Source organism: Emydura macquarii, unplaced genomic scaffold, assembly GCF_026122565.2.
Source record: "Emydura macquarii macquarii isolate MOO-44397 ecotype Brisbane River unplaced genomic scaffold, CSIRO-AGI_Emac_v2 contig_1253, whole genome shotgun sequence".
Lineage (NCBI taxonomy): Eukaryota > Metazoa > Chordata > Testudines > Chelidae > Emydura > Emydura macquarii.
Window position 1 is genome coordinate 34,824,175 of NW_027131390.1, and position 110,015 is coordinate 34,934,189.

A 110,015-nucleotide genomic window follows, 5' to 3' on the forward strand; every position below is an offset into this window, starting at 1 on the left:
GGAGCTGTGTGAGGGGGTAGGTACCCTTACTTTTGGCTAGGTTACCGCACATCCCTTAATAGAGCTTTTCCAGTTTGCAAGCTGATGGCAGCCTGGATTATATGAGCCTCAGGGCAGAGGGAGGCAGACTCTAATGACTGCTTGGGGCTTGGAATTCCTTTTCCAGAGTGCTCTGACTGGAACCCTAAGCTCTTTATCTGCCTTTGCAGGCTGCAGGTATTGGGAAGATGCACAGGGAAACTTTTAAACAGCTTTCAGGGCTTGTATCTTACTGGAAATGGCTAGTTTCTTTACTCTTCTGGGAAACCATTTTATTGTTAAAAATACAAATAAACGCCCTTGGTCATGTTAGCAAGGGATCTCCTCGTGCCCTACAGCCAGACTATATAAAATGATGGGTTGCTTCTACCCACTGTAGCAATCCAGGGCTACAGATGTGCCAGGACCGCAATGTTCTCTACGTATCTTGCACAGAACTGGTACCCATGTGCTCCCAAATCACGTCTCTACTGTGTTAGCTAAAAAAGAGTGTGTGGGGAGGTCATGGTAACTGTATACTGATTTGAACTGGTGGTCCTATCAGATTTATCACAAGCTCAGTATGATTGGATCTGGTCAACACCTGCTTAGGAGCCCTTTGAGGATACAACAGGAAGTGATTTTGGTGATTCAGTGCTGTAGAGGGGTTGTTCTTCCTGGGCGTCCCTGCTGACCAGTGCCCTATGATGGAGGGATCTGTGAAACAGAGGTTGTGGACATAGAAAACCCAGTGGCACTCTTTGGGGATGCCAGGATAGGGGTGGGTGCAGGGCCCCCATAGGAGGGGTGGGGAAGGGTACACTTTACCAGGGCCTGGCGGCCCTGGGGGCCTGGCCCAGGTTGCAACCCCCATAAGTATGTATGTGGTAGGGGGCCTGTGTTACAAGTTTGTACTGGGCCTGAAAAAATTATGCTTGGGCCCTGGGTGGGTGTAGGAAGCATAATGGGATCCTGGTCTCTTGGCATCAGCTGAATGAACAAATGAATTCATGGAGCAGGGACTTTAATTGCAACATTTGACAAAACATTGTGGAATAAAATTTGTAAGGACATAAATCAACTCTGGACCTGAGGTTAAAATTAATCCAGCACAAGAGAATCTGCTGGGCTTTGATCCATGTGCTGAGGATTGTATAAACACAAACGCTAGCCGAGGAATCAATAAGCAGAGCTGACACCTAGGCTATAGACATGTCTGCTGTGTGACCTGTCAACATTCTCTGCCAACCTAATTAGGAGAGTACAGTCCCATCATTACGGATATGAGGGCTGTGTTTAGAGATTGCGTTTGAACAGTATTGTGTCTAGACCAACTTCTAAGGACCCCTTGGAAACAGAAGGCGTCTTCTATACTCACTGACTAAAGCATCTTAGAAACTGGATGAGCTGAGGTTAAACCTGAGTCTTTCTCTACTAGCTATATTTTTCTCAGCATGCCCACACCATGGATGCTGAGTGTTAATTCAGTTCCTAATCACTGTAGAAATGCCAGACTTGACAAAGTCCACATAGGATACTGAACTTAGTTTTCCTCCAGCATCCCAGTATCTTTGGATTCCGCTGTGAATATTAACAAGGATGAAGGAAAACTTATTTTAAGGGCAAAGTAATTAATTCTTCAAACTCAGCCATTAGCCAAAGAAATCAGAGTGGTTTTGTGATGCAGGCCCTTAAGATAAGTCTACACTGCAGTCAGAGATGTGGCTGCAGCAGATGGAGACACAACCGAGCTGGCTTTTATCTAGCTAGCTCAGGTACCTATAGCAATGAAGCCATAACAGCAGGGGCTGTCCTCTTGGGTAATTACCCAGCATCCTAAGTGGGCGTGTACAGCCTGCATTGAAGTCTGTAGTGCTGCGGTACCCAAGCTAGGTAGATCAAAATTATGATCTGTATGTGCTGCAATCACCTCCCTCCCCTGACTGCAATTAAATATCCATGGCTGGCCCAGGTCAGCTGGCTCAAGTGCTCTCCCTGTTAATTGCGGTGTAGGTGGTCCAGCTGGGGCTGCAGCCCAAGTTCTGGACTCTCCCACCTTGAAGTATCTTAGAGCCTAGGTGCCAGACTGAGCCCGGATGTCTACACTGCGGTTAAACTACCTCATAACCTGAGGCCCGTGATCCTGAGTCAACTGACATGGGCCAGCCACGGGTTTTTAATTGCGGTGTAGACAGACCCTTAATGATCCTGTCCAGCTAAGAAAGATAAAGGGCCAGCAGCCTGAGAGGAGAATCAGGAAGTGCAAAGAGGATCAAGCCCAACATTTCTTTCTACTCTATCCCGTATGTGAAATCAATAAAATACGCCCTTGTTGTTCGGGAGTACGAGGCTTTGACAAAGTAATTGATGATGTGTTCTCTGCTGTGCACACCTTGTGCTGTTTTCCTTTCGGTTGAATGTATGTGTACTTAGCTGTGTCTATTGTACACTAATCATAACAGTCTTACTGTTTCTGTACGCTCCCCCATCTCTGCTGCATCCACCTGTTTTCTCTTATACATTCTTAGACCAAATATTTTGGGGCAAGAATTGTTTTTTCGTTAGATGTACCTTGCACAAAGGGGCACTGATCTCAGATGGAGCCGCTAGATTCTGCAATTGTAATAATAAATTGAGGATGCACTTGCTGCTCTCCTCCCGTGTTAAAATAAGGAGACATTTACATTTTATTTTAGAAAATGCTTCCTATTTTTTTAATTTTTCTTTTGCAGGAGTAGGACTGTTAGTTCTAGCATCTGAACCAGTTCCAATGGGGATAGCTACTTTCTGGCTCTGTAAATTCTTCCTGAAGCTTCTTGTAGAGACTTTCCTTTTTTCTGTCTTAAACTGCTGAGCAGTGTTTGGCTGCTGCTTTCCACACCAGAAGTGGCCACATTTCTGTAATGGAAAGGTCTGCATACAGTTTGTTGATTTGGTCTATAACCTTTGGATTAGATGTGCTATATAAGGCCCTAAGACAGGAAGGTGGTTAACCAAGTCCCTAACTTTATTAGGGCTTAAAGTTAAGCAAACGCTTAAGTGCTTTCTTGAACAGGGATTTTTTTCCTGGAAGGGATTAATATAATTAACACAAATAAATAACATCACAAAGTCTGCATCCTGTTTCAGAGCATTGGCCACTAGATGATGAGGCAATTTTAAGTGGATGAAACTAGCGATGGGCCTGAACAAGCCCCAGATCAGAACCTATTTGAACCGGAACCTGGATCCAGTTTTGGATATTGTAAATGTCTCCATCTTTATATTGGGTGAAACCCAAATCCTAGGCTCTACCAGCCCTGAACTTTGTGGGTTTGAAATCTGGATCGGGATCTGCATCCTAGCTGTGTGACTGTGGATCAGGTCTGCCCTATTCCTCCCAGCAGAGGAGAGCAGCGCATGCACAAAGGAGCCAGTACATTGCACCCTTCCCTCTGTACTCCCAGCTGGCTGATTCAGAGTCAGCTGCTTACCCCGAGGTGACAAAAACACAGAGGAAAAGCACAATCATTTGAGGGAAATCACTGAGTTTCATCTCATGTGTTTGGAAGAGGTGGTAGCAGAAAACATTGCCGGGACCCGTAACAGATGAGCCAGAAATCAGCTGAGTGATGGAACGCAGATGGCCCTTTATCTCTGCATGTATTGCCAGGCCTCCCTGGCTTCCATGCATAGCCAGAGGGTGTAGTTAAGCCTGGATTGCTGTTACTGATGCAGCATGGGACATATTTTCCATCTCAGGCTTCTGATGATTGGGAATAAGACTAGGAGCAGTGAGATTATGGCAATAGGAGAAGAAGGGTCAACTACTCTGGGCCTTGTAGTTCAGTGTTCAGAATCTGCTGTCAACCAGTCAGGTGCAGTAAGGCCGAATCTCCAGTCCAGAGAGGAGATTCCTGCTCCATCTGCTCAGCCCCAGGTCGCTGATCTGTCTGGAGCTGGACAGTGTTTTGTGATTTGATCACTTTTCATCAATAACATTTTTTTTTTGGTTTTAGATTAAGATTTTGCAATAAAAAATGTTTAATTTTCCCCCCAAATGTTGAAATTTTCCATTTTGTTTTAGTGGGAAAAATCCCACTATCTTTCCTGGCTTCATGCCTGCCCCCATTGACTCCTAGTGGGGGGGGAGGAGGGAAAGGTAGAAAAATGAGATTTTTCTACTGGGGAGGGGGAAAAAAGTGCCCCAAAAAAGAAAAGTGTGGGCTCACACTTAGTCGTGTGGAGTTTTGTTTGTTTTACCAGCTCTTCTGACTGCTCTCCTGACCAAATCTCTTCCCACCTCGAGATGAGGACCCCTACCCTTCAGCTGCATGGAAAGTATTTCCTAAGTTCCCTTTTAGGCTGTAAAATGAGTGGCCAGAATTTGGCTTGTGGTCTCTGTTCCATGTTTAGTGCTGAGAGCCTATGGATGATATTGCCAGTGTTTGCTGTAGAACTTAGGATGCTGTCTCATACACGGCATGGTGACTTCATGTGTGGAAGAAACTGAAAAGAAAGGGAGATCCCATTTCCTTTCCAGGGTCACTGAGAGAGAGAGAGAGACATAGGGATAAGAGAAGTCCATGAGCTCTGCAGTGTGGGAGCAGGATGATTTATGAACCAGAATGGGTTTGAAAACTTGTTTACACCTCTATGCTGGTACTTGACTGGTAACTTGGAGAAGTACCACACCCTGGAGATTTGCATCTGTCTGTGGTTCCTTACTCGCCAGTGCACCTGTGACTAGGACTGTGACTTCAAGAGAGATGCTGACACCTAAGGGACTTGCTCAATACTGCATGATGCATCCTAGGTGTTGGTGTTTTCAGCAGGGACACCCTTCACTGAGGCCTTGTCTACACTAAAAAGTTTTGTCAACGATAATTACATTGGTGATAAAAAAGTGCTTTAATAACAGCGCTCGTGCCCGTCCACACAGCACTCATTTTGTCGCCAAAATGCGCCTACACTTTAGTTGCTGGAGTATCGACGGTGAGAGCAGTGCATTGTGGGCAGCTATCCCACCGTGCAACTCAGCACCATCTGCTGCTAGGAATTCTGGGATGGGGAGAGGAGCGCAGAGCAACATGGGTGCTGGCTCAATGCCCTATAGTGTATTGCGTCTCCATACCGTCAGTCACTGCGTTGCTGGCAGCGAATCGCCCCATTTTTCCAATGGCTCCCCACTGTTTCCTGTGGACCTGCCATCTGTATCCGAAAAGATGGATCCCGCGCTACTTTCCGCTGTTGTTTTCAGCATTCTGAACACATCACGGCTGGTCACGCAGTATATAGTGAGCTCCAAGTCAGAACAGGAATCTGTCTGCACATCACTCAGCACATCAGGCTTCTCAAACATCACCGCATTACTGCTGTCATTCATGGAACATCTGCACATGGTGAACCACCGCTTCTGGGCACAAGAGACAAGCACTAAGTGGTGGAATCGCATCATTCTGCAGGTCTGGGATGATGAGCAGTGGCTACAGAACTTTTGAATGTGCAAAGCCACCTTTATGGAATTTTGTGAGGAGCTGGCTCCTGTCCTGCAGCACAAGGACACCAGAATGAGAGCTGCCCTCTCAGTGGAGAAACTTGTCGTGATCACTGTGTGGAAGTTTGCAACTCCAGGCTGCTACTGGTTGGTCGCTAATCAGTTTGGAGTTGGGAAGTTCACCACTGGAGCTGTGTTAACACAAGTGTGTAGGGCCATTAATCTCATTCTGCTGCGAAGGATTGTGACTCTGGGCAATGTACGTGAAATAGTGGAAGGATTCACAGTGATGGGATTCCCTAGCTGTGGAGGGGCAATAAATGGGACGCATATCCCAATTTTGGCCCCAGACCATTTCATGGAGTACATCAATAGAAAGGGGTATTTCTCTATGGTACTGCAGGTGCTTGTGGATCACCGTGGGCGATCTATATCAATGAGGGTTGGTCAGGAAAGGTGCATGATACTCTTACCTTCAGGAGCACTGGTCTGTATTGGAAGCTACAAGCAGGTACTTTTTTCCAGACCAAAAGATTCAAATCAGGGATGTTGAGATGCCCATAGTGATCCTGGGAGACCCAACCTACCCACTAATGCCATGGCTCATGAAGCCTTACATGGGTAGCCTGGATAGCAGCAAGGAGCTCTTCAATAACAGGCTGAGCAGATGCTAAATGACTGTTGAATGTGCATTTGGCAGGTTAAAGGCGTGCTGGAGATGGCTTTATGGCAGGCTGGACTTAAAAGAGGACAATATTCCTGTGACTATAGCTGCCTGCTGTGTGCTCCATAATTTATGTGATGCTAAGAGCAAAATGTTTGCCCCTGAGTAGACTGCAAAGACAGATCGCCTTGCTTCTGAATATGAGTAGCCAGATGCCAGGGGTATTGGGGGGCACAGCAGAGGGCCATATGGATAAGGGAGGCATTGAGGGTCCATTTTGACAATGAGAACCCATAAGGTGTTTTTTGAAACATGCTGTGACATGGTATGCCTGCTATAGAGCTGTAGATGTGTGCCAGTGGTAGGTGAAAATGTCATATGCAACACAGAAATAAAGAGTGCATATTGTTCTCAGAACTGACTTTTATTATTAAACACAACAGTTTACCAAAAAAAAAAAAATCTTGGAGGGGGAAAAGTAGCAGGGGGCAGTGCCAGCTATGACAGTTGTGTGTAAGTCTAGCTGCCTGAAGGGGTGGAATGAAGGGGGTAGCAATTTGGGAGTTGGGGAAGTGCAGGGAAAGAAGTTCTGTTTCAGCTGAAGGGGAGGGTGAGCTTGCATGAACTGTGTCTGCAATTACACTATTATCTTTAGCAGCTCTGTCTGCTCCTCCACGGATTTGATCATGCATGCATGCCCAGCTAAAATTCATTCTTGGTTCTCCTTCCGTTCCTGTCTGTCCATCTTCTGAGATTCTGGGTTGGAATTGTGGACATTTGTGGGACATTTCTGGAGGCCATTTACCGTGACATAAACATAAAGCAGTGTCTGCACTGACGCTTTTGCGACAGAAGTTGGGCAAATAAAGCTCTATGCCTCTCGTTGAGGTGGTTTTATTTTGTTGACAAAACAGGGCAGTTTTGTCAACAAAAGGATCATTGTGGTGCGTACACTAGGACTGTTTTGTCGACATAATCTGACTTTTGTCAACAAAATTCCCTAATGTAGATCAGGCCTGAGTTAGAAAATGTCTCAGCTTGGTGCTATGGCGTGCTGCACTGCTGGAGTTACTGGGCCTGATTCTCTAGTTTCCCAAGATCCTATCATGCTGCTTTGGCAGTGAGTGAGAGTACGCAGAGGTATAAAGTTGCTGAAAGGGCTTTATGCTTGTCCCACTCCCAGCCCATGGTGTAGCGGTTGAAACACCAGCATATCAGGGGTATACTGAGGCATGGCTGGAGTGCAATGTGTTGAGAGGTCGCTCTGCTTTTTGGAGGACATAGGGAGTCATGAAGATCAGTTAGAGCAGCCCTCAGGCGTCTCTGCCTAGGAAGTGAGAATTGGGCCTATTGTCATTTGAATGACTCCTGAAACTGAGATCCTGACCATGTATGGTCATTAAACTTCCCATGTCAATAGAGGAGTTATTCCTGGTTTCCTCACAAGTTTCAACTTGGACCAATCTGTCCTATCCATGTTTACAGTTTCAGATACATATGGCATTTTCTGTGTCCTGAACTAAAGTTCTGGGAGGTGCATAGTTTAATAACTGATATGGTTTATCCCAAAGGTGCTCCATTTCTGGGGCCAACTGATTATATCCTCTCTACATCCAATTCATTTATCACTCACCTCTCTATTGACAGAGAGACAGAGAAAGAGAGCTGATTGTAGGAGAATAAAGAGTTAAAAGCTGGACAAGTAGTCAGGCCTAAATTACAGGGAATGGGGTCAAGGCAAGGGCAACTTTTATTTCTGTTAATTGGTGTGAATTTTAGTTAGTCTGTTATCTCTCTTCTCCTCCTCCCTTCCTGGCCATCTGCGCAGGGGATGAGTCTATCGCCATTCCTGTGCAAGCTCTTTTGGTGGGAAGAAAGCATTATCTTCCTTCTCCCCCTTCAAAGAATGTTAGTGTAAAATTTATAGGTTTTAAGGTGATGTGCCTGACCTCTGTATGGTAATCCTGTAAACAACAAACAGGGGTGGGTATAATTATATTCATTATGTAGTTGTTAATATTCATTTTATAAGTGTCAATGTAACCAAATAAGGGTCTATGGGGAGTTGCTGAAAATGTATACCTTTACATACTGTTATGGATAAAAGTATTGTAAAGTAACCCCCTTATTGCTCACTTGTGGCGTCGAGGTGGAACGATCAGGCAATAAAGGGTTCCGTCTCCCCAGTCCACCCCCAGGACAACCTGTTTGATTATCTCTAACACTGATGGCGTGGTATAATAGAAAGGTTTTACAGGCAAAAGTCTGGAATGGCTGCATGACTTATGAGTGGGTAAGTCTATGTACTATGTGTTCTACAGAATGTTTTAGAGAGTGTTGCATTTTTTTATTGGTACTATTTTTTGTATCCTTCTCTTTGCAAAGCCAGACTCCCTTAGGGTGGTAAATCCAGTTGTACCAGGCTCAGAAGGAGAGAGAGATCATAATGAATATATTTTTGAAACTTGTAAAAATGACTCAAAATAGCTTTTTCCATTCATAGTGTCATGATTTTAACATCTGATATCTTGGGATCTCTCAGGGCTAGAAGCAAGTCCTGTGTGCCATTGGGAGCTCTCATCTTTCCAGTAGTATCAAGTTCCTGTGCCAAACTCTCTGCTGTGAAATGAAAGCTAGCAGAGAATTTCTCCTCCTGTTTTTAGATCTGCCGGGTTGTTAGATGTTAAACTTTAAACCTGTCACAAATTGATGTTTGAGTGCTGCCCACTCTAGTTTTCAAGCTATTGAATTTTAGAGGGAGAAATTGCTTATTTAGGCAGAAAGACAAAAACATTTCTTTAGAGAGATGCTCTTTTTACAATCAATCCAACGTTACCCAGGGTCTGAAATGCTTGAATAAGTCCTTTGGAGATGGATTAGTGGGCTGAGGCAGAAGAGGTAGTTAAGAGCAAATGATCAGTGTAATTTATCACATGGCTATAGATACCATATATATAGCATTGTGTTTGTGCCTGTCCCAATCCTGAAGTCCTTGCTCATTTCTAAGACAGGCCTTTCTCAGGCAAAATGCCCATTGAGCTCAGTGAGAACTTTATTGGGGTAGAGGGCTGAACATTGAGATGCTCAGATACCACAGTGATAGGCTGGGACTGATGCAATGCTTTGGAAGTAGGGAACATTCAAAGACTATTATAGTGAGATGTGGCAGATGCTGTGGACACATGGAATATTCAAATACTATTGCATCAACGTATCTTTATGGGCGTTAGTCTGTATTCTTAGCTCAAAGGGTGAGCTAAAGATGCTTCCTGTAGGAACCAAAGTTGCTGGGGAGTAATGAATGCAAATCCCTAATGGAAATAAGTGGTCTATGAAAGTTTCACTCCTCCTCCCCCAGGGAACTAGCATGGAGTGGTTAGACCTGGTTCCAGAGGCTTGGCAAACAAAGAACAGAAAGTGGCATGAAGAGGCAGCCCTGATCTGGGAGAAGGGTTATTCACCCTCAATCCAAGCATGGAAGTGAAACTGGGACCAAGAGATGCAGGTTCTGCAGGGAAGGCCTATAATACTTAAAATCCTAGCAGCGCCTCCATGTGGAGGGTGGGTGACACCTGGTAAGCCAGGCTGGTGTATAAGCTGTTCATTGTTTTATGATATGTGTTCTCTGTAATGATTTTGTTCTGAATAAACAGTACTTTTGCTTTGTGCAGGCTGGCTGGTCACTGGTGAACTCTGTCATTGCCCCGGAGAGAACAGGGCTACAGGTGCTGAACTGATGTCAGATCAGCTAAGATGATCCTAGTGGATTGCAGGGGTCAACAGCCCAAGTCCTCAGTCTGGAGGAAGTGGATTGTGGGATCCCACCCTGAGAAAGGGGATGGCGGGAGGCCTCACACCTGATTGAGTTGTTCTCCAAGGGGCCAAAGAGGGGTCAGTAATGACAGGAATAGTATAAAAAACTAAATAGAGCAGAAATAAGACAGTAGCGAGGACCTCGGTGTTTTGCTATGATTTGTGGGGAACAGTAGCATCCTCCAGGGTGAAAGGTGTCCACCAACCAAATGCAGAACTGAAGAGCGAACCTCTCTTGAGAGACTGAGTGTGTCTGATTTTATATCATGTCAGGATCCCTGCCCAGTCATTTCAGGGTCATCTGCAGTAGCTCCTCTGATGGTTGAGTAAGAAATATCTTTGAAGTGTGATTCTTCTCTGAAAAGTGACTGTAAAAACATCCCCTTACTCAGCAGCTCTGCCCCTGGTGTGTATCCAGAGTTAGGCGTGCTGGTGTTTACTGACTAGGAGTATGTTCCATCCTGTTAGCTGTGCTGGCTCTGCCAGGCTAACAGAGAATGAGCCGGAGTCTTGTTCTGCTTCTTCATCGTCAACAGAACTGTTAAATAAATTCTCACTGTGGATCCCTTGCTGGAGATGCCGAAAGAACCCAGCTTGACTCTCAGGTCCCAGGCCTGATTTTGCATGGAGGGTATTTAGGAAAATTGCATTTTCACTGAAGAAATTTGTTTTGGAATTGTTGAGACTCAGTCTGGAACCCCTTGCTGTCATGATTATTACAGAGTCACGTGCTTCAGTGGAAGTGCATTTCAGATTAAAAAAATACTAACTCTGCTCCCAGCCACTTGAAAGGCAAAAAAAAAAAAAAAATCAATCCAATTAAACCCCAATGCTTTTATAGTTCAAGCCCTGCTGGCTGATTTGGAAGCCTAATGGTTTCTATGGTGACCACAAGGGCCCCGGTGTCTGTTCCGGATCTTGACCATTTGGAAGCAAATGTTTCCTATGGCTGCCCTAGAGGAGACTGAAATCCATGATGACATTTCCCCAGCAGCCCGAACAAGGGGAGGGAGAAACCCAGGAAAAAAAGGGACTAAAGAGGGGAAACAATGAAAGAACAGATAAGGCCTTGTTGATTGCAGCACATGATCAGATCAATACCCCATTTTCTCTTTCCTTGGTCATCTCCTTGACATGCCTTTGCGATGTTAAATAAACAACATCTGGAAAGGCAACCCTTAAGCAGTGTCACTAATTACAGTAGCATATTTGCCTTCTCTCTACTCCTTTGTCTCCTGCAGGCCAGTGTGAGCAACGGACTTCAGTGCCCCTTGGGTCACTGCCTGGCAGTCCTCTTGCTGGGAACATTGCCAGCTTTTCCCTAGGCAGGCACCAGGCGATCAGCTTCATCCAGGCTCCGCAAGGCCTGTGAGAAAACCCAGGCGTGAATACAATAAACGAGACATGGAAGGAGAGGTTTTCTTTCCACGTTAATAGGGGTCTGCTCTGATTTGGAACACAAGCTGTTACCTTCTTGGGGCCAAGGATCACACAGCAAAAGCTGCACATCCACATCTCTTTGGAGATTCAGTGTGTCGTTTCACACACCGGGTGGGCACAAGAACCGTCAACACGAAACTGGGCAATGGTGCCACCCTATGGCTGGTCAGACAACACTCCCGAGGTTGGGTGGGAAAACACCCCCCCCGAGTCTTATACCAGTGTTTTATCCCTTAGGTTTGGGTTCTATTTAAAGTTTGGGCTTTTTTAAAAAAAACCCCAAGCCTTTATTTTAACCTTGCCTTTTTTCTTCTGTGAACTGAATGTTCAGAAGATCCCCCCCGGTAAGAAACATGAAAGTTTCTCCTTCACGACGACAATGCAGATCAACTGGCCAACGTGGCCATTTCTAGTGATGCATCAGAATGGCTAGAGGAGGTTGAAATGAAGGTCGGCGACTGGGCTTTATTTGGGGAGATGGGAAATAGATATGGGAAGTAAGGTGTGTAAAGGAGTGAGGAGCTGATAGTGGAGAGGGAAAAGTGTCATGCAAGGTGCATGACTGGGCGGTTGGGACAGGTGGTGAGGAGCTGGGAAACCAAATGGAGGATTAGAGAGTTGCTCTCTTATGAATGATGAATTATAAGAACAATTAATGTTCTGTACTGCATACAGTATGATCAACAGTGGCCATTTTAAATGTCGTGAAGGCTGTTGTTGGGAACGTCCCCATTGGCTCCTGGTCTAGAAGTTACCAAGTACAGCCACTGATATGACACTTTTCATACAGCTGCTTTTTGCGGAACATTTTGACATGTCGAAGTTGCTGTGCATACTAGATTGGAACAAAACATCAAATGTTCATGAAATGAAAAAGTTCTGAAAAGTTTTAACTCGGAAATGTCCACCTGGAAATTTTTCATTACTTTGGTTCAAAATGAAATGAATGCAATATGTTGAAACTGCATTTTTTTAATTTCAAAACAATATTTTGAAACAAAAATGTTGATTTGAAACATTTTTCACTTTGAATGGAAAAATCAAACAATTTGGTCAAAACTAACCTTTTCCCATGGGAAAATTTAATTTTTGAAGACACCTTCATTTCAGTTTCATATGCGAAATTTTGTCCAGCTCCAGTGATTAAAATTTGGCTGACTCACATAGTAAAAATATGACAAGGTAGCACTGAGATGAAGGGGTTTAATTTGTGTTGTATTCAGATCCCTTTACTTGCTGAACATTCCCGGTTCTGCTAATTTGGATGGAAGGGAGCAGCTTTTATGGATGCAGATTTATGAATACTGTTTATTATTTATATTTACAGTTAACACCTAAAAGTCCCATCTGAGCTCAGAGCCCCAGTGTACTAGAGGCTGTACAAGTAAGATTCAGTCCCTGCACCAAAGAGCTTCCAATCTCAAACTGTTCCATTACACAACGTATCGATGGGGTGAGGTGATAGGAATAGGAAGCAGTGAAATGGGAAATGAGTCTTTTAAAAAAAATATATAGAATTTGAATGCTCGTGTCATAGCTTCTTTTATAACATACCCAGCCATCTAATTTGCTAAGTGCTACTGCTTACTGGGCAGTCCTGTTTTCCATGACAACCTCCTAAGTCTGTTTCCTTAGAAGAGCGTACATGTTCCAAACTGCTGGTGTGTCTGAAGAGTCTGGACTGTCTGCTGGTGTGCATACTTTTGTTTTCCAACATCTTTAAGCCTTCCTGGAGTTTCTACTGGTGCTAGTGTCACTGAAATATTTCACCACCTGCTGTCCACTTTCTCCACCAAATCCTTAATAAACACATGAAGTGACACCTGGTTCCAATACAGAGCCGGGCTACCCCCAAACTAACTTCATTCCACTCTGAGAAGAAGCCTTTCCTATGATTCTGTCACATAAGGAATTTTTAATCCATGATCATCTTTATTTTCTGGAATAGCCTCTGAGACCCTTTCTCTGTCACCACTAACTTCTATCTAGTCCAGCCATCTGTCAGGACAGGGTTGATCTATATAGAATATTAGTCAGTTGCCATGTCCAATCTAATTTTATTCAGTGGTGTAGTGGTAAAATGGAAGTGGGTGAATTAACCTAAACTAAACTCCATATTTGCCCAATGAAAAGTGGGCAAATGCGGGTTTACCCAAATTTACCCTCAACTACATTGCTGGTTTTATTATGCCAAGTGAGGCTTCACCCCATTCACTCAGGAGACTGTTCCACAGCTGAATAGACTTCAGGGTCAGGAAGCTATTTCTATCCTTTTCTCTGACGTCTTTTTCCTACATTAATTTCTTCTAATTGGAACCCTCCTATACCTTCCTAAATAACATGGCTCCATCTTCACAAAAGCCTTTGGAAAAATCCAAGTAAATTATGTCTGCTATGAAACCTTTATCTCCTGATTTATTCAGCATTTCAAAGAACTCTAACAGGTTAGATAGGCATAATTTTCCCTTCCAGAAGATGTGCAGGTTTGACCCTATTACGTTGTACTTAGCCAAGTGCTGTACTATTGTAGCCTTAATTAGGCTCTCTTTGAGTTCCCCTGGAACCAAGGTAAGGGTATATTTATGAAATAATTAAACATGACACATCATTATTCAGATCACATTCAACAGTGTCAAAATCCATCTTTAAACCAGATCAAATTTGCTCTCGAAGAATACACCCTCCCCCCCGTGGCTGTCCTGTAAGCCAGCCGTGTCCATCTACCCTTCCGGCAGTTGTTGTCTCTCTTCTTGGGACAAGCCTTTCAAGTGACAGTTATTTCTCAAACATGCTCTTTATAAAAAATGTATTTTTAATTTCCCCAGTAAGTAAATCTGAATGGGGAGTCACTTTCAGCAAACAGCATGGTGGGACAGGGACTCAGCGGTTCTGAACGGGGCAGCACCAATTTACTGCACTGGAGGATGTAGGCCTCTGTTTCTCTGCTACAGATGCAGACTCTTCCTGCTTAACACTGAATGGCTCATTTCCCCAACCCTCCCCAAGGGCTGGATTGCACCCCTCCCCGAGTTACATGGCCACACAAGTTCTGTGCCAGTGAGTGAGCAAGGAAACACCTTCCCACGCTTGACCTGGCTGAGGACTGCTTAGCATTGCAGAGCTGGCACTTATTATTGAGTTGCTCCTCCCCTTCCTTGGAGCCACTCACTAGAAAAGAGGTGGACGTGTCAGAGCGTAGGCGGAGCCCTAGCTTTCTCCTAAATCTTCTTACAGTTTTGTTTTTTTTTCTGAATCCTTGTCCCAAAAAAGGACCTTGCATGTTTGTTACTTGAAAGTCAGCAGGGCCTGATTCTGCCACCCTTACTCAGGCTGAGTAGTACCTCACACCAGGAGAAGCTCCATTGGTTTCAATAGGATGATTTGTGGAGTCAGGTACTAGCCACTGAATGAAGGCAGTAGAATTGGGATCATAATTTGTTCCCCCGAAGCAGCGCTAAAAGAAGTCAGAGCCTGTCTACTCTACACATAAAACAATGTCAGGGGATCTGCTCACCTTATGCAGTGTAGCTGAAACCCCATCTACTGTACACAATGCAACCATGATGTAAATGGGCCCTTTATAGGGTTGTATTTGTAGAGTAGCTGGATCCTCACAGATTTATTTCAAACTTTACAAATGCATTGCTTCATAGACTGACAAGTGTCAGGGAAAGTCCCTATTGCTGTCTTTGGTGTTATCTGCTACAGCAGGGGACAGCTGTGGTCTACAGTGAGAGCCCCATAGCAACCCTGCTGGGTAGTGGCTGCTGCGGGATGCCCTGGTCCATCTTACGTCTATGGCCATGCACCCTTTCTGGCCACTACCATTCATATTTTGGACAACACTGGCTCCTGATGGAGGGGAGGATGCAGCCATTTTCTCCTCCCCCACCGTCAGCCCTGGTGGACTTTTCCATGACCCGTCACCAGGATCTATGTTGACAGAAACCGGCTCAGGGGTAGAGTCAGTTGGGAAATGTATTTGAGCTCCTGCAAAAATGAAAAAATTTCACTTTCGTCAACATTTTCCATGGAATTATTTGGCTTTCATTGAAAATGGAGAAAATGTTCAGGTTTGTATTTTTGATGAAAATTGGAAATTTTCCCAAGAAAATTTCCCATGTGACAATGACCTGATTTTCCTCAAAGCGTTTGGCCACGCTTCCCCCCTGCTCCCAACTAGTTCTACTCAGAAGGGCAGGAAGGGGTTAAGATTGGGCAAGTGCCAAAAGTAATGAATGACTAAAATGAGACGCGACCCCATTTTCCTTTTTTGCAAATCTTGCTGGCATCTGGTTTATTTCAGCACAACGTGGGGAACAGCTAGAGATAGAGATAGGCAATCCAGTACACGATGTTGAAGAGCAGGAAGGCGGTGGGGAAGAAAACTCGGGAGTAGGAGTCCAGGCGGGAGATGTGAATGCGGATGCGGCCCTCCCGCCACGTCCCTGTCTGACAGTCCTCGATGCAGCAAAAAAACCTCTCACATTCCTTCCCTTCTAGGCAAGGGGAGCCAGGCTCCTCTTCCTCCTCCTCCTCCATCGCAGGAGGCCAGTGCATGATGTTGTTGATATTGATGGTGGTGAAGGAGGGCATCACGTGGGCATTGGCAGGGGGCTAGAACAGGGAGGAGAATGGGTTAGAGAGAAAGTAAAGATGAAACCTCATTCGTCCAGACAGCAAACCCTGCTACTGGCCGTCTGTCAGTCCACTGGCATATTCTGGACATAGCTCAGTACAGAGGGATTCTAGAGAGCTACAATTTCCTAGCTTCCTGTCTGACTGTAATTCACTTCCCTGGCTTATCCTGGGCCCGGGTCTGGGTAGAGAGTGCTAAGCCCCAGCTCTGTCTCTGATGTTCCAGGCCCCACCCACTACATGATTTTCTCAGCCGCGCTGCCTGTCACATTCCCACTGAGCCTGGATGGGGTCTAGGAGCACAGGATGTTGCCCAGACATGTTCCCTGATTGCTGTCACATTTCCACATCCACCCCTGGAGGAAAGCGGGGGCAGTGCTGTGATTCTAACCGCTCACTCTTGGAGCAGAAGTCTGTCTTCAGCTCAGCAGCATAGCTCCTCTCCATCAGTGAGTGTAGGGACCGGGGGCTTGTAGGATAGATCCAGAATTCAGATTTCCAGCCTCATGCCACCTAGGAACTTGGGGATACAACCCTTTTTAAGGTCAGATATGCAGGACTGGTTGGGGTGACTGTGAACGTAAGCAAAGCCCACTGAAAGGCAGGAGGCAATAGCTAGATTTAATACTTCCATATTCAACAACTCACCTTGGGTACCCGGAAGGGCACTGCCAACCCCCCTGTGCCCCTGCTGCCTAGAGCTCTGCCTCTTCAAGCATCACCTCCTCCAGGGGCCTGCCAGCCCCTCTGACACTGACAGTCTCTAGTGCTCAGCCTCTTGCACCATCACACCCCTCTGTGGTGGTGCTCCCAGTCCCTCTGTCTTGTCCAGTCTCTGGAACCCCACTCCCTCCAGTCTTTTGCAGTGTGTCTCCCGCCCCTCGGCACTCCCCTGGAGATGCACCTCATAACAACATAGCAGGAGAGCAAGCTTTGCATTATTATGCATTATGAAGACAGTATGCCACTGGCCAGGAGCCAAAGAACACCGCAGTTCCCTGTGCAGACAAGACAGTGACATTCCTAAGCACTGCCACATGGTGGGCGTTGCGATATAGCTGTACTAGCTCCTCATCCCCTCCCCTATCCTTGCCCCTGCCTACCACTCTGGGCTTCTTGCTGTTGTGCTCCGGCGGCTTCTTGTTTCCCACCAGGTAGTTGAGCGTGGCGTACTCCATGAGAGCAGCGAAGACGAAGATGAAGCACACAGAGACAAAGAGGTCCATGGCAGTGATGTAGGAGACTCTGGGAAGGTGCTTTCGGGAGATGGTGCTCAAGGTGGTCATGGTGAGCACTGTGGTGATACCTACAAGGGCCCAGAGAGCTGTCAGAAGTGGCTAAGTCAAGGAGAGGAGCCAGCTACTTACGTATAACATTAGCAATCATCCTCTTCCTCCCTAAACCATCGACACAAGATTCCCCAGCGGCTTCAGAGCACTCCTCTTTCCCTGAGTCTCGAAAGGGAGCCAGGAAGTTCTGACTGACTGGACGGTTGTGGGGATAGCGGAGATGGTGGGCAGGGGCATACGTTCACTTGAAGTGTCATTCTATTCTGAAAAGGTTTGCTGTGAAAATGGTCCCATAGGGTTCCGTGACTCTTGCGATTCCTGTGCCAAATAGGCTCAGTTTACAAGTAAAAGGAAGGCATAAGGGATGGGCCTAACCTGATCTACGGACTTAACAACATTCAACATCTCTGTCTCTAAAAGCTAGGGCCAACACTTCCAAGAGGGGGCAACTGATTAGTGTGCCTCTGTTTCTGACTATGCAGCTTGAGACACCAAGAGCCATAAACTTGAAGCAACGTAGTCCAATTTTGATCAAACTTAGCAGAAAGCTTCTAAATACAATTGATAAAGTAACTATGTACTCAAAATAGTACTGGTTTGGAAAGTTTGGGAAATATTTAGCCTCAGATGATACATGTTATGCATTTTCCTGTACATTCTATGCCTTCAAGCAAAGCAAAAGTCTGTAGACACATGAAAGTCTGAGCTTGTTTGTACCATGTCATTCATTAAAATACTTTAATTTAACTAAACACAGCGCAGTGAAGATGCTGCGGTAAGTGAAAGCTAGTAAGTCGACAGGCGATACATACTCAAACTTGCGTATCTTTCATCGACGCCGGCAGTGTAGCCCAGGTCTAAATCTAACACTGCCGACTTTCTCTGCTGTGACTAGATCATGATATGTGAACTCAGATTCTCCCCTGGTCATTAAGTATGTCTTGCTGGTGGGTGTCACACCATCACGCGAGCAGTGAAAGTAGTGCCCGGCGACCATTCTGCAATATCAGAACTCAAGGCAGATCGTGGGGAAGCAGATTCACGCCTGTTCTCATGTCGTTCATGCAAAGCAAACACTCAGAGAAAACAGTTCTACTGTGAAGCTTGGGCTCAGATGCTGCATCTATGTGCGCAAGACATTGCTCTATGCTTGGAAGAGAGGAATTTTATTTCAGAACTGGTGCTGGCCGAAGGAAGATATTCATTCCCATACACATAGTGGCTATGGAGCTGGACATAGACTTGTGTCATGCTGCCAAGCATTCATGTTGTCAATGGATGTGATGCTACATCAGCTTTCAGGGGCATGAGAAAAAAAAAACAGGCTAGGGACAGCAGCTTAGCATGCAGAGAACTGGGTGGAGTTTAAAGCTCTTTTCTCCCCACGCCCGAGCAGCAGGAGTGTGGGGGAAGAGGTGCTCCAGGAAGCTGCTCACACGTGCCCATTTGGACACCTACTGTCTCAGGGCTCTAGGTCTATGGCTGCACTGAGATGGCTTATTCTCAATTCCCCACCCTGGTCTTGGGTGGGAGGCTGTGGCCTGCACTGAAGGTGTCTGTTGTGTGTTCCCCACACTGATGTCAATGCTTGTGGCATTCTCAGCTCTCCTAGTGTCTGTGCTATGAACTGAGCATGCCTGCTCTCAGCATCCCTCTCCTCTGGTCTCAGGGCTACGTGCCTGAGACATGCCGGTTCTCGGCTCCCTTACAGTCACAGTGCTATTTGCCTGTAATATAGACCAAACTTACCTCGTCTCAGCCCCTGTGTCCTAGATCCACACAGGGGTGGTGATATGCTGTCATTTATAAATGTGCTCTCATTACCTACTTTGGGAGCAGTTGTGAGGACAACAAGCAGAAACACTCAGACATGGTAAAGACGATACGATGGGCTAGGAGTTAGCTACGTCTCTGCCTGTTGATGGCTTTACAAATTAGGACCATTCCTTTGCATTCATGACATGGCCAGCCCTGCACTAACCAGAAAGTTAATGAAGAATCCAGCAGCAGGTGAATCAAGTAGTCTTTGTTCAGTGTCACTAGCAAGATTTGAAGGCAGGTAACTGCAGTCCAACCCAACTGCAGCTTTTTCAGAGTCAGCAGCCTACATCTCACGGGTATCTGGTTTGTTCCTTACCACAGTACATCTCAGTACAAATTATCAGTCCTACATAAGGAATCATGCAACAGTTCAGTATCTTCAAATGTCCTCTGTCAACAACAGATGGATAATAGATAGCATGGAAAATCTTGTTTCTAAATTGATGTTGCTGCCACCTGCTCCAGAAGCCAGCCTCACCTTTGTGCATTGTGGCTGTGAGAGAAACTGTGCAACAAGGAGATGCAAATGCCACAGGGAAGATGTGGTGTGCTGCGATGCACGCAACTGTGACAGTGACGAGTGTAGCAACGGAGTAGCAAACACATCAGAGAGATTCTGAAGGGGAATAGAAATGTTTCAAGTGTCTTCAAATTACTGTCTCTATTTTATGAGTAAATATAGCTCGAAGGGGCGTTGGATTAGACAGTCAGTAGCTCATAGAGGTAGGGGTTACATAAAAGTACATGGTTATACTTTGTTATTCATATGATGCATTCATACGAGACACTCTGCGGCCCTTCTACTAAGAATCATTACTGTTATATAAGTAGTTTACATAGATTCATTGTATTCAGGGATGGTAAGAAAATAATTACAGTTGTACTAAGTGTGCTTTAGACATACGTCTCCAGCCAAGCAGATAACATCAAAATATGTGTTTTGTAATTAAGGGATGGGGTCTTATTATTTGCATAACTTCATAAAAATAGCAGACAGAAAAACTTTTCTCAAATCAGTCCACTCTACAAATAATGACAAATGTTTTGATTGTATTACATGGTGCAAACATGCTCAGACTGTCATGGGATTACAGACTTTTGTTTTAATTGAAGGCAAAGTAGTACAGGAAAAATGCATAAAATATATCACTTGGACCTAAATATTTCCCAAACTTTCCAAAACAGTACTATTTTGAGTACATAATTACACTATGAATTGTATTTAGAAGCGTTCTGCCAATTTTGGTCAAAATTAGACTGTTTCTACGAGTTATGGCCCTTTCTGTGAATTTATGATTTCTTTGGATTGGATGCTCGAAAATGCTTAAACATTATGTGATATAGAAAAACTGCATCACTTCCAGCATCTCCATCCACCCTGGTGGTGGGCACATATGTGGTGGTCATCAGGTAGGAGCTGATGGGTTACCTCTTAATGCCCAAACTGAGTCTGGGTTGGTAGACTACAGGCCCCGGGCAGTGAAGGACCAATTGTGAGATTCTTAGCTGAACCTGTGACAAGTGTGAAATTCCTGGTGAAAACAATGGTGTTATTTCTGGTAGGAGTGAGTTAAGGTATCGCCCACCATGGGCTAAACTCCTGTAACTCCATTGACATCAATGAATTGTCAGCCAGGATGAATTTAGCCAATGCAGTGGGTGGTTAGAGCCCAATCCAAAACCCTGTGAGTCAGTGGATGTCTTTTCTTTAACGGTGATGGGGTTTAGCTCAAACTCTTAAATGGGGCTATAGCTCACAGAGGGGCTCCTGTAGCCTATTCACAGGGAGCAGACGTGGATGTTGCCTTCTCTGAAGATAGCTCCCCTGGACAATAGTGTGAACTCAGCTGGAGTGCTGCACGATACAGAGATTTCTGGAGCAGGCATTCTGCATACCCTGGATTCTCCATTGCTCAGCCAAAAGGATCCTCACTTCTACCCCATCCCTCCATGCTGAGGTTGCCCAAGATATAAGTAGGGGTAGATTTCAACCTAATACATTTTCGTATTGTGTGTGCATTTGCATCTGGGATATGACTTAGCAGATTTTTCAAATACCACTGAACGTAATGTAGGGTGGCTCTGGCTTTAAATACATGTGGGATTATTTTTATGGGTTACAGGGAGAACACATTACTATTGACATCCTGAAGCTCAGCATCCGAAAGGGAGAGCCCTGTCCTGGGTCAATCCAGTTCTGGAAACCTGCCTTTAGAATGTATTTTACAGCACCAATGCTTTTCCCCGCCATGCAGAACACACTGCCTGCTGCCATTTATTCCTTTGGGTGCTTTGAATGCACTTGATCTCTACCTCCATTGAAACTAACATTAACCTCCCCCACCCATGCCTTGCTTTTTTTTTTTAATGGGAAAAGTAGGTGGCATCGCAGATATTGCAAGAGCATCCACTTAGCTCTGTCCAATGATGATGGTATCGCAGGCCTGATGCTGTTTTCAACACTCCAGGTGAAAGTGAGTGTGCAGGGGGGAAGAACACACAAGATGCACAGCATGCTGCAGAATACAAAGATTCTGGAAATGGGCTCAGAAGAGGCAGAGTTGGGGAAGACCTGCTAGATCCCTAAGCACTACCTCTCGCTAGACCAGGAGAAAGTCTCCATAGAGGGGAGAGGTCAGGGGACAGTCAATGGAGATTACCATTGATCCTAACCAAAGGGATAAAATATGCTTCATCCTCAATTAAGGAGCCAGCTGGGGATGGTGAGCAAACCTAGACAATGATCAGGGGCCTCACCTCTTTGCTCACCTTGCACTCTTGTGGGTGTGCACAGCTGAATGCATGTGAGCCACAACCCCTTACCTGAGCCCAGTGTCAGACGGGGACCCCAGTGGGTAAAAAGTAGCAGCTCTCCCAGGTGCACCGAAGTGATCTTCCTGCTGATAGAAGAACTCAGAGCTCTGCTCTCAGGAAGTCGCTGTTAGATACACAGCTCAGCCATTGGGCAGGAGGGCCAGGACTGCTGAAGTGGTGCAAGAGGCACAGCCGGCTAAAGTGATCTAGCACTTCCCCTCCAGCATGTGAGTGTATCACATTCTCACCCGCTGGGAGGAGAACAAGTGCCAGGGTTTCTCTCAGGCTAATGTGCAGAGGCCCATGATGGTCTGCAGATTCCCCACTAGCTACCCCTAGCAGAACTGCAGATCCCGCTCTTTCTTGTTCTCGAGCCTGTGTTGGGTGTGGAATGTTACAAATGAGGTGACCTAGCATCTAGGATGCTGGGTAACATTTTCAAAAGCACCTAAATCCCAGAGCCTGCAAGGTACTTAGAAACCTAATTCCCCTTGAAATCAGTGGAAGTTAGGTGCCTAAATACCTTGGCGGATCTGCGCCCCTGCACCTCAGCCTATCTCACTAACTTTCACTAGCTTTGCTGAGTCCCAGAGACACTTTGGAAAATGCCCCTCATTGGCTAACTGCACACACCTCTACTGAGACAACAAGCGCCGGAGGTACAGTCCCGTCTGCCTTACCCAAAGAAGTCCTGGCCGGTGTGGAGTCTCTTTTGATCCAGAAGGAAACCCAGGACAAAACTACGGTCAGGATGCAGGGGATATAGGTCTGAATGGCAAAATAGCCCATCCTCCTGCTCAGGTCAAAGGAAACGGTCATGACCATATAGTCCCCTAGGAGAAGGCCACAAAGAGGCAGACAAGTCAGCATAATAGGAGGTGGAGTTGGTTAATCACCCCTTTATTCCTGTTATCGATCATACTAACACAGCCCCCGGGACCAGACGGTCCAAGCCCCTCACAATCTTTTATGTATTTAGCTACACAGGACCCTGGTGAGGTACAGAAACACTACCCTCATTGTACAGCTGGGGAACTGAGGCACAAAGCGACTTGCCCAAGGTCCTGAACAAAGTCTGGAGCAGAGCAGGGATTAGACATCACAAGCTAGAGCCCTAACCACTAAGCCTTGCTCACTACCCTTTAGTGACCAAACATAAAGAACGTATTTCCTTTTTCTTGCTAAATGACATTTAGCCTGGGGGCTCATGGGACCTTTGAGTTCAAGTGGCAAGTTTGTGGAGCCAACATGTGGAAGAAACAGAGGGCCTGAAGGTGCCATTGACTGCTTTGCAAGAGAGCCAGGACCTCAAAGACAGATGCTTATTGGAGACATTTGAGGTACAACTCACTGTATCACCACCATAGCCAGCTGTGAAAGTTGACATACTAATTTCTAGCTTAGCACAAAAAAATGCAGAGAGACTCCCAGGCTCCTGCACCTCCATCTACTTCCCTCTCCTCCTTTGTTATGGCGCGATACCCTTGTGTGTACATGTGTGGCCAAACTCAGCCCTAGGCAACTCACCATAGAGAAGTCAAGGAAGCAGGGAGAAGACACACATGGGCAGGGATGCAGTGACAATGGTGGGAGAGCTGGGATCCATTCAAAATCTCTTTGTAATTAGAAGTATGGCTCCTAACTCAGTCGGCCTGTAATTTTACTCCTTACCCAATATTGCTTATTGACAGAGACTCGCCCCTTTTGTCACACGTTGCCCTCCATAAAGTTGCAACTAATTTGCAGACATATTTACATCATGGGCCCACACACCAGAGCATTGATTCCCTGACTCCTAACTCTGCTGCTGAAGAGTTTCCTCTTCTCTACCTTCAAATCTCTCCTGAAAATCCACTTCACCCAGGGAGCCTTCCCACCAGCTATTTCCATGTCTTCCCTTTCATGCGCTTTGGTCCCCATGTCTCGGCCTGGGATGAGTGGTGTTCTCTCCCTTAGGACGTAAACTGCTCTGGGCAGGGATGGTGTTTTACTCATTTACTCATGCAAATTCACAGTGCTATGGAGCCGTAGCTTCATTGCCCATTTACACCCTCCTTAACCAGGCAACGCTTCCTTTGACTGCAATGAAATATAATGGCGCAAGGATTCTGTCTGTTAACAATGCATCCCAGGTGGATGTGCCAAGCCAGTCTAGGTGTCACCTGCAAGTACGATGAACGGAAAGCACTATGATGGCTTGATGCAGCAAATCTGAGCAAGCCACTCGATGTGCGGGGCAGAGAGGGCTTTGGGGGTAAGAGGGCAGAGCCAGACCCTCCCAGTGTGGCGCAGAGAAGGGGGTGAGAGAGATATGATGCTGAGTAAGATGGGACTCTAGGCATTTGAGCAGAGGAAGATGGTGGTTATGAACACAAGAGCTGCCAAACTGGGTCAAACAATGGCCCATGTAGCCTGATATCCTGTTTCTGACAGTGTCCTATACCAGACCTTCATGAGGAGCATGCAGACCCAGGCAATTATGGAGCAATCCACCCCGTCTGCCCCTTCCCACTTCTGGCAGTGAGCACATCGCCCTGAGCATGGGTTGCATCCCTGACCATCTTGGATAATAGCCATCAATGGACCTGTCCATCATGAAGATGGCTAGTTCTTTTTTGAACCCAGTTATACATTTGGCCTTCCCAACATCCTCTGGCAAGAGAAAAAAAGTCATATAATTCAAGGCTCGGTTTCCTCTCTCCGATGTGATTTAACATCCGGCCAGCATCCTTCTTGCTATTTCTCTAACAAGCAGCCACTGAGTTGCTCCTATCCATCCCAGGGGTGCCTATCAGTGCCATTGTGGGACACATATGGCCCACTGCTGTCAGCTGGACTGGAGCTGATCCAACTGACCTGTGTGCACGGCACCTGCCTAGGGGCCCTGGGATCAGTTCTCATTGGACGGGCCAGTGCCGCTTTTGTCTGTCTCTGACGCTCAGCCTTTCTCCTGCTTTAATCCCTTTGCCCTCACTGCCAAGCTGCTAACTTTGGTGTCTGATCTTTTTTAAGCAAGAGCTGTTGGAATAAATCTGCGCTTTTTGATGTTTTAACATATGTGCATGGTTCCCCGGCCAGCTGCTTTCGCCGGGAAAGGAGATGGGAAAAGAGGTTTGTCTGGATGGGTCCGTTTCCAATATCACGGTGCAGAGGCAGTTCCCCCCGGGGGCAGGTTTCATATCTGTAAGGACGAGAGAAGTGGCAGTGCCTTGTATGTATTTCCCTGAAACGGATTCTTCTCTACTACTTCTGTAAAGGACTGACCCTGGAGAAACCATTTGCTCCTGGGGTGAGAAGGCAATTCTTTCTTCATCTGCCATTCAATACTGGCTCTAAGAGGTGCCATTACCATCCTGGAGTTTAATACGGTCCATTTCCAGCTCTCCCTCCTGGACTAAACAGGACTACTTGCCATGATTATATAGACTTGGGTTTCCTCCATACTGCTGTGCCTTGGTTCGTAGGGTCCACTCCAGAGGGCTTTCTGACTTGTCCAGGTCATCCTGCTCTCCCACTGCTCCGTTCTCCTTTAATAGAGAGCCCCTGACCCCTTCCAGAGCAAGGGGGGATTTGATCTCCATGCTGTCCCTCTCCTTGGCCTCCCCTCACATCACATCACACCAGTGATCCTACAGCACTCGGGTGCTGGCAACACGACACATATTGTGGAGTTAACTGGTCCCCGCTCTTCTCCCAGGGGTGGGCGCCCCTCGGGGGTGGGGCTTGAGCTAGGCTCTCCTGAACGCCAGGCCTTTGCCACAACCGTCTGAGGGGTAGCTGTGGAATTTGCCTCTCCGTCCCTGCAAGCGCCCCTGGTTTACAAGTTCACCCTCCCCTTCTGCTGCCTACTCCACCCTTCAGCACACCCCAGTGTGGCAGCAGCCTTTTGGCAGACAGTAATTAATCCACTTGAGGCATTTTCTTCGCACAGCTAATATTTGCCTGTCACAGACACTCCCCTCTGAGATCGACATTTTTTCTGTTCAGTGGTGTTCTTTGGCCAGGCAGCCACTGCCCTGAGCCCTCAAGGCTTCTCCAGTCATGGAGAGGGGCCAGTGCTGGTGCTGAAACCTACTGCTCCTAGGGCAGTGGAGACATGTTTTGAAGATAAAAGAGATCGCATTCTTGAAGCCAATAGGGACAACCCAGCGTGTTAGAGCTAGAGACTGGGGGTGACAGAGGATTTCCAGTTCCTTGGTGATCTCAGTGAAGCTGATGATTGGGGGTGGGGTCAATCTGGGGATTCCCTGTTCCCTGATGACATCAGGAAAGCCATTGATGACAGGGAAGAGCTGCGGGGCTGAAGAGTCTCAATTCCCTGCTGATATTGGCATTGCAAAGCTGGTTTACATTCATGCATGGTTTCTGCCGTGAGAGACTCCAGCACATGGGAATATATCAGGCCCAGCTCTGGCTTGTGTGTAAACATAGCCAACATGCTACCCCAAGGGACCTCTTGATACTGAGATTGCCAATGTGGAGTTATAAGTTTTCACTCCTACCCTGTCATTCTCCACTCTCCTGCTGTCCTGCCTGAGATGTTAATTTACAAATCTTTGCACTTCAATAGCATCTTTCAAAGGAGTCTCTCATAGCACAATGCAAAATTAGGTAATTCACCCTCACATATTATTACCCTCCGTTTACAGCGAGGCTAGCATCATGCTATAGCTCTGTCTTCAGCCAGGACATTGACGCTCTGTAATGGCTCCAAAATGGAAGCTGTCCTGAGACAAGGCCCCACTTCTCATTTACTCCTCCCCTTCGCAGCCACTGACTCCCATTCTGCCTGGCCCTCATGCTGTCCCCAGCCACACTTTTTATCTCCGTTCCCCTTCGTCCCTCGCTGTCTCTAGCTAGGTCCTTTCTCTGCTCTGCCCCATCCTCGGGCTGTGGGTGGACAAGCGTCTTTGGCCTTACTTTTCCCAGTCTGTGCCTAGCTATAGACTCCCTGTGCTGCCCTTCTCCATGTGCTATAGCGAGCAGATCTACCTGCAGGTTGCCTGTAGCTGCACCCTTCTTTTAATGACTCTGTCTTTGGCTCTACTTCTTCCCACTGTAACCCTCCCTGTCTGGTGCTTCCTGCCTAGACCCTAGCCATTCTGCCCTCTCCTACTATGTGCACATGCTCTCTGAAACGGGGGAGACACCTCCCTCCTTGTAACACAGCAGTGTTTCTATCGGGTCGGGATGCCTTACCAGCCCCTGTCCTGAGAACTTCTGATGTGTTCCTCAGGCCCGTGAAGTCAAACTGGTAAAGCCTCCAGGTGCGCTGGTCCGAGACTTCAATGGAGTAACGCCTCCAGCGGTAGATAATCTCCTCTCTCGGATAGCCATCTGGAGAAGGGGCAAGGGCGCAAAGACAATGGGTGAATTGCCATGACACCTTGGGCAGTAATAAAGACCATGCATGTCTGTGTGATGCCATCTGCTCTTCAGACAAGTTGGCCTACTGTGATATTTTATTATTGTTAGCTCATATTTCTACTGTGGTGGTGCCAAAGGCCCTGCGCATGATTGGGAGCCTGTTGTTCTAGGCACTTTGCAAACACACAAGAAGACCTGGGCTGGGATCTCATTGATTCAAAATCCACCATGATTAATGAGTCTGACCTGCATAATGCAGGGCATAGAGAGCAAGGGGAGCTGGGCTCCTAGGATCCTTTCAAAACCCAACTATAGTTCCCCAGAGAACTTACAACCTATAGAGGCAAGACAGGCAAGCAGTAACGCACAGATGACAGAGAAGCAAATGCTTGGATCCCAAGCTGGTGTAAATCAGTGTGGCTACATGGAAGTCAAGAGAGCTATGTCGCTTTACACCAACTAAGGTTCTCGCGCCTATTAAAATGTCCAAAGGTCCCTTTCTTTTATTGTTCCAGTCCTTTTACACTGCCTTCTCCCCATCTCTCGATCCAGGGGTCTCAGTCAGCCTGCTCCATCACTGCTGACCCAACAGGTCCTCCATCCACGCTGGCCACCCTACAGACAACATGTTTTTAGCCCTTCCCATTATCACAAGTGTTGTTTCTATTTGAATGCCTGTGTGTTGGTTCACTCTTCTCTGCTAAGCTATTTCAGGGCCCCGCCCCCCGGCAGCAGCTCCCATCTGTACATTGCAAGTTTCCACACAGCCCTTATGACAGCTTTGTCCCTCGCATCCCCCATGTCTGAGAGATCTAGCCCTACCCAGCCCTGCATGTGGATGTGGCAAGTGACTACCATTCCCTGTAAGAGGTGAATGGAGAGCAGCGGGTTCCTTCTCCAGCACTAAGGGATAGGATCCAAGCCCAGACACTGGTGGAGTTATGCGCTGTGGGAGCCCACAATTGGTCAGGCTTGTGGTGCACTGTTACTGCTGCATGGGCGATGATGGATATGACAAACCAGAGAGTGCTGAAGAATAGGAATGAGACGTATTGACAAGCTTACCATGGGGAGGCAGTGTGGCCTAGGGGTTAGGGCACTGAACTACAACTCAGGAATTCCTAGCCCTGCCACCATTTTACTGGGTCACCTTAGACGACCTGTAAAATGGGGATAATGATACTGCCCTCTGTAAAGCACTATGAGATCTGTGGCTGAACACAGCTAAGTACTAGTAGTGGATTAGATGCTATAATGGAGTGCTGCTGTTCAGGCTGAGATGCACAGGCAGAACTGGGTGGAATAGGAGGTGTGTCAGGTCTGTAGTGAGGTGTTTTGAAGAACTGGTGTGAAGGGGTAGGTGTGGATTAGCAGGGGGCATGGAGGAGCGACAGCAGAGTGAACCTGGTCTAAGAACGGGTGGCGCATGTCAGCAATGGGGTGGAACGGCAGCACTGCCTGGGGGCAAGACGCTCGGTCAGGGCTCTGAGCCAAGGGAATTAGTTGATCACTTTCAATCATACTTATATTGTAGTTAAGAAATGAACTGCCAGTCAAACCCTTGGGGGATGTGTTGAGAAGCTGCATAGCGGGCTGGCGGGAACGGGGCTTTCCTTTGCCTTTCCTTTCTGGGTAGCCCAGGGCATGTGGGATCAGTCTTCCCATGCCTTGCTGGGAATCTGAATGTGGCTCCTGGCCCCCGGATCAGCCACTTCTGTGTGATCTGAGAGGCGGCTGCAGCAGCGGTGCAACCGTGTCAGGCAAACACCCCTAAAGAGAGGCAAGTTAGCTGGATCAGAGCGTGGCCCACGGCTGGCTTAAGGGACTGCTGTCAAAACTCATCTGTCTCTTGGCTCCATGCCACACTGGAGTTCAGAGTATGACCTGCACAATTCACTTGGGCTTATGTGCTTTCTCTCTCCCATTACCTTTCAGCAAACAGTCCCTGGAGAGACCCTGACAGATGATACTCCTCAGAGAGCTGAGCAGGAGCAGCGTTGCGGGCAGAAGCGCTGTATTTACCTAAGGCTGATGGTTCAGTCTGAGAGGAACTGGAACCGACAGCTGATCAGACCCCAAAGTATGAAATAGGTTCCTCTGCTACTTCCGATAAAACCTTTCTAGCCCCAGGGCTGCCTCCTGATTTCCATCCTGTATCCAAATGAGGTTACCTGGCCCTACAGCCTGCCCCTTTGTTACAGGTTGACTCAAAACTCTGATAGCAGGGGAGTGGGGTGACCTCATTCCTCATCAATGCCATCGGCAGGCCCCAGGAGCTTGGGAAATGACCCCAAAGTATCGAATAGGCTTTCCCATGTGGGATCGGAGAAGCTCAAACCCCACCTGATCAAATCAGGTTGCTTTTAAAGGGAACCTTTGCTGTCCATCCAGAGCCATCCCAGGGGTGTCTGCAGCCAGCTGGGAAACGGGGAATGGTAGAACATCACCGGAGCTACGTGGAGACATTTTGCTCAAGAACAAAATGCCCTAAGGCCTTGTCCACACTGGGGTGAGTCCCAAGTTCAGCCATCCGGGCTCAGCGACTGGTACTGCTGCAATCCCAGTGTAGACAGGCCAAGCTGGTCTTTGCACTGATAGCACTTACCCCAGTGTGAACAGCAGCGTTGCCTGGCTACACTGGGGCTAGTACTGGTGCAGCTAAAGCTACATCCCTGCTTTGATGCTTCTCCACCCCCCTCCCCGCCTCAGCACATCTCTGGAGAGCAGAAACAGTTCCCCAGCAGCTGCACCTTGCGGCAGTGGCTGCTTCTCGCAGGCCGAGCTTTATTTGTAAAATGAAATGTCAAACTTGTTTTGAAGCAGGGATCTTGACACCTATATGAAGCTCTTTGGGGGAGGGGAGCCTGTCAGTGTAACTAAACCGTGTTTCTAATTAATTGCCGAGCATGCATGGCGTGTACTGTTAATTAGCAAAGAATGAGGGAGGGGTAAAGGGTGGGAGGGATGAAGGGACTGTATCTCCTCCGCATCTTGTTTCGCTCATAAGCAGCTCACAGCCACACGGTCTGAATCTTGTCAGCGGCAGGGAGATGAGGCAAGGAGAAGGGGAGGACGCTCCTGGAGGTTATGAAGATCACATCTGCTTTGCAATCTCCTGATGCTGATGGAAATCTCTTGTGAAGACATAAAATGTGGTGCTAGTCTCCAAGCTAAGTCACTGGTGGAGCCCAGTAAATAGCAGACACCATCAGCACCACCCGCGATGGAGAACAAACAAGCAAACAGAGGGTATAGCTACACTGCACGCTGACTCCAGTTTGAGTGCAAGCCCTATTTCCGTCCACACGCAAGTCAGTCTGACTCAGGTGAGCAAGCACTCGGGACCCAAGTCCTAGGGCCCGGATAGGGGGAAGGGTTGGAGCCTGAGTCCTGCTGTGGCAGGTACAAGACCTGTCATTTTGCAGTGTGGACACAGCTTGAGCCGCAGACATGAGTCAGTTCTGCACAGCACAGCACGGGCGCGTTAGCACAGCTCTGAGACCCAGGACCAGCCATTGTAAACCCAGTTTTACAATGCAGTGTGGGTGCTCAAGCACAGGCTTAGAAACACAGCCTACTCTAGCCCGGGTCCAACAGAGCCAGTCTTAGTGTGCAATGAGGACATACCCATAGAGTACGTCTACACAGCCAAAAAAACCCTGTGGCAGAGAGTCTTAGAGCTCAGGACACCAGACTCAGGCTGGCACTGCAAATAGCCGTGTAAATGTTCCTGCTCTGGCTAGAACTCGGACTCTGAAGCCCAGGGAGGGATGGAGTCACAGCCCAAACTCCAGCCCAAGCCAGAATATCTATGTGGCTATTTTTCATACTGTAGCATGAGCCCAGGAACCCCAAGTCTGCAGACCCAGGCTTTGAGACTCACTGCAGCAGATGTAATTTTGCAGTGTATATAAACCCATAGAGAACGAGCTCCCAGATCTCTGGCCTGCTATGTCCCAAAGGGCATGGGATATAGCTTATCTCTCCTGTTGGGGATTCTCCTGGCTTGAGGGAATCCCCATTGGGTCATCATAGCTGGCCCCTATGCCATCCTCTCCCCATCTCCTGGCTGGAATGCCCTGTGCTGCAGCTACCTTCAGTTGGCAGATGGTCCCATGGGACCATGGGTGACCTCCAATAAAGTGACCTCCAATCTACCCTAACCTGCTCCAAAGCTGGGCAGATGATGAGGGAGCATAACCAATTCCCCAAAGATGGCTTCCCATACCCATTTCCCCGCTCTCCCACTATTGCACTGAGCAAAAATTTAGTGCAGCAGAGAATCTTGTCCTAGGAGAAGGAGGATTTCCCAGCACATGATTTGGTCTGCTGATGGTACTGTCTGGGAGAAGCCAAGCACTACAGGAACCCAGAGTCTGAACTGACATCCACCTGAGAGAGTCTGTTCTCCCTAGTACAGGGTTTGGGCCTGTTGAGTTTAAACTGTATCTAAGACACTGATACTCACAACTAGAGAAAACCAGCGGGCAGGAGTGAGTGTCCATTGGAAAATTCTGCAGTTGGAGTAGACATTCAGCCTCTATGGTCAGCCTGGAAGTGAGACAAAAGAGTCAGCATCAGTTGAGGTTATTCTGACTTCAGACACAGCTGTGTAAATAATCCCACTTTGGAATTTTCTGGCAAAACAGCTTTTTTTTGTCAGAAAATGCTGAGTTGTCAAAACTGAAATGGTTCACAGGAAAGTGTCAGGTTCACCAAATTCTTTTACTTTTGAAAACATGTTTATAATTTTGTATGAAATTGTTGAAATGTTTCATTTCAGAAACAAACATTTCCAGTTTGAAATGACTTTTTCATGTAGAGATTTAAGCTAATTAGAGTAAAAAAAATATAAAAGATAATGGTCAAAATCAAAACAAACCATTGCAAAAAAGTGAAACTGTTTGTTTTTCCCCCATGGATTTTCAGTTCACGATTTTGACTTTTCATCCTGATTTGGGCTGGGAACGTTCTTTGATATCTCCGTCTAACTGTGTAACTTCCACTAGCAACAGGGAACCCCCAGCACTCAGATACCAGTACATCATCTTTGCTGTATGGTAGAACAGCACCTGGGAACCTCTTGCATTGTGTCCCGACTGCATCATCATCTCTGGGCTCTAGCGCAGCAGCCACAAAGCTGCAGGGGTCATTTAGTTGCTTTGAGTTTGCAGACGTACCGGAGCGTGTAGAGCACCTTGCCATCATTCCATATTCTGAGCAGCTGGTTGGGCGTGGTTATCCAGTGCGAGTCGGCCCGCTTGGAGTTCCGGAAAAAGGTGTCTGGGATCCAGATGCGGCTCACCATGTTAGTGTTCAGAGTGAGGGCTTTGAGGGTGCTGTTAAAGCGAAGGCGTCGGTCATACCAGGTCTGAGCAAAGAAGATATCAATGGTATATTCCTGCCAAAAGAGACAAGAGAGCATGTCCTATTAAGAGGAATTATCTATCCTGGAACAGACACACAGCGCTCTGCTCCCAAAGCCCAGAGGGCAGGGTCTTGGGGCAACTGGGTCAGATTCACACCCTGAACTCCTGGTAAGCAGAAGATGAAGGCAGCCGGCTGGAGTGAGCAGGGGAAGGCAGGCAGGCAGCCCCTGTTACTATTATTTATTACATGTAGCATTTACAGGCACTGATTGAGAGGCCGTGGACGCATAGGCTGATAGGCACTAGCATACACTTCATAAGAGACAGTCCCTATCATGAAGAGCTGACATTCTAAATGGACAAGACAGACAGAGTGGGAGCAGGGATACATAATTATCCCCATTTTACAGATGGGAAACTGAGGCACAGGGAGATGTAACTGACTCGCCGAAGGTCACACAAGGAGTCTGTGGCAAAGCCAGGAACTGAGACCAGGTCTCCTGAGTACAGCTGGTTGGAAAAAACTTTGATGGAACAGTTTTCCATTGGAAAACACAGTTCTGTTGAAATCAAAAGACGTCACAAAATCAGGTTGATTCTTCTGACATTCTGATTTGATGAAATAAGGGAAACAAATTTTGACTAGGGTGAAATATCCCAGGCTGTCGTTTTCCAAATGAAATGTTTTGTTTCTTTTCAGTTGAAATGACTTTTTGTTTCAAATTTTTAAAATTCTGTATTACTGTATATGTTAACCGGTAAATAAAATAATGCTATAACAAATAACATATAGCAAGCGAAAAAGTCAAAATCTAAACAAATCAATTTTGTCAAAATGAAACATTTTGATCAAGTCAAAATGAATTTTTTTGGGGGGGACGGACATCTTTTGCTGAAAATTTCAACATTTTCAGGTTTCGTTCTGAATGGGAACACAAACAAACATCAAATTCTCAAAATCCTATGACCTTAGTGACCAGATCCAGTGATCTTAATGACAAGACTATTCGTCCTCCTCAATTTTAATTTTATCAGCCAGGTGATTGAGCAGCTTCCCACTGTGGGACCTCTTGGGGACTGGAAACCCTGCTAGAAAGGCAGTTCATTTGGTTCTGTGCATGACCCGGATTGCTGCCTCACAGCAGTGAAATGAGGGAGTTACGTCATCTTGAATAGTGTTTCAATTCATGGGTGTGTGTTATACTAGCTGCAGGGTCACTGGGCATGGTACCTCCAGTGAGACATGAACCAGAATCTTCATGGCTCACAGGCAGCTATTCTACCAGGTGAGCCAAAAGAGAACACCCCTGAGGCCCCGCCAGCAGGAGGCATGCCATGTCTCTCACAGCTAGGAGATACTTTGGGTCTAGTTTATATTCCCGTTCCATGGACACAAACAGTGCCAGTGAAAGGGTTTGCTAGCCCTGGAGACTAAATGCCGTCTCTTCATGGAACAAGGGTGGGGCCTGTCCCACATACTGCCCCCATCACTGTGCCTCTAGGAGCTCAGGCGCTTCATAGCCCATTCAATCCTTGGCCTTTCGTCTAAGACTGCCAGCGCTAATTAGTGATGGCTGGGAACATGCTCATCTCATGTCCACTAGGAACTGGGCTGAGACCACCAAACTCATTTCACACTAGCCATGAAATTGCAGTGGCCTCTGGCTGCTACTGACAGTTCCTTCCTGTTCCCCTCCACTCCAGTAAAATACTTGATCCACTCAGACAGTGTCTGTCTCTCCTGGGTGGTGATAAATAGTGTCTGATTCTGCCACCTCTCTCTCTCCCTCCCTCCCTTGCTTGATTTATCTCAGCGCCAGTTTTCATGACTGCATTATGCCCCCCCCCTGCTGCCCTGGCCACTGGTTTAGAACCGACTTCTTAAAATTGGCCATTAAAATGGAAACACGGCCTTGAAAAATGTGTCCTCCCCACATGGGCAGGGGAGCGGTGTGCTAGACACCCTGCTCCATCTTCCCTGCTTTGAAATGTTGTCCTTCTGCTATCAACTGGCCAGCGATGAATGTCACTGGTGCTGAATATGTCCCTTGCATGAGAATGAGATCATGGAAGAAAAGCGATGCTGAAGGGCGGTAGATTTCTCGCGCATACTGGCTCCTAGGAATCCGGGGTCAGCAAGAGATGGGCTGAGGAGGCAGCAGAATTGGATCGGGTGTAGGCTAGGGTTCCACATTCAGGTCTGGGCTGAAGCTGCATGGGGCAGCCAGGGTTCTCCAACGAGTGCACAGCCCAATTTCCCAAGTGCTCAGTACCCAGAATCAGAGCCAGAGTTTCAGAAGTGGCCAGGACCCTGTAGCTCACCTACTGACACTTACAGCCAGATTTTTTAAAAGAGTGCAGCATGCAAAATCTCAAGCTTTTTTGAAAATCTGGTCTCCTTCCCTGGGGACAGTACCTGGGCATGGTGCTCTGCTGGGGCAGTTTTAACTTGTCAAAGGGTAGGGGGCCAGATGAAAAGCAGTCCATGGACCCTGTAGTTTGGGAGTTGAGCTGTAGGCCAACAATGGATCCTTGTAAAAAAGTTACGTTATGGACACATAACCATTCCGTTTGCCATTCCGGCAAACAGCATGATAGACAGGGATGGCCGAGCCTCATTCATGCCCTCAGCACAGTCTGATGGCCTGGGAAGGATTCAGAGGGTGCGTGCAGAGCCTTCCTGGCAATTCCAGCTTTTCATCTAATTTCAGCTGCTATTGTGAGCAAAGCTAGGTGAACAATTTGCAGGGAAAAATTTACTGGCTGAGATTTTCCCTTGTCCCTTGGTGAATGCTCTATGGGCAGATGTTGATATTTATGAATGTGTTTGTTATTCAAAACTAGCCAAGCATGATTTATGAAAACATTTTTTAGCCTGCGGGTGGCACGTTACTCACTGCACTCTGTGGCTATTGCTATTCATAATCTCCTACTTGCACTGTGTGGTTGGTCCTCTAAGTCACATGACATTGTGCTTCCTGAGTGGATGACTCCCAGTCCCACAAGGAACTTCCAAGGTGCCCATGGGAACACTTGTGAATGCTGTGAATACTCACGTGAAGATCTATTTGCACAGTTATTCATAAAACTTTCCCTTTCCACAAGCCTTACAGCATTCCACACCCACAGCTGCTCCTGGAACGCCTCACAAATACTAGCAAAGCAAATTTGTGGATTTTATTTGAAAAATTGCTTGCAAATATATTTTTTTGCAGAATCTGCCTAGTTCTGCCTGTGAGATTTTTGCCAGCTTGCATGATGGAAAGCTCATGAAATCAGCTTTCCTGAGGAGAGCTGCACCCTGGGAGGCTGAAAGCCTGTGAGAATGGCTGTTTTGTCAGCAGAGCACAGCCATGTCTAACCCATCAATAGGAAATAAACCTCATTCCACTTTGGGACTTGCCCTGTAACCAGGGCTTTGGATCCTATCCTAGTTTTGTCCTATTTTTGCACTTATCCTGGTACATTCTCATGTATGATCCAGTCTAGATTTCAAGCCCTAGTTGTACCCCTCTTGTAGTGCAATCTGGTAGTGTAGCCATCTTAAGTTCAGGCACTGCCTGGCACAGCAGAAATCTGTGCTTCGAATGCTGGTCATATACTTTATTTATAGGTTCTCTCCTGCCATGATCCAGGATTCCCAGATTCCTTCTCTGCCACTGAGTCACTCCGTGACTTTGAGCAAGACTTTTCTGTGCCTCAGTTTCTCCACCTGGAAAACATTTATTGCAAAACAGTCCCATGACAATACCGCAGAGGCCATTGTGAGGATTAATTAATGTGTGAAATATGTTTTTGGATCACTTGATGAAAGGTGCTAAAGAAGCGGAACGTAGTCTAAGAGCTAAGTATCAATCCAGCTATCTAGACAATATTTGGTGTACCACAAATACACATGCTCCAGGTGCAAAAGAAACAGCCAGAGACCATTAAAGAAAACCACCTGCAACTGCAAAGACTGGCTGCCTGAAGGCCACCAAAACTCCAGATGTGATGACGTGTAGTTATCCAAAGCCCAGAGGGGTCGACATGACATGTTTTATTTAGGAGTCCTGTGGACTCAGATCTGATTTGGCTGCCACATGACCCTGCCATCTACACTCGATCAATCCCAACACCGGGCGCTGCTTTTATTTTATTTTTTTATGCCATTCTGCTCCATTTCAGCTGCCATTTGTTGTTCTTTTCTTGTGTCAATGTTGTGGATACTAGTGAAGGCCTGAGCCCAGAAGGCTGCCCATTCAAGATTTACTCGTGTAGCTGAGGAAGGATATTCGGGAAGAGGAGGGGCAGAGAAGGGAGGGGATCAGGGCTGCCTACACAGCGTTAAGTGATGCAATTAACATGTGGGTGGATGCCACTGAATCTACAATTTCCTTTGTGCGGCGCGGAACATGTCTCCTCATTGCATATGCATGAAATGGTAATTGAGCTCAGTGACCGATTTTATTTCAGGCTGCTACGCTGCATTCGGAATTATTATCGTGTCATCTGAGATCCATATGGTGTGGGCCGTAGCCACTGCTCAGGCAAAACTATACACATTAGCCAGCACTACGGAGAGTCTCTCTGAAACACATAACAACCAGGAAATGCAGAGAGGGAGATAAAAGGTTGTCCTCAAGCGGACTGTGCCTACATTAGAGAATCAGGCTGGCAGTGCTGCAGTTCTGATGGAGGGTGGCATTTTCCTTCTAAAATGACTTTTTCCCCAAAATTACCCTGCCAACTAAAATTTCATATGCGCACTCTCAGCCCAGAAGCGAATGTGTATATGTAGATATATAATTCCAAAAGCAATTCATTCAGTTAGTTATCTAGAGGCAAAAATAATACATATTAAATTACTTTGCCTATTTCCTGTCTCTGTTCACAACCTATCCCGCAGTAGGAGAAAGCACTTTCTCCTCTGCAGAAACCTTTCTGGTTTCAGACACTCGTGAAAATTAATCCAAATTAACTAAATATAGGGATTGAAAGTGGATTAGTTAAACTATATGTAATACTTTTGTGGACACTCTGCTTCAGAATTAAAGTGACTTTCATTTGACTTATCTTAATTTGCTTTGGAAGCAAATTTAAACTAAATCAAATGAAAGTCACTTTAATTGTGAATAAGAGCATTTACACAGAGGTTAATATGGTTTATCTATTTCACTTTCAAACCACACCATGAGTTAATCTGAATTATTGTTCCTGAGTGTCCCCCTCAGGACAAGACATTAAATCAATGTTAGATCCATTTAGTTAAACCAGTGCAAACCCATGTGGACATTCTTAGTTTGATTTAAAATGAGTTTATTTCAGATTATTTTAAATTGACTGGGGACATATTTAAGGCAAACCAAAATAAACTGGAATAAGAGCATCCGCACAGGGATTTGCACTTTTTTAACTAAATGGGTTTAAAAACCAATTTAAATTAAACCAGTGAAATTTTCCCATGTAGACAGTGCCTTGGACACCTCTCTGAAATCAGCCCTGCCTTACTGTGTAGCCCTAGGCAAGTCAGGAATCCTCCCTTTGTGTCAAATTCTTCCCCATTCCCCAGGGCTGTGCTGAGAATTAATTAGTTAATCTTCCCACAGTGCTTCAAAGCACTGTGCAGATGATAAGTATTTTGATTAGCACACAAAGTTGCATTGTACAATTTCAGACTATAAATTCTCTAGGGAAGGACCTTGTCTAGACCCAGCACCAGGGGCCCTGATCCTGGTGGGGGCACAAGGGACAATCATAACCTACTTATCAAGCAGCAATAAGCACTGAAGTTGCTTTTTGGACTCAGATAACTAAAATAAATGACTCTGCTTGAAATCTTCAAACCTGATGCATGCCATCCTCCACCCCGTCAAACCATGGGGCGTTGGCATGATACTTCAGCGAATACTTTACAATCAGCAGCATACTTGAAGCCTATTAAATGCATAAACTGTTGCTCCACTTGTTTCTTCATTTAACAACCACATTAGCCATGTTAGGGTTTTCTTGTGCAGAGGCTGCAGTAAAAGGGGAAAGCAGCAGGCTAGATTGGTTCCCTGACCCATTGCCCTTCTTGCACATGGGGCTCTGAACTGGCATGGGTCAGGGAACCAATGTAGCCCTTATTCTCCTATTGTGATGACTCTTAGACAAGACTCCCTTTTCTGCTATGGCTGATTCTGAATTCAGTGCTGCTGTGCTGATTTACACCAGCTGTGCATCTGACCCCCCCTTCTGGTGGGGTTTCCAAACCACTCAGCATTGGCCTGATTCTGATCCCATTGAAGACAAATTGGGTATGTCTACACAGGGATTAAAAAAACCCACTGGTGGCCCGGGTCAGCTGACTCAGGCTCATGGGGCTCAGGATCTGGGGCTGCAAAATTGCTGTGGGGATGGGCTTAGGTTGGAGTCTGAGCTTCGGGACCCCGTGACCCCAGGCCAGCTGCATCATGCTGCGGGGCTTTTATCCCTGTGTAGACATACCCATTGAGGCCAACGCTGGGAGCTGTTGAAAAACCCCACTCTATGGGGCAGATCCTCAACTGGTGTCAACTGTCACAGCTCTGTTGACTTCAATACACCATGACAATTTACAGCAGCTGAGGATGTGTCCCTACATCTTCATGGGTCTCAACCAAAATCCATGGACGTCCATGGAATCTTTCCATTGACCTCAGGGGGCTTTGGAGCAGATCCTACATGACTGGACTATTCATTTTCTAATTTCTTGTTTACCAGTAAAATACTTAGGGTTGGCTCTTTCTTTCTTGTCCCCTTCCTTGCTTTTCTTGCTGTAGAAAAGTGGTAAGAATTAATTCAATCTATACATTATACTGTTGGGGAAAAGTAAATAGTTTTAATAAAAGTGCACTCTTAATGGGATTTGAGCTCTGAGTCAATATAAAGCAGACCCTTGATCTACTTGGTTGAATAGTCATTGGTTAACATCCCTAGAGATCTGGACTTTTATTATTGTGGTCTTTGGAGAGTGCCAGTATTTTCTGCAAAAGAAACATACTGAAAATGTTGCTATTACTACTACTAATCAGACAAAGCTGAATGGAAAGGCTGTGAAGTCCAGACATAATGCATTTCCCACTTGTACTGCAGCAGTGGACTGGGAGCCAGGTGAGCTGGATTCTAATCCTATCTCAGCCACTGACCTATTTTGTGACCTTGGGCAAGCCACTTCACTGCTCTCTGCCTCTATTTCCCCATCCCACTCTTTGTCCGTTGTGTGTATGTAGATCATAAGCTCTTTGGGGCAGGGGCCATCTCCCACTGTATATTTGTACAGCACCTGGCACAAGAGGGCCCTGTGATGGGGTGTCCACCCCCACTCAAGGCAGATCAGGTGAAGTGAAGTCAATTAACCTGATAGACTGCACCTGAGGGAGAGCCAGGGCCTGAAAGTCTGGATTGAAGATGGAGCTCAGCTAAGAAAGATCAGGTGGGGCTGGTATAAAGCCAGGATATGGCAGCAGAAGAGGGCTGAAGGGGAAGTAGTCTGCAGTCATTCCCTAGAAGAAAGGAGAGGTGTTTGGGGGTAGGGAGTTAAGTAATCTGCAGTTACTGCCAGGGAGGAGGGAGTTTGGGCTGGTAAACCCAGAGAGGTGAGAGCCAGAAGATGTAGGAAGGAGTGCAGAGAAAGAATAACAAGGTCTGGGAGAAAGCAGACCACAGTTGCTAAATACAGGGTCCCTGGACTGGAACCTATAGTAGAGGGAAGGTCCAAGTTCTCTACCAGCCACTAGGGAAGTGGTGCAGATTGGGCAGTGGAGTTGAAGACTGCCTGGGTCAGTCATCCAATGGGACTTTGATACCCCAGAAGTTGAGGGCTAGAGTGACCTGGCTAGAGGGCTGAGTCATGAAGAAGGAGCACCTTGAGTGCCAGAGAGACACAACTCAGGGCTAGCAAAGGGGCATCGGACCTGAGTGGAGCTAATCCCCAGACATGGCCACAAGAAAACACCTCAGCAGTGAGCATATCCCGTGGCAAGCCCCAATCTCAGTTGGAGTGGGGAGGTCTAGTTATTGCCGTTAGAGTGACTAGATGAGCACACAATGAGAAGAAGAATACAGCTCCAAGGGGTGGTACTTTCAGGTGACACTCTAAAATTCCCATCTGTTTATTCCTGCAGGAAAACTTGCCATGCTGCCCTTGTTCTAACACCTCTGTCCTGGGAATCTCAGCCGGGGTAGTAGTATTTTTCCAAATGCAAAATTCTCTTTTTAAAAAGTCCCATAATATAGATCTACACTACATCCTGCACTCCTGCCAAGAGCACTGGTACTTGCTGTATATTCTATTGAGTAGAAACCCACTAACATACAGTTGTCTCAGAAGCCAGGACTTCTTGATAGCTTTCAAAACAGCTGGTGGCCTGTGTGAGTCACACACAACCACTGGTATACATCTGCATAGTCCCATAATCTCTGCACATGGTCACACTCACACCCACACGCACCCCTTCCCCAATCACAGTTTACTACTGAGAAGCAGGATGGCTTAGGGTGGTCGTTTCCATACTAGGATTCCCCAAGAACCCCTTTCTATCTAGCCAGGAACCCCCTCACATTTAACAATATGGGAAGAACAGGGTGGTCACAATCCCTAGGTTGACATGGATCTAGATCAGGATATGCTGAGCCGTAGTCTTCACATTCTGTGGGACCTACAGGAAATCATTTAACCTCTCCTTTTCCCTATCGGTGAAGTAGTCTCATGTGGATGTTTGGGGATTAACTGGCTAATGACTACAGTATTTTGATCTCCTGCAGCCTTATCCTGCTTTCCCCTTGGTTTTGTGATGTTCCCCTTTAGGCAAACCCCAACATCTGCTCATGACAGACATGGTCTAGTCAGAGTAATCAGAGATTTTCACTGCATTGAGGCTTCCCCATACACTGCTGCTTCCCCATCCATCTTTAATTCCCTCATGATGCAATTTCCTGCCCCAAGGGACATCATTTCCTCTTGGAACCCTAAGGTGGGATGTTGTTACCTTGGCAGGTTGCTATCTGTACGTGGCTGTGCGGCCTGGTCACAAATAGCTCAAGAGCATGACCCAGAAATGTGTATTTTGGCTTCTGATTAGCAGCCATTTCCCAAGGGGAATCAGGAAAATCCGTGAGTTGAGAAATGACATCAGCCAGACTCTGGCTAATAGAAGCACAGCCCGTCTGCACTCCCGCTGATGAGGTGATTATTAAAAAGGAACAGATGTGGACACAGGATGTTAAAAGCAGATGGGACAGCATCATTAATGTGGTGGATTCAGAACGTGTCCCTGAAATCTTATGAAAGGCACTAGAGGAGCGAACCAGCCTCCTTTGAGTCTTGCGGGTTGTTTTCTTCCCCCCCCCGTGCCAGGTGTAAAGCCGTACGTAAGCAGCTTCGGAAGCAAACAAGGACACCCTCCAACATGGGTGACCTCCAGAAAGCACTCAAACTGTTAGCAAAGCCAAGCCAGAGGTGTACAAACTATTGCATCCTGTGAGCTCCCAGGCAGGCTTTCTTCCCGGGCAGGCAAGTTTGTAAATGCTACATTAGATGTCAGGGCTAGAGTGACACCTCACAAGGTCTGGGGGAGGGGCAGTGATGAGAGGGGAATATGATGGAGACATGGACAATGAGGAGGAGAGAATAATGAGCAGTACACAGCCGGCCAGGCAGGTGACCTTGTTTATTTGTCCTTTAACACAAGGGGGCACTCAATGAAATGAGAAGGGCTGAAAGGAAATACCTTGTCATGCAGCATGCAGTTAACCTATCAGGACTGCTGCTGCAGGACAGTGCAGTGAGACTCAAGCAAGGAGCTGCAATTTCTATCAATAAGACCAGCCTCTGCAGTGACACTCACTCGGATAAAAAATTCAAGGGCTACAAATCCTCATGCTTCAGGGTGCATGTTGTTCAACAGCTCAGGTCAGGCAGAAACATCCACTGATGTAGTAACTACTGTAACACTGGAGATTTTAGGACTATCTCAGATGCATCCAGCATAGGCGCTGTTGGTAACAGGAAATTGTGTCCACTGCAGCAGACCTAAGGAGAGAACTGTCTGGGCACCTGGGTTTCCATGCACTGGGCCAATTTCTTGTCATGCTTCTCTGCACCTATCATGCCTCCAGCTCAGTTTCTCTGTGTCCTTCATTTCCCTTTGTCCATCTGGTTCAGAGCATCTGCTTGGCTTCTTGTTCATTTCAGCTTCTGGTCTGAAAACCTCTCTGAGCTTCAGCGTTCTTGATCCTATTATTAAGAGCAGCCCTCCAGCTCCCACTGCTTGTTCCCTCTCCAGTGCCAGGGCAGGAAGATTAGATGTGCCCTATCATGATTACACTAAATTCACAGAGGAAGGGCCCCATGTCCATTCCCTCAGGAGGCATAAGACTACTGAGAAAAGACTGCAGCGCTGAATGACACTGAAATCGAAGGCCCTCACAATTTAGTTGATAAAAAAAATCCCATGTTGTGACTCTTAGGGCAATTTGCCCATGTTTACCCAGCTGATTTTGCACTGCAACTTGGCCTTTGAAAAACTCTGGCGTTTGAGTCTGCAGCAAGCATCCTGCTGCCATGCTGAGGAGCCGTCTGTAGGGATTTCGCTGCAGCATGAGCCCCCAGGTATCTTCCCTCCTCCATCAAACAGCACAGCTTTAGTGCTTCCCTGCCCTTTGATCAATAAATAATAACCAGGAGAGATGGGCCTGCGATGCACAGTCCGAATGTGGCGCTGAATGTTACCAAAGTTTTGGGCATGTTCAGAGTGGAGGTTCTGGTTCAAGCCATTGCACGGAGAGGAAACAGACCCAAACTATGGTCACCGAGACCTCCTGAAAACTCTGGCCTTGCTGTCTAATAGAGATTCTGATCAGATGCTGGAATGGTTAAAGTCATTTGCTGGGTGCCACCATTACACTCCCAGTCCTGCTTGGTGGCGCTGAGAGGTGACTGCCGCTATAGTGGGCCCCTTGTTCTGAGGAGAGGGGGCGGGGGGTAGAGTGACTCAGCCATGGTGGTGCCTAGGGTGACCACACAGCACGTGTGAAACATCGGGACAGGGGGTGAGGGGCAATAGCTGCCTATATAAGAAAAAGCCCAGAATACCGGGACTGTCCTTATAAAATCAGGACATCTGGTCACCTTGCGTGGTGGTCATGGTGGGAGATCGAAATGGAGAAGAGGGATCCATGGTAGATCAGCAGCATGTTCCCAGGTTGGGTTGGGGCGTGCTGAGCCCCCAGGGAAGAGGAGGGAGGGCAGTAACCATTCAACAGGAACCCCTTGTAGTCACGCAGAGTGGGGCACTGATGGGCCCCACTCTTTGGCTATTGCAGTATGGGGTTCTCACAGCAGTGGAAAGACTGGGGGCGTGAGACTCAAGCCAAGCGCAGAGGAACAGGGATGCCTGTGATGCTCTGGCATGGGGCGGGGTGAGCGAACGCAATGATTGGCAGGAAAGCTGGCCCATGTATTTTGGTTCAGTCCAGCTCTAAAAAGCCCCACTAAAGACCGGAAGGAGTGGTGCAGACAGCACTGGGACATACGTCCATACAAAGCTCCCTCGCCCATTGAGCTTTAGGGCCGCTCCACTAAGGATCATGTTTACAAGCTGCTGTCCATAGTGCTGAGATTCCCAGGCCTGGAGGAACATGAGTGTTTGTGGTTTTTCCCCAGTCCTTTCCGGCTCTCTTGGAAAAATCAATGCAGAGAAAGTTCACCCATCACAAAGGGGAGCATACGAGTACGATGCAGAAATACACGCTCCTGACCCAGCTATCTCCTAGCACAGAGAGGAGTGGGGAGCAATCAGCTCCAATGACTCTCTGAATTAAAGCTGTTTCATTCTCTCACTTCCTCCCCCAGGCAGTGCTCCCTTGCTTTCACTTCTTACCCCACCAGCTCTTCTCTCTCTTCTCTTCCCCAATCTTCTCTCTTCCCCTCATTTCCTGTCTCTGTTCATTCAGACCTGCCCTCTTCATAGGGCTTCAGGGAGAAGCTTCAACCCAGAGCAGGCAGTTGGGAGAAAAAGAGCAGGCTCCGGAGTAGGAACTGTGGGGATCCCATTCCTGACCCTTTCCCCACAGACTCCCTCCAGCAGCGGGCCTCAGGCTTTGCCTTGACCATTCAGTTTTTTTTGCTGAAAGCTCAGAGCAACTTGTAACGTGGCAACGAAATGGAAGCACAAGTTATGTTCGTGCTTCTTTCATAGACAAAAGCAGTGGAACAGATCTGCCTAGGATGTCACATCCCCATCTCCTTGGACCATTTATCTCCCGGAATCTCAGCTGTTTGCCAAAGCCTTCCTTTCCTGACAGCTTTCTTGGTAGGACTGCATCCTATACATGGAGCCACACCGAGAGTGCAGGCTGGGAGTTTCAAAGGAGCCTCATGGATTTAGCTGCCAAAATTCCAGCTCTTTCCCTGGCTAACCTTTGGCCCACATCAGAGAGAGCAACACAGTGCTAGAACTCCGCACTGTGAGCCATAAACCACAGGAGCAGCAGCCGGGTTGTCAGCTATCTGCTGCCAATAAGTTCCTGCGTTCTCATGGGGGTCCTCGGCTTGGCTGCTTTAATAGGCAGCGTCTGCTCATAGCCCTGCCAACAGTTTGAGTCTCTGCTTTGTGTTAAGGATCTACGGCTTTGCCTCACTGCATCACAAGGTGCACTGAGTGCAAAGCCACAGACCCATTGTGCAGTGCAGGGCTGGAGGCTCTTGGCAGGCCCGCCAATCTACCACTGGTCCGAGGAAAACCACTGACGCTCTCTTGAGCAGCATCGATGTTTCTCCAAATCCTCTCCTCTCTCCAGCGAGCCAGTGGCGATAAGCCCAGCAGCCTCTGGGCAGAGGCCAAGGAGAACTTGCAGCACAGAGGTGGCACCGTGTGCATCTCATTTCAGCCCCAGTTCTCTGCAGCAGAGAAGCACAGAGAAGCCTGTCTTGACTTTCCTTGGAGCCACCCTGCTGCTTTCCCCGCAGGTCTTCCCCAGTGTGCTTTGGCAAATGGGATGGCTCCTGAGGCCACCACAGTAGGTGCAAGCCCTGAAAATCACAGTCAGGGAATTACTTCGGGGATGTGTTAATACCTGACCTGCTAGTTTCCCATGTACCTAGTGGATCAGGTTTCTGGATTTTCTGGGGATATATCAGGGCTGCCTAGGTAGCTTGGGCTCATCTGACTTCATGCTGGTATTTGGTGCTATCTGGGTCACTTATGCATCTCTACAGCTAAATTTCTCAGCATCTTACAGGGTTAGGCTCCTATTTCTCGTTACCCCCTCCAACATGCACATTTGTCTCTATACAAGCTTGAAAGCAGGTGCAAGGGAGGGGCAGGGTGCCAGCCGTAGTGACAGATAGGCCTTGCAAGACTGGACTGCAGAATATCTGGGGTTGTTTCAGGTCAGGATGGAGAAGCAATGGGAGATGTGGGTGGGGGCCAAGTCTGGAATACCAGGGGTATCCCAGTTGCATTGGCAGAGCAGTGGAACAATGTGGGAGTGTTAGAATTCAGGACTGAAGTGCACAGTCCTTGCCCATTCTCTGCTGTTAACAGGCAGCACGATCACAGCCACAGAGTCACGAGCACCAAATTAGTTCACAAATCTGACATGCATCTTTGCTGGCAACGCATCATCCTTGCTCTGGCTGCAATTCCCTTATTCAGTGAAACTGGTCAGGCAAACAATTAAAGCACTTCCAGCCAACTGCAGGTCAAAGAACAATCATGGAGACATTCTCTCGCTGCAAAGCTCTCTATTTACTAAGCAAAGCCTTTATCACACAGCATTTTTGTGGCACATAGAAGCAATATTTACTCTAGAGAAAACACGTGCTGCCTTGATGCCATCGATCTTCAGATTGGTGAACAAATCCCAGGCTGACCTCCCTGTGGTATATGTTGACCGTGCCAGAGCTACTGCCTAGCATCCCTGCCCACATCACAGCACCAATGGAGTAAGTGCCAGCAAAACCTTCCCGCACAATTCATTTTCCTTCAGGCAGGCTGTTTTGAGGAGATGGGGCCCAACCAGAAATGCAACATCATCACTGCATATTAAACGAACCAGCAATTTGTTTCACTCTGTAGCTTCTGCACCCACCACCGTGCCAGGCGAGGGGGAGTATAGACAATGTTTAACTAGAAGATAGAGTGGTCGACCATCTAAAGAGCTGGGTTCAGGTTGCTTTGGTCAGGCTGGGGTGGGATTTTGAAGACACTTGTGCAGAGATTGCAAAGGGCTCTGCAGGTGTGCTGTGAGCGCACTGGCAGAGCTGTGGGGAGGCAATCGTAGACTGTTCTGCAGACTGAACATGGGTTTCATGGTTGGAGTGGTGACCCAGATCAGAACCGATGTCCTTTGGCAGAAAGTGCAAGGGAAGTTTGCACAGCACCTGCCGAAGTCATGTCTGGAACTAGCAAATGCAATAAGTCACTGATCTGAGCACTAATCCAAATGTGTACAAGTCAGAAGGGGAGAAAAAGCAATTGACATGGGTGGGAGGGACAGGGAAGGGAGAGTTCAGAGTGGCAGATAAAGGGAAGCAGAGAGATTCTTTGATGAGGTCAGAACTTGTGGCACACTGGCTCTCAGACGGGCAGTGTCACCAAGCCCCTGCTGTTTGTGTGTAATTTGTGCCGCAGGTGATTAAATGTCAGGCCCTTGCACGCTCACACAGAAGGCACCCTGGAGTCTGACTGATGCACCGTTCAGCAGGTGGGACCAACACAGCTTTGACAGGATGCAAATTCCATTTCAGATCTCCATCGCTCTGTCCAGTTACTGAACTGCTTGTATGCACTAAGTGGAACAAGAAGAGGAGTCTGCCACAAATAGTTCCCTGCTTCCAGTCATTACTTCCTTTTACACTCAGTGGTGAATTCAATCTCCATGCAGCTTTGGACATCCTGCACACTGCCCCACCAATGGGACCCCAATCCACACCTGCCAGTGATCACCTATAGTCACTGAATTCCAGGTAATATTCTTCATTTAATAGTTATAACCTTACAAATTATGGCTGGTAGATCATGCACTATTAACAAGTAAAATTTTGATGGCAATATTAGAGCTGGTCAAAAAATGTTAAGCAGAATAGTTTATCAAAAAATGAAATTGCGTTGAAATCAAAATGTTGTGTGGGAAAGTGATTTAGACAACACTTCCGATGGGAAAAAGTTGAAAAGAATCATTTCAGCGTTTCCCATTTTATTTTCATAAGACAAGAATGTTTTGATATGACTTGTTTTGATTAATTTCATTTTAACATTTATATCATAGAATATTAATTTCAATACTACATTAATATAAAATACTAAGTATAATGTAAAGTCTAAATGAAATTATGACATTGAAGCCAAACTACTCAACTTTATGGAAAGAAAATGTTTAGATTGTCTCAAATTGGAATTTTGGGGAGTTTTCATTTCACAGGAAGTTTTGGAATGTCGGCCTTTTTTTCTCATTCAGAATGAAAAGAAATTCAAACTGTAATTTTCCAGGGATTGAAAATCCTGGGATCTGACCAGCATTAGGAGATCTAGTGCATCCCCCCTTAATATACACAACTCTCCCCAGGAAAGATCTGACGCTATCAACTCAGATAAATCAGCCCCACCCTGAAAACAGTTCCATTCTCCCTGAGGCAACTATTAATGCCTCTCAATGGCCATTTCTTTCGCAACTGCCACTGTAGTTCTTTTCCCTGTATTTGGACGAATAAATTCCTGGTGGCTCGGAGAAGAACAGAGCAGAACCAGGAATCAGACCTGGGTCACTTAGCACAGCCATTAATGACCCATCTACACTGTACATACAATGGCATTTTGGTAATCAAGTTGTGACTCCTTTATCTGGTCCATTTACAACAAACACAGTCGTGTGCAGACTAGTTTTTTTCACAATACAGCTTTTTGTCATCCACGTGTGTCTGAGTCCGCACTTACCATGCTCCCAAACGTGTTGGTGTCTGTGCATTACGGGTAAATTTGGGTGGCGCTGTCTCAACAAAGGATAGTGTTCCTGGAGGACGTTTGTACAGAATAGCACCAGCAGAATGTGGCGCAATAGCCTCCCTTACACCGTGCTGGGAGGAAGAAGGACTGACCAACCTAGTGGCATAGGCCTGGTTCGAGAAGGCCCCTCTGCCACAGCAAAACAGTGTTATGACTTAATTACAATTAGACAACCACATGCCAGCTGGAAGGAAAGAGACAGATGTAGCTGCCATGGTTACAGACTGAGCATTAACCAGTGTGGGGACTTTTAAGATTGATTCATTAGTGTATGTTCTAATGAAACAAACGGAAAGTTGAAGATGCATGACTGTGACTCTGCCTAATCCGCCACAGCGGGGAAGGTGTTAAGAACATGGGAGGTTATCTTTGTTGGTTGTGTGCAGGATGGAGAACTGAGAGTTATCTGTCACTTGTAGATCAGGCAGAGAGTGAGTGTGAAGTGACAGGGAAAGCTTGCAGTAAATGTCCTTCATGAAGGGTTCCTATTGATTTCAGGGAAAGTGTTAAAAATAGCTCGGCCAAACAGAAAAATCAACAGCAAGATCAGCTAAAGAAGTGGGAACTTTCTCCCAGTGCTGCCCAGACATGAATGCAGAGCTGAGATGTCCCTGCCAGGAGGAACGTCTAGGAATTTACCAGAGATGGTTTCTTAATTATGAATGTTGTCTTATTCTATGTTGCTCAGAGTCCTGAGGCCCTTGTCTGAGTTACCTGTTACACAAGTGAAATCACCTGCCTCCCTGAATTGAAATTCCAGTGGTGAATTTAAGAATCTTGATTGAGTACAACCAACTTTCCCGTTTCAGCATTTGATCAGGGAGCACAGATGTTAATTAACCTCAGGGCTTTGTTCTCCAGAAATACATCCCAAAGCAAGCACTTTCCCCCAGGAGGCATCAGATCAGATTTTCATTTTTTACTGCACTCTCCTTTTAAAGTAACAAAAACCCCACTTTCCTGCCATCGCTAACTGACTCCATATGTTTTCTACACAATAAACTGCTTACAAATAAATTGCTGACATGGATGTCACTGAGAGGAGATATCTGGAGGGGGATTAGTGTATGTTCTGAGTACCAAATGGAGCTAGCTAAATTATTCATTGTTAATAAATTAGCCCTTTTCCTCTTGGGGAGCTGATCCTGATTTCTGTGAACATGTTTTATGTGTTGTGGTCAATAATTGTTCAACTGGACATTTGTTTTTCATAGTATGTGACAGGTCACCTCAGTCACATGTTCCCTGATTGTCTGATCAAGAGTTGCGGTGTGGTTTTTTTTGTGGGGAACAAATGGTGACTGATGATCACTGAACCTTGGGCACTCTTCTCTGTGTGCAGAGAGCACTGCTTGCCCACTGATACCGGTATTGGCATGAAGAACAGCAATTCCCCAAACACTTGTGTGAACAAGAACTGGTTCATGGAAACGTTGCTGAATATTAAATAATAAGGGGTTGAAGCAAAGTGCTGTTTGAAAACCTGACCGAATATTTGCCAACACTTTTGAAAGATTCAAGTAGCTCTAAATATTAACCAGGATAGAATGATCAGCCATGCTTAGGGCTTGATCCAAAGCCCGCTGAAATGAATGGAGCGCTAAATAAGCAGTGTCCCTTTTCAGACCGGATAGTATTCAACACATCTACTTCAAATGCAGACTGCATTCTCCTTCATATTTGGTCAGAAACTGACCCAACTACATTGGCATGAATCCAGAGTAATGCCTCTGAAACCAGTGGAGTTACACAGGTGTGTCTGGGATGAGAATCTGGCCCTTTCTGCCATATGCAGTTCTGTAATGTTGCTGTGTGTTGTTAAACAGACATCATTTTCCACCCCAGAGATGGAATATTTGAATAGGTGAGTACTGAGTTAAGTGACTCCTGTCTAGATTGTGTGGGAGGTGGTGGAATCTCCATCCTTAGAGGTTGTTAAGGTGCAGCTTGACAAAGCCCTGGCTGGGATGATTTAGTTAGGGTTGGTCCTGCTTTGAGCCGGGGGTTGGATTAGATGACCTCCTGAGGTCCCTCCCTTCCTAATCATCTATGATTCTATGATTGTTTGTGAAGCACTTTGAGATCTTTCAGGAAGAGAAGCATAACATGAATGCAGGATTTTAATATTGTTATTAGGAAAAACTATCACTATCTCTAGATTTATACTGTACTCAGCACCATAGCACCTGAGCAACTTAGAAAAAAGGATAAATTTCACCCATTGCAGGACTGTGGATTGGTTTTCTCCCTTCTTACTCCAGTGCAGTCAAGCTAGGATAGTCAAGATGTAAATATTCTTGTGAGACAGGCAGTTTTTATTGTTCCTTTTTACAGATGAGGAAAAGGAGTCACAAAGCAACTGACCCATGACTTGCCCACACTGATTGAGTGGGAAAGCCATGGCTAGAAATCAGGAGGAAGCCTGATTCCCATTTCATGCTCTAACCACTACATCACTGTCTTCAAAGCAAGCATAGACTACAAGATCCTAAGGATGCTCCAATACAGGAATGCCAGACCAAATAACCCAAGAGCTTGCTTCCATCTCTAATGTCTAAGAATCCATCTGATCACCCAGAGATCAGAACAAGAGACGACTCTCAAGCAGGCTTTGCGAAACCAGACTTTCCTTGGTAGCAATCCCTTTTGTCAGCTTTAACTTGAAACACTCTTTCCCGGGCTACTTGAGATTTACATGAAAGCAGTTGGTGGAGAGTTTTTTTCATTCAAGCTGTGCTCATACTTTAAGTGTGTCCAATGAGGGTTTAATTTGTATTTTACAAGACACCATTTGTAAGTTAATTACGCATCAGCTGATCATGAACAAACATGGTTCCTCCCGCCCCAACGTTTTAACAAGTGCACCATAGATGCAGATCTATTCCGCAGCAGTTCAAACCTTGAGAAATATGTTCTTCATAGTCAATTTAGTTTGCATGCTGCATAGTAACTACTGCAACTAAGTGCAGCTTTATAGATGTAATAAGGCACTATTGTTTGCTAAAGAAATAAGGAAGGATTATCAAAATCACATGTTCGGAGATTTAACTGCTATGGGGTTCTATCCAGCCACTTATGCAGCAAATAATCTGCTATGAATAATGTATGAGGACGCAGTCCAACTTCCACTGATGTCACAGGCACTTTGGTGATCAGGATTTGGGCCTAGATGAATTTCATGGGTTTGCTTCTCCACTGTGCATCTTGTGTGGCCATTTGCACCAGTGCAATGTGGGCACGAGAAGTTATGTAATCAGAATTTGCAATATTTCATCCAGCTCCACTGTGGAGCATTGTGCCTACCCCAGCACAGCTCTCTGAGGCAGGTGGTCGACGACCACCAGATTATATCTTTGCCTTGTTTCAGTCCCTTTTCCCATGGTCCTTGCAAATACCACAGTGAAGAGTCACCAGTCTCCAAATGAGTCACTGCTGTGTTCACTCATGTTCTGGGGCTTCCAACAAGGGGCACCATCACTTTTGCACGCTAAGGGAGGTGATGTGCATGGGTTTATTCTTGTCACGTTTAGTCAATAATTGTGTGGTTTTCTCTGTGCTTGAGTGGTTGAGTTTTGTGCTTTGCTTTGCAGGGAATGAAGTGTTGTATCTCAAGGATCCAGAGATAGGAGAGATCACAGTCAGAGTCTGCTGGAAGGACATAATCTCCATTGCCCAGGAAGTTCTCACCATCTCTTGCTCCCCGCCTAAGTAGAAAAATATCGCTCCCCTCCCATCCATGCTGACTCTCACAGACAGGTCACAGACTCCCCCCAGGCTTAAATTTGTTCACCCACATTTTTTGCTGAACTCTTATTTTTACTGAGTTGCGTTATTTCTTTAGCTTTAAACACTGTGAAAGGAAGGCTCTAGGAGTCCTTGAAACCAGCTAACACTACAATCTATAGCGATAAAAGCATCACAAAACAAATGAGCTGTAAATCCCTCCAGCCATCATCAGGAAAAATTCATTAAAAAGCAGAACTTCCTGGTCCCTCAGGTCTCCAAAAGAAAGCATCACTCCCTCCCCAATTGCCAGAGCCACCCCCAATGCCTGTTCTCATGAACACTGTTGAAGTTGATGATAGTTTTGCAAATGATTCACAATGAGATCAAAGAGCTAAGGCTGAGACTTGCAAAACTGTTGCCGAGGGGATTTGGGCACCCAAATGCCATGAAGATGAATGGGAATCTAACTGGGCATCCAAATCCTCTAGGCGGCTTTGAAAACAGCAGTATTGTTTTTGACAGCTCATTTGGCCAGGTGTGTTCCTAGCCACCACCCAAGACTGTCAGCGCACGGCCTCTGTAAGTGTCTGTGGCAGAGCTGCATCCTTCAATAGTGAATCAGGAAGTTTTTATACTTGCTCCCTCAAAGACAGTTGGAGGCTGGGATTTCTGAGGTGAGTTGGGTGCCCAAATCCTATTGAGAGATGAGAGGAGCTAGGTGTACGGTTTCCCTGGCCTACCTGTGTGGTTAGCTCTGTTTGTGACTCAGCTTTGTCAACATCACCTGAACTCCTGACAATAGCTTCACCTTTCCTACTATCTCCTCCAGGCCTGTCCTAGGGTGGCCTCTGGATGCATCCCCTGTGGCGAGTGTGGCCAGTCCTCCCTCCTTGATGAGAGGGGTCTTGGATTCCCACTTCTGGGGCGAATGTTACAGGGTGATCCTGACACGGGTGCCCTCCTGCAGCTGACCTTGGCAGCACAGATGTGACCTGCCTCAGTTTCCCCCTCTAGCCACCCATGCAAAGGTATGTTGTCAACAGCAAATTAACCCTTTTATCCATACAAAAAGCCACAGCTCAGAGATCCCTCATAGTAAAAACATTCTCCCAAACCCCCAGCGTAGAACAAGGTGACAAGGCAGCCCCAGGTCACCCCCCGAGAGTCATGAAGCATATGGTCCCAGTTCCTTTAGCCCCACTCCCCAGACCATCTGCCTGAGAATTCCCAGGAACCTCTTCCTATAGCCCAAGGTCAGGTCTCCTGTAAGAGGGCTCCCCACAATGTTTTGCTGGCCAGAGATTCCTAATCTCAGTCTCACCCCTGTTCCTAGGGATTTCTCTTCAGAGTCAATCCCTTGCTTCCGGGCCCAGTTTATGCTGGCCCCACTCATTCTTCCCTGCATTCCTAGGGGCCTCTGCACAAGCTTCCCTGCAACTCAGCAGGGTTCCTGAGCTTTAACCAGTCCCCCCAACAGCTTTCCACCAAACTCACCACCTCGTTGTTACTGCTCACCTTCAGTTTTCCAACAGCTACTTCCCTTGGCGGCTCTCTGCTGCTCCTTCTGTCTTCCACCTGTTCCCAGGTACCCCTTCCTGTCTTCTAAGCCCAGCTGGCAGACAGCTGACCAGTCACATTGTGACAAGGCCCTTCTCTTCCTTCAAGCCTCTCTCTTCTAACCTTTCCTTCCCAACCTACCTCCAACTCCCAGGTCAGACCCCTCCAACTCCAAGTTCTTTGACTTCCTCTTCTTGATTGGCCTCTCCTTCATCCTCATCCTCACTTGGGGCTTCATTGTCTTTGATGATGTGCCCCTTATCCCTTTCCCTCCACCCTTTCGCCCCTAGGAACCCACACACTGGTTCCTTAGAAGTCAATGGGAGTCCATCTGATTGGGATTTGGGGCAGACTCTTATTCAGTCTGCCAGGCCCACCCCTGGCCGTTCCCGTGGGGAGTTCACAATCAACCATTCTCCCTCTATTGTCTCAACCTGCCCATGATCTCACCTGCACAGATGGCTCGCTGGTGATGCTCAAACACTCTCTGGATCAGAAAATGACCCTGTGGGGTGTCTTGCCCTGCTGCCAGGCTGTATTTCATTGCACCAGTTAGTCAGTGCATCCAGGGGCTTTGAGTGCAGGTCAGACCTAATCAACAGCTTGTCCCAGAGAAGGGACATACCAGACAACACAGTAAACCAATAGCTCATTTCTGCTGGACATGGACACTGCAGACCCTCCCCCATGTTCGGGAGTGAGCCCCGGGACAATGCTGGGTGTGAGGCCCCTCATTCCCCCCCACCCCTTCCCCGTGCTATCAGGGTCTGTCCTAGGAAGGGATTTGGTAATCTCATGCACATCCCATGGGGGATTGTAGGGAAGCCTCAGTATTAAATCAATCAGCTCAGCAATCCCCTGGACTCCAGGCCCCGCAGCCACCCCTTGCACAGAAATGCACCTGAATTGTAGTAATAATGATTCCTAAAGACACCAACTAACCCCTTCGCTAAAGGAGATTGAAGGGTGATGGGGTTTCATTGAAGTCCAGCTAACACCCACAAGGTGACCCATCTGGAAATGAGCAGGGAAGGGTTCTGCTGGTGCCCCACTGCCATACACTCCTTCCTAATTCATCATCACCTCACCTGATTTACACTGCCCACCCAACCCTAACCGTGCCCCCTACCTCCCACCGAAACCTCCCCCGCTCAGGTCCTGAGCCAAACCAGCTCCGCCAGACTCGAGAGCGGGGTGCCAGGGGTTTCTAGGCCCAGCTGTTTTGGAAGCAAGATGAGCCAAGAAAAGGGAGAGGGCCATTTTCAGAATGCAGCCATGGGCATGATTCTCTGCTGCCATCGGTCGGGCCTGTGCCAAGTGATGGAATGCGCTACCACTGCTCACTAACATTTCAGTAGGGACTAGCGGTCCCAGCCGAGGTTGGGATTCCATTGTGCTAGGTGCTGCATAGACACCATAGGAGACAGTCCTGGCCATGAGGAGCTTACAGTCTACAAACCCACAAAGACATACAGAGGGAAGTGATTTGCCACAGTTACTCAGCAGGTCAGTGGCAGAGCTAGAAATAAAAAGACCCCAGGCATCCTGACTGTGTCGCCGGCATGCTGTGTGCTAGGCCATGCTGACTGGAGAGTGTTTTACATCTACTTTACACAGGTGAAAGTGACTCTTCCAGGTGAAAGGTAGTAGAAAAAAAATCAGCCCCCAATTCTTTACCATTCTTTTTCTGATTTTTTACCAGCTCCACAGAAAAGCTGTCCCTTGGGGTGACATGAAGTGTGTGAAATTTCAGAGTGATTCTTTATTCTTTTGTACAGGGATTGAGAGGTTTGTCCATTGTTAAATAACTCTTTAAATATGAGCCAATAATCAACACACACAGGTGAGATAGATAGTCCTTTCAGTCTGTACAAGATATTGCAAAGCTTGTTTGCATTTTTTCAGCCTGTCTGCCTTCAGCTAGCTTTTGATTAATAACATTGTTCACACTGGATGATTGATGAGAGCAGTCCTAAATTCACACCCAAAGCAGGCCTTTCAAATCACCTTTTCATTTTTAAGGAACAAACTAAGTTTTCTGCCTGGATGTGATTTATCATTTGAAGGTTGAACCAGAGATGAATAAAACCACTGCTCCCACCACTGATAAAATAGTGCCAAGTTGATGGATGCAGGGAGTGTTATTATTAATTTGCATTTCCATAGCACCTATGAGTCCTACTCATGGATCAGGTTCCCATTGGGCTACGTAGTTAACTATTACAGCACGGTGTTCATAGGAAACCAAGGTGTATCCAATAGTCACACTTGGTTGCCTGCATAAGGGCCTCCATTTCCACCTGCATGTAATCATCCCCACCACAGGGCATCAGAGAGACTGAACCTGTAAGCTATGGCACCAAAAGCACAGACCACTACTATTTCAGCTAAAGGAAGAGCTCCATCAGCCAGTAGCAGTGGTAGTCTCTTATCTTCCATGTGGACCAGGCACTGGAAGAGGACCTTATAGCCAAGGTGCTATAAGTAGTGATGTAACTGAAATACATTGGCATTTTGTTCCCTGTGTACTGTACCTTTACGTTAAATTAGTGTCTGCTGCTTGCAGACCTGTTTTCCGGCTCAGATGCAGAAAGTCACAGAGAGAGTCTCACACACTATGCTTTCACAGGGACACTCTTGTTCTTTGTCTAGTTGTTGATTTCCTTACTTTGAAACACGGGTCATCTAGACTGAAAGTATATGGTTTGCTCTTTGCATAGGGGAAAACATCAGAGAGAGATCAGGCAACCAGGAAGAACTCAGAGTTGTGGGGCATGGGGGAAGAGAATCAACGAAGAGGTTCCTTGGTTAAAAAGCAGAAGCACAGAGAAGGTAAAAGAGCAGATGTAGAGGTTTCTATTAAAACCAGAAGGAAGAAGAATTTGGATCACATGTTCGGAGGTTTGGATGGTGTATTTCTGGCAGTGCTACTGAAGACAGTACCTATTTTCTAGCATTGATGTGAAAAGCAGCTTGCATATGCTGGAGTCGGGAGATCTGGAAACTGTACAGTGCCAAAGCCTTCACTCTCCTTAGGCCAGGACAAGTTGTTCTGTCTCACTGCCTTTCCTCACCTGTAAGAAGGAGCTACTGCAGAGCATGACTGCTACACACCCGGGTAGATTTGCAATGGCACAAGCTATTGGAAGTCAGTGAGTTAAGCACTTGTGCCCTTAAAACCTATCCTGCAGTCTCGCTGATCAAGTTTTTCCAAAGCCACTTGAGCTCTAGGATGCTGCAGTTTTGTGAGTCCCAGCCTGAGATGTCATGAAGGTGGAGCATTCTCAGCAAATTCTGAAAAAATCCAACAATATTAGGCATCTGTACCTCACTTTTGAAAATCTTGGCTTCTGGTCACAGGGGAGGAGGAGCGGGGAATCCAACTCAGATCTGCCACGTTAGCAACATGTGCACACACTGTAAGACGACCACGGGGCCAGCTGTGACTCTGATACACAGACATCCCACGAGGGGGATGAGCCCAAATGGCTCATCGGGATGGAAGTCCTGGCTACAATGATTACTCAGTGCACAAAAAGTTCTGCCTGTCAGAGGCTGCAGCTGTGTAAATCAGCCCAGCGAAAGCAGTTTCCCTGATGGAGCACTGCAGATGTGGATAATTTCCCAGAGCCAGTCATGCCTAAATACTCCTTATGCACACTGAGTACACAGCGCCTGCACCAGAGACTCTGCGCATTCCTGGATCCCAATTTAGAAAAGGATTAAAAACTTGCATTAATCCTCAAAAAAACATCAACCCCACAAAGCCCTAAACTCCCTCATGCATCTCCTGGCTTCTGACTCACATTTCCTTGCTTAAGGGAAGAATAGAGTTTTGGGGGAGAAGTGGATCACTCTCATATGTCAATGTTATAGATGTACATAGTGATCAGCTCTGTGGCTCACAGGCCAGATCCTCAATTGGTGTAAATCAGCACTGACCCCAAAGGAGCATGCTCCTTTATGCTACCTGAACATCTGGCCCCTTGTCTACACTGCATGGGCATCTACCCAAGTTCCCTCCCAGCATTCGCTTGTAAAATTGTATGGGATGGGAACAGCATTGTAAAATATGGGATGGGAACAATCTCCTTTGATTGTTTTGAAAGCCTGTCCAGGAATCTAGAGGGATATTCCCTGAACGTTACTCATGGACTTTAAGACCAGAAGGGACCATCATGATCATCTAATCTGAGCTCCTGCATATTGCAGACCACAGAACCTCACTCACACACAAAGGGGCTGAAATAATTTGTAGAGTGGGGGTGCTGAGAGCCATGGAACCAAACTGTAAACCCTGTATATAATGGAAACCATTTCAAGTCAGGGAGTGTGGAAGCACCCACTGAACTGCTAGTTCCAGCATCTATGCCCACATGCTCCTGTAATAGACCCATAACCTCTGGCTGAGTTACTGAAGTCCTCAAACCATGATTTAAAGAGTCCAAATTACAGAAAATCCACCATTTACACTAGTTTAAACGTGCAAGTGACCCATGTCCCATGCTGCAGAGGAAGGCAAAAACACTCAGGGTCTCTGCCAATCTGATCCAGAGGAAAATTCCTTCCTGATCCCAAATATATGGATCAGTAGATCCTCAGCACATGGGCAAGACCAGGAGAAACCTGGGAAATAATTCACTGTAATAACCTAGAGCCCTCTCCATCTAGTGTCCCATCTCCAGCTGTTAGGGATATTTGTACTAGCAGTTGCAAACGGGACAATGCCATTGTAGGCAATCTCCTCATACCTTACCCTCCATTAATTTATCAACCTCAGACCTGAAACCAGTTAAGTTCTTTGCTCTCAACGCTCCCCTTGGAAGGCTGTTCCAGAACTTCACTCCTCTGAGGGTTAGAAATCATCTAATTTAAAGCCTAAACTTGTTGATGGCAAATTTATATCCATTTGCTCTTGTGCCAGCATTGGCGATTATTGTAAATAACTCTTCTCCTTCCTTGGTATGTATTTATAGAGAACAATCATATCTCCCCTCAGCCACCGTTTGGTTAGGCTATACAAGCCAAAGGTCTTGCTTCTCCTCTGGTAAAGTAGGCTTTCCATTTCTCTGATCATCCTAGTAGCATTCCTCTGCATCTGTTCCAACCTGAATTTATCTTTCTTAAACATGGGAGACCAGAACAGCACACAGCACTCTCAGTGCAGGGTCTGAACATGGATTGCAGCAGAAAGCTGTGTGCGGAGAGCAAATAAATCTGTAGCTTGCATGAATAAAGATGCAGCTCTAGGCCTCCGCATTTCTCTCACTCCAAAGGAGGTGCTGAGGGTGGAAGGAAGCCACATCGCCTACAGAGCACTTTCACAATAAGTCATGCTCTGGCATGAAGGGGCTGCCCAGGAACTGATCAGTAGTTAGCATCTCAAGTGTGAATGAAAGCCCCAGGGCCCTGACATAGCCCCGCCACCACAGCACTGAGAGACTTTCCTCATTACCAACCCAGCATAGAGCTGGGTGCTGTGCCACTGAGATCTCTTTCAGCCTGAGGGAGGGGAGGAGGGAGCATTTGCTGGGTTTGTTCTGTTTTGTTAGATGTGGTGGGCAGCATGACCAGCTTCTTCATGAGAGAGTAAAAAGCTCAGAAGCTCAGAGGAACTTTCTGCCTTAAGAGAGCTAGAAGACGAAACAGTGGTTGGGATACAATGAAATGGAGGAGGTGAAGGTGACACATAGAACTGGAGCTGTGGCTGTTGCAACCATACAGCTGTCTGTAGTTTCGCAGTGATGCCTTTTGTTTTCTATGTCCTGCATCTTTACATTTCTAAGGACTCTGCCAGTGTGCAGACAGCAGCCATTTTGTTCTCTGAGTCGCTGCTGCTTACAAAGGAGATGCAAACACTATGCTCTCCCATGGAGACTTTACTTTGGTTCTAATGGAACTCATGGAAACACTGAGGAGTGGATTAGTCAGGAGGGAGTGGGCAGCAGTAAGAGCTCACCATCTCATTGCTCACAGAATGTCAGGCTGATGTAAAGAGCTGCATGGAGAAAGCCATCTGCTGCGCACAAAGCATGTTATTAGTCCCACAAACTACCTATTCTTGAGTGCTATCTATTGGCACTTATCTATGAACTAACACTTACATAGAGCTCTCCTGTAACAGGTGCAATATATGGAACCACAGAGGGACCAAACAAGACTAATGGAAATGGAACAGGAATGAGCAGCATACAGAGAGAATCAATGACCGATCCTGGTAATGTTTAGGATCAGGGATTTTTATTTGCTGATTTGCTCATACCCTACCATGTCCCGTACTGACTCTGAATAATACATTAAGATCTGATGGCTGTAAGCTGTAAGCAGCAGACTGTCTCACAGGTGAGGTAGTGGCAGCAATATTGAGCAATGATTTGTTACTGTGATCTCATCCCACCTCATAACCCTCGCATGGCTCTAAGTCCCTCTCAACTGATGACTGTGCTCCAGCATGTACTGTACAGCTAGCGGCGCTGGGCAGTGCTGGCTCAGTTGTCTGTCTTAGCCATAGGGCAGCTAAGAAATTCAACATGGCAGCCCCCTTGCTGCACTCCCATTCTCCTTCGGGAGGGAGGGGGGTGGTGTTCTCATCACCCCCGTATATAATTTTCTCTGGGGGACGTGGCTTGAGGCAGGTGAAACAATGGAAGAGGCCCTCTGAATATTAGAAGAGGGAGTCATTCCCCAAGCCTCCTGGTGATATCTTCATTATTCAAGCTGTACACAACCAGGTCCCCATCTGGCTAGCTTGCACGCTGCCATCTGCAGTACACACTTCCCAGGGGCAATCACTGCTACACCTTATGGCTTAGATTTAGACACAGCCCACGTGTTTTCATCAAAACTTAACCCCCCCACACACACAATGCTGGTGCAACCAAAAAGAACCCTTTTGCAGAACATTTTTTTTTTAGTTGAAATTGTTTGTTTTTTTCAGAAACTGAAAGTTTTCCAGATTCTGGTAAAAAATTTCAACTTCAATTTTTTTTTTTAAACCAAAGAACATCTGGTTGTGGTTTCAAAGAAATTTTCTACTTCCAAATCACCCTCCCTTTCCCCTCCAGCCCAAGTTTTACTGATAACTATTTTCAAAACCTGAACATTTTTCAGTTTGCTTCTTTACTGAAAACACGAAACGATTTTATGAAAAGTTTTTGGGGAAAAAGGACCATTTAAAAAAATTTCTAATTAAAACATTTGGCATTTTCCAATCACTGAAGTGAGCTTTTACACCCGTTAGGGCAGGGATCATCTTTCTGTTGTGTGTTTTTGCAGGGCCTAGTGCAGTGGGGTCCTGGTTCTTGTTGGGGGCCTGAAAGTGGTACCACCATTAAAATATAAACATTAATTATCGCTGCTCAGTCTGAGCTCTCCTGATCTCATACATGGCAACCTACAAGTGCACGCACCCATGTTTCACACCAGGGTTCCATTACCATAGCAACTATCCCCAGGGTGTATATTCCCATCTCCCTGTGACATACACTGCTCTCTTTAACACAGCCTAACATCTCATCATGATACACTGTCATCCCAGCAGTGTCAAGGCAGGTCACTAGTAGGAAGGGGGCCTGAACATGAGAGCTATCCCCTACTTTCCTGCCGGGCTGGGGGAAGCTGTCACATAAAGATGCCAGTTTGTGCATCAGAAATCGGGACGACAACAGTATCCATCACTGTCAAATCATCCTCTGCTACTTGTGGTGCAGGATCATTTATCCAAAGCAGGGATTTGGAGAAGGGGGAACCTGGTGTAACAGGGTTTGTTCACCAACAGGTCTTGTTCAGTCTAGCGCCCTCTTCCATCACTCACTTGCCCTGTGGCCTCTCTCACTCTCCAGGACTTGGGGTGCTCTCTCTTCTTGACTCAGCCCTCCAGCCAGGTCACTATATCATTTCCCCCTTCTGGGATTGCCAAGTCCCACCGGACAATCTGCCCAGGCGCCATCTCAGGCAGTCCTCCATGCCAGTTTCCAGCATGTGCCACTTCCCCTGTGGCTGCTAGGGGAGCCCAGGTTCCATCCCAGGGACCCCCATCAGTGGCAGCCGATGTCTGCACCATCTCAGCCCTCGCTGCTCTTTCCTGGGGCTTCGTCCTTTTCCTCCTTCCATAGGCTCTCTTTCCCACAACTCCTATGGGTAAACCCCTTCTGTGAGGGTCAGGCTCCCTGCTGGATTTCCCCCTACCCACCTCTCTGTGCCCAGAGAGTGACTGCACACATTCTCCCTGCAGCCCCCTTCTGCTCTCAACTTCCTGGCATTATACAAGCCCAGGCTGCTCCTGCCCAGCTGGGCTTCATCATCAGTTAGATCTTAGCAGCCCTGCCTCTACTCCAGATGCAGCCTATAAGGTTAATTGGCCTTTGTCTAAGTCACCTTAACCCCTTCAGGGCTGGTGTGTGTGGGGAGGGAGATGAACAACTCATCGCACTTGGATCCAAACCAGCCTTCTTTTTGGCTTGCAAAGCCAGAATCTGACAGGCAAAGATTTCCAAGTCCCAGCAATCAGCTGTGCACTGCTATGGCTCCTGGCATCTCTCCCCCAGTGGAAGGGAAGGGAAAGGAAATGTGGATTCCACTGTAGCAGTGCCACGTAAGCCATCACACGACTCAGAGACTTGGGGGCATTTCCAGGGGTGGTGGTGTTTGGGGGGGAGAGGGGCTCAGTCAAAAGCCCAAACTCCCTGTTCTCACTCCCTGCAATCTTCCTTGGCCCCTGTAGCATGTAACACTCACCATTTGGATGACGGAGACTGGCCCGATGCTGTTCACATAGATATCCACATCAATGAACGTGGGCTTGACTGGTAAGAAAGTGAAGGACATGGGTGAGCCGGGGGCATACAGGGAGGAACATGGGAGTAAGGGGGGAACAGGCACACACAAACATAGACTCAGTCTCTAAGATCAGAAGGGACCAATATGATCATCTAATCTGACCTCCTGCACAACGCAGGCCACAGAACCTCACCCACCCACTCCTGTAATAGACCCTTGACCTTTGACTGAGTTTATCATGGTTTAAAGACTTTAAGGTACAGTGAATCTACCAGCATTCATCCATCAACATGCCCTGTCAAGCTGAAAGCCCCTGCAGTGAGGGCAGGGAGACCATCAACTCTAGACCTGGAACGTGGGTGCAAAGATCTGGGGGTTCTAGAACAGTAGCTTGAGACTATTTCTGTTACTGGATGGGGATTGCAGGGAAAAACTCATGTTGCTGGTGTTCCCTTTGCTGGCACTGGTGGGCACTGGTGCTGACAGGGCACTGTCATGAGGAAGTTCCCAGCACTGGATTCCCCCCTCCCCCGCAAGCTGGTGCTGACAGGGCCCTGCCGTGAGGAAGCTCCCAGTGCCAGCATGTTCTCCCTCGTCACGCGCTCCGGGGCCTGGAGCACTTTCCTGAAGCCTGGAGCCCCACCAGCAAAGGCTGAGGCAGAGATTTGGAGGGGACACTTACTGCCGATGTCGGGCCTCAGTTTGTTGTCGTAGTTCTTCAGCAGCGAGTTGAGGATGTGTGTGGCGTCCGTCTCCTGTGCCTTGGGGGTCAGGACCCAGGTTTTATTGACACTGAGGTAATCGTAGTCATACTCCTCCATGCTTTCTGTCCTGGAATAAACAGGCAAAGACTGAGCAAGCCACCCCCAGGGTTCCCAAGACTACCCACCAAAATGGCAATCGACAGGTGTAGTGCAGGACCACGCATCAAAGGAATGCACCCACCCATGGGAGTGTCTCTGGTTCTCCAGGTGTTACCTCAGCCTCTTGTCCAGCATTGTTACTGGGAATTAAACATGTCCCGGAGCAATGGGTAGAGAAAAGTGGAGTAGGAAGGGGAGTTGGATCTCCTACCAGTGCCCTTTTTCTTTCAAAAGTCAGCTTGAGGCATTTATAAACTGCGGAAGGAGAGATGGCCCGGAGCTTACCTTGCTGCTAGTGCTGCACCACACATCTGTGCCCCTAAAGTCGGCCTGTGCCTAGCAAAGCACAGTCCTGCCCTCAGTGAGAAGCCGGTGTCATAGTCACAAGGAGAACTGCACCTCAGACCCTGCCTGTCTCGTCCCAGATCTCAGGCCTCACATCATCACCTGGCTCCATGGGGAACCACATGATTCTTCCGCTCTCAGAGCAGGCCCGGGTTGGCAGGCCTGTGATTACCTTAGCAGGGCTGATTTAGGCTCAGCTCCTGCAGTCTGTACCCCGCAACAGCCCTGACAGTGGTTATTACAGTGACCAAACAGCCTTTTCAAAGCCCAGTATTATTTATTTAGAACAAAAGCATTTAAGAGACAACAGCTCTCAAGGGAATAAAATAGATTGCATGTGTGTCTCACTTACAAGGTGTCTAATCACCTTCCATGCAGGGATCCTGCTAGGTCTCAGATTCCCATAGATTCCCCCCATAATCTCCGAGGCCTGGCTGGCATAGTCTTGTCCCTTAACTCACCAACCATTTCTCCCATATGCTTCAGGGAGAGTCCCCTTGAAAAGCTGTTCACTTCCCAGCCTGGCAGAAAAAGCTTGCCTCTTCGTTGGAGACAGGATCCATGAAGCTAACAGCTTGCCCCACCCTCTTTCAAGTGGGTGCTAGGGTGCCTTTATCTAGAGCTACCGGTTTGCTTTCCTCTTTCCTTTCCCCACAGCTCCCTATTTAGTCAGATCAATACAATTAGGCAAGAAGTTCTAACAACCCCCCGTAGTTATAGTGACCTGGTCCTTTATACTATTCATTCCTTTAGTACAGCTCAGTACTGATGGATTACTACAGAGCAATTCCCTGCCCATTGCATGTGCCCCTTTACATTTGCTATGACTTTTAAGAATGGTTCCTAGATGTACGTCAGTCGTCATTCTTCTGGGTGCGGGAGAGAGCTTCTCCCCCCCAGCGGCAGCCCTGCAATGCTGACATGGAAGGGGGCACTGGGAATGCAGACCTCCTTTTAACACGCAATGAGGCAGAGACTAGCAAATGGCTCTAAGGGAAATACTATTCCTTTTAGAAGTTGCAGTTAATGAATGCCTAGTTTTAAAATCCATATAACACTCGTTCCACAACCTGTCTGAAATGCTGCCTTTCCGGTGCATTCAGATGTGGAGGTGTTTCTGTTATCATAGGATCAGACCCATTTAGCTGTCTGCCTGCCTGCCTCTGTATTTTAGCTATTTACACATCAGCTTCCTGGCTGATTGATTAGGGTAAAGGAGTCTTGTGAAACTTTGGTGGGATTCACTTTCCGATCTAAGCATAGGTAGCGATGGGACTAGGTTGTATTTGATGCTGCAGTTTGCCTTGTACACACGCCTAATAGGAAGAATCAAAGGATGGAGATTGTTGCAATAGGAAAGTTGATACGCACCATTGCCAGGTTGTGACAAAAATATTGGGAAGGAGGGCGCGTGTGTGTATTTGGGTTGGGATGGGGTGTGGATCTACCACCACCTTTCCCAGCCCCCTATTTCCAGGTCCCCTCATCCCAAATCCTACCACCTCAGGCCGGGAAGATGTAGTAATTGATGCCCAACTGCTACTGCAGAGACAGAGCAAATAGGAAGACAGAAGACTGTCAGTGCACTGAGCCACACGCACGTCTGCTAATGGAAATGTCACACAGCAAACGTTTAGCAATCAGGAACATCCAGTGGATGTTCCCTGGACCTGAGGATATGTCTTCTCCTGCCCAAGCAATTCTGGCTGGCAACTTGTGACAGGTACAATCCAGCCCCCGTATGTCTCCTGCAGACGCAGGGGCAAGATTCGTCCATGCTCCTCCTGTCAGCTCATTAAAATGTCAAATCACTTACCTCTCAGCATGGCAACGCAGCTGGGAAGCAGGTGAGCACACTAAAGCAGTCACAGCTCAGCCATGAGCTGGGCGGGCACCGTGGCTGTCAGATACCTGGTGAGGAAACCCCCTGGTATGGCACACACTGTAATGATACAGTTGCTCCCTGCCCTGCGCCCGTGACCATGTGGCATGTGTGACAGCAATCAGATGCACTCTTGTTCATGGATGGAGGCAGACACATCCCCTTCCCTGGGCAATGCTTGACATTATTGTACAAGGACGTGGTGTCGGTGATTCCTAATTTCGCTTTTCTCATGCAGACTGTTGCTATGTTGAGGTTGAAGGGCACATGAAAGGGGACAGACCGCGCCTGAACAATCATATCCTCCATTTCAGCTTGTGGGGCCAGATATCCCAAAGAGCTTCAGGCCAGATTTTCAACGGCTCAGCGCCCAATTAACTGAGCCAGCCTCAGTTAGAGAAGCTGAGCCCCTCCAAAAATTCTAGTCCCAGCCGGTATGCAGTGGGATGCAGTCCAGCAAAGAGGTGACTGGGAGTCGGGAGACCTGCATTCTGTTCCTACCATGGCCTTCTCAGTGACCTTGGCTATGCCATTTAACCCCCATGCCTCAGTTTCCCCACCTACAAAAGATGGATGAAGTTACTTCAGCACCTTTATAAAGTATGTTGAGAGCTACTACAAATTCATAGCACCATATATGTGTGTGTGCTCTGTATTGTTTTTGTCATGGGAGGGGCGGGGTGACAGAGCAAGCTTCCGCACACACGGACATCCAGTGGGCCCCAACCTTGAGTCCCATTGTGCAATCAGTGCTGTTGGGATTAGCATTTAGCATCAAATGTGAATGAGGACATTTCTGTGATGAGGATACCTGCTCACTGGGAACCAGACTGATGCTGTAGATGTAGATACATTGTCACTGCTGAGCCAGGCTGGCTTTAAGCTGACAACAGAGAGGTGTGAGACTCAGCAACCCATTTTCAGTCCCCCGAGCCGGCCTGTCCCTGTCTCATGGTTTTGTGCCTAGTACTTCTCGCTTTCAAATCTAAACTACAGGTGCACAGCTGGGCAAAAGTTTTCAGACCAATCGTTTATTCACTGAAACATGCAGTTTTGGGTCATAAATTTGGGTCAAATTCAGCAAATAGTTTTGGCCAAAATTTTTTTTTAAAAAGATCCTCCCCCACCTCAGATCAGAATGTTTCATTTCAGCTTTTCATTTAGGAGCTTCGTAAGAGTCATTTAAACAAGCAAGTGGGCAAAAGGGTAAAAAAAAAACCCAACAAAAAAACCCACCCAAAAATGAAACGAAATAACAAAACCAAAAACAAAAGAATATTCTTTTGCAGGTCGAATGAAGGGGGGGGGGGGGGGGAATTGGACTGTCTACCAAACTTCACTGTCCAGAGGACAAAGAAAGCCAGTCTGCGGGAATGTGGGATAGTTTTGGCGGACTCTCAGAGCACAAGTCCAGAGGGGCTGCGTCTATGCTGCAGTGCAGTAGGGCTTGAACCCTGGCTCCCGGCTTGACTCAGGCTTGGACCCTCCATCCCCATGAGGTCCTGGAACCCTGGGGCCGAGCCCTGGGTTAGAGTGATTTGTGTGTAGATGGAAGGGGGTTAGACCTGAGGCTGAATCTGAACACTTAGCTTACACTGCAGCGTAGAAATACTAGGTGTCCACGGGTGATCATTATCCCACACTTGGATATTTACCTGTGGAGGGATCTAATGGGTGGGGGGAAGGGGCTTCCCATGTATGGGAAGGGTCTTCCCATAGGGCTCAACGGGTAGTGATCAATGGCTCCATGTCTAGCTGGTAGCCGGTCACAAGCGGAGTGCCCCAAGGGTCGGTCCTGGGGCCGGTTTTGTTCAACATCTTCATCAATGATCTGGAGGATGGGGTAGATTGCACCCTCAGCAAGTTTGCAGATGACACTAAGCTAGAGGGAGTGGTAGATACCCTGGAAGGTAGGGATAGGATACAGAAGGACCTAAACAAACTGGAGGATTGGGCCAAAAGAAATCTGATGAGGTTCAACAAGGACAAGTGTAGAGTCCTGCACTTAGGACAGAAGAATCCCATGCACAGCTACAGACTGGGGACCGATGAGCTAGGCAGCAGTTCTGCAGAAAAGGACCTGGGGGTAACAGTGGATAAGAAGCTGGATAGGAGTCAGCAGTGTGCCCTGGTTGCCAAGAAGGCTAATAGCATATTGGGCTGCATTAATAGGAGCAATGCCAGCAGATTGCAGGAAGTGATTATTCCCCTCTATTCGGCATTGGTGAGGCCACATTTAGAGTATTGTGTCCAGAAGTTGGAGAGAGTTCAGTGGAGGGCAACAAAAATGATTAGGGGGCTGGAGCACAAGACTTATGAGGAGAGACTGAAGGAACTAGGCTTGGTTAGTCTGCAGAAGAGAAGAATGAGGGGGGGATTTGATAGCAGCCTTTAACTACCTGAAAGGGGGTTCCAGGGAGGATGGAGCTAGGCTGTTCTCAGTGGTGGCAGATGACAGAACAAGGAGCAACTGTCTCAAGTTGCAGTGGGGGAGGTCTAGGTTGGACATTAGGAAAAAGTTTTTCACTAGGGGGGTGGTGAAGCACTGGAATGGGTTACCTAGGGAGGTGGTGGAATCTCCATCTTTAGAGGTTTTTAAGCTGTGGCTTGACAAAGCCCTGACTGGGATTATTTAGCTGAGGTTAGTCCTGGTTAGTCCTGCTTTGAGCAGGGGTCTGGACTAGATGACCTCCTGAGGTCCCTTCCAACTCTATGATTCTATTCTATGATAATGAAAATATCATGCACCGAATTCTCCAGTGTCTACCACACATAACAGTGCCACCAAGTGTCTGTGCCAGGCAGGGTAAAAGTCTCTGTACATTCAAACATGGGCAGAGAGCAGGAAATAAGCAGTCTGGCTAGTATTAGCCCAACCCATAGGGGACACCTTGAATCAGGGCCCCTGCACAATATTACCCCAGGTATGTGGTGCCCTGTGGTGGTGCACAAAGCTTTTGTTGAATGTGTCCAGATGATCTCTTGGTGGGCTCTGACATGCAGGCAATGGAGGATCCCCCCGAGAAGGGGACCTCACTCAGGGGCAGGTTCTCTGAGGTGGCATCTTAGGTAGGCATCTCTGGAGGAGAGGTCTGCCATCTCAGATACCATGCAGCCTGAGCAGCCCTTCAGGAGAAGCAGAAGCTCCTTAACCACCACCAACACTGATCTCCCCAAAGATGGGCCAACATAACACCCTGGATTCACACAGCTCAGCCCGCTGCATAAGTTCAAGTCCTGATCTGGCTTTGGATGGCCTCGAATCTGCACCATCTCAAAGGGAAATCCGTGACTCAGCCCACTGCACATTCATCACCTTTATTGCCTACAAGCAAAGGTCCAGCTGCAGGAGCCCCCTTGCCTCAGAGGTAAATTTGGTGCCGTACTAAACTAAACAGATCCACAGCTGGTGCGATGTGCCGTCACTGCGTCACCTTCAGTCTCGATTTACACAGCTGGGGGTCTGCCCTAGTAAAGGACAACAAGTTAGAGGCCTTTGCTGGGCGGATGGTCTGGGGAATGCGGAAATAGCTGAACACAAAAGATCCAGCTAGTGCCAGGGGATTCGTTACTGCAGCTTATGCTGGGCGGAGAGGTGGCATGAATCAGTAATAGCTCCACCAACTAGCCACTTCCAGGCTCAGCCGCACTTGGATCGAGCCAGGGCACCAAGTGTGCCAGAGTCACAAGCCATCACCATGAAAATCCGGTGAACCTGGGCTGGGAAGCTGGCAAATCTCACTCCCCTCCTCCCCCCAGCAGCCACATTCTCCTGCCCCACAAGCTCCATTCTTAGCTTAGAGCTGTTTAGGAGTGGGCGAGGGCTTGCTGGAGAACACTTGCGTCTCTCAGACGAATGGGAGGTGGGGAGACGGGCCAATTGATGGGGTGGTGTTTCTCCCCTTAGAGGTGTTAAAACCTCCAAACAACCCTGCCGTGACTGGCTCACTTCCTACCTCCAACTCAGTGAGCAAATCGCTTCCTGGAGGTGCCGGGACCAGAAAGCAGAACACTGCTGCCGCATTCTGAGTCTCAGGGCACAGGAAGGTCCACAAATGAATATACTATTGCAAGGAATTTCACACTCAGCCTTAGCACCCCAGTACTATGGCGATGTTAGACAGCTCGGCAGGAACCACTTGCAGTGCCAGGGTTCCTATTCCCAGCTGTATAAATCAGAAGGATCCATCTAATAGTGCAAGAGCCCCAGGATTCATGCCCCCAGCCTCAGAGGTCAGTAGGATCTGCACCTTAGTGCAATTGCACTGAAGTTCATGAAGATCCACACACTAGTGCAAATGCACTGGGGTTCAGGTGCCCGGCCCTGGCATTCCGGAGGATCGGCACACCAGCATACTTGTCTCAGAATTCATGCTGCCAGCCCCAGACTGCATTTGTAATGGGATTTGGTCGGCTTTAAGTCGGCTTATTCTGCCAATTAGCTTCAGCCAGTAAAATCCCTTTCCCCCCGAGCCCGGGGGGTAATGATCTGCTGACAACATGTTCTTTTCCCCGATCCAGCCATTAAGCTCACCAGCAGGGTTAGGAACAGTAAAAACTTGAAAACCCTGCGCTCGGGGCTTTCGTCGCTGTTTACAGAAAAGCTTTACAGAGTTCCAGCCGCCCCACACATTGCCACTGGAGCTTCCACTGAAACAGACATCCAGGGCTGAGGAAACAACAGGGACATGCCGACCTGTAGGGTTTGACAGAGCTGAATGCTCCCTCCCTCCCTTCTTCCTCACTCTGGTCTGCAGCCCTTGGGTGCCCATCCAGGGATGCCCTGGGTGCTTTCTGTTCATGGCTGGCCACCTTGCACACTGGACACATGTGCTCACTCCATCATGCTGGCAATCTGTGCCCTCTTGGAAGTGGACACTGATCCACTGAAAAGCAGCAGGCAGAAATGCATAGCCTCCTTGACCTGTGTGCATTTGCGGCTGGGTCCTACAAGACGCTGAGCCTTCCAGTGAGGTGCTGAGCCCTTCCCATTGCAGTCAGTGGGAATGGATAGCACTCACAGCCATAGATGAGGCATCTGCAGGAGAGCAGAGGTACAAGGGTGCAAAAAGAATCTAAGGAAAACGTTTTTCTCTCCCTGCGAGGAAAGAGTCCCCTGAAATCAAAGGGATTTACACCAGCTGAGCATCCTAGGTAATAGCTAGACACATCAGTTGGATGCCAAAACAAACCAGAAGAGAGAGAAAGAGGAAATTAAGAAAAAATGGAAAATGTAAAAACTCTGACAATGCTGGGAAATCTGCATCTGCTATGTGCTTGTGCAGTGTCTTTTGTGGAAGGCTTTCGAGGCGCTTTACCGTGGAGGAGAAAGTATCATTATCATCCTCATTTCACAGGTGTGGAAACTGATGCACAATATGATGTGACTTGTTCAGGGTCAGTGAGTCAGTCGAGCTGGGAATGGAACATAAGAATGGCCACATTGGCTCAGACACTGGGTCCATCTAGCCCAGTATCCTGTCTTCTGATACCGGCTTCAGAGGGAATGAACAGATCATGGCAACGTATTAAGTAATCCATCCCGTCACCCAGTCCCAGCTTCTGGCAGTCAGAGGTTTAGGGCTACGCAGAGCATGGTTGTGTCCCTGACCATCTTGGCTAATAGCCATTGATGGACCTATCCTTCATGAACTTAACTCTTTTTTGAAGCCAGTTATACTTTTGGCCTTCACAACATCCCCTGGAAACAAGTTCCACAGGTTACCCGTGTGTTGTGTGAAGTACTTCCTTTTGATAGTTTTAAACCTGCTGCCTATCAATTTCATTGGGTTCTTCTGTTATGTGAAGGGGTGAATAACACTTCCTTATTCACTTTCTCCACACCAATTATGATTTTATAGACCTCTGTCAGATCCCCTTCAGTTGTCTCTTTTCCAAGCTGAACAGTCCCAATCTTTTAAATCTCTCCTCGTATGGAAGTTGTTCCATACCCCTAATCATTTTTGTTGCTTTTCTCTGTACTTTTTCCAGTTCTAACATATCTTTTTGGAGATGGTTTGACCAGATTCAAGGTGTGGGCGACCATGGATTTATATAGGGACATTATGGTATTTTCTGTCACATTTTCTCTCTCTTTCCTAATGGTTCCTAACATTTCTGACTGGTGCTGCGCATTGAGCAGAGGTTTTCAGAGAACTATCCATGAAGATTCCACGATCTATTTCTTGAGTGGTAACAGCTATTTTTGACCCCATCATTTTGTATGTATAGTTGGGAATATGTTTTCCAATGTGCATTACTTTGCATTTATCAGCCTTTAATTTCATCTGTCATTTTGTTGCCCTAACCCAGATCTCCTGACTTCCAGTCCTCTGCGTTGAATATGGGACCAAGGCAATGGGCTTTCTTCAGAAATCATCCCAAAAACCTCTCAGCAACGTAAGTGCAGGGGGCGAGAGCAGGCTGATGGAACCAGGATGGGAGTTCTCGGTTTGCCTGTGGTTCTAAGCAGTGGCAGGTTCATGGAGGCACATGTGGCAGGGTGCTGAGGGAACGGTAAGAGCAAATGGGACGAGCAGACGCAGTATGTTGGTTTGGGGGAGCCGGAAACGCCATGTCTGGCTACAGAGGCAATTTCCACCCTCACTGGAAGTCAACGCCAGTAAACAGATGAGAAAGCCCACTGTGGCTTTGTCAAGATTACTCCGGGCCACCTCCGAGCACAGACAGGGACTATCTCCTCCCTCCCCACTGCACTTCTGGCCCCTCTCCTCTGACTCGTGAACTGAGGAAGGGGGACGTGCTGTTCCTCATGGAAAAACAATACTTGGCCCCTTCCACCTGAGCTTCCCAAAGTGGTTAATAGCTGTTACCAAAGACGGGCAGCGTCTCTGCAAGCTGTAACACCCCCATTGTACAGAGGAGAGCAGTGAGGGCCCCAGAGGAGAAGGGACTTGTCCAAGGTCACCCAGCAGGTCAGTGACAGAAACCAAAGAGAACGCAGGTATCCCTGACTGCCTTGCCCTATGTATAGGGACAGGGAGCATCCCTGGTTAATTGCTCACCACGCCAAGCCTCTATGTTTAACAAGCTTTTAGTCCCTTCCCCGGTGGCTCAGCCTCAAAGGTCCCATAAGGATCCTTTCCTTTCCAAGCTTCCAACCCTGCCTGGCATGTGAAACAAAGGCAGAATGGACTGAGCTTGGACTAGACAAGCGACACTGCCTACAAAATACAGCAGGGCTCATTAGGAGCAGGCAGGATGCCAGGGAGTGGGTGACAGGGCTGCTGTCAATTCCAGCATCTCTTTGAGGTTGAGGAAGGTACATTAGCAGAAATCAGGGTTCTCACCTTATCTGTAGGGCAGGATAGATTGTCAAGTACATCAGGAAAACTTTCCCAGACATCTTAAACACACGATCCAGACGATCCCAGGGAAGCGCAGTGTCCACATAAAGAGAGGCAGCTCGGGCTGGCGTGGTTGCAGTTTGGCAGATCCTATCCAATTTGCAGGGAGGCCAGTGTGCTCTCCTCTCTCCTTCCCCAGTCAGCCCCAAAGGATGGCCAGCTCTGTCCAGATGTGCTGCAGCTGGAGTCTCTGGGGTCCGGGAAAGAAAACACAACAACAACAACAAAAAAGTGGGGCTGGGGGTGGGGGAGAAGCCACCCAGGAGAATCCAAATTCAGAAGGAGCAGGAGAGCCAAGCCTGGTGCCTTTGAGTCTCCTTGCCCTCCAGCAAGTTTAGAGGATTTTCTTCCATTCGCTGTTGCTTTATTATTGAATTCCCAATGTCCACGTTCTTTATGGAAGGGTTTCCCCTCTTCTCCTTTCTCCCAGCACACTAGCTGTGCCTCTGCCCAGCAGACAGGTGCAGAGAGGGCTGTGTGTGTGTACGCACCACAAGCCCCACCGGTTGCTATTGCAGGCTAGAATAATGAAATCCTCTTCTCTCTCTGTCCCCCCCACCTTTTCCTCTGCCTCTCTCTATTTCTTCCTTCTGTGCTTCTCTCCTCACCCCTCCCAAACGCTCCCTCCCTCCCTCTTGATTTTAATCCTTCCTTTCCGACCCTTTTGGAAAGAAGGGTAAAGTTGGGCATTGCTTAGCCTACTCCTGGCAGTAAAGGAGCAGGGAGAGGGAGAGGGAGACAGACAGGGAAGAGAGATGCTCCTGGTTCTCACTCAGGGTCCTAGCTCCCTCCCTTTGAGTGCAATGGGTTCTGGAGGGCTCCTCCTTCCCAGCAGGGCAAGGGTTAACAGCTTCTTCTGGCTCCTTTCTTAAAGGGAAAAAGCAGAAAGGTTCAAGTTGCTCTGCTGACAAAGGACGTACCCAAAAATCAAAGGGAAATGCATATTTGTGTGTCACCGCGGTATCAAGTGGGAGCTTTTGGGAAGGAGAAAATTGGAATTCATTAACTTGTGTAAAGATCTCGCTCTCCTCCCTCACGTAACAAGACATGACAAGGTTGTCGCTCGTTAGTCACATTTGAGCTTAAAAGCGCACACAACATATATATATATATATTTTAAAAGCTGGGAAGCGAGGCTGTCGCTAACCAAACCGGCGCAAGAAGCCAATGCCAGCAATGCTGAGCGAGGCGCAGCTCGGCCAGGAGGAGGCGCCCTTGGGACTCACCTTTCACAGACACGGCCCAGCTTACGATGGGTGCCGGCGCGCTAGAAAGCATATCCCATCGCTGCCACCTCTGCGGGGTGAGCCCTCGGTGCAGAGCCTTGCCCCTGGGCTATGTCCAGGGCTAGTGTCTGCCTGCCCCAAAACAGCCAGGGCCCCAACTCGCAGGAGTTCATGCACTGGATTTCCGCTTAAGTGCAGTGGGCATTTCTTGCAGAGTTGGGATCCTTCACCCCAGCTTTTGCCCTCGGCCTCCCTGAGCAGCCCAGGCAACTGGATCTCATACCACATCCCTTCTGAAAACTCTCCTTTGCCAGGATGCAAACACAAACCTGACCACGGTTAGAATGCTGCTGTGCTGAGGCGGCTGCCTGGCACGCCGACCAATACTGTCGCATGGTTTCCGTACACTCCCCCTGGCTGCTCGTCTGCATCTGTCTGTGGTCTCTTGTTTTATACGTAAGGTCAGTCTCCATTTCGAGCTGGGGGTGTGATTCCCAGCTCAAGGAGACATGCCCGTGTTAGCTCTGTGTTAAAACTAGAGGTGTAATCGCAGGCGTTGGTGCAAGTGGCAGGGGCTAGCCACCCTGAGTGTGATCCCTCCAAGACCTTCAGTACATACCCTGGGTTGGGTGGTTAGCCCCTCCCACTATGGCTACCCTTCTGTTTTTAAACACACTAGCTCAGTCAGAGCCAGCACCAGTATGTCTCCTTCAGCTGGGAATTACACCTCCAGGTCAAAGTATAGACGTACCCTGAGATTGTAAACTCTCGGGGGCAGGATCCATGTTTTGTTCTGTGTTTGTACAGCACCTAGCACAGTGGGATCTTGTCCAGGACTATGATTCCTAAGCACTACTATAATAATAATAATAATAAATAATAACAACCGACTTGTGCATTCTGTTGGGGATTTGCCATACACGGAGATAGTGCTGCTTCATGCCAGCAACAGGAGAGCTGTGGTCTGATCCCAGCTCTGCCGCTGATTGACCGTGGGGCATTAGGCAAGTCATTTCACTGCTGTGACTCAGTGGTCCCGTCTCTTAAATGGGGATAATACATGTTCACCTTTTCAAAGAGTTTTGAGATCTTTGAATGAGAGACACTGAGGAGAGTATTATTCTTAATGTTCAAGAGCAGGTTATTGGCCATCACCTCACCATCCTGTCTCTGGAAGTGGCTCGTTCTGCTGAGCCAAAGGTAAAAAGGCCTGAACACAGCTTGCATGAGGATAGGAAAAGTTGGTCTTACGGCTATGGCACTGGTATATGAACTGGGTTTAATTCCAGGGCAAATCACTTCATTTCTCTGTGCCTCACTATCTGTGAAGTGCTGGCAATGCTTCCTTTGTTTAGATTTCAAGAAGCAGTGTCTTAACTGTATGTGCAGCGCCTAGCCCAATGGGGCCCTAATCTCAGATGGGATTTTGGGGTTCTACCATCACCCAAACAATAAATAATAGCAACACACCTGGCCAATGTTGCAAGGCTGGTCAGTAGCAGGTAGCGAGGCAGCAACCATTGAGGACTCATTGCAGCAATCACCTTGTGCCCTGAAGCGTGAGATTCGACAACCCATCATAAACCACAGGAGCGCAGCTGCACTCGTTGGAGCGCCAAGAGGGAATTTACGTGTATTAAGTAGCTGTGTATGACGGTTTTGTTAGCATGGTCACAGAAGCCTGCGATGAGCTGATGGGGCCCATAGGAAGGTAGCATCAGAGTAAATAATGCAGATCAAAGCTACAGAGAGTGGGAGGTAAAAAGGGCTCTTTAAACTCCAGAGAAGGTCTGTGAGCTGAAGCGTGCTGGCAGCTAGAACTCATGAGCAGCACCATGGCTTTTTCATTCAGTCTGTGCTCCATTGCGATTGGTACCAAGTCTTCTCCCTGAACCACAGGGGTGCAGCCTTGGAATAATCCCAGCAAGCAGACAACGGGAAGATTTGTTCTCGGTGTGTGTACGAAGCACTGAGCCCTGGGGATTCAGCTGACTACAGAAAGTCTGGGGTTTAATCCCACAGCGCTTGCTCAGATACAGACCCCCACGGCCTACAATGGGAACTTTGCCAGAGCAAGGAGTGCGGGACTGGCCCTTGGGTACTATTCATGACTTGGCCATCAGAATCCCTGAGCCTGACTCCCATCCCAGCCCAGGATATGATGGTAAGGGTGAGTCTCTGGTCCACTTCTCCCCTTCACAGGGCTGGTCCACATCTGCATTCATTCAGTGCTTTGACATCCCAGGCTGGAAGGGACTAGGGAAAGACAAAGCATTATTCGTGTTTTGCTCCACCAGGTCTCCTGGGTGAAATTTCCTAGCCAGCCTCTTGTAACTTGCATTCTTTACATTAGACTGGACAGTACCTCTTCCTTCATCTGCCATGCTGTTCTGTTATCCAGTGGTAGGCCTCCCATCTGCATGCATAGGCATTAGAAATGCAATGTGCTGGCTCTTATGTTTGGCTGAGGTGATGGTAATTAATGCCCCCTCTTTCGCACTGATAATTACATGCTAGTATGGAAGGTGAAGGCTGAGGTTAATACACCTTCATCTCCGATCTGTCACTTGCACTAAAGGGTGGTGGAGAGCTGATGTCTTGTTCACTCGTGCAGTGGCTTCCTCCTCTAGCTCCGCTGATTGTTCTTCTGCCTGCAAAGGGTCTGAATGGAGTCTGGCCTGATACCAATATTAATCAGGAGTAACTCTGCTAATTCAGTGGGGTGAAAACTGGTGTGAGAGAAGATTCAGACCCCAGGCCTGAGAATCCTGCTCTTCTGGAGAGATCAGGCCCCTCGCCTTGGCAGATTTGTGGGTGTGGAAGCCCCCAGGTGGAATATCAGCGGATGTTGCAAGCCAGGATTGAAGTGCACTAGCAGAGTTGTACAGAGATTCTGCCAGGCCTGGCAGAGCAGGTCAGGACTGGGCTGCATAATGGAGCGGAATGAGGTCTCTGGGACCGAGGATATCTGCCGGTCAGGACGGAGGGGCATTGGCAGAGTTGGGTTGTGTCCCAGAAGCGGAACGGCAGAGGGTGCTGACGGTTTGACTTGAGGTGAACTTGCAGTGATGCTTGGGGAAAGCTGGCACGTGTTCTGCCCACCCTCTCTCTGCTTCTGCTCTGTATTATCTGTCTGTCAGCTTGAAGCACTGTGAGGGGTGCTGTCCGTTCCATGGGACCCCTCCTTTCGGTCTTTGATTGGCAGCCAATGTGGAAGCTAAGTATCCTCTGGCACATTTTGGAAAGAACAGGGGATAGCTCTGGCCTCCTGTTAGAGCAAACCGAGTTCTAATGGCCTGGTTCCATATGCAGAGAGGCTGCTGCTGCTCATAGATTAACTGCTCCACTTTCAGCCCCAGAACTTCCTCTCATTTACACCAGTGTAAATTGGGGTCAAGCCCATTCAAGTGACTGGGGTAAAAATAGTGTGAATCAGAGAAGAATCAGACTCCCGGTGTCTCCTTGTAAAGTCCTTTGGGAGATGCAGAATATGGAACCCTCCACAAGCTCAAACATCTTCTTTAAAGTGCAAAGTGGCCCATACAATGGGAGAAGCTGTTCACTCCTTCAGGACATTTGTTCTCCATTGCCAGGTTTTTCTGCCTCTCAAGCTCACTGAAAAGCATGATGGCAAATGCATGGCGGCAGATGCTGGGTCCTGGCTTATGCATCAACAATAACATCTCCAGCTGGGCTCTGGCTCCACAATCAGCATGGCTGGAGATGGTGTCCGAAGCAAAGATTTGAAAGCTTGATTTGCAGGTGCCAGGTTGAGCACACTGTGCTGACAAGTAGAAAGATTTTGTTTTGACTCGTAAACTGACCAAATGTGACAGGGAAAGTCACTGAAGGAGAATGAAGAGGGATGGGACATCAAGGGGCCATTGTTTACAGATTTGCTTTTCTAGATTCCCCCCTGCTCAGACTTTAAAGGGTAACATCTCTGATGGGGTAAACAAGTTAAAGGAAGAGACCCGCGATGGACACAAAAATATACCTTGGAAAGGAGACACTCGAAAGGAAAAAACATTGTGGGGCTTATATAGGGATGAGTGAAATCCGTGCAGTTTAAAGGTCTGAATATCTCTTTGAGATGCTCATTTATTTTCAACAGGGAGTCGTATATATATATATCTGGGATTGCAGATATAATATATTGTATGGAAAATATTGTCTATATACTATAGAAAAACACATGCACCCACACATGGACCCACCAAAATCTGGACTCATAAGTGAGGGCGTTGTATATGGAAGGGCACTTACTCTATCATGGGAACGCATCTCTTTTGTCACAGCCTTTCTATTTGTTTTCCTCTGTCCCCTCTCTTCTCACTTTATTTACCCACCCAGCGTAGCCAAGGGCAGAGTAAGCTTCCTCCTCAGGCCCCTGCCAGCATGTCTCAGCCTTGCTCCAGAGGGATGCTTTCTGTGGCTGTGAAGGGAGTTCAATTTCCACTGCCCATTCCGTCTGGCTCTTCTGTTGAGGCTGCTAACAAGATTGCTGCCAGTTGTGGTGGTGATTTTGTGCTGTGGACATTTGTGCACTAGCTGGTCTTAGAATACTTACTCATTTCTCAGTCTCTCTCTTATTTTATCACACAGGCCATTGAACAGCCATTAGCTGGTGAGACTATATTTATAATTCCATGGACCATGCATGCAATAGCTTTCTTCCCTGAAGAATTCCAACGCACTGTTCTGGCTATAAAGCTTGCAGAGGAGAAAGATAGCTCTTCAGCTATCCCTGAAATGCAGCTCTCTCTGGGGTGAAACACTTCAGCTTTGCAACTGCATGCGGCCTATGTCAGAGCTCAGTGGTTCCCAGACTCTACCATGTTGTGTACCGCTAATGTAAAACACCACCACCTGTAGTAGCACAAGTAGGGACAGGGGGAAGGGACACGGCCGGGAGGGGCAACTGCAGTGCTTGGGGGCAGGGCTGATGCTGGAGAGGCTCCTGGCCAGCCGCTGTGTGTCGGGGGGGGGGGAAGGAGACAGAACGGCTGAGCCGCTGTGCTTCTTGGGGGTGGAGCCAGAGCTGGAGCGGCTCCTGGGCAGCCCCCTAGTAGCAGGTGGACACATACCATTGGGAGGTGGCCTGTGTACCACATTTTGGGAACCGCTTAAGGGGGAACTGAAGTAGGTGGAATGAAAGCTCATTTATTTCACCTGAAGAAGATGGTCCAATAAGAGATATTACCTCACCTGCCTTGTCTCATTTAAGAAACCTGGCCTTTGGTTGGACTTGGGGTTAGTGCAGCACCTAGCATGGGGGTTCTTGAATGACTGAAAGCTCAGGCTCTAGATCGTTCAAATGAAGGCATCTGCAGCAGAACAACAGTTCAGCACTGACTCAGAGAGCAGAGTGCCACTTACCCAATCACCAACAAAACTTCCGGGCAGGTCTTCTAACTAAGCGCTCGCCCAGCTGGAGCCGGTTCAGCTTGTGAGATCTAACAGGATTACGGCACGCAGGAGCTGTGCTGTTGCTACTGACCTGGGCAGGATTGGACGTAGCGAGCTAGTGAGGCAGTGCTTCTCTCTCTAATTATTAATCCCCAGAGGCATTTCTGTCCTGAGATGTGGGGATTTCAATGACTTCTTTCTATACTCGCTCTGTCATGTTTATTCAGTAGTAAGCAACTTTGCTGCTCATCTGGCTCTGAACTGAGCTTAGGGTGACCAGCTAGCAAGTGTGAAAAATCAGAACGGGCTTGGGGTGGGGAGGAACTTTAATAGTTGCCTATATAAGACAAAGCCCCTAATCACAGGATTTCTGGTCACCCTAGTTTAGCTCTTGCCTTTCCCAGTGTGACTACCAGCTGCATGCATATCTGGGTACTGAGCACAGCTTTCTGTCCTGGGCTGGGTCTTTGGCAGCAGCATATTCTCAAGCCTCAAAGTCTATTGAGGTTTTGACTTAGCAATCAAAGGTTTAACTCAAGGAGCTCTGTGTAAGGAGAACAAAAAGCTAGGGTAGGGTTGCTCACCCAAGAGCAGGCAGGATGTGCTTCCTGTTCCAGCTACAGGGGTCCGGAGGAATCTTGGAAATCAAATAGTCCCAAATTCTCATCCTGGCTTGAGCACTGTGAGGCTAAATCACTTTATCTTTCTATCTCAACTTCCCATCTGTAAAATGGAGATGCTAGGATTTACCCACCTGCTTCACTGGGGTGTGGTGTGGTTTCGTTAGTTGGCCTCACACCCTCAGCTGGTGTAAATCAATGTCACTGCAGTGACTATAGAAACTCCCTGCTTTCTTAGCCATCAGAAAGCCTTTCTTCTGAGTTGCAAAAGCAGGGGTTGAAAATATGGCTTTGACTGGGCATCTGGTTTTTCCCAGCTTGAACCTTTCTCAACAGAGAAAGCCCCCAGCAAAGTGATTCACCCCACCTTGTACCAGTGTTTCTAACTGAGAAATCAAACCCAAAAAATGCCCCTCTTCACATGGTGAGGGATTGGCTCTGTTTTCATTTAGTCTTTTGGGCCAAATTCTTCCCAGAACTCCATAAAGCCTTTTCTCCCTGGGTTTATTTCTTTGAATATTTGCTATGTCTTTTCAGCATCTCTTCATTTTGCTTTCTTCCAAACCTCCCGAGAGTCCCCAGCTTGCTTTGGTTCAGAGAAGGGGATTTTTCATCTCTTAGAAGTAGTGATAAAAGTCTAAGAAATCTGGAGGGGCCTCAGTCCTTAAACCACATGATTGGTAGGACCTGTGGTGGCCTCTAGGAGCAACCCCAGAACAGGATCCATTGTGCTAGGTGCTGTACAAACACAGAAGAAAAAGCCAGTCCTTCCCCCAAAGAGCTTACCTTGGGAGCAGACCCACATTGCCTGGGACGTCTCTCAGGGTATGTCAGAGTTGTGCTAAAAGAAGTCATGAATCTGAATTCCTTCTGCCAAAGAGGGGGCCTATGAGAACTGGCTCTGAACTATCCCTGCTTTGGAGTGGGGTTTTGCAAAAGCACAGTGACCCAGTGTCGCCCACCCTTAGGTGGAGAGAGACATTCTAGTTCACCCGCTGCGACCCAGCCCTTACAGAGCTCAGCACGGTGCTTTTGGGCCTTCAGCTGAACTTGCAGGAGGAGTGAATGTCATGAGCCAAGCTCAATAAGGAGGTTCTCACAGCATCCTCCTCCACTCACAAACTTTGGGGGGCATGTTCCCCCACAACCTCCTCCCTCCTTGGCTGGTGTGGTGAGAGCTCTGCTTTACCCATAGCCCATGCTGACATTTGGCAGGATGCTATGGATCTTTCTCTTCTCTTCACGTTCACTTTTCTCCCCCCTCCATCAGTTGTTCAAAGCTGCCAGCCTGAGTTTGAAGCACCGAGACGCTGATGCTGCGAGCTGGGTTTATTTCACACTCAGTGCCCTCTAGCTTTTACGCTCAGAAAATAATAGGAATGCAAATGCCCTTCCCTGCATAGAATCATAGAATATTAGAGTTGGAAGGGATCTCAGGAGGTCATCTAGTCCAACCCCCTGCTCAAAGCAGGACTAACCTCAGCTATATCATCCCAGCCAGGGCTTTGTCAAGCCTCAGCTTAAAAACCTCTAAAGATGGAGAATCCACCACCTCCCTAGGTAACCCATTCCAGTGCTTCACCACCCTCCTAGTGAAAAACTTTTTCTTAATGTCCAACCTAGACCTCCCCCCCTGCAACTTGAGACAGTTGCTCCTTGTTCTGTCATCTGCCACCACTGAGAACAGCCTAGCCCCATCCTCCCTGGAACCCCCTTTCAGGTAGTTAAAGGCTGCTATCAAATCCCCCCTCATTCTTCTCTTTTGCAGACTAAACTAAACCAGGGCACACCGCTGACTCATATCCAGCTTTTTATCCACTGTTACCCCCAGGTCCTTTTCTGCAGAACTGCTGCCTAGCTCGTCAGTCCCCAGTCTATAGCTGTGTATGGGATTCTTCCTTCCTAAATGGAGACTCTGCACTTTTCTTTGTTGAACCTCATTAGATTTCTTTTGGCCCAATCCTCCAGTTTGTTTAGGTCCTTCTGTATCCTATCCCTACCTTCCAGGGTATTTACCACTCCCCCCAGCTTGAATGAAACAGAGACAGCGTTGCCCAGACCTGGCAATTGCCATTGCCAGGAACGAGAGGGCTTCTAATACTCACTAAACTCTAATCTTAATCTTGTTCGTCACTATTAAGTCTCAGGGAAATCGGGCAGATATGTTTAAGGAGGTGAAATGAAAAAGACTCAAGAGGAGGCTGAAGGGGAATAATCTTCAAAGGTTCCATATATCAGGGCCTGAGCCCGGCAGAACTGAACGAGTAATAAGGAGACTGACAAATAGATCCTCATGTTATTTGCCTCTTTCAGTCACTTGCTGGGAAGGGGAAGAAGACATAGAGATTTTCAAAGGTGCTTCATGGAATTAGGCACCCAGGGCACCTAATTCTCTCAGGCTCTTCTGAAAATCCAAGCACACGTGAGAGCTGGCGTGGCGTTGTAAGGAAAGCTGCCACATGCATGATTCCAGTCCAGATTCCAACTGGGGTCCCTTATCCCTAGACTAGCAGAGCCTGAGAGACCTGTAGACAAGGTGCTTGGTCCCTAGAAAGCAGAAGGAACCCCCCATGTCACTCTCTGGTGGCTCCTCCCAGGTGACTTGTGCCCACCCTTCCTGGCAAAAAGGATGTTTGCACTAAATGGGGAGTGTGGGGAAATGGAGCAGAAATTCTCCGGGCTTTTAGAGGGGCTGGAAGGAGTCTCCATGGGGAAGGAATACACTGCAATGCCCTGGGAAAGCCTCCAGCAACAATGGCATTAGACACTGGCATTGGCCCAGCTGTGTGGGGGCGGGGGCTTCTGGCCCTGGCACACTGTCTGAAGAGCCATGGGTAAGGAGCTGCCGCCATTCCTTTGGGGGAGAAAAAGTGGGGAATCTAGGGGACGGTTGTGCAGGAGGAACACAGCATGGCATCTTGTCATCGGTTTGGTGGTGATGAGTCCCCCCAGCAAGACACTCCGCCCCCTCCTTGAACCCTGCTGGATTCCAGGCACTTCCGACACCCGTGTGCTTGTCCCTCGCCAGATAAGGGCCTCATCCCCCTCCTCCCCAATATATGAGTAAATCCCCCATGACTTCAGCAGGAGTAATGGGTAGCCCAAGGCAGGAGACCAGGCCCCTGCAGGGCAAGAACGACACAGAAAGATGCAAGGGACCGGGAGAGGTAAAGAACAAAAGAGAGCTCAGATGCCTGAAACAGAGAAAAGGATTCGAGCCTGTATGAGAGAGAACAGAAGTGTTCACCTATACTGAAGAGGAAAGGACAGTCAGAGGTTGATCTCTTTCTCCTCCTATCTACCCTGTCATCCCCCAAAAGAGAGTGCTGAAGGGCTGCTGGCCAGGCAGGGGTTCTGGCATGTGGAAGGCATACTGGCCAAAGAACTGTGGTGTTTGCCGCCCCAAAAAACCTCAGGTCACCTGCACTCAAGGTTCAAGGCTCCATGCCCCAACTGCTCCTGTGGCAGCATGGACCTTCTTGGCTGGACCCTGCCTGCTGCACTCTCATGCCCTCTCCTTGGTGGAGAAAGGCTGTGGGAGGAGACTTGCTCCTTCTCAGGGGTAAACAAGTATCACATTGCTGGCTGCTCACCTCTGATAGTGGACCGTGCCACGTAGAATGGCTGCTCAATGATGCATCCCCCGGGCTGGCCAGAGCACGGTACATGGAGCTGCATTTGTGCACAAGGGAAGGAGGTGGCTGTCATATTAGTTACCCTTTGCCTCTGCCCGTCCCTCCCCCTGATTCTGTCTCCCCTTCCCTTCTGCCATGCAATGGAGCCCACCTGGCCCCGGGAAAGCAAGGGTGGACAGGAAGACAGTTGGGTGCAAGGACATGGCTCAGGTTTATGCTGGACCCTGCTTTTTCAGTGGCACTTTGCGGTCAGATTAGCACAGACATGCGGAGACTTCAAGGTAGAGTTGGGTCTCGGCTCTCTCCATGCACCGAGTTCCCCTTCGCCAATGGCAGCACTAGGACAGCGACGCCAGTAACGTTAACGGCCTCTGACAACGCGTAGGTTTTGGAGCACAGGCGAGTGGACCTGCCTGCCCATATTACATGTTTGCTCTGATTCCCATCTCATTCAGCGGTGACAGCTGCCACTTGGAGCAAGCTGAGGCTGCTGGGTACCCACATACTGACAGAGGCTGTCCGCCCCCGCGGGCGAGTGTGAAGAGGGGGAGGGCAGCTGACATCAGCAGGTTTGTGCTTCCCTCCTCTCCGAGTTCCTGGGCTGACCTGCCTCGAGATAGACACGTGGGCTGTCAATCAACCAACCTGGCGTGCGCCTCCAGGAGTTCCCCTCACACACTCCATGGCCACTCACGCCATCCACTCTGCCATGCACGGATCAGTTTCCCCACCACACCACATCGCCCCGTATGTCACATCTAACTTACACATCACTTGCATGCTCACGGTCAGACGCCATGCAGGGCGTCCCAGCTGGCTGGGAACTGCTGATGACACGACACTTTCCCAGGGAATGTATGGCTTTCCCCAAAATCTTTCTCAAGTCCAGGATGGAATTTCTGATCAAAACCAAGGTCTCCTCGCCCCTCCAGAATAGCCAGTAGCCTGTGGATCAGGGCACTCACTTAGGATTCAGGGCCCTACTCTGAATCAGGCAGAGCAGAGACCTGAAGCTGGGTTTCCCACATCCCAGGTAAGCACCCTGGGCACTGGGCTATTGGCTATGCTGCTGGCTCCCTCTGGATTATCATGAAAAACTTTGAAAGGTCTCAGGTTTGACCTGATGCAGAATGGGAAGATTTTCTCCTGCTCAGCTCTAAGTAGGCAGCCTGAATCCCTCTGGACCCCCTAGGTGTGGTGCCTCCAGGTGTAGAGTTTAGGTGCAGTGGCAGAGAACTGTGGGGACTCTTGTCCTGCCATTGCCAACCTGGTAACAATTCTGTGGACAGAGGACTTCATTCTCCAGGATGTCAGACTAGTGCCACCCAACAGCAGTAAAAATCACTTAAAAAAAACCCCAAACCAACAATTAAACGAGCCAAATTACACCAGTGCAACTCTCTGTACTCCGTGCAGCTCTCCATCCCGTATCACAGACACACACACACAGATAGAGCTGAAAACAAAACAGTTCAAGAGAACTCTGCCTTCCCCTTCCAGGTAATGGTGAGGTGCCAAAGAGGGACAAAGAGATGCAAATGTCCTGAATCATCACATGTAAATAGCAAGATAGCACCTGCCATAACTTTCAAAGACAGGGATCTAAGTTCTCTTGTGAGCAGATCTACAGAGGCCTTGGGTCAGAAAAATCCCCCTGACAGGCTGAAAACCATAATAATCAGGGCAGGGGAGGGGGGAACAACCCCAATCGATCAACAGGTAAGAAAATAAACATTGGTGGTGCTGGAGCATACTGACCTGGATGAGAACTCCAGTTTTCACTCAGAACTCAAACTAAACCAAAACAGAACCAGCTCGGAGGTTCAAAAAGCTCAAGTAAACATAGCTGAAACTGTGCCAGCTGGAGCCAAGACTGGAGGAGATGTGCCACAGTCCCTTGAGAAAGGCCATTCAGGTGGGTGCTGAGCAATCCCACTTTGACCCAATAAAGTACTTAAGTACATGCCTAATCAATCCCACTGAAATCAATGGAACTACTTAAAACATGCTTAACTGTTCTAGATTGGGGTCAGAGCAGTTAGATGTCTGTGGGATCAAGTTCTTGGGTTTGTTGCCTCAAAGTCAATCTCCTGAATTTTCTGTAGTTTGTACATATCTGAGAAAAGGTGACTTAAGTCTTCCCTAGTAATTAAAAACATCATGAGTGCATTTCATTGGCATGTAGGATCCTCACAGCTCTTACCTGCCTCACTTGGTGTTTGTTTGGAATGAGGTTTGAGATTTGGGAGGATCGCTCCTATGTAAATCCAAAGCATTTATTATTAGTGTCTACTATTACAGTTTAATCTGGTTAAAATGATACCATGCCCAACCATGCCCAGCGTGCACATGGAGAGGAGAAAGCCACACAGGGCACAGCAGAGGATTTGGGCTGATGAGGGAAAGGAGGGGGTTGGGAAGAAATCTTAGGGTCAGGTAGTAACTTGGACTTGCAGAAAACAGAAGGAGAGAACTGGGCTGCTGCACTTCCCATAAGCAAAGAGCCAAACACATTTTTAAAGTCTAAATAGTCTTCATTTAAGATTCAGGAAAACTAGCAAAGAAAGAATGAATGTAATGTCTCCATGAGAGAGCAAAGTGAACATGATTCACTCTGTAACATTCTACATCTGAACTGGAACTGAAACAGAAACTGATAGCTGTTTCCCAGCTTCACCTTTATGGGAAGCAGGAAAATGCCTCCTCATTTAAAGATGCGATACACAGAAAACAGAGAGCCAACATCTCCTTCCCAGAAAGCACACTGACCAATCAGAAAGCCAGCAACATGTGTTAGATAAAGCAAAAGCGTCCTTCGTCTGCCTCCCGATCCCCTTCCCCCAAAAGGAATTCCAAGCATTGGGGAAGGAGGAACCAGGACAAAGAAAAAGAAAGGAGTAAGTGTTAGGAAGTCTGGCAAGAGACAACTTCATACAAAGAAGACAGAGAGACGTGGCTGCAAATGGAAGGCGGAGTGTGAGGAAAGTGACTGGAATACTAAGTAACGGATGGATGCCTTTGAAGGCGACTCGAGTATCTTAGGTCTCCAGTCTGACCTACTTAAATCCATCATAATCTGATGCAGAAATATCCTCCGGATTCTAAATATAAACTGCATTCTTTTTTATTTAAATCACTTCCCTCTGCCACCATGAAATAAAACCATAATTGATAGCCAGTGTTAACGTCCTGTCGGTACCCAGTGGGCATTGGGCACGGCCGAGGGACCCTCCAGCTAGTAGGGGGAATGTCAGCGACCCAAGTCCCTACAATTCCACAAAACAAGCAATGCCCAGAACTGGAGACATCAGGGATCTATCTACACTGCAATAAGCAGTGCCACTGTAGCATCGGGAGCCATACCTGCGCTCGCTTTCATCTAACTAGCTCCAATAACAAGCAGCGAAGCCACAGCAACACAGGCTGCACAAACCCACCCGAGACCTTGTAAACACACTCCAGGGGAAGCCCGTGCTACCAGGGCTTCACTGCTATTGTTACATGGGGTAGCTAGATCAATGTCACACCTCTGATTGCAGTGTGGGCCAGTGACGAACTGAGGCTCTGGCGCCCGGGGACCAAGCCTACATTTGGGCCCCCTCCCCAGGCCTCACGCCTCTCACACAGGGCAGGAGAGGTCCCGGGGAGGGGAGTTTGTTTCTACAGGGGAGGGGGCGGCGGCTTGGGGGGCACAAATGCAGGCTTAGCTCCCCGCACTTACCCGGCGTGCAGTGACTGCCCCTCTCACTGCAGCCCGGTGCTGGCTCGGACGGGGCAGCCTCTCCTCCCAGTCTGGTGGGGGTGGCCTTTCACAATGCATGAGGGGGCACTGGGGGGCACCCCTCAGAGCCTCCTGAGCCCCCTGCCTCCCTACCAAGAAGAGTCGGGCAGCGACCCCCCCCTCGCATTTACCTGCTGCTCCAGCTACGCACGGTGCCATGGGGCGCCCTCTCCCCCCCACACCTGGGGAGGGGGGCTGGGCCAGCCCTTCATGGTGCGCAGGGAAGGGGGCGCTAAGGGATGCCCCCCAGTGCCTCCTGCTTCCCCTGCTCCCCTCCTATCATGAAGGGCTGGCCTGGCGCGGCGTGCCCCTCCCCACACTTACCTACTGCTCCAGTCTGGCCGGGGTGGCCTCACACCCCTCCACAGCACCCAGCCTCCTACTTCCCTTCTGTATGCCACTGCTGTGGACACACCCATCGTACAAGGTGTGCTAAAGCCCTGTCACAGCTGTGTGACTTGCTCGTGAGATACTGCACTAGCGTCCCCTTTCACAGGTGGTTGCTTGGCAGTGCATAGGTACAGAGGGCCATACAGCGTTCACTAGCTGTGCATTTGTGAGCGAGGCAGGTCCACAGAGAGATTATAGGACTTCCTACTACAGGTTACGAAAAGTTTTGAATGGGATTATATGACAGGGCTGCCATGTTTAAGAAAGATGAATTTAAACTGGAACAGGTACAGAGATGGGCACTAGGATGATCCAAGGAATGGAAAACCTGCCTTATGAGAGGAGACTGAAAGAGCTTGGCTTGTGTAGCCTAACCAAAAGAAGGCTGAGGGGAGATATGATTGCTCTTTACAAATACATCAGAGGGATAAATACCAGGGAGGGAGAGGATCTATTTAAGTTCAGCACCAATGTGGACACAAGAACTAGTGGATATAAACTGGCCATCAGGAAGTTTAGACTTGAAATTAGACGCAGGTTTCTAACCATCAGAGGAGTGACGTTCTGGAACAGCCTTCCAAGTGGAGCAGTGGGGGCAAGAAACCTAGTTGACTTCAAGACTAAGCTTGATAAGTTTATGGAGGGGATGGTATGATAGACAGTCTAATTTGGCAATTAACTGATCTTTGACTACTAGCGGTAAATATGCCCAGTGGCCTGTGATGGGATGTTAGATGGGAGGGTTCTGGGTAACTACAGAGAATTCTTTCCCAGGTGTCTGGCTGGTGAGCCTTGCCCACATGCTCAGGGTTTACCTGATCGCCATATCTGGGATCGAGAAGGAATTCCCTCCAAGGCAGATTGACAGAGGCCCTGGGGTTTTTTTTTTTTTGCCTTCCTCTGCATCATTGGGCACATGTCACTTGCTGGTGAATTCTCTGTACCTTGAAGTTTTTAAATCATTATTTGAGGACTTCAGTAACTCAGTCTTAGGTTAGGGGTCTATTACGGGGTTCTGTGGCTGGTGTTGTGCAGGAGGTCAGACTAGATGATCATAATGGTCTCTTCTGACCTTATAGTCTGTGAGTCTATGAGTAACAGCGGGGGATTGGATTAGATGACTCAGGAGGTCCCTTCCAGTCTTGTCAGCGAAGGGCATCTAACACTTGCAGCTTTCGCTGATACCAGTTACACCTCTCTGGACCAGGCCCTATGTAACCTTCCACTAGAGCAACGCCTTGCCCTCTGTGATCCCCCAAATCGTGTCCTGTATTCTATTGCCTCTTCTCCCTTCTGGCTGTCTACTTGCTTAGGATGACCCCACACAAAGCACCCCTCTCCTCCTTCATCTACCCTGTCCCAAAGAGACACCCCTGTGGGCTGGAATCATCATGCAATACCAGTTCCATAGAGTTTCATCCTGTGCATGGGGCTCCATTAGCTTGTCCCATGTGACATTCCCTGGAAGCTGAGCCTACTAGCTGGTGCCTTGCTGCATGGCAGTTGTGGTCTTTGCCCAGGAGCACTGAACAAGCCGGGACGTTAGTCTACATGGACCTGCGACTCTCCAGAGCGAGGAGAACAGTAGCTACCTATTCAGCCGGTGTATAAATTGGACTACAACCAGGGATGCTGTAGTTCCAAGAAGTAAAACAATCTCTTGGCATATTGGAGCTGAATCCTGCACCAAGGGGAGTTTTGCCATAGGCTTCAATGGGAGCAGGATGGAGATTCCGGTTGGCATTTTTGAAGGAACACTGTCAGGTGAAACATACTTTAAAAAAAAAATAGGTCAACTTTTCAAAAGCACCTAAGTGCTTTAGGAGCCCACTGTTATTTTGAAATATTTATCCAAGCTTCCTTACCTACCTTAGAAATAAAAATACAGCTGATTAGTATGGAAAGAAATTTCAAAATCTAATGGAGTTGTCACTAATTACAAGCACTTTTTACATTTGTCTCAGCTACAACAATGAAATGAGATGAATTAGTTTCCCTTTTGTTGATAGTCAGATCCCACTCAGTTTCCTCGGCAGGTTTTAATCCACCAGTACAGTGCTGCAACTCTTTGAACTGATTAGTATTTTTAAACTTGTGGAATCTTGGATTTAAAAAAAAAAAAAATAAAAAGTCAAAGAAACACTTTGGGGCCAAATGTAAATTGACAAGTTTCCTGAAAGTAACAGGAGGGGCAGAATTTCTTATGTAGCAGAGAGAAAAAGAAATACATGATAGGGAAAATGTGGTTTTTTAAGCGTCTAGGAAGACATTAAGCATAATAACCAAACAAAAAGAAAAATGCCATCAAAACAAATGCAATTTTTAAGGTCTAAGCTTTTTGAAAGTGACTTTGAGTACTTGTAAAAAATGCTGCCTCAATAGATTTCACGCTGAAATCCTCTGTCTTTATATTTCCAATTTTTTAAAATTATAGCATCATCCATCAAATAAATTATCTAGGGCATCTCTAATCAGTCCCAAATTCTTCATTTCAGCCACATCTTTGACAATTTATGATTTGTGATACTATTGGGTTGGTCACCTAAGTCACAGGGTATTGTTTCTGCTCCCTGACCAGATGACAGAGGCCTGGGTCTACACTCGCAGAGAAACTTGGCAGCAGTTGACGGGATATACGCAAGCTGCATAGAGTAGCTTGCATATCTCCCATCGACTTCCTAAATTCTAAATAGCATGGCATCCCCACTGCGCTGAGCTGATGGGAAACACTCTCCCGTCGACACAGCGTTAATCTTTTTGTGGGGGTGGATTAACGCCATCGACTTCCGGATCGATCGAGCGGGTCTCCACTGCCGCTTAATTGATTTCGAAGAATCGACCGTGAGTGAAGACATACCCTAAAGCTTTCATTACAAGGAGGAGGAAAATCAGAGGAATTTGAAGATGGCCGAGTGAACACTTCCAGCATGCAGCTTTGCACAGATACAGATTTGTACAACTGTTAGTGAGATCTTCATTTTCTGTAAATGGGTTTTGTGAATAAACAACAACAAAATCACATGGACAAAAGAAACAGGTTTTCATATGACCATCAAAATATTTTTGGGCTTTATTTGCACCCATGCTTGTGGATATTTCTAGAGGGAGAGTGTAGAACAGTTCACTTTTGAGGCTCATACACCCTTTGATCTCTCTGCTTCAACTTCCAACAAGGGGGCCCACCAGTGCTATCTGCAATCGTTATTTTGCAATATTCACACCTTGTCTGTCACCCAGGAACTTGATGTGGACCCATTATAGGTACTTCACTCTGACCAGCTGTCCGGACCTAGACTGGATTTGCACTGCTAGAGCGAGAAGGCAGGTCCCTGTGCCTTGCAGTAGGAAGAACTTTCTATTAATGATGATGATGAATTTATTATTAGTAATACAATAGCATCCAGAGCCCTAACTAAGATCATAGCATCATTGTGCTAGGTGCAGGACAAACACATAAAACAGTCCCTGCCCTCAAAGAATTTATAATCAACATAGACAAGACAGGTAACAGGTGGGAGAAACGAAGGATTGTTAGAACACCTAACAACACACTAGGCTCCCTCTGTTCTCCAAAGGTGAGGACTAGCTCTTGCAGGCTCCTGCATTCCTTGTGCCTTGCTATCACTGTGGAATGCCTGTTCGTTGGTAAGAATTTTTACTCCCACACTGTTGCCTTTAGTTAACTGAAACATTCTGAAGCCCCTTGTCCCCTGCTGCCCCTTTAAATGCCACCCCAGCCTGGCAGCAAGCCAGCATCCCATTGTCTTGCAATTTGCAGAGCGGCTGTGTTACACTGAGGTGATCAATTTGTGCCTCAGCAGTGCCAACTCTTCCATGTACAAGTGCAAGTCCTTTCATTAAGGCCTGGGTTGCATGGCCAGCGCTGGCCGTCTCTCATCAATTTCGGTCCGGTAATGGATCTCTCACCGACCCCTGCTCCAGGCTGAGCAGTGCAAAAATCTGTTAATTTGATTGCAGTTCAGCATGTTGCCTCTTCCAACAACAGAATGTTATGGCTGGAGGTAAGGGGCTTACTCAAAATTATTCCCTTTAGATCCATTAAAGGGATTTTAAGTGTTTTCATAGTTACTCTCCATTAGAGTTAATAGCATCTCTGAACCTGGAAAGCAACATTTCTTTCTTTACCATTTTTCCCTTTTCATTTCAAAAGTAGTCAGATTTTTCATCCACTCCCTCAGCTGACCCCCATCTTTGTGCTTCTTATAGTTTAGATGTCCTGTCCTCCCATCACAAAATGCAAAAAAATTCCATTGCCTTCAATGGCTTGGTTCTACTATCTTTCCATCCATCCATCCTCTCCCTCTTACCATGGAAATGTTGACCTGAGTGGTTAGCTAATATTGGGAGCCTTTTCTGGTTGTTTCCATCAGGAGAAGAAATGATGATATGAGTCATGTTCTTTGGTGCAATCCTGTTTATTTACAAAGAACATGCAGAGAATCCTGTTTCCCTGAACACAGTAGGAACAAACAGCAGGGAGCTTTTTTGCTCACAGTTTCCCAGCCTTCCTTTCCATAATCCTGTGCATCAAGTAATGCCATCATTCTGCAACCTCTTGGGCCTCACTCACCACTGCTTTCTCTGTCTGCTGGCTTTCTGCCTCTCTCACACACAGCTTGCCAAGCAATTCCCTAGCACATGCATTTTCAATCAGTCCCAAAGAAATGCCTCAGACCACATAGTTTAGCCCTGCTTCACTGTTGGCCTAATTGCCTTGGGCGATAGCATCTTCTGTCTCTAGCTACCTTACTCCATAAAGGGGCTTAATTGCTCCTTCCATTTAGCTTGAAAGAAGGGCAGTTAGAATGCACATCAGCTTCAATGAGGTCTGTGATTCTTTATAGTTCAAAGACCCACATGTTGGCATCTATTAACACCTTCCAACAGAACAATATTTATCGGTCTAGGGCTGGTGTAGATTTTTCACAAAGTTTTTTACCATGGTCAAAAAAAGACATCTTTTCAAAAAATGTCAATTTCCATATTTAACCAAATTTTTTACTGAAACTATTTTTTAAATCATTGCAGAAATTTTTCATTGACTGAAAACTGCATTTTCTTACTGAAAGCTTGGGTTCTGATAAACAAAATATTCAAAAATGAAAAAAAAAATCAAAGTTTTTTCTCTGTGAAATTGTTTTCCCATTTTCCAGCCAGCTCTACTGTTATCTATCTAGTCACCCATTACAAATGTGTGGCCATGATATTTGTGTGATTAAACACATTTCTTTTGACCATTTTACTGTGCTGTTCCCATACATACCTATCCACTGTTAACAACCATCTCTCTTTACTACCCCTGAGTAACTCACTTCTCAATAAAACCTTTCTCCTGCTCCATATCATCCTGTATAGATAGTGTTAGATAGTTGCTAGGAAGCTGTTGTTCAGTTCTGAATGAGATTTAGACTAGGGCTTGGAGGAATCAGGACTAGGTTCTGAGTTCAGATTTGACAGCACCAAACTGCTCATTAGATTTTAATCCAAGATGGTGAGGATTACAATACATTATTTGCTATACACTGAAGATGTGCTCTGTGCTGTACAAGACACAAACAATCCTTGCCCTGAGTAGCTTACAGACTAGCAGCCGAGCACAGAGATGAGAGGAGATGGTTTGAGACATCATTCTCTTCTTTCTGCTGCTGGTGGCACATGGAGTAGGGTCTGTGGGCCTCTTGGAAGCATGGCTGGGAAGGACAGGTATCTCGAGAGTTCAATTCTCCTGCAAGCCTTTGTCCATCCTGGGCTTCATCAGACCCAGAAGTAGAAAACAGGTCCCTTCTGGCGTGGTTTTCATTTCAGGGATTCAAACATGAGCCCCACTCCCTTGAAATCCAGGCTGCTATTGCAGGGGTTGAGCTGAGGTTCTGGTTCAATGTCACCTTTAATGTCAATTTTTCAGGACAGATTCAGATCTCCATTACACCCATCCAAATACAGAGTTAATAGATTTACTTTAGATTTACTCCAGCAAAGCTGAGGTCAGATTCTTGCCCTTCATGTCTACGTACTGTGGGCCAGATCCCCAGCTGGTGGGAATAATCATAGCTGTATTGACTTGAAGGGAGCTATGCCACGTTACAACAGATAAGCAGCTGGCTGTGTCTGTTTACAAATATAAACAAACAGGCAGCTCCTCAGCGAGTTAAATTGGCATGGCTCCATGAATTTCATGGAACTACGCCGACTGGCACTAGCGGAGGAGTTAGCCAGCCCAAATACTACATTTCTTCCAGTTACTGTCAGTGAAGGGTAAATGAAACATCTCAGCTATATACACAGTGGGCCAGATTCTCTGCTGGTGGAAATCATTGACGTCAATAGAGCTACACTGATTTGCAATAGCTGATTTGCCCCGTGTTTGGATAAAGGGCAGCTACGCACATAACACTAGGAATTCTGATGGGGGAGTTAAAATTTCTATTACATTTGAAGGACATGGTAATTTTTTTTTGTTAGGGTCCTTTTTGTCAGGATTGATTGCAGAGTAGTTTGTGTACCAAACATTCAAAAATAACCAGCGCCAGGTCAGGAGAATAATTGAAAATGTCACAGTGCCAGATACCAGGAACAATTAGATCAACAAATATCACGTTTGTGTCTGCGAGTGAAACCAAGATTCTATTTGGGTATTTCTTTTTTCCTTCTCTCAAAAAAACACTGCGTGCATTCAGGTCTCAAAAGAATGTCCTTTCTTTTCTTATCCTCCATTACTGCTCCCTGTTTTGCTGGGAAATGAATTACAATTTCTACTTCTGCTGCAAAGTCTGATTTCAGGGGAATAAAATCTCTCCTCCAAGTCCTGGTCCAGGCATCAAGGGCTGTGCTCTCGGAAGAATAATACAGAAGAGGGAGCTATATACGTTTCTGTCTCCTACTGTGTCCATTCCAAGCTAAAATAAAAGTAGTGCAATTATGTCAGTCACTTTCTAGCTCCCCTTTGAAGATTCTAGCCTCCTCCTCTAATCTCTATCAGGCACAGTGGCCATATTGCTGGGGTTTTCCTCCTTTCCAGGAACACTGGCATCTTTCAGGTATTTATTTTCCTTAATTATTTCTATAATGCCCATTAGCACAGTATGGAAGTTCTGAACAAATTAAGTCAGATCTTCCTACTGTTAACGGAAGCAGTGTGACAGACTGCAGTTGAGGAGACATGTGCTCTTGGGCCCTGACACTGCCCTGCTGGGAGACCTCGGGCAAGTCACTTCCCTTCTTCGTGCCTCAATTTTCCTATCTGTAAAATGGGGGTAAAATACTAATCTCCTGTATTAAGTGATCTGTGGCTGAAAACACTGCACACAATGCTGGTGCTTGTTATAGTTCAGAGTGGAGGTTGCTTTTTGCCCTTGTCGGGTTAGAGATTTTCTAGATACTGTATGCAGGGGCTCCCTTTCATAGTCCATTTAAAGCATTCTGGTTATGAAATCCTTCATAATCTATGAGGGGGTCTGTCATTGCCTTATTTTCCAGATCCACTAGCTTCTTTCCACTTTTCCAGCCCCTGAAGCCACCTGTCAGCCTGAAGGTTGTTTTCAATAACCCCTTGCAGCCTAGGGTTTGCAATACTCTATCAAAAGAAATGGGCCGCCCTGCCTCCAGGAGTGGCTACAGGGCAGTGCAACACACACGCTCATACCCCATAATGAGACTAGCTACCTGGGCAGTGATCTCACCTGTGGGTCTCATTCAAAACACTTCAATCAATGAGACTCCAGTGGGTAATAGGTCAGACCTCATAACCTGTGTTTGCATGGAAATTCCTTCTTGTCTCCAGCAGGTATCACTTTCTGTATTGAAAGCATGATCTCTGGCACCCTACACGTTCCCTTCTCTTTTCTCTGCCTTTCTTTCTCTAAGGGTGGCTCTACACTGCATGTGAGGGACGTGATTCCTAGCTCAGGAATGCTAAAGACAGCCATATGGCCAGAGCTGCCAGGCTTGCGGTCCGAGCATAGAGCCAGGGGCAGGGGCGTGATTGTAGGGAGGCAGCTAGCCCAGGCCGCCGTATTCATACTCCCATTTGTAGTATGCTCGCTTGAGTACAGCTAATGTATGTATGTCTACCCCACTGGGAATCACACCTCCCAGCTGCCATGTAGACTTGCCTCACCTGAAATGCAGATGCACCCTGAAGATATGATTGAAGCAGGGCTAGGCATACACATGCTAGCTTTAATCTAGCTAAAGTAGTGTAAACGGAGCCACAGTGTCTAGCAACCTGAGAATGTATCCAGGGTTCCCAGCAGGCAGCTAGCCAATGCCACTATATTTACACCACCATAGTTACCCACACAAGCTACATTAAAGCTAGCGTGAGTACGCTTACCTGTGCTACAATCACACCTTCGTCTGCAGCAGAAACAAATGGTTCCTGCTTCTCCCATAGCCTTCCTTTATGGAGGTTCTTTGCCTGCCATTCATCCCAAATCAGTCAAGGATCGGATATACGTAGCCCTATCATCCCTCCCCCATGCTGTATCGTTGGGCTTAATTTTATAATAGATTTTTAGAGCCTTCATTAATCTTCTGCCATAATTCAGTGTTTGTTACACATTAAGGTACGAACGAAATAAAGCAATGTGAGGATAACGTAAAGCAGACTCCGAATGGCAAGGATTCTTTCCCTTTGAACCAGGAAGGCACAGCGCAAAAAAAAAAAAAAAAAAAAAACTCACCAACCAACCAATCCTCCCTGAAACTCTGATTTTCAACCCCCAAACTGGCTCAAACCACAAAAATATTTGGGGCTAGAAAACAGAGAAACAGAAAGGAAGAGCACTATTGCAATTGCACGAATTAACTGAATTGTGGCAAAGCCAATCTTTTGTCCAGGGAATTTTCTCTTTGCAGATTTTATTGGGTGTCTTTTGTATTGTATAGCATTTACTTCTACCTTTGTTCCCAAGCATCTTACCTGCCTCCACAAGTTTGCATGATGTTTCCAGGCACATTTGGTTTGCCAGAAGAAGGTGAATTCAAATCCAGGACTTCTCTGATATCCCCCTCCTCAAATTAGTGGTGGAAGTGTCAATAATAATTGTTGTTACACTAACTGGAGGTGAAAGGCAGCTTTGTCTAGTGGATAGCGCCCTGCGCTAGGAATCAGGAGCCTGGGACAGAGTTCTAGCTCTGCCACTGACTCACTGTGGGACCTTAGACAAATCACTTCTCTCTGTGCCTATGTTTCCTCTCCTACCCATGGTCTATATAGACCGTAAGCTTTCGGGGGCCAGGACTGTCTCTTACTATGCACAGACAGTACTTACCACAATGTGGCCCCAATTTCAAGTGGGGTCTCTAGATGCTATAATAAAGAGGAAGCTAGAATAAAACTATGTTGCCATCACAATGTGCAGGGTCAAGTACTTGGCCGCCAGTGAAGTGGTTAACTCCAACTCATTTTGCCTTTCCTCTTGCTCGAGGGAAATACTATGGGCCCTGTGATGGACTGGCAGCACTCACTGCTGGACTGGTGCCTCCTGCTGGTGATCTGGGGAATAGCTCGAGCAGATGCCCATGTCCACGAGTGTGCTCTGTCACATTTCCTCAGGGTTCACCGGTCATCCTTCTTGCTGCCGTCAGGACCTGCCACGTCTTCTTCTGGACTTGGCCCTCCAGCCAAGCCACAACCTGTGTTCCCCCCCTTCTGGGGGTTCGATAGTCCTGGCTCTGCCACTTACTTCAGTGGCTACCGCAGTCCACCACCACTCCACTGGCGGTCTGGGGAAGACGGAAGGGCCCCGGCCCAAGGATCCTGTGTGCAGCAACCTTGCACCGTCTCTTCCCCCAACTCCTTAAAAGTCTTCCCTGGGCCACTTCCCCACAGCCTGGTACCTCTTCTGCCCTTGTATCAGGGCCTCCGGCTCACGCAGAGCCCCAGCAGTCAGTCACTGCTCTGTCCAGGGTGCTGCCTTCCTGTAGCTGCAGGGCAGCCAGCCTTCCCTCCCTGAGCTCCTGGGTGTGACTGACCTGCTCTGCTTACAACGCCCTTACATACAGTCCAGAATTTAATTTTCTCAGGACTTTGGTAGATAGATTCATAGATTATAAAGCCAGAAGGAGCACAGTGACTGTCAAGTCAGATCACCTGTCTAGTACAGGCCATAGGACTTCCTGGAATTAATTTGCTTGAATGACCAGCTCTTTCAGAAAAACAGCCAATCTTGAGTTAAAAATTGCTAGTGCTAGAAAATCCATCATAACCCTTGGTAAATTGTTCCAATGGTTCATTATCATCACTGTTAAAACTTTACTCCTTACTTCAATCTAAATTTGTCTAGCTTCAACTTCCAGCCATTGATTTTGTTATATCTATGTTTGCTAGATTGAAAAGCCCATTATCAAATATTTGTTCCCCATGTAGGTACCTGATTGGTATAGGTACCTGATGTAGGTATAGATTGTGATCAAGTCAGCCCTTAACCTTCTTTTTGTTGAGCTAAATAGAATCAAGGAGTTCAACCTATCACAATGTACATGCATATATTATTCTGAATAATCTCTACACACATCTCTATAAATCCTAAATATTATCAGTTAACTCTTTGAAGACATCACTTTCAGAGGGTTTTACTACTAGTTATCCTCACAGTTCAAATGCAAAATATAATTACACATCCACAAACCCACTTCCCTAGGGCTCTTCTCGGGGAAAGATTTTCCCTTCTGAGTCACTGTGGAATGGTGTCCAATCCCTCTGTAGGGCAAACCACCTTCTCAAAGTCTGGGAAACAAGTGGTAGTCCCACAATCTCATTTCAACTCCTGTTGAGTCTCTGCAATGTCAGTCTGCAGTTTGCACAGCCTGCGGCAATTCTAGCAATCTTTTTCTCCAGCGAGGTGAGGGACCTTGCAGTCTAAATTCAATACACTGGCAAGGTTCCTAGAACACAATCTTTACAGAAAACCCTTCTGGTTCCTGTGCCGCTGCTCCACCACTGGGTCCTGAATCCTCCTTCTTCATTCTGTCTCCCACTCCCCTTATTTATAAACTCCTCCCCTTGACTTCCCATTGGTTTCTCCCTTAGAGGGTGATTCTGGATGTGTTCTGCCAGACTGCTAGCCCACAATGGAAATCACCTGAGTAGCTGCAAGCAGTTAATGTGCACGCCTCATGGCCATCATACCCAATTTCTGAATGACTCTAGCCCATCCAGCAGAGTCAGCCTGCCTGGCTTTGGCAAGTCTGCAAGCACACCAAACCCCTTAAAACAACAAGAACTATAGAGCCTCCCATGGTTCTTTCCCTTATTTACATCACAGAATGCTGTAGGTGTCATTGAGATTCGGGTGCTTTTATTTGTCAAATATTCATGCATCAGAGATTTTGGTTTTTTGCTTTTTAACCTTTTGACCAGCTACAACATTTAACAAGGAAAACCAAAAATAGACGATCTGACTCATGTGCCATATAGGCGGGCTAACAGTGTGTGTGTGTGTGGGGGGGGGGGGGGGTGTACCTTGCATTAGACATTTGAGTCCTTGATTTCACAATCTGCACCTTGCATTAGACAAGTTCTTTGTATTTAATTCGGCTATGTGTAAAAAATGTGCTGTGTATACATGGAGCAATGTGTAGCTTTAACAGTGTGCTTCAGGCACAGCAAGAGCCTCAGATTGCATCTAAACCCAGGTCTTGGCCCAGAAGATCTGTCTTGATCGCTAATAAAACAAGCTCGGTGCTCTGAACAAATACTTACCCACATCAGTAAAACCATTACATTGTTGGGCATGATCTGGCCGTCTCTGGTCAGAAGAGTACCAGGAGTGGAAGAGGAAGAGCTTCAGTTCAAGACTGAGGTGCATCCCCCACCCACAAGTGGTGCAGTGCGGTCTAGGATCAGGATAGCTGAGGTGTTGCTCATGAGGATGGAGGTTCGCTCTCTGAGCTGGTGGCCAGTTCTTTAGCAGCCAGTACCAGAACAGCAAGGTGGCTGTGAGTCTGGACTGTGGCCCAGTGTTAAAGCTGCGCAGAGGAATCTTGCCCAGCACCTGTCTATTCCTGCCTCCAGTCCTTGCCCCCCGGACTCTCATTTACGTGAGTCTGAAAATTTACCTCAGAATATTGCAAAATAAAGGGAAATAGAGTAGCAACCTGGCCGTGTTAGCCCGAGTAGCTGCAGAGGAACTCCTGACTTGTGAGAAAGTCTCTCCTTCCCCCATGCCAGGAATTAGGCCTGACTCTGCTCCCACTTGAATGGCTTCCATGGGAATTCCAGCAACCCCAGCTCCCATGGGAGTTTGGCCAAAGCTGAGCAGTTTTGCAAAGGCCATCCTCAGCCATCTTACCACATGGCCTGGTTTTCAAAGGTGCTGAGTACCCACCAGCTCCCCTTGACTTCAGTGGGGTGCTGTATGTTCAGCAGTTTATATAGAACCCTAAATGTGGTCAGAAGAATTAATATTTAGCACCCAGTTGGGATAAATCTTGACTGAAAGCTTCAGAACATAAGAACGGCCATGCTGGGTCAGACCAATGGTCCATCTAGCCCAGTAGGCTGTCTTCTGACAATGGCTAGTGCCAGCTGCTTTGGAGGAAATGAATCCATCCCCCATTGTCCAATCCCAGCTTCTAGCAGATAGAAGTTTAGGGACACAAAAGAGCAATGTGGTTGCATCCCTCACCATCTTGGCTAACAGCCATTGATGGACCTATCCTCCATGAACTTATACACTTCTTTATTGAATCCAGTTAACTTTTGCTCTCACAATGTCCCCTGGCAATGAGTTCCACAGGTTAATGGTGCGGGTTTTTTTGTGTGTGAAGAAGTTCTTCCTTATGTTTGTTTTAAGCCTGCTGCCTATTGATTTCATTGGGTGACCCCTGGTTCTTGCATTACATGAAGGGGTAAATAACACTTCCTTATTCACTTTCTCCACAACAGTCATGATTTTATAGACCTCTATCATAAGCCCCTCTTAGCTGTCTCTTTTCTAAGCTTCCATTTAGGTGCTAAATATCGACTTAGGAGCCCAAAATTAGGCACCCAGAATTGGCTTCAGAATATATCTAAACTCTTTTGGTTTGGTCACTTACGGCAGGTACGTCCCTTCTGTCCAATTTTAATCCTTAAAAAATATCCACTCTGATTATTGAGCCTTCAAGGCTTACAGGGGTCTTCCTGCAACCTACTGAGCTATAGCTGTGTATATATCACCCCGCTCCCCTACTGCGTGTCTTCTGCGTACAAGTGGAGTTCCAGCTCTCCCTGTCCAGCTTCAACTGCAAGGCGACCAGGCTGCATTGCCATACATTCCCCATGTCTTTCTCTTCAGTAGCCCAAGGCTCTGTTTCCTCAGGCACTATGTTAATTGCTCTCTGTTTGGTGTCCCAGTTTCATGGGGCTGTCTGATTACAGGGTTCAACAAATCGCCACCTGGTCGGTTTATTTTTACTGGCTCAGCTGGGTCTCCCTTTGTTATTCTCTCCCCCACCCTCACAAATGCCAGTTGCAGCTGAGCTGAAATAGGATTAGTTTTTTAAGTACCTTTAAGAAAAATGAAGATTTCTTTATATGGGGAAGTGAGAGGCGCCTCTTTAACTTCCAAAAACTCATCCCCCAACTGAGGCAAAAAGAAGAAGCAGAAAAACGTAGGAAGGCATCAGCCCAAAAGGTTGAATGCTAGGATTTTGCTCCTACAAAGACTTAAACATATACTTAACTTCACGCACCGTGAATAATAATCAGACCCAGCTCTTTTCAGCTGTAGCATTTCAGCTGTAGCATTTTCAGCAGTAGATCTCAAAGATCTTAATATCGTTATCCCCATTTTACAGATGGGAAAACTGAGGTGTAGAAAGCTGAAATCACTTGCCCAAGGTCACCCGGTTCTCAATTCCATTCCAGTTTTCTATCCCCAAGGCAACATTGCCTCCCATTGACTTCATTAGTCCCATTGATTAAAGCATTTGCAGCATCCAGTTCTTGAAGGAGTGTGGAACTCTGCATTATTCTGCAGGAGTTTGTAAGAGCCTCCCCTTGGGGCCGGGACTGAATTTCATTTTGGGGTCTGGGTTCAAACTGAAATTTAGTTGAAACTGCAGAGTTTTGTCTGGTTTTTGCATCCAAACTAGAGTTAGATCCAAACTGTGAATCTCAGTTCTGTACATACCCCAGTGATTTTTCATCTCAGGGTGGGGAATGCTCACTTGTGAATCCGTAAGGCCTGAACCTGTCCTTATGATTCCAAGTCAGACTCCAATCCAGAGAGGCCTTATATTCCTCATTCTGGACTGCATGATACCTAGTCCGGATTCTCACAGGAGCTATGTACATTCAGCATCAGGCCACTTAGTTGCCTGGATTTGTATTTAGGCACCTAACTTTAGAAGTCCATCTCTAATGGACCAATGTACACAAATGTGGCTCTATATCTGGATTTGTGCACAGTCCAGTGTGTTTTGGAGGCAGCATTCAGATGGAATCACAGATGGCAGCTGTGATACCATCAGGTCCTACTTCCTTTGATATGCTGAAGCCAATTAGAAAGATGCATATTCATATGCAAGGACAGTTCTTGGGCTCTTCAGCTGACTTGCCTTTTCTCCATGCTAGTTTATGGTTCATTAATTGGTTCCTTAGGAGGGGGTAGAGGAAGGCTTTTTAAGTCAGCTTTTTAGCAAGCTGACAGATATTCTCTTTGACATGACATGGGATAGTGCTGCTGGAATGGGTAGCATCTCCTTAGTTGGGGAACCCAGTTCTAATCTACAAGGCAGAGTGTGTGTGTATGTATTTAACTCAGTTTGCTTTGTAAAATGTTTTAGGATACCTTGACTATGAAAAGCACTCTCTCCAACCAAATTTCATTCCAGCTCCTTCAGGCAAGGAAGCAATTTAGCACATAAAGTATTTCAGTGGGACATTTGAAATTTCATTTGCTGAAATTGTTCTTAGACGTCCCAGGCTTTTGAAACCATGCTGAAATGTGTCAAGCAAAGGCAATTTCAAAACACTTACCTGTCCTCTTTCTGTGAGCCTCAATGCCAAGAATGTTACCATGACAACAAAGCCCACTCACCAACCAGTGGAATTAGTTATTTGTTTTCAAATGATGTCACTATTAGCTGTGCCTCGACCAAACTGCGCAAACCATCTCCATAAACAGAACTACAAAAAGCTCACCGATGCAGGCCAACAATTACGCTCTAAAATTAGCAAAGGAAGTAAAATGTCATGAAAAAATTATTGTTAACCTATATAAAATATACAAGGCCATTAAATAAAAACAAACTCTAAACTTCTTCAGAGATATAAGAAGAGAATGGGTCTAACTTATAAAATTTGGGCTCGCCTAATTAGTCCACTTGCCCAATTTGTGTGCACAAGCCGAGTGCAAATTAAGCGTGCCATTGTACACACTTTAATGGACCTAAAGTTTGTAGACATGACTCCCAACATGTTCTAGTAGATGGTAACATACAAAGTATGCAGCTTTGTTTTGGCATGTCTTGAAATCTCACTTTCTAGTTCTGCTCTTTGTGGAGTCTGTGTTGGATCAAAGAGCATTAGGGCAGATTTTATGTATTGCACCCCACATCATGACATAGTCCCTGAGCAGAGACAAACATACACAATGGGTCAGATGCTCAGATAACGTACCTTGGTTTATTTTTCATGAAGTCAATGGCAGAGCTGTTTGGACACTGGAAAATGCCGACTCAAATTCAAAACTTTTTGCAGGAACTTGCCAATTTAGAGGAGTCTGATGGAAGCCAGGCAGGTTTTGAAACTTCACCTACCAGCTCCTTGGCAATCTGCCTGACAGACTGCCTCATAGCCAGGACTCTAGGGTCTTCCAGGGATTGTGGTTCCAGGGTGGCCCAAATATGCAAACTGCCCTGGGGACAAGGACCCCTGGATTTCCAGGATCCTTGCCATAGACCTGGAAACCTGGAAGCCCTGGCAGCAATGGGCTCCCAGGTGGAATTTTGTTTCAAACCCTTTAATCTGATCCAAACCATCTGAGGGTTGCACAAGAATAGCGCCAAGCTGTTGTGGAGAGGAGAAGAGGGGGATTAAATTTATTAGGCACTGGGGAACCTTTTGCAAAAACAGGAGCTTTTACAGAGAGTAGATCTTCCCCTTAACCGAAAAGGTACCAGACTGTTGCCAATTGCATCATGCTTGGTGCAGTACCAGCTTTCAGATCAGACCAGTGATAGGAACGGAGGGTTTGAGATAGCTGTTCAGATGATTGGTCCATCAAGGCCAGTATCTGCCTTTAGCAGTGACCACCTCCGGCAGTGTGAATTCAGAATGCTACCTGTGATTAGAGAGATGTCAGTGACACTTATAATCTATATAGTGCTTCTTTGCCATCTATCACCCCAAATTAACAAATAAACAGCTTCATCTGGTTGGGAGAATTCTGGTCATGATAAAAGGGGTTTGTTCTTGGATCCATTTATTCCTCAGACGAAGGAATGCTTCATTTTCCCATGAAACATCAGGTATCGACAATGCTACAGACCAGAGTGGATGGACAGGAAATCTGATCATGCCCAGCAAGTCCTGTGCTTGTGTATCTGTTTATGAGCAAATTCCTTTCTTTCTTTCATGCTGCCTAGACATTCCTGAGGATATCAGCTCTCCATCCATAGAACAGGCAGGGCGTGACTGAGGGCAGCTTCCAACACTGTCCCATCAGTTTGACTCCTGATTAGATGAGAGCAGTTAAGGCTGCGAGGAGAATGTTCAGACTCTAGGCCTATTCAATCCTCTGTGCAAAGACTGCTAGGAAAGGGACTGAGGCAGCAGCTTGTGTCAGGCATGGGCCATCACACACTATCAGATGAGAAAAGAATTCTGGTCGTTACCAAAACGGACCTGGATTGACCTGGCCCACACTGGGAGGGGAGCGCTCTGTGCCTTGAACTCCCACAGCCCCCTCTGTACTACACAGGGAAGACATTGAGTCAGATTCTTGTTTACTCCATTCCTGTTCTTATGGTAGGGACCAGGGTGTGTGTAGATAATAAAGGCAGCTTTAAGTCTTTGCATTCCCCATATCCTACAGCCATGTAGTGGTCTAACCGGGCCCCAATGTAAGTTTCTGATGAGCCCTGGAAAGCAGAGAATAGACATAGTGCAATGCAATCCAGCCACATCTTTGGCATGCTGTAAGCCATTCCCTCCGCTGGGCCTGGGAGCAGGTCCATCTGCCTATTCTACACTTAGCAGGTAGGTTCTCTGAACAGGAGAGATTCTTAGGGGATCATTTCTGCCTACACTCAGGCCATTTTACACTGCTTGAGTGGTGTCAAGGGGCCTAATCATAGCAGCTCACTGTAGCATATTGCTAAATTCCTGCAGCACCTATGTCCTAGCACTTGTCTTTCTGCCCACTTCCTGCCACGAAGAATGGAAAGGATAACATGTTTCTCTACATAGAGATGTAAAGCACTGAGATCCGGGGCAGTCAGAGAATCTATGCTTTGTAGGAGGAGAAGCTGTCCTGCTTCTTAGTCTAAGGATTTACAAGGGGAGCATTTACCTCCTTAAGTTTAGCTGACTGTAAAAGTGTGTGTGTGCGGGGGGAAGGTCATATACGTTTTTCTTAACACCTCAAGTTTAAATGAACAATATTTGTTTCTTGTTCAAAAGCATGAAGTTCCCCATTGGGTTTCACTGAAGACCACAACCTGCCAACCATGAAATTAGGAAGAATTTTTTAAAAAATAAGTTCCATAGCAATTATTTAAAGTGGGCTTCATCAGACTCCAGTCAATTACAAAAACCCACCTGCTGTGTCCCTTTAAAAGCAGTCCATCCATCAGAGAAGAGATGGAAACTGAGAGGCTGACTTACCTGCACCGTCAGTGACACACACCAGGTCACTTTTGCAGCCTGGCTATCAGCAACAGCAGGCTCAGCAATGCTGATTATAATCAGGGTCTGATTTTTTTTTTTAAACACAATTGACAATTTATACAGTCTGCAACTAGAAATGCTGGTCACGATGGAAGCATTGAGAATGCTGCGCTGATCAGTTCAGATGCAATCTTCTTTTACATTGTAGTAAACAATATCCCAGAGCCCAGTGCATTCTTGTGGGTACTACCTGTGATGAGCTGAGTGCATTTTTTTGGTACTTATGAAAGCAAGGGGGCTGATACTGATTAGAATCGAGCATTGTGCAGGCAACAATCTACATCTCCTGAGAGATACCCAGCATCTTCCAAAAGGTACAAGAGTAGCTTTTACATTTAGCTCTGCCAGCACAACAGACTCAGTCACCAATACCCCCAGATCTTCGGAGAACATTCATTGTACTCAGTTCCTTTCCTGCTACTCACTTTGCCCCACCCACTTAATAAATCAGGCCAACATAAGTAAGTTTTAAATTGCAACATACCAGCTGTTCCAATTTAAAGTTTCTCTCTCTCTGTTCCTTTCTCCTACCTTTTGTCTACTTGATTAGTTGTACTTTAAACTCTTTGGAGCAACATCAGCTCACTACACAATGGGGCATTGTGGTAGACTGTAGCCCTTCAGCTGGCTTCTCCCACCAGGCTCCTATAAATTGCCTTCACCTGGTCCCACCCAAACTAGCAGTAAAATCTTAAAAAAACAAAACAAAACAAACAGAACACAAAACAAAAACAAAACCTTCATAACAAAAGGCCTTTCCTCACAGTTGTCCAGCCTTTCTCCACCACTTGGAGGTCAGGTCAAACCACATCAATAGTCCTTTCTCCCCTGGGCAGGAGGAGGGTTAGCAGGCAGGCAAGCAGTCCTTCTCCTGCTAATGGCTCCCTCCTATGAGGGAAGAGGCAGATTTATATGCTGCCCTCTTTCCCAGAGTTTGTCCTGATTGGCTGGGACTCTGGGAGAGATGGGAGCTGTGTCCCACTCTACACTACCAGGTTCCTTCTGAATACTTAAAGAAATAGGAGGCTGGGGTTTATCCTCAGACACTATTAGCCTGGAACCATTTCCTGTTTCCAGCATCTGCCTCTGCATTTGGTAGGTCCTCCTCTGCTCCAGAATTCCTGATTTGTCTCTCTGGCCTTAAAGGGCCAATGCACAGTATTTCAGGCCTCGGTCTTGCCTGTCTCTAGGCATTCCTATGACACAAATAAATAATAACATCATCTATTGTTTCTAATAAGCCAGTATCTAAGCACCAGCTCGACCAGTGCAATAAACATTTGATCCTGCTATGCCTTCTCCTACTGGATTCTCCTGACTCTACTTATTTTCATTAGTGCTTCACTTTTGAGGACAATCCATTTATCATCTGTCCCTCTTTATTCCCTCTTCCCCAAATTCAAACAAATAAGCAACAATGTAGAGAACCATTTTTCATCACTGTATTTTTGCCTTCAGCCTCAGAAAGATCTTTTCAATCTAAGCCCAACCCAGTGGAGTTTTGACTAAGTAAAGACTAGGGGCTTGTCTACACTTACCTCGGAGATTCGGCAGCAGTCTACTGGAGTTACGCAAACTACGCAAAAAATGTGTGTAACTCCCATCGACTTCTGTGTTTCTGTTCTGCATGCCGTCTTCACTGCACTGCAGCGACGGGAACCGTGTTCCCGTTGATGCAGCGCTACGCCACTTGAGAAGGTGTCATAATATGTCGATTTCTGGATCAACTGAGCGGGTCTTCACTGACCGCTCAGTCGATCCAGAGAAATTGATCTGACGGCGGCGAATTTGCCGCCATCAGTGAAGGCATAGCCCGAGTAACAAATGAGTAAGGACTTCAGCTTCCAGCAGCCTAAGTCACAATGTTGTGAGTAACTTTTCTTTCTTCCTTCCTTCCTTCCACACTCCTTCTTCAGGAATAACATAACGAGGCTGCAAGTCCAAAGCCCACGGTTACTATCCATCTGCCACAGCATCTGTGAGATGGAGAGGCCCTTATTCTCCTGTCATCTGAATCTTGGAGCAAGAGAGAGGATTGCGCTGAATACTGCAAATTCCAATGCATAACTTTTTCATTCAAGGTTGCAGTATGTTTGGAGATATTGTCCTGCCGGTAAGTTCCTGGTGCAGCATCCAGATGGCATTCAGGGAAATCCAGGAAGAGAGGAAGGGAGAGAGGGAGGGAAAATGGCGTTTCACTCTTCTCCCCAAAGAACTTTCACAGCAGAGAAGGTTAAAATGATTTTGCACACTAATTTTTTTCCTAAATAATATTGCCCCCCCACTCCAAAACAAAACTTTTTTAGAACAATTGCTAGTTATACTGCAATTTCCATAATGTGTTGTATTGAAATCTTTCACTTACTGAAAACAATATTCTCTTAATGCAAACCCGTGTTCCATTTATCACTAGCTGCATGCGGAGGGAAAAGTACACGATGTGAGGGACAGAATCTCTGGGGTGGGTGATTTCATCTAACCTAATCTATCTATCTAAAGACTTTTAAATATTTTAACTATAATAATTTTATTCATGCCCGAAAGACTTTAGTTTGGTAGAAATAATGCTTTGTTATGAAAGATTTATAGGTTGCTACACTTCAACAAGAACTGTGTTTGAGGCAGACTAAGGATATCACCCTTAGCTTGGAAAGCAATCGATAGCCTTTTCCCAGCTATTGAGCCAGTTAATATTCTCCAGTGTAGTCAACCTTCTACGCAGTGCTGGGTTTGGAGCAATATAATTCTGCCCTCTCTTTCTTCAGTTCTGGAACTGTCTAGCAAGAAATAGATTGGATTTGATACATTTTTAAGGCCAGAAGGGACCATTATGAATATCTAATCTGACCTCTTGCATAGCGCAGTCCATTGAATTTCACCTGGAGATTTCTGCACTGAGCCCGTAGCTTGTAGCTGAACTAGGGTATTTACTGTAGTCGTGCCTGTGATTTTTACATTATCCCCTACAGGGCCTGTTAAAAAAAATCCTTCAATGGTTTCAAGATATTTTATTTTCCATGGAATGGTTCTTTTTAAATGGGTAGTGTATTTACTACACTCTTGTCAGTGGGACTATTTATTTCATCTGGCAGATGTATCTGTCAGACTCAGAGAACCACCTCCCTGCTTACCATTCCCTAAAACATCAGGTCCCCCTTTGGAATCCAGCACAATCTGCTTGAAGAAAATAATTGCTCAGAATTTGTTAAAATATGAATTTTTATTGATTTGTGTCAGTTGGAGTTTGAGAGAGTGGGTAGAGCAGAGTGGAGGGATGAACTAATTCAGTGAAGAGACCATAGAGTCCCGTCTGGTGGGTTATAGCGGGAGATTAACACTTGTGTTGGAAGAATCGTTCTCATCCACTCAGTTCCCATTTCAAATCCTTCTTCCGAAGTTGGTTGTGTTTTATTTGTTTGCTTAACATTTCCCCTTGCTTTAACTTATCAAAAGAACGCTAAAAGCTGCAAAAAAAAAAAAAAAAAAAAAAATCACAGAACTCTAAACCCCACCAATTAAAACCAGGCGGATTAGGTTTCCAACAAAGGTTGAAAAATACAATTCAGAAATACAAACAGGCATTAAACATTGCACCAAAAGCATTTGAAACACAAATCTCAGAGCCTGAGAGAGAGAGAAAGATCACAGTTTCTGTAAGAAATCCTTTTAGAAGGTCGCTAATAGCCAGTCAAGAAAGAGAATAAAGTCAACAAAAAATATTTAAATATGTGTATTTCTCAAGTCGTTAATTATTTACAGCTGCAATCTAAGGAGTAATAAGAGGATTGTCATGCATTAAACTGCTGCTCGTTAAGTTCTTT

General features: G+C 47.0%; 1 protein-coding gene across 8 annotated transcripts; it reads right to left on the reverse strand.

Annotated features, from left to right (window-relative positions):
• Positions 1-15,685: 15,685 nt before the first annotated feature.
• On the reverse strand, positions 15,686-85,919 carry GABRE (gamma-aminobutyric acid type A receptor subunit epsilon). 8 transcript variants are annotated; one of them, XM_067548437.1, is made up of 11 exons: positions 85,883-85,919; positions 84,083-84,161; positions 73,178-73,424; positions 63,460-63,608; positions 62,736-62,803; positions 32,521-32,741; positions 31,809-31,891; positions 27,173-27,310; positions 22,654-22,806; positions 17,153-17,355; positions 15,686-16,028 (listed from the first exon to the last, which is right to left on the reverse strand). In XM_067548437.1, the coding sequence occupies exons 3-11, from the start codon at positions 73,231-73,233 to the stop codon at positions 15,735-15,737; spliced, it is 1,365 nt and encodes a 454-aa protein (XP_067404538.1). In that variant the 5' UTR covers positions 73,234-73,424; positions 84,083-84,161; positions 85,883-85,919; the 3' UTR covers positions 15,686-15,734. The 8 variants fall into 8 exon arrangements, with proteins under 8 accessions (XP_067404538.1, XP_067404543.1, XP_067404540.1 ...); XM_067548442.1 differs by lacking the exon at positions 22,654-22,806; XM_067548439.1 differs by lacking the exons at positions 84,083-84,161; positions 85,883-85,919 and adding an exon at positions 80,454-80,573.
• Positions 85,920-110,015: the final 24,096 nt, after the last annotated feature.

What these genes read in the sequence shown, in the direction of transcription:
- GABRE (XM_067548437.1), bottom strand. Translation starts at nt 73,233, where the DNA reads ATGTCTGGGAAAGTTTTCCTGATGTACTTGACAATCTATCCTGCCCTA. An exon ending in CAGTCTCCGTCATCCAAATG is followed by an intron (nt 32,742 to 62,735) that starts GTGAGTGTTACA and finishes CTCTTTTGGCAG; the next exon opens with GAATATACCATTGATATCTT. An exon ending in ACCGGCCAGGACTTCTTTGG is followed by an intron (nt 17,356 to 22,653) that starts GTAAGGCAGACG and finishes GGGCCCTTGTAG; the next exon opens with GTATCACCACAGTGCTCACC.